This window comes from Xyrauchen texanus, chromosome 29 (genome assembly GCF_025860055.1).
Source record: "Xyrauchen texanus isolate HMW12.3.18 chromosome 29, RBS_HiC_50CHRs, whole genome shotgun sequence".
NCBI classification, from domain to species: Eukaryota; Metazoa; Chordata; class Actinopteri; order Cypriniformes; family Catostomidae; genus Xyrauchen; species Xyrauchen texanus.
Window position 1 is genome coordinate 5,688,460 of NC_068304.1, and position 144,179 is coordinate 5,832,638.

At 41.0% G+C, this 144,179-nt stretch overlaps 1 protein-coding gene across 1 annotated transcript; it reads left to right on the forward strand.

Moving 5' to 3' along the window:
- Nucleotides 1-1,584: 1,584 nt before the first annotated feature.
- Nucleotides 1,585-108,359, forward strand: LOC127623179 (synaptotagmin-9-like). Its single transcript, XM_052097494.1, has 7 exons — nucleotides 1,585-1,956; nucleotides 49,793-50,243; nucleotides 58,724-59,276; nucleotides 94,130-94,250; nucleotides 94,464-94,635; nucleotides 101,946-102,075; nucleotides 107,361-108,359. The coding sequence occupies exons 1-7, from the start codon at nucleotides 1,809-1,811 to the stop codon at nucleotides 107,427-107,429; spliced, it is 1,644 nt and encodes a 547-aa protein (XP_051953454.1). The 5' UTR covers nucleotides 1,585-1,808; the 3' UTR covers nucleotides 107,430-108,359.
- Nucleotides 108,360-144,179: the final 35,820 nt, after the last annotated feature.

Below are 144,179 nucleotides of genomic sequence, written 5' to 3' on the forward strand. Positions count from 1 at the left end.
TTTCTGAAGGAAATTTTAACTGTAATTCAACAAAGCTGCATTCAGTTGATCAAAAAGTATAGTCAGGGCATTACTGATGTAAAAAACAGCACCATCACTATTTTAATTTATTTATTTTTTTCTAATCTAGGCAGCAGCATCACTCCAACACCTTATCCTTGTGTAATCATGCTAAATTGATCATTTGGTACTAGAAAATCACTTGCCATTATATCAAACACAACTGAAAGCTATTTGGTTCATTAAATGAAGATTAATATTGTCTTTGTGTTTGTTTTTGAGTTGCCACAGAATGCAATAGACTGGCATGTCTTAACATTAATATTAGGTCAAAAATTACAAAAAAATGACAATCATTGTTTTGAGGAATGAAGGTGCAATGCTTGAAATTGCCAAAAAACTGAAGATTTCATACAAACTACACTACAGTCTTCAAAGACAAAGGACAACTTGCTCTAACAAGGACAGAAAGAGATGTGGAAGGCCAGATGTACAACTAAACAAGAGGATAAGTACATCAGAGTCTGGAGTGGTGGTGGTGTAGTGGTTTAAACCACATAACTGTTAAACTGTTAATCAGAAGGTCGCTGGTTTGATCCCCACAGCCACCACCATTGTGTCCTTGAGCAAGGCACTTAACTCCAGGTTGCTCCAGGGTGATTGTCCCTGTAATAAGGGCTCTGTAAGTCGCTTTGGATAAAAGCGTCTGCCAAATGTATAAATGTAAATGTCTTTAGATTGAGAAATAGATGAATCACATGTCCTCAGCTGACAGCTTCATTGAATTCTACCCGCTCAACACCAGTTTCATGTACAACAGTAAAAAGAAGACTCAGGGATGCCTTATGGGAAGAATTGCAAAGAAAAAAACACTTTTGAAACAGAAAAACAAAAACATTGGACAATTGATATTTGGAATAGAGTGTTATGGATCTTAACCCCATTGAGTTTTTGTGGGATCAGCTAGACTGTAAGATGCATGAGAAGTGCCCGACAAGACAGACACATCTATGGCGAGTGCTACAGGAAGTGTGGGGTGAAATGTCAGCTGAGTATCTGGACAAACTGTCAGCTGGAATGCCAAGGATCTGCAAAGCTGTCATGTGTATACACACACACACACACACACACACAAACAAATACATTTAAAAATACATGGGTTGTGACTGAGGCATTACACTTGAGAGGACCGTTTTTGTACCTCTAATTAGTAACAACTCCTTCATAACTTGTTAATAAAGAATGCTTATAAGTCGTTTTGGATACATAATTGTACCTAAAGGTAAAGGAAACCTACATAAAATGTTTACCTTTCTTTTTTTCTTTTTAGTCTTCTTTTTTGACAGATTACCTTTTTAGTCAATTTAGCGTTTCTTTATTACTTGAAATTAGAAAGTGTAACATATTATTTTGTGTGTCAGTGTTATAAAAACTCAAGAAACAAGCTCAATAAGAAACAATGTAAACAGTGATTAGGGTCGAGTTGAAGCGTAATCAAGCTATGCGCATGCGCGCTGGATTCAGCACCAAGATGAGCGTGGACAGCGCGCGCCTCTCACTTCAGTTCGCGCGTGTGTGAGGATTCAACCGGTTGCTCTTAATTTCTCACTACACTCGCGTCGCGTGTGGGCTTCGTAACTGCACCGCGTCTAGTGAATCCTTACGGGTAATTAAAACAAGACTGAGAGAAAATTTCCCTTTAATGAAAGGCGCGTTTTGCAGTGGGATGTCGTGCGCGAGATGATGTTTTCTCTGTGAGGGGATTTGCGCTTTAGAAGCTCCTCAACCCAGAAGGATGCTGGTGGGAAATGCCTGTCGACAGAGAGGACGAGATTTGTCAAAAAGCGCTAGAACTCTTGTCGGATCTTTGCTCTAAGGGGGAGGTGCAGAATGAAAACTGTTTGGATTTCATTTATTATTTCCGAGACCTTGCCAGACCGAGGTATCCGGACTCAGGTAGGTGACACTCAGTCACGAAACGGTTAATCGTTGCATGCGCTTTTTCTTCCCCGTGATCATGAACTGAGGTGAAAGGACTTCAGTATCATGCTTTACTTTATTCATAAATGTTTTACTCTGTATGGGGTTCCTTTTCATTTGATTCAGTACTTGTTGCTCGATATTTTCCATCGTGTTCAACCTTCAGGTGCAATCACGCTAAAAGATTCTCGACCGCTTTTTTGTACTAGCCTTATATCTGATAAATAAATAAATAAATATCTGGATTGCAGTGAGGCACTGACAATGGAAATGAATGGGGCCAATTCGTAAATGAATAAATGCTCACTGTTTCAAAAGTATAGCGACAAGATGTAAAACAAATATGTGTAACATGATTTTAGTGTGATAAAATCACTTACTAACCTTTTTTTGTGTGTTTAAAGTTAACGTGTGCGTCAGTAAAAAAAGTTACCCAGATGTCCTCAGGGGACAAAAATGTCAGCGTCAAAAACTGCCATAATAATATTATATTCCACTTTCAATGTGTCAATTTTCAGTTTTCATGACTACCAAATATTCATTCATTTTCAGGATTGTAACCCTTTAAATGCCATTTTGTTTAAATAATGTCACCGTTGTTTTTTACACACACACATCCACACACATTTCTCAATACACACATACAAAACACACTCTGACATCCAACACACTCACACAATTTTAGGTGCATCATTTATTTAATTGGCCTGCAGTGCTCTATAATAAAGCAAACAGAAAATAGGAAAAAAGCATGTATTTGCTCCATAGGCTAAAAATATGAAAATATGGCGCCATCTAGTGGAAAAAAATTTAGTTTTGAAGCCAGGGCTCCAGAATGAAAGCATATTATCATAGAATTCCTGATTTTAGGCTTTAATGGCACTGGGATCAATTATTGCAGTTTTAATGGGTTTCAATGGGGACATTTTTGTCCTGAATGTCCTGAGTGTAACTATTTTGTGTACCCAGTATATTATAGATGTATTATAGGAACTGAGGTTGAAATATAAAAATTCCCCCAAAAATACTCACCTTTGGCAAAATTTATGCCATTGGCATTAACACAGCAAAAATGAACTAAAATACGTGAAAATGAAAAAGACAAAAACTCCCTGAAAGTCGCACAAGGGTTAAAGCCAACATTACAACTTTGCTTCCATGACGATGTAACACCAAACCCTAAAACGACCATAAAATTATGATTTAAACAACTTAACAGCTCAAATAATGGTTGAGTTTTAACAGAAGAAATAATGTAGGTGTTTTATAAAATTGATAAGCTTCACATTTCTGTATTTTCACCCTCCAAAAATTGTCCCCATTTACTTCCACTGTAAGAGCCTCACTGGAACCCAGATTTTTGATTGTATCTGCTAAATGAGTAATAGCTACTAAATTAATAACTATTCTAAAACAGGAAACAAACCAATCTCACTTGGGGAACTAGTAACGTAACACTGCACACTTCAACATGCAGTTTTAGGGGATTATTAAGAGAAGTCAACTGGCAATGTAACGGATCCTTCACAGATCAGAACTGTTCATCAAACCCAGTACAGTTCCCCTCTCATCTTATTTAAATCCACACTCTCTTATGTTATGTCCCTAAGGATTATCTGACCCATTTAATAATCCTAACAGTGTTCACGTTGAATTCTTTCTTTAGATGTTATCTTATCTGAAGTCACAATGACTAGAATAAAAATAGTTGCAATTTTATTATATATGGTATGCTCTTTTCATTTTATAATGCATTTTATAATGCTCACTTTAGCACAACTTTCCATTTTAATATTCAATTATTAAATTAATTCAAAGCACAATATTATACACAATCAATTCCACTGCAAACGGCAACTTTAAGATTGTCAGTACTGAAATATCAATGTTTGGATTCAGAAGCCAAACCACCTGCTGACCAGGATTGCATGAGTCTTTTGGGTAATGCGTTTCATTAATCTTCCATTTGTTAAGGGTTTATAAAGAGTTCTTTAATTACTTATTATTTATTTATAAGTGCATTTTAAATATTTTATAAACAGTTATAGCAGCATGCAAAAAAAGTGACTTTAATACAATACCTGCCAAACAGTGAGCTATGTTATACATGCCTAATAATATTTGTTTAACATTATTAACCTTTGAAAATGTACCTTAACGTAAAGTGGACACGTATGAAGCATTTATAAAAAAAAAAAAAAAATAAGTACATAAAGTTAAGTACGGATTAATTCTCATCAGTGTATATTATATGACATATGCCATAAATGAGCACTAAGAGCTTAACTGTGTTTTTTAGAGGACTTTAGGTAACTAGGACTAGTTAAGTTGGGACAGCACTTGGAGTAGCACCATTCTTTTGTCATCAACATGACAAGAAAAGTGACAACACATGTGAGTCAAGACATTACAAAATGAACTAAAATACGTGAAGAGTGTGAAGCGGCTGGGATGAGGATTAGCACCTCTAAATCTGAGGCCATGGTTCTCAGCAGGAAACCGATGGAGTGCATACTCCAGGTAGGGAAGGAGGTATTGCCCCAAGTGAAGGAGTACCTCGGGGTCTTGTTCACAAGTGAGGGGACAATGGAGCGGGAGGTTGGCCGGAGAATCGGGGCAGCGGGGGCGGTGTTGCACTCGGTCTATCGCACCGTTGTCACGAAAAGAAAGCTGAGCCGGAAGGCAAAGCTCTCGATCTACTAGTCAATTTTTGTTCCTACCCTCACCTATGGTCATGAAGGCTGGGTCATGACTGAAAGAACTAGGTCACGAGTACAAGCGGCCGAAATGGGCTTCCTCAGAAGGGTGGCGGGCTTCTCCCTTAGAGATAGGGTGAGGAGCTCAGTCATCCGTGAGGAGCTCGGAGTAGAGCCGCTGCTCCTTTGCGTCAAAAGGAGTCAGTTGAGGTGGTTTGGGCATCTGGTAAGGATGCCCCCTGGCCGCTTCCCTCGGGAGGTGTTTCAGGCACGTCCAGCTGGGAGGAGGCCTCGGGGAAGACCCAGGATTAGGTGGAGAGATTACATCTCCACACTGGCCTGGGAACGCCTCTGGGTCCCCCAGTCAGAGCTGGTTAATGTGGCTCGGGATAGGGAAGTTTGGGGCCCCCTGCTGGAGCTGCTGCCCCTGCGACCCGACTTCGGATAAGCGGTTAAAGATGGATGGATGGATGAAAAAGACAAAAACGCCCCGAAAGTCACACAAAGGTTAAAGCCAATATTATAACTTTGCTTCCATGACGATGTAACACCAAACCCTAAAACGACCATAAAATTACGATTTAAACAACTTAACAGCTCAATTAATAGATGAGTTTTAACAGAAGAATTAATGTAAGTGCTTTATAAAAATGATAAGCTTCACATTTCTGTATTTTCACCCTCCAAAAATTGTCCCCATTCACTTCCATTGTAAATGAGTAATAGCTACTAAATTAGTAACTATGACAAAACAGGAAACATACCAATCTCACTTGGGGAACTAGTAATGTAGCACTGCACACTTCAACATGCAGTTTTAGGGGATTATTAAGAGACGTCAACTGGCAATGTAACGGATCCTTCACAGATCAGAACTGTTCATTAAACCTAATATTTGTTTAACATTATTAACCTTTGAAAATGTACCTTAACGTAAAGTGGACATGTAAAAATAAAACATTGGAAATCTCAGTACATAAAGTTCAGTATGGATTAATTCTCATCAGTGTATATTATATGATATATGCTGTTAATGAGCATTAAGAGTTGAACTGTGTTTTTTAGAGGACTTTAGGTAACTAGGACTAGTTAAGTTGGGACAGCACTTGGAGTAGCACCATTCTTTTGTCATCAACATGACAAGAAAAGTGACAACACATGTGAGTCAAGACATTACAGGAATGAATAGAAACACAAAGTGGACTGTAGCAAAATGGCATTATCCTTCCTTTTAATCTAGTTAATAATATTTTTTTCTGCATTGTGACATAAATCACAATGTTTTTTATTAATATAACAAATAAGTGAATTTATTAAGCATTTATTACATGAAGTTAAAATGATTGTTATTTGGCAAGTTAATGTTACCCTTTTAATTCATTGTTATAACTGCGTATTTATGATTTATACGGCATTTTTAAATCTACCCCCCACTAGTGACATTTTATGATGATATATTAAAACATTTCTCTTTAAGTCTAACACATGAGACGACTACACTATTATTGGTAGAATTAAGCATGATCAAATTATTTAATAAGATGTAGAGTATTTTAAGATGTATAACATAATATACATTCACCAAGTACTTTATTAGGTACACCTACTTATTTTTGTGATTATCTAATCAGCCAATCGGGTGGCAGCAGTGCAGTGCATAAAATAATGCGGATACGGGTCAGCAGCTTCAGTTAACCCTCTGGGGTCTGAGGGTGTTTTGGGCCCTGGAGAAGTTTTGACATGCCTTGACATTTGTGCTTTTTTCAGTTGCTTAAAAACATATTAATGGCTAAAGTCTGATAACACTGTATTCAGCACAAACTGGGCTACAATAATATGTGAGCAACATGTATGTACAGGTTTGTATTTTTGAGAAATTATGTTTATGCATGGTTTTTGAAAAAACGAAAATTTTAAGTCACTGAAATAAGGCCATATAACACATACTAAATATACTAAACATTTGACTTTTGAGAACTGGATCTTGTAGCCTAGAGTTTTGCTACAAAATGATGTGAAAATCATCCTGATCACTCATTCATACAAAACAATATAGTCATTTAACTTTTGTGTGACAATTTTAGAGCTGAATGGTAATATGCGAGGAGGCGTGAACGATCATGAATATTGATGAGATTCACACCTGAGGACACAAAGACCACTCCTCTGGGCCTATCAATGAGGAATGTGACAGAGAGAGAATGAATGTGAGGAGACTTAACCTGTTAACCTGCACCCCCACTCAGGGGCTCACAGCTGAAAATGACATACCTGAATTAAAATAAATATAGCTCCTGAGAACAGTGTACCACAGGCACAATTAAGGTCTCTTTGGAAAGAAGACACTTGGCACTCTACTAACAACAAATCAGAGTTGATAATGCTCAAACAAATAAAAAGTTATAAAAGTTGAAGTGCCTCATAAATAATGTGAACTTCAAAAAATGTTTTATTATTTCATGTACAACTATATAAAAATAGACCTGGAGGAATCCAATTATGTAAAGGATTGAAAGCCACAAGTCTCATCAGTTTATATTTCAAATTTGAGGAAGATATAATGAAAAATGGGGTTCCTGCAAGCTTTTTTCCAAGACTATGTCGGTTCCCTTTCTACCTCCCCTGCCTGAGGCACATCCCCAGAAATGACATCCCCAAACTAAAATAATTGTAGTTACTGAACAATTTGCTCTACATGCACAATTTAGACATATTTAAAAAGAAGACACTTTGGAGTTTATTACCCAAATGTAAAAGTTGAAAAAACTTACACAGACAATAATTTATAGAATTTAAAGTGTCTTGAAGATAATTTGTACTGCAAGTAACATTTCATTATTTTATGGAAAAATCAATGAAAACAAACCTGGATGAATCCAGTTAGGCAATTGATTGAAAGCCACAAGTCTCATCAGTTTATATTTCACATTTGAGGAAGATATTATGAAAAATGAGATTTCTGCAATATTTTTTCCAAGACTATGTCCAGGTACCAAGAAGCCTCCTTGGATACCTCAAAAAGCAACCTAATGATCAAATGTTATGAAGGGTACTGCAAGCTATTTTAGTCATATACACTATTCATACCGATAGTCGCCCATTCAACATTCAATTGCTGGTGATGGCCAGTGATACAGACAGCATTCATATGGATGGCAGACATAGAACCAACAAACAATCACACTGATGGCCAGCCATCAGACAAGCCATTGTTTTATATTTGGTCTTTTCAGACCACAATGCATTTACCATATAAATCAAATGGGAAAAACACAACACACACACACACACTCTCTCTCTCTCTCACACACACACACACACATTATAATGTGTGCATGTTACATAACAACTCACCGATGTAAAATTGGACCATCTTTTCCGTCCTCAATTATATCACCGTCGTCGCTGTATTCACTCCTCAATTTCGTCATTGCTGCTTCGAGTGATCTCAAATAAAACATCTTCAGCAGAAAAAACTTCTTTTGACGATCCATTTGATGAGATAATCCGTCCAGTAAGTAAGACGCGAAAACAGATGTTGACTGGGGAACCGTCTTTTTACTATGGCTTGTTTGTTGTCAAATGGCGGGGTGTGGTCACAGCCTAATTCGCAGGTTAGAGTGGCTGATTCAAATAAATAAAAAAACATCTTGTTCGCGAGGAATTTAAACTTCCCGGATATCGTTGGAATCGTGCACTGCTTGGCTACATTTTCTATCAGTCATATCATTTCAATTCTTTCATTGGCTTTCGTTGTAAAGACAAAACAATAGGATCAGCATATCATGGCGTCAAAAAACTGACCGCAGTGTTTGGATATTTCGACCTATATATTGCCTATCTTTGTATTTGTGTGTGTGTGTGCGGTCTTAATTTGTTCATTACACTCTAAGCAACACACCCATATAACGTTCGGCAACCGGGAGTCTGTTTTTATGCATAATTTTATTGCATAACCGACAAGTATGATACTTCACCCTGAAGAAACTTCGATGTAAACAAAGGAATAACCATCAATGTTACAACGTTAATGTTTCTTTGGACTAAAAATGCTCTATGGGATGTTATTCAGTGGACCCTCACCTTTCCATCCAATCTGGAACTTTTAGCAGTGGATGCGTGTGTGGCTCGTTATTACGACACTACTGGTAAGTACTCCGTTTTTGGTTACGTTTGTTTGATCTGTATTGCTTACATAAATGCAAGAAATACATTCGTTATAAGCTTTTCATCGAAAAACAGAGCTCTATCATCGATGCTTGAGGCTTACACCTTTAAAATGATATATAGTTTGCCAAGATTAATGATGTTCTTTCAGGTTAAATCTATTCATAAACATTAAACTGGGGGGCTCTTCGGTGCGACTGCGCACTGGTGCAGGTTAACAGGTTAATGATCAAAATCAAGTTTTAAGTTAAAAGTAATCTGACTATACATTGTCTTTACATAAAGACTTTACTTAATTTTAGACCTACACTACCATTAAAAGAAGTCTCTTCTGCTCACCAAGACTGCATTTATTTGATCCAAAATACATATGATAATATGCTGATTTTCTAATATGGGCATATTTAAAGTGCATTTTAACCTGAACAGATATTTGCAAGCACAAGCTTTGTTGATGATAACGAGTCAGCATAAACACATTAAAATATAATCTAACATTCATATTATTTTTATATCATATTACATATCATATTTATATCATACAGCATACAATGTGAATAACAACATTTACATGTAACTAAAACTTGCGTATTAGGACATGTCAATACTTTGAATGTCAAATGTCAAACTTTGAATCCTGTCTGGAAACAGTCCCACTAGTAAAATATGTACATGTTTATATAAAATAGCATGTCAGCTAATGAAACGACTTACTCGTTTGAAATTGTATCCTCTGCTGGAACAAATCTCTCTTCAAAATACAAATGTCCACCTCTTCGTCTGAGAAAAATGTTAACTCTTCCTTAATAGCCAAGAGTTTGATCGCCTGTGTATCGTTACAAGCAAGCAGAAAAGTTTAGTTGTGTTTGTTTACATCAAATCTACTGAGTCGGAGCGTGTACTTTTCCTTGATCGCCTCAGCACATTAAGCGTATGAATGGCGCTCTGCTGGTGGGTGGGATCACATTACAGATAATGAGATGGACCGGTAAAAACTGTACATCAGCTTTGTTTCAAACAGATTGCATTGCAGGAGAATATTTGTTTTAAATTTGAATTGTTTTATTTAAAAGTAGACATTTTAAGCTTTCTTTAGACATATGTTTCATGTTTGTGTGAGAAGAATTCGTGGAGTTTAAGTTAATTTTAGTGGCGTGTTTCTGAAATATGATCGTGAACACAGAGACTGCTGAAAGCTTACCCTTTTTATTTTATTTATTTAAAAAAAACACAAGGTTTTGATGTTAATATGAGTGTACACAAAAAAGAAGACCCTCTATAGTTTATAATCATGTATTGATTGTATTTATATGACCATAAATGACGGAGTATTTTAAGTCTATGTTACTGCTATGTGAAAAAAAAACAGCAAAACGCGCCGGCGCGTTTGCCGACCCCAGAGGGTTAATGTTCACATCAACCATCAGAAAGGAGAAAAAAATGTGATCTCAGTGATTTGGACGATGGCATGATTGTTGGTGCCAGACAGGCTGGTTTGAGTATTTCTGTAACTGCTGATCTCCTGGGATTTTCACTCACAACAGTCTCTAGAATTTACTCCGAATGGTGCCAAAAACAAAAAACATCCAGTGAGCAGCAGTTCTGTGGATGGAAATGCCTTGTTGATGAGAGAGGTCAAAAGAGAATGGCCAGAGTAATTCAAACTGACAGAAAGGCAACGGTAACTCAGGTAACTGCTCTCGATTTCTGCTGATGCACACAGATGGTAGCGTCAGAATTTGGCACCAACAGCATGAATCCATGGACCCAACCTGCCTTGTGTCAACAGTCCAGGCTGGTGGCATTGATGTAATAGTGTGGGGAATGTTTTCTTGGCACACTTTGGGCCTGTTAATACCAATCAATATTTGCTTGAATGCCACATCCTATTTGAATATTGTTTCTGACTGTGTGCTTACCTTCATGACCACCATTTACACATCTTCTAATGGCTATTTATGTCACAAAGCAAAATTTGTCTCAAACCAGTTTCATGAACATGACAATGAGTTCACTGTTCTTCAGTGGCCTTCCACTCACCAGATCTGAATCCAATAGTACACCTTTGGGATCTGGTAGAATGGGACATTCACAGCATGAATGTGGAGCTGACAAATCTGCAGAAATTGTGTTATGCAATCATGTCAATGTGGACATGAATCTCAAAGAGATGTTTCCAACATGTTGTGGAATCCATGCCACAAAGAATTGAGGCTGTTTTGAGAGTAGGGAGGCCCTACCCAGTATTAGTATAGTGTCCTAATAAAGTTCTCAGTGTGTGTGTGTGTATATATATATATATATACTTTATATACATACATCTTCTTACATGCATTGCTGCACAGGAAGCTATTGGAAACCACAGATTAATCTGCAAACTCCTCCCCTGACAACACACACCTTGTACTCAAGATTTATAGAAGCTACTGTATATCTCTGACTCTCTCTCTGACACACACTCTGACATTATGTGGCTCTGTTACGTCCCTGTAAAAGGGGTAATAGAAATTATAACACGGACACGATGTAGCTTCAGTCAAGTCCAATGTTGTAATGCATTTACCATGAACAGCATACTAACATGTTTACACAGTATCACAATTAAAACATGTAATTTTCCCTTTTCACAACATAATAATGTCATTCTAAGAAACCACACAATTAGGAAAAATATCAGCTGGTCAGTTATAACTCCCTATTACTAAAATACCTGAGTTACCCTTTAAAGTGAGTACATATATCAAAATATGTTTACAGCATCTTAAAACAGCATTGGCAAATAACCTTGAAACAGTACTTTTAATAAACAGATTATTTAAACAAAATAGATTTAACTTACCCTGAAAAGTGTATTGAAATATAAACAGCACAATAGAAAAATATTCAGTAATGCTAAATACTGCTGTTTTATGGTTATTATTAATTCAGAATACACTTAACATTTTAACTCCAGTAGTAGTGTTGCACTTAAACATAAAAAGTATCTTGCCTCTTTACATTAAACACTCATTTTTCTTAAACTTTAACACTAGCACTTTTACCTTATCCTTATGATATAAAACGAATACACACAGAAATTGGCGGCGCCGGCGGTGTTACATTACCACCACGCTTTAACCTCGGTCCACATGACAAAGCTAGGATACAGGCTACACTGGAGCAATACTTCACGTTTAGCCTGCTAAATGCACATACCTAAATTACTACAATCATTAACATTTACTCCTCACATGTTCCTTACAGTATAAAACACATATATAAATCGTTTGAACATAATACAACCCTCGTTTTTACCTGTAAAAGGGGTAATAGAAATTATAACACGGACACGATGTAGCTTCAGTCAAGTCCAATGTTGTAATGGACGAACGTAAGCTACGCGTTCCGTACACAGGTTGAACGAGGCATTAGCAATCGCACACAGATCCTCCAATCACAAACTGGTACTTAAACTTACGGCAAAAGAAAGTTAAACTTATATAAACAAGCAAACACTGCATATTGTAATTTAAAGTGCATTTCACCAAAATGTTATAGAGGTTAAATAAGACAGCATTTTAAACACAGATCGTCTTTTTATCCTATTAATTGTATTTCAAAAGAATTGAATGATCAGTTTCTTAACCAAACATAAAGCATTTTAACTTAACAGTTTTTACTTTACCCTTTTTATGGACAATTTTAAGTATCTTTTAACTTAAATCAACCCATTCAATGTATCAGCATTACATCATTTTTATCATCCTTACATACTCCCCTTCAACACAGATGTCGTCCCCGACATCCCAACCAACAGATGGGTAATAATGAATGCAGGTAAACAGTACATATGATGTCACCAGATCACCTTTGCCACAGTTCGTATACAAGCACTCAGCTTATTCAAAAGTCCAGGAGTGTGTGTAGTGTATATGTTAGCACTCCACTTGTCCATCAGTCCATCACTGAGTGAAAAATGAATGTGTGTGCATGTGTATTGTTAACACTCAGTCCGTTCAACAGTCCATCCATGAGTGTATGATGTATGTGCAAATGGATAAGTGTTAACACTCAGTACGTTCAACAGTCCATCAATGAGTGTATAATGAGTGAGTGTGAGTGTGTTTTCAACATTCAGTACCCTGGTACAACAACAGGCTGGTAGTCAAAGTGCTGTACTGGAGTCATCCATGCACTTGCCGCTTGCATGGCTCTATAAGGGACTGTTGGGTACCACTGCATGGTGTTACTTGTGAGTCCAGTGCTGTAACAACCAGGATTCCCCAACTGGTCATATGTGAAGACTCTTGGAGGTCGTCTCTCCCTTACAGGTCGCTGGTATCGCTGTTCATGTCCACAGTGGGTTCCACTCTGAACAGGTGACTGCACTGCGGACGTTCTCTCCTCCAGAGCAGTGTCCTCTTGAGCAATAATCTCTTGTTGTCCTGATGTGTCCCTCTCTGTCAGTGTATCTCCACTATTCTGCTTCAGCTGGCAAATGTCCTGTTGCTGAGGCTCAGCATCTGGTGAAAGGTGTTCAGCTTGTGTGTGTATAGGTATGTATACTTCAGGCTGTATCACAGGGAGAGGCTGATCCCTGGGCGGATAGTATCCATAGTCATCTTCATCACTATCCTCAATGTCTGCCTCTTGGTGTTGTTGCTCCCTTCCTTTACGGGACCATGCTGCGATTTGTTTTTTTTCTTTAGCTGGTTTCAATTGTATTTCCAGTGGCAAATGGTCACATGGCAACAGCAGGTTACGATGCAGTATCCTCCGTCCTCTCGCTTTGCCTTGTTCTGGTATTACTTCATATATGGGCATGTCTTTTCCCACCTGATGGATAACTTTGTGAATGCACTCTTCCCAGTGTTTTCGGAGCTTCCCTGTTCCGCCCCTGGGTGTCAAATTCCTGACGAGAACCCGGTCACCCTCGTGCAATACAGAACTCCTCACTTTGCTGTCATAATTTCTCTTACTCTTATCAGCACATTTTTTGCGTTTGCCGTTGTGATCTCATATGCCTCTTGCATCTGTTCTTTCCACCTTCTCATATACTCCTGATGATCAGCAGTTTTTGTCTCTGGTGTCAAGCCAAATAATAAGTCCACAGGTAATCTCGGTGATCTTCCAAACAGGAGGTAGAAGGGGGAGAAACCTGTGACTTCACATCGAGTGCTGTTGTATGCGTAGATAAGCTTGGGCAACGACTCTCTCCAATCTGACTTCTGCTTCTCTGTGAGCATTCTCAGCATTTGCAATAGTGTTCTGTTTAGGCGCTCCACCTGCCCGTTACCTTGTGGGTGGTACGGTGTGGTTCTTGAGCCCATCACTCCACAGTTCTTCTTCAGCTGTGCAAACAACTGGTTTTCGAATTCCCCTCCCTGATCATGATGAATCCTCAGGGGGAACCCAAACTTCAGCGCATAATCATTAAAGATCTTATCAGCTACACTTTTGGCAGATTTCGTGGTGGGGTAGGCTTGTGCAAAGCGTGTGTAATGATCTACGATTACCAATATGTATTCATATCCACCTTTACACTTGTCCAGATGCAAAAAGTCAATGGATACGAGCTCGAATGGCTGAGAGGTGACAATCGGTGTGAGTGGAGCTTTTGTTTCTCGACAGGGTTTTTTCTGTTTAAGGCAGGTACAGGTTTGAGTGACATAGTGTTCAATCTCTCTCTGCATGTGTGGCCAGAAGAAGCGATCCCGAACAAGTGATGTTGTGCGTTCCACACCTTGGTGTCCCATGTCATTGTGGAGCTGTCTCAAAACTGTTGACTTGTATATTTCAGGGAGAACAAGTTGTGTCCTGGTTGCAGTCTTTCTGTGAAGTATCCCATCTCCATCAAAGCTGAGTTTCTCCCAGTCACGGAGGAGACACCTGCTCTGTGCACCGAATGATTTTAACTGCTGTCCTACAGGTCTCGCATTTGACTGTTTACAGGCGATGATGGGGCCAATATCTTGATCATCTTTTTGAGCTTGACAGAGAGCTGCTCTTGAAAGGGGCATAGGCATATCCTCATCCGTTTCTGCACACCCAGTAGCCATAATGGACCACACAGTATGTGAAACATTCATTTCCACAGCTTGTACTGTAGTTTGCACAGAAGGGGAGGACATTTCCTCTGAACATTCTTCAATCATCGTCTCTATGTCACAGGGCATTCTTGAAAGACCATCGGCATCACAGTTCTCTCTGCCCGGGCGATATTTTATTGTCAGGTCGAAGTCTGCTAATTCGGCAACCCACCTATGTCCTGTTGCGTTCAGTTTGGCCGTCGATAGCACGTAGGTTAGTGGATTGTTGTCCGTATACACAATGCAAGATGAGCTGATTAGGTGGTCTCGAAAGCGCTCTGTAACGGCCCACTTTAAAGCCAGAAATTCAAGTTTCCCTGAATGCAGATGGTAGTTTTTTTCTGCTTTGGTCAGTGTGCGAGATGCATAGGCTATTACACGAAGCTTCCCCTCCTGCTCTTGATATAGCACTGCACCCAGGCCTTGCTGTGAAGCGTCTGTGTGTAGGATGAACGATTTGTTGAAATCTGGGAATCCAAGTATCGGCGGCTCAACCAGACAATCAATCAATCTCTCCAATATGTGTTGATGCTTTTCAGTCCATGTGATTGGCTTGTGTGACGGTGTCCCTTTATGCTTTCCTTTCACTCTTTTTGTCCTTACGTTACGGTCCTTCTGCTTATCTGGGACAGGGTCTAATTCCATTAGGGCATAAAGAGGGTTGGCAATGCGGGAGAAGTCCCTAATATACTGTCGGTAATAGCTCAGTAGCCCCATGACTGCTCTCAATTCTCCCACAGTCCGTGGCCTCTTCTCCTTTAAAGCTCTAACAGCTGCAGTATCAGCTGGATCCATCTTACTGCCCTCAGCAGACACGATGCGCCCTAAATAGCGGACCTCACGCTTGAACACTTCACACTTACTTGGCTTCAACTTTATCCCATGCTGCTGTAGCCGCTGTAGCACTGTCCTCACATTCTCAACATGATCCTCGAAAGTTCTACTGAAGACCAGGGTGTCGTCTAAATATGGGATACAGATCTCATCCCTCAGCCCCTCCAAGCATTCTTCCATACAGCGCTGAAAGGCGGCTGGAGCGTTCATCAGGCCAAAGGGGATTCTGATCCACTCATAGAGACCCCATGGTGTGACGAAAGCGGTCATGGGTCTGCTCTCCTTCGCCATAAAGCCCTGATGGTACGCTTTCCCTTGATCCAAAAGAGAGAACCACGAGTTTCCTCCTAGGCCATCCATTATCTCTTGCACTCTGGGGATAGGCTGGCGGTCAGGGAGGGTCTTTCTGTTCACTTCACGAAAATCTACACACAGTCGGAGACTACCATCTTTTTTTCGAACGCACACGACTGGTGATGCGTACGGTGAGATAGACTTCTCCACCCAACCCTGAGCGATGAGGTCATTCAAATAGTCCTTCATTTCCCGGTAAAGTGGCTTAGGTACAGAGAGGTATGCTTTTGCTACAGGCTCTGTGTCTTTCAGGGAGATGCTGAGTTGAAGTTTTTCTATACAACCGATATCATCATCAGTTCTTGAAAAGGAGACACACTCCTCTCGTAACATCTTATGAACTACCTCTCGTTCTGGCTCACTGAGGTGGCCCAGATCCACAGGTGGATCCCAAACATTGCCTGTAGTCTGGTCCTTTTCAGCTCTGATGTGATTTGTTGTAGCTGAAGGTGGAGGGCAGGACCCCTCTAGTATGGAAGCGGGGTAGACTGCTTGGACCTGCTGGACAGTCCCCATTACAGTTTTCCCTGATAACACTATGTCATGCTCTGTAATATTCTGCACACTTACAGTAATAGAGGGTTTTCTGCTGCCCTTATTTACTTTTACGATCATATCACATAGTTCGAGTCCCTCTGTCCAGCGGGGGTTCACATCCGGCTCGAAGAGAAGTGTGTTGTCTTCATGTGGGGAATCCATATTTACATGACACTCAACTCTGACTGATGTGCGTTTTGGTATGTTAATCCTCTCCCTTTTTGTCTTGACTATATACTCATCCACTGGTGTGGTGCTAACTTGCTCTACAACAGCAGTTACCTGCTCTACAAAAGCCGCTGCTTGGCCTGGAAATGCTGCCCTTACTGTTCTACTTAACCCTTCCCTGTCAGTAGTGTTTGACTGTTTCAGTTCACTGTCTATAATAATCCTAATCACATTAGACCCAATGATAGGTTGGACAAGCTTACCACCCTTCATTACAAGTGTGGGGACAATAACTTCTGTGTTGGATGCAGCCCCTGAAGCTAATCTAAAAGTTACCTCGACCCAACCTGTGTATGGCATGCTCTCCCCATTTGCTGCCTGTATGTCAAAAGTCTGTGTTATATCCAGAATTTCTGTTATGTCTCTTAGTCTTGCGTCTGGCAGGTGTGCTTCTTTCCATAGCTCATCAATTATGGTCACTTGGGAGCCTGAGTCCCACAAAGCCTGAACACTTTGGCCTTGGATGAAGCAATCAACCATGTGCTTTTCCCCTACCAATGGCGCCTTTTTAGCCCTTTTGTCCCTCTTTGGAATGGTGTTTGTAGTCATACATGAGAGTGCTTGACATTCTCTTTTGTGTACTGCCCAATTATCAACTTGACATGGCCAAGAACAGTAAAGCATTGTCTTACAGGATGCACATTGCTTCAGGATTAGTCCTTTTCCCCTCTGTCCACAATGCGCACATTGCTGGGACATTGCTGCGTTACTAGTCACTCCCTGTCCCGTGCGAGTGACCTTCCTCCGTTTAAAGACTCACCTCCAAACTGCCTCTGTCCTCTTGCTCGACAACCAGCCAGAAAGTGCTCGCTACTGCCACACCTATAACAGTGTGTGCAATAATCTTCAGCTCCACTCTGTTGACAACCAAAACATTTTCTCCTTTGGCCACGATTTGAGGGGGGGAAGCTGTGCTGTGGGGCAAACCTTTGCTGATACTGAGCAGTACCTCTGTTTCTGGGGCCTACAGTAAACCAGTATCCCTGTGCCGGATCCTGCACCTGCTGACCCGAGAATTGCAGTCCTGATGCACCATCAGCCCCCCCTGTTGGCAGTGGCAGTCTAGGCATATGCTGGGGCTGTTGCATGGACTCTCTAATGTGAGACACTTCAGCTTTAAGATCTTTCAACAGAGCCATCTCAGATTTAATTTCCTCAAGCTGGGAAAGAACAACTGGGGAAGCTTTAGACTTTTGTTGAGTTGGTGGGTTTTCATTCTTTTCAACAGGAGCATCACTGGACTGGGCTGAATGGATGGTAACAGGTCTTTGTTGGCCTGACAATTTTTTCTTATTCTGCCTCTCGGTCTCATAAGCACATGCTGTATTCAATCGCTCAAGCAGCAGTTCATCAGAGATGTCAGTTTGCTCCAAATAAGGCTGAAGATCCCGCCTGATGTTGTCATTCTGCAGGCCAGTTAACACAGTGTGAAGAAACATCTTCTGCACTAACCCAGGGTCATATTGAAGACCTGACTCAGATTCCTGCGAAGCGAACAAAATCTTTTGTCTCAGGTCGAAAGTGCGAATAAGAAAATTCTGTGGAGTTTCTTTGATGCCCTGCACCTCTGAGGTCAACTGCTTATAAAGCTCAGTTGCACTTTTCTCTTGATAATGACATCTGAGTATTCGCCTCAGAGTGGGTAAGGTCAAGTTGGTTTTGCCCTCTAAATAACTGCGGAGTTGCATGCCTGGGGATATCGCTCTTATCACTGCATCTACTATCTCCAGTTCAGGAAACCCCTTGCTTAAGCCATGTTCAATTTGACGTGCTAAGCTTGAAAAAGTCAGCTTGTCTTTCTGACCGGGCTCACCGATTTGGCCAGCTATCTTAAAGTCCTTGTGCCATAGGTTAGGTGCAGGACTGTGGACTACACTCTGTGGTGACTGTCTGGTGGGGGTGATGCTTTTAATTCCTCTTGTCTCTGGCGTATTATTCTCATTCTGTTTCTGTGCGCTTGCTAACTGAAGCTGCAAGGCCTCAATTCCCTCAAGTATTTTTTTCTCCTCCCTGTCCTGTTGCTTGCCTACTTGTTTTGATGTGCCATCTTTACCAGCTAACTGGAGCTCAGACATTTTGTCTTGAAGATGGAGTAAGTCAGCCATACCTTTATCCTCAAGCTCTTCTAGCTCTTCTCTCTGTATGTGGTTTGAAATAAGTGTGATGAGAGCAGTTCGGCCCTTGTTGGTAACATGTTCAAACTCTGCTCCTGTGATGATTAGATAGTCACACAGCTCCACCAAACTTTCTCGGGGCAACAGACACAACGCCCCTATCACTTCAAGCTGCAACTCCTCTAACTCTGTCGACTCCATATTTCCAGCTGAGTGCGTGTGCTAGCAGTGAAGTGGTACCTTTCAATCTTTGGGTAGTAGTAGCAGCCCTCCTGGTATGCAGAAATACCTCAGATCACATGCATGCTGCCCAAGTCGATTGGAATCCCACTGTCGCTGATTCGCCACCTGTTTCTGATGTTCTGGGTTGTTTAAAAGGGATGTGTGACGGCTGGGGACATCTCTGGTAGACGCTGAACCATGCTGCACACTATCCCAGCGGTGCCTCCAAATGTTACGTCCCTGTAAAAGGGGTAATAGAAATTATAACACGGACACGTTGTAGCTTCAGTCAAGTCCAATGTTGTAATGCATTTACCATGAACAGCATACTAACATGTTTACACAGTATCACAATTAAAACATGTAATTTTCCCTTTTCACAACATAATAATGTCATTCTAAGAAACCACACAATTAGGAAAAATATCAGCTGGTCAGTTATAACTCCCTATTACTAAAATACCTGAGTTACCCTTTAAAGTGAATACATATATCAAAATATGTTTACAGCATCTTAAAACAGCATTGGCAAATAACCTTGAAACAGTACTTTTAATAAACAGATTATTTAAACAAAATAGATTTAACTTACCCTGAAAAGTGTATTGAAAAATAAACAGCACAATAGAAAAATATTCAGTAATGCTAAATACTGCTGTTTTATGGTTATTATTAATTCAGAATACACTTAACATTTTAACTCCAGTAGTAGTGTTGCACTTAAACATAAAAAGTATCTTGCCTCTTTACATTAAACACTCATTTTTCTTAAACTTTAACACTAGCACTTTTACCTTATCCTTATGATATAAAACGAATACACACAGAAATTGGCGGCGCCGGCGGTGTTACATTACCACCACGCTTTAACCTCGGTCCACATGACAAAGCTTTACAGGCTACACTGGAGCAATACTTCACGTTTAGCCTGCTAAATGCACATACCTAAATTACTACAATCATTAACATTTACTCCTCACATGTTCCTTACAGTATTAAACACATATATAAATCGTTTGAACATAATACAACCCTCGTTTTTACCTGTAAAAGGGGTAATAGAAATTATAACACGGACACGATGTAGCTTCAGTCAAGTCCAATGTTGTAATGGACGAACGTAAGCTACGCGTTCCGTACACAGGTTGAACGAGGCATTAGCAATCGCACACAGATCCTCCAATCACAAACTGGTACTTAAACTTACGGCAAAAGAAAGTTAAACTTATATAAACAAGCAAACACTGCATATTGTAATTTAAAGTGCATTTCACCAAAATGTTATAGAGGTTAAATAAGACAGCATTTTAAACACAGATCGTCTTTTTATCCTATTAATTGTATTTCAAAAGAATTGAATGATCAGTTTCTTAACCAAACATAAAGCATTTTAACTTAACAGTTTTTACTTTACCCTTTTTATGGACAATTTTAAGTATCTTCTAACTTAAATCAACCCATTCAATGTATCAGCATTACATCATTTTTATCATCCTTACAGCTCCACTGACAACTGTTCAGTGTTGGTATTGTCAGTTCATTTAGAGTCAATAGCCTGCTCTCTCTTTTCAAATTCCACTGCCATGCTGCATGAAAAGGCTTCTGCTGAAGTATGTCATTTTATACTGTGTGTGTGAAAAATCACAGAACATAGAAGGTGAATGCACACACAGAAGCATAACCATGTCTCTGAACTATTGTGTGTTTTTGAATGATTTTATTTTCAAAATGGAACTACTGTGGAAGAGGTCAGTTAATATTTAAACAAACAAACGTTCTAAACCATTCATCTTTTTTGGTAATGCCATCACAAATTTATATGGATTTACAAAAAATATGGATTTGAACAAACACCTAACCCTTAATATATTATATATATTCTATGCATTACTTTAGTGCATACCTCATAAATAAATTCTGCATCTGCTCCCTGCTGGTCAAAAGAAATGCAATAATTTACCACAGACTTACATTGAAAGAGGGACCCTAGCTGCATCTAAACCTAACCACTTATCAACAATGAAATGCATATAAAAGGAGTCACAATTATTTTATTTCCACTATAATATAGATATTTTTGAGCACCTAAAACTACCTCAACATCTAAACCTAACCAATATTATAACAACAATATAACCAAACAACAATTTAAAACACATACAATTACAGGTACAACAATTTATTCCAAAAGATTAAAAAAGCTCTATAAATGTTTTCCAGAAGACTCATGCTCAGTGGCGGTTTTAGCTTGTATGGCGCCCTGGGTGAACCCCCTAACTTTACTCAGAAATGGTTCAAAAAAATTATATTACACTGAAATCATGTTCACACACATATTGTATATGTCTTGTGGCTATACTTTTGAAACAGTGAGTATATTAACATTTACGTATAGACCCCATTCACTTTGTTTAAATAAATGCATTAGTCAAAATTTATTTTTGTGGTAATCAACATAATGCCACAAATGCTTTGACCAGAGATTGAATTGGAGACAGAATATTTTAAGAGTTTTCATAACTAATGCTAATTTGTGGTATAAATATTTAAATAATATCAGTATTTAGCCCCTGTAATGGACAGTTCTCATTCATAACCGCAACTGTGCAGCACACATCTGAGATTGAATAAGCAAATGGACACATTTTGACCAGTCTTGCACTGTTATGTTTTTTTTTTTTTACTCTGTGGGAGATCAGGGTATCCAGACCAAGTGTGTAAACTATAATTAAATAATCAGCAGCATAAAGCCAGATAGAAAAGAAAATAGGCAAAACAGTCATTACTTGGCGTCTTACTGTGCTGGAATTGTTGCCTTCATGTAAGTGCCATGGTAACTGGCATTGTTCATGCTTTTGGAGGTCAGACAAACAAACGCTTTTTTGAGAATAGACTTGATTACACAAGGTAGTTCTTCAATGATTTTGCAATCATTCAGTATTTTCAGAGATTTTCTTTTCACCCTTATGGAAATTAAAGCACTCAATATCCATATTTGAAATTATTTAGTGCTGTTGTTGACACCAAAAATCAGGTTCAAAGAAAGGGCCACGGTATGATACACCACATTTTGGACTTCCTTCATAGCTTTATTGATTCTAATTGGAAATCCCATTTAATCCATGCAATCTCACTTTGTCCAGGAAAGCTGAGGAATGAGGTCAGGGGCTACAGCATAATCACTTAACCACTAGCACTCTCTGAGCTATGTTTTCTAAGATACTTGAAAATAGTTAAACCAAAAATGAAAAGACTAAATATTGTCAAGCTGCTAATTTTTAGTTAGTGCTTAAAGGATTAGTTCACCCCAAAATTTAAATGATCATTTACTCACCCTCAGGCCATCCCATATGTGTATGATTTTCTTATGTAGAACACAAATGAAGATTTTTAGAAACTATATCTTACCTCTGCAGGTCCTCACAATGCGATTAAAAGGTGACCAGAACTTTGAAGCACCTAAAAGCACAGAGGAAGCATAAAAATAATCTGTACAACTCCAGTGGTTAATTCCATGTCTTCAGAAGCAATATGACAGGTGTGGGTGAGAAACAGATCAATATTTAATTCCTTTTTTACCATAAATCTACACCTTTGTGCATATTGCCACCTACTTGGCACTGATCAAAGAATGTGAATCAGTAAAAAAACAAAAGAAGTAAAAGTGATTTATAGTAGCAAAGGACTGAACTATTGATCTGTTGCTCACCCACACATATTATATAGCTTTTGAAGATATGGATTTAATCACTGGAGTTGTATGAATTACTTTTATCCTGCCTTCATGTGCTTTTTGAGCTTCAAAATTTTAATCACCATTCACTTACATTGTATGAACCTACAGAGCTTCAAATATTCTTCTAAAAAATCTTCAATTGTGTTCTCCAGAAGAAGTCATACACATCTGGAATGGCATGAGGGTGAGAAAATGATGAGAGGATTTTCATTTTTGTGTGAATTATCCCTTTAAGTTATTCCATATGACTAGTGTGCTATATTCCAAGTGTGCTATTGTCTTCTGAAGACAAGTAGCTTTGTGTGAGTTCTTGAATAGTTAGGTCATTGTTTACTTTTAAACTGCCATAGCTCTCAAATCTCATTTACATTTACATACATGGTCAAATGACATGAGAGTACCTCTACCATTTGGCATTACTGACGTAAAACCTGGTGTTCAAGCACCGATTTTAAATGTGTACGTATGTGTAAATGATTTAAAAGTGAGCGGAGGCAAAGATTTTGATTGAATAACGAATTTCGCTCTGTCCCTCAAACAAAGCGTTCATAAGGTTTCTGAAGTCTTATAGCAATATAATGTGCAAATCGACATTCACTTTTATTTTTTAGAGGAGCTACACGGGTATTGTGATTCACAGCAATCCCTCAAGAGGAAAATGCAATCAGTGCATAACCGAAGACATAATGATGCTTATTTATAGCGTTTTAACCAAACTGGCCCCAAAAGGACCATATCAGGCAAAAATTAATGTGCGTCCAGACAAGACAAACATGTTCAATCCCATTTTGTGCACTTTTTTGTATATTCAAATATACTTTATTTCTCTTTGGATCTTATTGGATAGCATGAATATTACCCATTTTTGAAACAGTGCATGTGTTATGTAAATAAAAACAGGCAGTTTTCCCTATTTTGAAACAGGTGCTTGATGTACTTTCCCTTTGAAACATCGCTTCAAAATGAACAAATCAATTTCAAATTCCTCACACAATGGACGGACAGATTAGTCATTAATTAGTTTATTAACAGATTAGTTATTAACACTGCTTTACAAAATTAAAAAGAATGCATTACTATTTCCTCTACTAACACGTTAACACAAATGCATTCATACAGGCAGCCGCAGCACATTAAGAATCTCAGCTACATGGCACTTTGAAGCTCTTTGTGTGCTGGAATGTTTCTATGGGTTACTAGATATGAGCCATTGTGGAGCTTTCACTTTGAAGTGTAACTGACACACGGTGGACTGAAATGAGTTGGGTTGCTATAGCAAAGTCTGCTCAGAGACAGCACAAATCAAACAGAGTTTGGCAGCTGTTGTTATACGTTTGAGAGATGCAGTGTACAAAGAACATGAAGGCAATAAGTCTTATTGGAAAAGCTTCACTATTATGAAAGTAGCTGAGCTACTTTTGTCACGCTATTGAAAAATGTAAAGTTAGTAGTTGTGCTACTTTTACTACTTCACCCTGCTTTATTACAGTAATGAGAATCTAATGAAAATTGAAATTAATAGGAATTACAAACAGTAAATCAGTCCTCCATGTAAATCAATGAGAATGTAGGGGGAACTGGTTTAATTGTCATGACAGCATGTGACCTGCTAAACTCCACAGACACATTGACACCAAGCATGCTGAGTTAGCGGGAAAACCTCCTGAGTTTTTCCAAAGAAAACTTCAAGCATTTCAAGGTCAGAAGTAAGTTGTCGGAGAATGTCAAATTAAATGTAAAGGCCACTGAAGCTTCATATCACGTTGCGCTGAGTATTACAAAGGCGGGCAAAGCACATAACCTCGGAGAGACATTGATTCTGCCAGCAGCCAAAGATATGCGTTCCTTGATAGTAGGAGAGGCAGCAGCTTCTAAGCTTGATTCTATTCCACTCTCTGACAACACAGTGGGTCAGCACATCTCTGACATGGAACAGGATGTGAAAAAGTAAGTGTTAAGCATCAGGCACAGCCCATTTTTTGCACTCCGTATCTGATCGACGAATCCACTGTGGCCAGCTGTGCACTGCTGTTAACATCTGTGAGATACGTGCAAAACATGGACATTCAATAGCAGTGTCCTTTACCCCAACCGACTCCCTTGTTTTCTTGTTAAACAATAAATTATAAAAATTATTAAATAATGTCAAACAATTGTCAGTTGTCTGACAAGAAAAAAAGATGTGTGGTTATTTCCAACCGTGTATACCAGGACATCAGCAGTTACAGAAATACTGTGATTATCTAATCAGCCAATCATGTGGCAGCAGTGCAGAGCATAAAATTGTGCAGATATGGGTCAGGACCTTCAGTTAATGTTCACATCAGTCATCAGAATGGGGAAAATGGGATCTTGGTAATTTGGAGAGTGGCATTATTGTTGGGCTCTCTGCTGTAGGAAAGTACAGCATTAATATACATTTGGCAGATGCTTTTATCCAAAACGACTTACAAAAGAGGAATACATTATAAGCGAATAATCTTAAGGAGACAGTGGTACGAAATGTGCCTTATTTTTCACTAGCATCAGAATAGTATTCAAGACAGATTAAAGTGCAACAAGAATTTTTTTTTTTTTTAGTGACTGGTTAACTCTTTCCCCGCCAGCGTTTTTAAAAAAAGTTGCCAGCCACTGCCAGGGTTTTTGACGATTTTCACTAAATTTAATGGCCCGCAGAATATTTTCTTCCATGAATATATGAAGATGCTATATATCACAATAAATATCTGAGCCTCTGCTTTTAGGCAAAAAAAAAACGATTTTATTTTATCTTCATTTGTTCTTTTTTTATTGCAACTTGAACAGAGGTAGGTTTTGTCAAAAAACAACATTTCAGACAAAAAGCTGAGAAAAAGGCATGTTTATGTCTGATATTTTGAGCTTCTCAATACTCCACTTCTTCATGTTTGAGACGATCGCAGTCTGTTTCTTTGATCAAAGAGTTGCGTACTCTTTCAAAACATGCGCAGGGGTCTTCCTTACCGTATAACACCTAAAACACGGAAACCCGGAAAATTCCGTGTTTGGCGGGGAAGCGTTTTTTCATAAAACACGGAAAATTCCGTGTTTGGCGGGGAAAGAGTTAAGTGCTCATGGCAAAGATGTGTTTTTAGTTGTATTTTGAAGTCATAAAATGAATCCACTTCACAGATGGAGTTGGGAAGGTCATTCCACCAATGTGGTACGATGAAGCCGAAAGTCCAGGAAAGTATTTTGTTACCTCTTTGTGTTGGTACAACAAGGCAACATTGTGGTGGGAATGTAGCTCTGCAGAAATGATTTTGGGTATGCTGGAGCAGACCCAGTGAATGTTCTGTATGCCGGCATCAGAGCCTTGAATTTGGTATGTGCAGCAACCGGTAGCCAGTGAAGAGAAACAAGTGACTGAACAAGAAGTTGTGTAGCATGTTCAGAGAGGAAGGGTCATATCTTCCTGATATTGTATAGTGTTAATCTACAGTACATGATCATACTGTCTGAGATGTGGTCTGTGAAATTTAGTTGGATATTGATGGTTACCCTTAGATTTCTGACCATTTTGGAAGGCATTATTGTAGTTGAACCCAGCTGCACAGTGATGTTGTGTTCAACTGTAGGGTTGGATGGAAAGACAAGGAGTTATTTTTTGGCTGGGTTAAGTTGTAGGTGGTGTTCCTTCATCCAGGCCAAGATGTCTGCCAAAGAGGCAGAGATTCGAGCAGTCACTGTGGTGTCGTTGGGCAGGAAAGACAAGTAGAGCTGTGTGTGTCATCGGTGTAGCAGTGGTAAGAGAAACCATGTGGCTGAATTATGGGTCACAGTGATTATGTGTATATAGAGAAGAGAAGTGGCCCAAGCACAGAACCCTGAGGTACCCCTGTAAATAGCTGATGTGACTTGGAAACTCTGCAGGCTACCTTGAAGGACCTACATGAGAGTTAGGAATTAAACCAGTCAAGAACAGTTCTTGTGATGCAAAGAAAATATATGGTATAGAGTAGGATCTGATGGTTGACTGTGTCAAAGGCTGAAGAAAGATCCAGCAGAATCAGGACGGATGATCTGGATCCAGCTTTTGCCTGTCTCAGCAACTCAGTGACAGAAAGCAGGGCAGTCTCGGTGGAGTGTCCACTTTTGAAGCCTGACTGTTTGTCATCCAGCAGCTTGTTCTGTGAGAGATATTTGATTGAAAACTGCCCTTTCAAATGTTTTTGCTATGAATGGGATGAGAGAGACTGGTCTGTAGTGTTCTACTTGTCTGGGGTTAAGTGCAAGTTTTTTCAGCAACGGGGTTACTCGAGCCTGCTTAAATGTAGTGGGAAAAGTGCCTGTAAGTAGATATGTGTTAATTATGTGTGTGAGTGCAGGTAGGATGGATGGAGAGATGGCCTGAAGAAGGTGGGAAGGAATGGTGTCAAGGGAACAGGTGGTGGGGTGGTTGGAAAAGAGGAGTTAAGAGACCACAGTGTAAGTCAGAGGAGAGAACATAGAGACAGAAGAGCTGCATACAGGAGGTGGGTGTTTGACAGGGTGTGGTGCTGAGAATGTATTGCTGATGGTTGAAACCTTCGTAGTAAAAGATTAGGCAAAGACATCTGCTGTCAGTGATGTGTCACGTGGTGGAAGGGGAGGACAGAGAAGTGTGTTGAATGTTCTAAACAAGCAGCGAGTGTCTGTGTTGCTGTTGATTTTGTTCTAGTTATAGGTTTTTATAAGTTTTTGCAGATTTAACGTTATCTGAAAAAGTTGCAAGCATAGACTAATACTTACCCAGATCTGCTGGATCTTTCGATTTCTGCCATCTCCTCTCAGCTGCCCTGCGGTCAGTCCGATGTTCACAAAAGGACTTCAGATAGCCAGGGGCTGGGTGGTGTAATACGTGCTGACCTAGAGGAGAGACAGGTTGTTAAAGTCAAGCTTAGTGTGTCTGTGGCAGTGTTTACATCCAGGGTGGAAAACATGTTTTGTGTGGGAAGAGATGTAGAGACAACAGTGGGAAAGTGTGAGGGTGAAAGGGAATGGAGGTTACGGTGAAAGGAAACCATGGGCGGAGTCTGTCTAAATATAGATGGGAGAGTCATGTTGAATTGAACAAAGTAGTGATTGGAGACATGTAAAGGAGTAACAAGAATATTTGAGTTGGTACAGTTACGTGTAAAAATGAGGTCCAGCTGGTTGCCTGATCTGTGAGTTGCTGTAGTGCTTAGTCTTTCCAAGTCAAACGAGGCCAGAAGAGCATGAAATTCAGTGGCCTGTGAATTATCTTGAAGTATGTTGAAATCTCTTAAGAACCACAAGTGGCCTACCATCCTCCAGGAAGGAGGACAGCAAGACATCCAACTCCTCGAGAAGGTTTGTCAGCTGATCTGGAGGGTGATAGATGACAACAACATATATTATTGTGGGTTACATTGTAGTAATACCATTTGGGTTACATTGTAGTAATACCATGTAATTCAAAAGAAGTATTGTTACATAGAGAAGAATGTGCTGAAAATGTCCAGTTGTTTGGAATGAGCAAACCTGTTTCCCCACCCCTACCGGTGTGTCAAGGGGTGTGAGAGAAGGAGAAGTTGTTGGTGAGACAGCAACATGTGTTGCTGTATCCTCTGGACGTATCCATGTTTCTGTCAGTGCCAGGATGCTGAGGGTGGAGTGTGTGGCAAAGGCTGCAATGAAGCCAGCTTTGTTCACAGCTGACTGGCAGATCCAGAGTCCTATTGAGAAAGAGAGCAGGGCAGGTGCTGAAGTGCAAAGCGGCTGCAGGTTGAGTGGATTGCATTATGTCTTGCGTCTTTATTATGTAAACTGTCTGAAACAGATAACGGATGTGCTTGAGGGCATATGTAATTCGTGAAGTAGACATGTTCATATTTAGAAGGAAAATATAAGAAAATAGATACAATCAAAAGATACTTAAGTGCTTGTGGCAGGGTGGAGGGCAGGGCCGGGTCGTGATCCTACACACCCGGTCCCGTATTAGGCTAATTAAGCATCCGAGAGGGATAAAGGTCGACTGCAGAGGATCGTACGGGAGAGAGAGATCGTTTTCGGACATGTCCGTCATGTGTGTGTTTGTCTTTAAAACTATTATTTATATTGTCAAGCCAGTTCTCGCCTCCTCCTTTCCCTTGAACTACTTTACAGTGCTATCTTGGTGCCTTGCTCGGTGGACTCACACAGGTAGACTCGCTCGTCTTTACACAAGTAGGTCTTCACACAAGTAGGGCTTTACACGAGGGCTACTGCTTCCGTGTCATCATTCACGTCATATATATGCACACTGCTAACGAGTCGTAAAACAATGGAATAAACACACATACACGCAACTGCAGACTCCTGTAGATAGATCGCGTCTCCTGAATTGACTATGGATCCTGTGTTTTAAATATCTTACCTGGTGCTGGACATGCCTTAATGCTACTTAGCACAACAAAGCTAGTCACGTTTGGAACCGAAACTAAGGGTTGCGAGAGGTGACAAGTGCGGAACAAACATGATTTCAGTACATCGCAAACAAACTATGCTAAACTTTAGCAATAAATAATATTTTAAAACAAGTAAAGCACTGTGTATAGACACACAGACAAACAAATCTAAATCTAGCAGTGAGTACCCTGGGACAAGTCAAAACAATGTATAACACACACACAACACAGGTTTAAGATACACAAGTTCAACACAGTAAACAAACAGCACAAGTCTAGCAATGAATACTATACAACAAAGTAAAACAATGGAATAAACACACTTACATGCAACTGCAGGCTCCTGTAGATAGATGACTATGGATTTTTGAAGCGAAGTACAAAAGCAATTAGTGAAACTAAAACTAACTTTACTACACAGATGCAATCAGTTCGCCATGTACACGTGGATTACTGCTTGATCTTCAGTGTAATTATGGCTGGTGGCTAGTACTGTATAAGGTCTGTGTGTGCAATTCCTGCTCAATTTGATGACTTAACTAAATGTATATCAGCTGTTGACTGATTTAGAATAAAAATGTGAAAGGATCAATACATTTAAATGTAATAATGTAATCCATAAAAAGTAATTGTAATCTGATTATGAGTATTTTAACATGTAATTTAATCTAATGACAAGTACTTAATTTTTGTAGTCGATTACTACCCAGCACTATATATATATATATATATATATATATATATATATATATATATATATATATATATATATATATATATACACATAACATTATACACTGACGCTGCGGTCTGGGTAGGCAAACTAGGCACTGCCTACCCTGCCAAAATTCAAAAATAAAATGTTTATTAAATAATAAACTTGTATTTGTATTTTTACTTTTTATTCTTGTGATTTATATATGCAATATGTGTGTTATTCCAATTGTTTAGACGTTATGATGACAAATGTAGCAGTTACGCATAATCAACTAAAAACAAATGGTAGAATAAGCAGTGCTTTTACGGTCCATTCATTGCAGACGACACGCGGAAAACCCATGTTGCGCATGCGCACTTCGATCCTGTATTCTTTAACATGTACGGCAAAAAGCACAAATCTGCTGTAAATATGTTATGCCCGTAATCATCTCCGTTACGTATCAGACATGGACCAATTAAAATCGAGATATTCCTGGACATTTGCGTAGCTAACGTCATTACACCACAGCTAGCGTACATGCCTAATCCCCGCCGAATTCAAAATCAAAATGACAGCACCGGCCGTCATCACGGAATTAAGAATTTTTTATAACTTCCAAGCTCGATTTTAATTCCAAATATGAGTTAATTGCAAGAGGGAGGTCTGCGCCAGCCTTAGAAGGACTAGTACAGCAAAAGGGCCCAAAAATTATCCGATCATTTCAAACTGATTGGTATGTAAGAAAAGATTGGCTATGTGGCTGTGCTAACAATCAGCATCCCTGCCTGCTTTTTTCAACCAGTCAGACTGTTTGGACTTCAGCGGGATATTGTGATTTGAACAACCTGCCCGCAGCTTTAACCAAGCATGAAAAGTCGTGAGCTCACATCCAGGGTCAAATTACACTGAAAATCTTTGGAAAATCTCGGATCGACCTTGCACTTGACGAGCAAAGGAAGCTGTATATAACCTACCACAATGAAAAGGTAAAGGATTGTTGTATTGTATCTTCTGTTATAAAGATGAAGATTGCACATAAAAAATAAGCACATAATGTTGTAAAAAATAAACAACTTATGTTCTGTTATATGTTCTGTGTTTTGACTACTGAATTTTGTATAATAATATCTAATGAAGATATATTAACAAAATCATATATATTATATATAAAACATATATAAAATACATATACATTTCTTGATATGCCACGCTTGTGGCCACGCTTGATATGCCACGCTTGATATGCCACGCTTGTGCTTGTGCATGTTCACTGTTTATGCGCTTGTGTGTGTGTGTGTCTGTGATAGAGAGAGAGAGAGAGAGAGAGAGAGAGAGAGAGAGTGTACACGATATACATCCTGATTTTTACATTTCTTGATATGCCGCGCTTGTGCGTAACATTCACTGTTATTACGTATTATTAGCTTAAACAATAAATCAGGTAATCTGGCTTTCATAACTCAGTTTGGAAGAAAAAGGGTGAAGCTTGCAAACCGAAGAACACCATCCCAACCGTGAAGCATGGTGTTGGCAGAATCTTGTTGTGGGGGTGCTTTGCTGCAGGAGGTACTGGTGCACTTTAAAAAATATATGGCATCATGAGGAAGGAAATTCTGTGGATATATTGAAGCAACATCTCAAGACATCAGCCATGAAGTTAAAGCTCTGTTGCAAATGGGTCTTCCAAATGCACAATGACCTCAAGAATACCTCAAAAGTTGTGGCAAAATGGATTAAGGAAAACAAAGTCCAGGTATTGGAGTGGCCATCACAAAGCCCTGGCCTCAATCTAATAGAAAATGTGTGGGCAGAACTGAGCGAGCAAGGATGCCTTCAATCCTGACTCAGTTACACCAGTTCTATCTGGAGGAATGGGCCAAAATTCCAGCAACTTATTGTGATTGCTCCCAATCTGTCTCGGTCCAGCGCTGTGCTAAAACCCCCACACCAGCTGCCTAAGCGCCGCCAAGTGTTGCCCCTGAGCGGCAGGTAAAGCCATGCAAGCTGTGGCCCAAACGAAGGCAGCTGCCTCAGTGCAAGCCCCACGCCAAGGGGACCCTGGGGCAGCAAAAGCTCTCCAGACACACAATGCTGTTCCCTTCTTCCCCACTGCTGTTTGTTGGGAAAGGAATATTGTTGTTCAAAATGTTGTTCAGTATGTTGTTTTCTGTGTCTCACATTTATGCAATAAAGTTTGCATAAAAGAGTATACCTTTTCAATAAAGCGCTTTTTCACTTCAAAGCCCACATATTATGCACAATCACTTCCCAATGGTGAGTGGCGCATTATATCATGTAATGAACATTCAAAATTGCCCTCTGTCCCATTTTACAGATGCGTGGCGAGCCCTTATGGACATTTCCAACTGGGTGCTAAAAATGAATGAACATGGTTATACGATCCAATTTGCATGTCGGCTGCCCAGTTTCAACTGTGTTCTGTCTTCCATGATTCTGTCCGAAGATGCTGAAATACACAATCTCCTAGCAAAGGACGCGGTTTTTCAAGGTTGTTCGAGTTTGTCAATCTGACAAAGATTTTTACTTTTTTCTTGTCTCAAAGGAAAGGTTTCAGACAATTTTAGATCTGAGGCTTTTGAATCACGCACTTGCAAAGCGCCCATTAAAAAGTATTACTCAGAAGTGGATCTTATTGCATGCCCACGTGATTAGTTTACATCGATAGATCTGAAAGACGCGTACTTTCATTTTCAAATTATACAACACCACTATGTATACTGTCACACCAAGTTATGATGCCGGGCGAATGGTGACTTCATCCTGAGGATTTGGGAAATATTCAGCAAAGTGAAGATTAACCTATTTGCCTCTGCGGGGAACACCATTAGGAGTAGATGCAATGGCATGCGTTTTCGGCCCTGTGTGCCTGCTTCACTGTCACATGCAAGGAAACAGTTCTATTGGTTGCACCGACTGCATCAGTTCTAGTTTCCGGAAATTATAGAGATTCTGGACAGTCCTCAATGGGAAATACCACAGAGGAGGGATCTCCTCTCTCAAGTGCAGGCACAATCTGGCATCCCCAGCACAAGCTGTGGAACCTGCACGTGTGGCCCCTGAAAAGAGAGTACTAAACATGACTCAATCGGTGGAGAACACCATATATGGTAAAAGGTCAGCACTTATATAGAGCTTTTTTTAACCTTAGATGTTTCCAAAGCGTTTGTTCTTCAAACGAGAGAAAACTATCTCCAAACGCTCAAGTGCTAGCTGTTCAGTAGGAGCAAAGACCATGAGGTCATCCAGGTAACATAGGAGACTGGTGAAATTCTAATCTCCGAAAATGGAAAGCATCATTCGCATGAATGTAGCTGGGCTGTTCGACAGACCTTGAGGCATCCGGTTGTAATCATGCAGACCAAAGGGGGAAGAGAAAGCAGTGTACTTCCTATGGTCTTCATGTAAAGGCACATTGTAAAACCCAGAGGTCAGGTCCATGGTGGAAAAGTAAACATTTCCACCAAGTGCAGCGAGAGCATCGGCCTGGTGAAGCAGTGGGTGTGCGTCCTTAGCTGTCCTTGCATTAAGCCATCTAAAGTCCGTACAGATGCGCAGATCTCCATTTTTCTTCCACACAAGAACCAGTGGCGACGCATACTCACTGTTGGATTTACTAATAATGCCTCTTTCTTCCATATCATTGAGAGCTGTTCTTAGCTTTTCATAGTGATTTGGCGGCACTCTGCGGTAAGGCAGGCGGAATGGCTTTTCATCCACCAAATGTATCTTGTGCACAAAGTCAGATGCCTCTCCACAGTCCAACTTGTGCCGCGAAAAGATTGTCTCATACCTCTCAATGATCTGCAAGAGCTTGTCTGTCCACAAATCAGAGACTTCACACGCATCCAGATCCAGGTCATGTAGACCAAGCTCATCCAATGCTCTCTTAATATCTCCTCTGGACCTTGTCGTAGAAGCACCTGTCACAGCTTGGGAGAAAACTTGAACGCTGTCAGGCTGAGATAAGTCTTCGGCAGCGATGCAGGGAGACACATCTGCTAATTTTGTGTTTCTCTTTAACACTACCAGCTCAGCGGTGGGGTTCATGATCTTCACTGGCAGCCATCTGTCGCCCCACATCGGTGTAACAACTCTACCAACCAAAACCTTTCTTGGCCTGCATCTTGATTGAGTTGGTTCTACAACCACTGTGCTGCCTGCTGATATAGGTGCCGATGCAGGCAGTTTGCCCCACACAAGATGCTCACTCTCTGGTTGTAGAGTCACACACTGTTGCAGCTTCAGCGTACCAACCTTGACAGGTACTGTGTCACCTCTCCATTTCTCCATATTTGAAAGAACAGAGAAGAAGTGATGACAATCCTCATCGATGCCACCACTGGGTTCAGACATCAACCGCCAATAGCTGTCAGCCTTTCTCATGAAATGAAGGATCTTCTTAATAGCATTGCTACCCAATATCACTTCATCAGTCTGGCCAGGCACCACAAGCATTGGGATGACCATCTTGCAATCGTACACCACCACATCCACATCATATATAGCTTTAGGTGTGACTTGTTGACCGCCACATCCAACAATGATGACCCCATCAGCAGAATATTTTCTCAGGCTTGAGTTATGCTGCAAGAGGCGTGCTTCTGCTGCTTCGCTCAGTGTGCATGCCATGGAACCACTATCTATCATTGCTTTCAGAGTTATGTTCGCTGCCGAGATAGTGGTATAGAACAAACTATCAGACCTCTGTATTTTATGTAGGCCTTGAAATACAACGGTTATGCTTGGGGGTACTTTGGAACTGAATGACTGGTATAGTGACTCAAAATCATCTGTTTCGTCAGTAGGAGGCTCACAGACAGGGTCTGCACTGTCCTCCTCTTGGTGCAGACCCATCAGTTTCCCGACTGAGCGGACATCAGTGCTGGGCAGTTGTGTCTAGAGTGGTCAGGTGAATGGCACAGGAAGCAGAGTTTCCTGTCACGACAGTGAGTCAAGGCAGAATGCGCAGCATCACCACATACAGCACATGGCATGCTATTCAGACCCTCAATCCTTGGAAGTCTAGGCTTAGACACCCTGTTTGACATGGCCTGGGCAGGAGTAGCTTTCTGAAGTAGAATTTTTTCTAACATTGTGATGACGCGGTCAAGAGCAGGGGACTCAGTCAAGTTGGCTGCATGAAGGTCTTGTCTGTCAGGTGAAGACACACCAGCGCACTGCATTTCAACTTTGTTCACGTGAACCTTCTCATTGAGTCTCTTATCCACAGCAGAGTCAGTGCCCTTAGAGCGAATCTCAGTGTGATATTCATCTAGCACATCTTGGACCTCTTCAACAGACCACTTATCTATTGTCTTTGACCTGAACGTCAAGGCAAGTTCTCTAGATGAACAATTTTTGATAAACATGCGCGTCACTTCCAGGGCGGGGGATTCTAGTGTTTTACCCTGTTCTTTAAGCCGGTCAGTAGCAACATCCGCAGCCTGATGGAGCCATAGCCAGTAGTCATATGCACCCTCATCACTCTTTGGCAGTGTAGTGTAAAAGTCTGCTAGGGGGAGGGGTGAACAGGGGACAGCAGCAAAATGTTTACGCAGAATACCATAGATGGCCTCCGGGTTCTCAATTACTTTAATTCCACTGTTCCTCATCCCAACCCTCACGACATCTTTTGCTTTGCCTCTGAGATGCGTGAGTATTTCTTCTGCCTGTTGCTCTACTCTGATATTTATTTTCTTTATGTAACTCCTCATTAAGTCTTCCCACTCACAAACATTCACTGTGTCTGTGCTATCCCCTCTGAAGGTTGGAGGCTCCTTCACCTTCCTGTGAGGTACCACTTGGACTTGAGACAAGTCCAGACTCTGTGTGGATGTGTTAGTGGGTGCGCTGAGCATGTGTGCTGTGCTAGGCATGGACACTGCTTGTGTTGGGCTGAGGCGCGCGATAACGCTATCTGCCAGCTGCTGACCAACATTCCTTATTATGTCACTCATTTGACTCACTATGTCAGGCAACAGGGGGGTAGAAATAGGGGTGGACGTATCAACAACTTGTGCGTGTGGTGCATGCTCAGTGTGGTGATTCTGGGAAGAAAATCCGACCCCACTAGCTATAGGGGCCGCTGCAGCAATCTGACTATCCCCCACGACATGAACGTCACCTGCCTGACCAGGACTATCAAAATCCAAAAAAATCAGAGTCCCCCTGCCCCTACCAATGCCTTCAGTAAAAGGTGTGCTGATATACCCTTGTCTGTAGCTCATATTGGCGTATCATGCAGCATCAAACAATCAGTAACACAGTGTCAGCCAATCAGTAAAAACAAACTACATGAAATATAGTCAGAAAAGACTAGCAAAGAAAAATTTATCAATAAATAAAAGCAACTGAGGGCTATACTAATGTGCGAAACGATATGCTGTCCACCTGACAGCGTGATGAAGCTGTCCAGTAGAATGGTCCCGGGTCGGGGTGAAGATCCAAATTCAAATCGATGAGTCACGGCACCAATGTGACGGGTCACTCCATCCTACTGTTGCTGCTACACATCACCACAGACAACCACTTGGATCAGGTTTCTTTATTGCTGGAACACAGTATGACAGTGTTGAATCTTGGGTTCAGCAAATAGATCTCGGGACAACAATCCATTATCTCTTTATCTCAGTGTCGGTAAGTGCTATACAGATACAGGAATGTATTTATGCTAGTTACAAATGTATGGGATACCTCTAATGGGGAATAAACCAAATTAAATATCAAACATATTCACAACAAAAATGCATAACTTGTATGTCTATGAAATAAAATAAAACTGTGTGATCGTATAGTGATTTTAGAATATTTAGAATATTCGCACACAGCAAATAACATGACGATAAAACCATTTACACAACATAAGATTATTACCTGGAACACAGTATGACAGTGTTGAATCTTGGGTTCAGCAAATAGATCTTGGGACAACAATCTAAATAGCATGTAAAGCAAATGACAATTAGCACGCTAGTTCACATGAAAATATGCTTGGTTGCAAATCTCTAAAACATGGCTTTACAAGACACATATATCATCAACTAAACGCAAAATAGTTAACTGAAATCATTATAAGTACATTGCGTGACAAAATACGAGACATATGTACTTAGAATTATAAGAAAACATTGATTGTCCCAGACCTCCCAAATTGCGTGACTTACCCATTATCTCTTTATCTCAGTGTGGGTAAGTGCAACGCAAATCCCACAGTCACACTGAATCAAACTGCCCCTAGATGGCGTAGTTGCATCACTTTTAATATAATTTAACTAACAACTCTTTTTACTCCGTTACATATATATATATATAATCATAACTGGATTTGTGAAGGAATTAATTCATACCAAATGACTATAGTTCATATATCCATTCTGAGTATTCCCCTCCTGGCACATCACTTGCGACATACTCATGACAGTCGCCGTCTTGCGGGACTTTGGCGTCATGTTGCCTCTCTGGGGAACAAAACATTGCGTAAGCTGGTTGTACTACAGACTCAAGAGTTCTTTGAAATATGAGCAATGCGCTCTTGTCCCTCAGTCAGAAAAGTCTGAGGATTGGTGTTTGCATGCCTGCTTTTATACCGGACAGATTTGTGCCTAAAAAGGCGGGGTTTAAACACCATAGCCAATTTTAGAATTGGCGTAATTGTAAAAAGGATTCAACTAGGTCGTGTAGAAGGACAATCCCCATAGCGTCAGTTTAATGATGCAATGTCTCTTTCCCCTCATTTCAGGGAACCGAAGATACATACGTAACCAAGATAATTCTACTTTGATTTATTAGTTGTCTGTGAAATTATTTGTACTGAGTTTTTTTGTGCTGTATTATTAAATTAGCAAATTATTTCTTACCTCATGCTAGTCATTTATCACTCCACATATCTGTTAGGTGGCTCTTTCTGTCTAAGTGGCTGGTTCTTGTCCAATTTAAGATGCAAAACAGTCTATAGAGTTTGATGGTAAAGTTCTGGCTACAAGAGACATTAATGTAATTACTACTCAGATGCTTCCAAAAATGTGCTGTGCCTTTCACATCACATCCATTCAATGAAGTGAAAGAACACAGTTGTTAAGGTGTGCAATCACATGACTGTAGTTCTAGCTTTGTCAATTTGGGGGCAGCTCAGATATTCATAAAACATAGAACAATTTTAGCAAACAAACAAAAAACAAAAACAAAGAAACAAAAAAACACTTTTGCTGATTTATCCATGAGGTCAGTCTGTTTATTTTGCATTCAAATCAGATGAGGACCTCCCAAATTTAAACTCACATCTGCAATTTAAAGCTGTACCACTGAATGTTGGGCTCTCTAGCGACATCTATGGTTTAAACAAAAAAATAGCAAGTAACTGCTAGAGAAACATTTTACTTAAAGGGTTAGTTCACCCAAAAATGAAAATTCTCTCATCATGCCATACCATATGAGTTTATTTCTTCTGCTGAACACAAATTAAGATACTTAGAAGAATATTTCAGCTGTGTAGGTCCATGCAATTCTAGTGAATGGTGGCCAGAACTTTGAAGCTCCATAAAGCACATAAAGGCAGTATTAAAGTAATCTATAAGACTCCAGTGGTAATCAATGTCTTCAGAAGTGATCCAAGTGAACACACCAAACTAAAGATAGCAATCTTGTTGCATCACTGACCTATCAGTCAATGACTCAACAGACAGCGTTTGCGTACAAAGGTACTTCCACAAACTGGTTTTGGACAGGCTACTGAGGCAGCATAATGTAATATGAAATGAGGGTGGGTGAATTTTACTTTTTGAGTGAACTATCCCTTTAAGATAAGGCTCATTGAGCAATTGAGCCTGGTTTGCCCATCCTAATTAAACATGTAACTTGCTTTGAGGAAACAAAGTCAGAGTTCCCATCTTAACTCTTAATTAACTTAAGTTCCTGACTTGAATTACGGTTCAGAGTCACTGGTGGTTAAGGTCAATCATTACAGTGACAGCATCCACTGTTTCAAACAGCAATGCTGAGAATAGGCATTTGGTTAGATGTCTAGGGAATACTGTGCATAATAGGGGATTTATCACAAACCTCCTACACAAACTCTGAGTAAGCCAAAAAACAAAACAAAAACAAACATTTATCTACTGAATCCCAGGGGCATTTGATTCCTGGAGGGACATTTGTTCGGTTTTGGGGATCAAAACTGACCCAGAATTGGCGTTCTTCTTATTGGACAGGTAAGCTTACATAACTGCAAAGCATGTGAAATATAGTGCTATAAGGATTGATCTGTGCAATTTTAGCTAACTTGATCTTGCCTAGACAGTAACTGTCATAAACTATGTTAATCTGTAATAATTCAGCAAGGTAAACTACAATAACACATGAAATGAATGCTAGACAATGTTCAAGATAATGCAAAAAGCTCCATTCATTAGTGTAACGTAACTTGGTTATACAGAAAATATATACAATCTATTATTATAAAACAATAGCGCATTGATATATCAAAATATTAGTTGTGATGGAATCACATCAATACTGAATTATGTCGACATATTTATAATGTACAATCTATTTTATAAACAGATACTGTCATCATCCACCAAATTAAAGTATGGTTAAAGTAATTCTGACACGTTGTGAATGCACCACATTGTTTACTACAACAATCTTAACAGCTGTAAGCATTACTTTTTCTGCTTTTTCCATCAAGGCAACTTTCCAATGCTAAATAAAGTAGCATTGGGGTCATTTCCTTTGTGTATCCTGTTCCAAACAGTCACATATGAGACTAATAATAAGTAATACCCTACTCCAAAGTTCTTAAACATTTTTCAGACCAAGGACCCCTTAGGCGATTGAGACATGGAGCAGGGACCCCCTGAAACAAACTGTATAAAACTGTGCTGAATATAAATTATGGCCTCTGATATTAATAGAAACCAATCATATTATGATACAGTTATATTATGTTAAGATAGGGTGACCATACGTCCTCTTTTTCCTGGACATGTCCACTTTTACGGACTTTAAAAAAGCATCCGATTTCTACATTTGCGATAATTCGGCTTTAGTTGCATTATGATGTGCATCTGGTCTAATACTTCATTGTGTGTGCGTGCATTTACATTTATTCATTTGGCAGGCACTTTTATCCAAAGTGACTTACAAAAGAGGAAAATATAAGCGAATCATCTTAAGGAGACAGTGGTACAAAAGTGCCATATTACAAAGTTTCACTAGCATCAGAATAGTATTCAAAACATATATTTTTATTTATTTTGTTAGTGACTAGTTAAGTGCTCTTGGAAAATATGCATTATAAGACGTTTTTTTTTAAGACAGAGAGTGAGTCTGCTTCACAGATGGTGTTGGGGAGGTCATTCCACCAACGTGGTACGATGAAGCTGAAAGTCAGAGAAAGTGTTTTGGTGCCTCTTTGTGTAGGTACAATAAGGCAACGTTCCTTAGCCGAATGCAGGCTTCTACTCTGCAAAAATGAATTTAGGTTTGTTGGAGCAGACCCAGTGACTGTTCTGTATGCCAGCATCATAGCCTTGAAATTGATACGTGCATCAACCGGTAGCCAGTTGAGAGAGACAAAGAGTGGTGTAACATGTGCCCTCTTTGGTTCATTAATGACCAAAGGTGCTTCTGCATTCTGGATCATTTGCAGAGGTCTAATTGCACATGCAGGGAGGCCTGCAATGAGAGCATTACAGTAGTCCAGTCTAGTTATGACAAGAGACTGAACGAGCAGTTGTGTGGCATGTTCAGATAAGAAGGGTCTTATCTTTCTGATGTTGTAGAGTATAAATCTACATGATCTTGTGGACTTTGAGATGTGGTTGAGATGTGAAATTTAGCTCATCATCAATGGTTACCCCTAGATTTCTGAAGGCGTTACTGTAGTCAAACCCAGCCGCACGGAGATGTTGTGTTCATCAGCAGGGTTGGCTTGAAAGACCAGGAGTTCAGTTTTGGCGGGATTGAGTTGCAGGTGGTGTTCCTTCATCCAGGCCAAGATGTCTGCCAGGCAGGCAGCGATTCGAGCAGTCACTGTTGTGTCGTTGGGCTGGAAAGACAAGTAGAGCTGTGTGTCATCGGCGTAACAGTGGTATGAGAAACCATGTGCCTGAATTATGTGTCCCAGTGATGTTGTGTATATAGAGAAGAGAAGTGGCCCAAGCACTGATCCTGATCCAATGCATATTTGCATTGTTTTAACCCGTCTTTGTAAGTCCTGCCTTCTCGTACACCAATTGGTCAATTATAAGAGGCTTGCAGCAACTATTGGCCAAATTCCTGCCTGTCAATCTCTCCACGAATGCGCAAAGCGCTGTTGTGTTCAGCATCAAACAGCTGCTTGACAGTAGCAATAAATGACAGCTGAGTGGAAACAATGCCCAAATGAAAGTGCAAATTTACAGAAGATTTGCACAAAAATTCCCATGCTTTCATCCAGGTCGAGATCCATGGGAAGCAGAATGTATGACATGTAAAGCTGGCACTTCTGTGTCAGTTGCTAATAAAGGTACAAGTGATTTAGAAGCACACATTAGCTCTGCAAAGCATAAAGGGTCAGCAAAAGGTGAAAGTTCATCAGGTAAATTAACAGAATACTTTTTGCAACCAGCTAAAATTGTTTTCACATTGCTTCATTTTCCATGGCCATTCAAAATAATAGTAAATGAAGATACACTCGTGGCATCAAATATTTTATTTGAGTTCATGGACATTCAAAAGAATGTTGGAAATATATTTATTTTATGCAAATAGAGTGTCTTTTTCACTGTATTAAAGTTTGCATTCATAGTAACACTGTTTTGAAGCCTATTATTAAAAAAGGCCTTTGTTGCCAGCTGGGGAAAGGCATTCTGGCAAGAGATCCAGAATCGGATGAGAAGTCTTGTCTCATATATGTTTCTGTGTGTACTGTCTCATATATGTTTCTGTGTGTACTGTCAGTGCTTAAGTTGATCAGCTGATCCTCCTCTGACACTGTCAAGTTTGAGCCATCCGATGCATTGTCTTTCAATGGAAACTGTATCCATATCTTGTCTCTTCAAATCACCAAGAATCAGCTTCAGAAAAGTACTTTCAAATTGCCCCTCGAGTGTCTCCAAGTGCGCAATAATTAAATGCGTCACTTGAGGCAAAAGCACCGCAAAATCTTCCACTGATGGAACATGGAAAACATTTCCTTCTTGACTCGCTCTCTCCATCTTTTTATTTTCTTCAGTAAACCATCCATCTTGTCAAAGAACTGAATGGCATTTGTATTACAGCCCTGCACAGAAATGTTGAGTCTGTTCAGCTCAGAGAAAACATCTGCAAGATATGCCAATTTAGTGAGCCAGGTATTGTCATTAAACTTTGCAGCCAGCTCTGCGCAGTGTTGAAGTAAAAACTTGTGAATAGATGCACATTACTCAAACGCGTGACAGTACTGATCCACGTCAAAGCCAGTGATAAAGTAGCATTGTGTGTTCTTCTCCCACAACAACACACAGAGAAGCAAAAAGACACGTTTGCAAAGCACTCCTCTTTATAAAATTAACAGCTTTTACAACAGAATCCATAACATCGGAAAATTCACCAGTCATGCAATGAGTCACCAGCGCATTTGGGGCTAATTGTTTGACAAACGCTTTTAGTCCAGTTTTCAATCCGGCCATGGATCTTGCACCATGAGTACACAGTGCAATACATTTTACCCAGGGTATATAATTTCCTTTTGAAAAACTCATCAATTACGTTACAGCAATTTCAGAGCTTGTTGTGCGTTCAGGCAGCTGTTTACAAATAAAAAATTATTCCAGCATTTTATATTGTTCTGCAAAACGCACAATTGCCAAAAAACTGTGCGTCCTTTGAGACGTCAGTAGACTCATCTAGCTGTAATGCAAAGGCCTCTGCCAACGTCAGTTTCTCTACCAATTGCACCCTCACATCAGATGCCATTTCATCAATCTGCCGAGCAATGGTTGTATCCAACAACGGAATGGTTTTCAGTTTATTTACACACTTGTCGTTCCCAAACATTGTTTTGCACATATCACTGGCTGCAGACAACATCAGATCTTCTGTGATTGTATATGAGTTTTTACACTGAGCAATCCTAAGAGCAACCTGATATGAGAATTCCAAAGAAAGCTCACAGCAACTTTTATTGTCTGTTGGCCTTTGAAAAATCTGAGTTTAGCCTGAAAGTATTCCAGTGGTTTTTCACATTGGTGACCATGATTTGTCTCCAAATGATGATGCAGCTTGACAGTACAGCTGGAAAAATGACACATACCAGCAATTCAATGCTAGTCATGTCCTTATGTGTAAATCCAAACCTTGCAGCTAGATGATTGGTTCCTAGGTTCGGGATGCCGCTCACAGCCATGCCCCCCCCCCTCCTTTCTTCTCAGAGGTGCATGACGAGCTGACAAAGTCATGAAGGGCACCTTCACTGCCTGAACCCGACCTCCTTGCACGTCCGCTCTCACTACCCTTGACAGTGGGGCGGTCCACGGGTACACGGAGATCACCCAAGAGGATAAGGCAGTTGCGGTGGAAAAACCCGCCTTCACGTGCCCAACTGCACCACACTCGTCCGCCAGGCCGACAGGTGGTGACAAGTCTAGAGGTCGTTGCTGCAGAACCTCCTCCTAAGTTGCCTACCTGCCCCACGCCGGGTATGCGGAGCAAGGTAAGTGCTTTGAGCCTCTCCTCTGCACATCTACCTCGGGAGGAAGCAATTCTCCCCGATGTGACGACGCCTGATCCCCCGCCGCCGCGAGGCCTCACCACCAGGTACATCACACATGATCGTTCCCTTAGTGCCCCTCACCCGAAGCTTGGATGCGTGGTTTACGGTTTCCAACCCATCGCGGTGGCTGGCCAGGACTATCCGACTTGGCTACGTGATTCAGTTCGCCAGGCGCCCGCCCCGGTTCAGCAGCATACGCTTCACCTCAGTGCAGGGCGAAAACGACTCCACCCTGCATGCGGAGATCGCAACCCTTCTGTGAAAGGACGCGATAGAGCCTGTCCCTCCAGCCGAGATGGAGGGTTCTACAGCCCTTAAATCATCATACCTAAGAAAGGTGGTGTGTTGCAGCCAATCTTGGACCTGCGAGTTCTGAACTTGGCTTTACACAGACTCCCGTTCAAGATGCTGACGCAGAAACATATTCCGACATGCGTCCGGCATCAAGATTAGTTCACGGCGGTAGACCTGAAGGACGCATACTTTAAAGGGGTCATGACATGGTTTTTTTTATTGTATTATTATGTTCCCTTAGGTGCAATTATAGTATTAATATATTTTTTTTTAAGAAAAACTTTTAAAATCTAGTGATTTATGACCTTTTCCCACCCTGTTTCTCATCCTCTGATTCAAACAGTCTGTTTTGGGGGCGTTTTCCATTTAAGACTTCAGTGTTAACGCCCACTGTTATGATTGGCTAACGTCAGTGCCTATGTATCAATTATTGACGCCCCAGCCAGAACAATATGCAAGTAAACTAAGTAAAAACACTGTGATTATTCATAATGAATGAAATTGCGCTTTAAAAAGTAGTTTAAAGTTTAAAATAGATTACTTACAGTTTATGTCGTCGTTGTTCCCAGAATAGTCGGCACGGACTTATCTTTGAGCAACAGTTTTCTGGCAAAGCCAGCATCATATTGAGATTTGTTCTCAAAACAGTCATCCTTAAAATGTACAGAACAAACGCTTAAGTTAACACTGCCGTGACTGGGACGTCCGCAAAAAATAAACTGCATCCATTTTTCCCTGATGTCTGGATCTTTCGGCAGCTTATTCAGAGGTTTTGTTTGACCACAGCCAGGAACAGCACATCTGTGTGGCATCGTAATTTTCCTGTGCACAAGTAGTCTCTGTCAGAGCTCGCTGTCCATCGACTGAACACTTGTGAGGCGACGGCGATACTGAAATGAGCGTAGTTGTCTTGCGCTTAAAGCGTAGTTATCTTGTGCTGGAGGCGGTCATATGCAAACGCTGGTACGTCACTTCTAACCGTCACGTCACTTCTAACCATGAATCCAGAACGAGCTGTATTTTGAGCTTGATTAAATAAATGATTCGTTTAGAATGGGGAGGACGTCTTAAAATATTAAACTTGCAGGACGTTTTAATGATACAAAGACCTCTTATATACCAAAAGATCAAGGCAAATTTGGTTTCTCATGTCATGACCCCTTTAACGTCTCAATATTACCCCGTCACAGACCCTTTCTACGGTTCACTTTTGACGGTCAGGCGTATCAGTACAAGGACCTCCCGTTTGGTCTGTCCCTGTCCTCTCGTGTCATCATGAAAGTCACAGAGGCAGCTCTTGCCCCATTAAGGGAAGTGGGCATTCGCATACTCAACTACCTCGACGATTGGCTAATCCTAGCACACTCTCATCAGTTGCTCTGTGCACACAGGGACCTGGTGCTCAGGCACCTCAGCTGTTTAGCGCTTTGAGTCAACTGGGAAAAGAGCAAGCTCTTCCCGGTTCAGAGCATCTCTTTTCTCTGCATGGAGTTAGACTCTGTCTCAATGACAGCGTGCCTCACAAGCGAACACGCGCAGTCGGTGTTGAACTGCCTGAGTACATTTAGTCCGTGCACAGCGGTTCCACTGAAACAATTTCAGAGGCTCCTGGGGCATATGACATCCTCAGCGACGGTCATGCCACTCGGGTTGATGCATATGAGACCGCTTCAGCACTGGCTTCAGACTCGAGTCCCGAGATGGGCATGGCACCACAGCACATATACCGTGTGATCCTCACCCCTTTCTGCCATCACTTATTCAGCCCTTGGACAGACCTCTGTTTTCTATGGGCAGGAGTCCCCCTACAGCAGGTGTTCAGACGTGTCGTAGTAACTACAGATGCATCCCAGTCCGGCTGGGGCGCCGTGTGCAACGCTATCTCCTGGATAGGGCTGCGACTGTGTTGGCACATCAACTGCCTAGAGTTGCTTGCTGTATTTCTTGCCCTGCACACATTTCTGATACGGATCCACGGCAAGCACATGTTGATCTGTTAAGACAACACAGCAACTGTAGCATATATAAATCGCCAAGGCAGCAGAGGCTGAGGTCGCTGTGTGCCACTCATGTCCCAGGCAACCTAAACAACACAGCGGACGTGCTGTCATGGCAAGTAATGCTCAGTGGAGAGTGGAGACTCCACCCTCAGGCGGTTTCGACTCTCTGATGGAAGCCCCCCTTGGCACAGACACACTGGCACACAGCTGGCTCCAGTGAGCCTACTTGCACAAGTCCTGTGCAAGGTCAGGGAGGGCTAGGAAAAAGTCACTCTTGTGGCCCTTACTGGCCCTCTCGGACTTGGTTCTCGGATCTCATGCTCCTCATGACAGCACCTCCCTGGCGAATTCCCCCGAGGAAGGACCTTCTTTTTCAGGGACAGGGCACCCGCTGGCATCCACGCCCAGACCACTGGAACCTCAACTTCTGGCCCTTGGACAGGATGCGGAATATCTAAATGGTCTACCACCAGCCGCCATAGACACGATCACTCAAGCCAGAATTCCCTCTACCAGGCAGCTTTATGCCCTAAAGTGGTGCTTATTCGCTAATTGGTGTTCTTCCCGATCTGAAGACCCACAGAGGTGTGCAGTCAGGTCAGTGCTCTCATTCCTGCAGGAGAGGCTGGAGGGGCCTGATCATAAGGTTATTTAGAGGCTCCCGGAGGATGAACCCTCCTAGGCCATGCCTGCTCCCCTCATGGGATCTCTCCGTGGTCCTCTCGGGCCTTTGGAGTTAATTAATGAGTTTGAATATTTGATTTTACGGGCATTTTTACTTTTGTAGGATTTATGTGTTTGTAAGTTGAGTTGGGTGGCAATCTAAATGTCCTATTTAAAATCTGGGTCCTGACTAGGGCTGCAATTATTCTAACAATTATTAGAACGATTATTCGACTATTCAGAGATAATTGCAACAATTAATCATTAGCTCTTAACCGATTATTCAGCTTGTGCCCTGACTTAAATGGTTGTATTAAACGTACATACTAACAATAAAGTGGACAAAATAATCTTTTAAAAATTCCTAAATGACAATGACTGAATTAAAGTGGAAAACAATACTTTTTATTCAGTTTCCCCGAGGAAGGACCTTCTTTTTCAGGGACAGGGCACCCGCTTGCATCCACGCCCAGACCACTGGAACCTCCACTTCTGGCCCTTGGACGGGATGCGGAAGATCTAAATGGTCTACCACCAGCCGCCATAGACACGATCACTCAAGCCAGAGCTCCCTCTACCAGGCAGCTTTATGCCCTAAAGTGGTGCTTATTCGCAAATTGGTGTTCTTCCCGATCTGAAGACCCACAGAGGTGTGCAGTCAGGTCAGTGCTCTCATTCCTGCAGGAGAGGCTGGAGGGGCTCTAGCGGTTCACCACGACGCAGTGGACGGTAAGTCATTAGGGAAGCATGACCTGATCATAAGGTTATTTAGAGGCTCCCGGAGGCTGAACCCTCCTAGGCCATGCCTGCTCCCCTCATGGGATCTCTCCGTGGTCCTCTCGGGCCTTTGGAGAGCCCCATTTCATGCCTTCACCTTCAGATTCCGTGACCAAATTAAATATTGGTTACAACAAGGATAAACATGGTTTGTGCTGACCACAATGCACATGTTGTGCAGTGAATTATTTGCTGCAGAGAGCATGAAACAATTAAAATTCAAGACCAAACTATTAAAAACAAACCTGTTAAGTTTCTCAAAAGTTGTTTGTGGTAATATTAATGCATTACTGTTTGATTAATGAGTTTCAATATTTGATTTTATGGGCATTTTTACTTTTGTAGGATTTATGTGTTTGTAAGTTGAGTTGGGTGGCAATATAAATGTCCTATTTAAAATCTGGGTCCTGACTAGGGCTGCAATTAATCTAACGATTATTAGAACGATTATTCGACTGTTCAGAGATAATTGCAACAATTAATCATTAGCTCTTAACCAATTATTCAGCTTGTGCCATGACTTAAATGGTTGTATTAAACGTACATACTAACAATAAAGTGGACAAAATCATCTTTTAAAAATTCCTAAATGACAATGACTGAATTAAAGTGGAAAACAATACTTTTTATACAGTTTAATTCAATAAAGAAATTCACTGCAAAATATACTATTGTTATCAAGTGTTTTTGTCTTATTTTCCATTTAAAATGGTCTAATAATCCTTAAAATAAGATACATTTACTTGAGAAGCAACATACAAGATATTTAGACTTGCTTTAAGAGAATGTATCTTAAATATAAGTGTATTATTTTCACTTGGTTATACTTCTGCAAGTGCAGTAAAGACAAATTATACTTATATTGAAGATATATTCTCTAAAAGCAAGTCTAAATATCTTATATGCTGCCTCTCAGGTGAATGCTTCTTTTTTAAAGGATTTTTAGATATTTTTAAATATTTTTATTTTTAATAATTTATTCAAATTCTCAGATAAAAATATTTTCTTCTGCAGTATAGCTGGTAAAAAAAGTGTACATTGTTTTAAAGACGTTTTAGATATTTATGTTGGAAAACAAGCCAAATCAAAACATATTTTGTTGCAGTGTATAATGGGGCAAAGACTACCCTCCCTAACTTTCTGTTCACTTCAATCCATCTTTAACTTGCATAAAAACAAGCTCTCTCTTATTAATAAAGCTGGATATTGCCAATTGTCTTCACAATAAGAAATGCAGTGACATTTATTATGATTCAATAAGTCGTGAGCCATCATGTTATAATCTAGCTGCAGCAAGTTCACGCTCGAGGGATGAGCGTCCCCATGACAGAGTGTGCATCAGACGGGTGCAGTTTCAATCTCTCCCTTTAGATCGGGACATTCGCGCAACTCATAGAAGAGGCACTGACTGCACAGAGAAATGCCAGTTTCAGAGTTAGTAGTTATTTACATGACCTGCTTCCATATTTGTTGAACTTTATTGAAGCTTTAACACATTAAATATAACTGCATTAAAGATGTAACGCCAGGGTGTTTCCTTAAGTGGCAGCTTCAGCACTTATTCCATGAGAGTGCTTCTGTATTTACTTATTTTGTATTTCTACATTATAATTCCCCCATACTTTATGATCTACATCACCTTAAACTGTTTGGAAGGTTTGGAGTGCATCTGGACTGTTGGCTCTGTAATTCTTCCTCTCCTCAGTCAGGCGCGAGCTACAGTGCTGCTCACGTGCGTCATAATTGAATTTTTTCCCAATTTGGATTTGTCTCCGCGTCTGAGGCCATTAATCTGCACATCACATGGCTTTCTGTGTATGACATCGTGGAGTCACAGCACGTGGAGAATCATGCTACTCTCCCGATCCACGCACAAATTACCACGTGCCCCATTGAGAGCAAGAACCCCTAATCATGACCACGAGGAGGTTTCCCCATGTGATTCTAACCTCCCTAGCAACCGGGCCAGTTTGGTTGCTTAGGAGACCTGGCTGGAGTCACTCAGTATGCCCTGGAATCAAACTCGTGACTCCAGGGGTGGTATCCAGGAGTATTGATGCTGAGCTACCCAGACCCCCCTCTCGCACGTCATCGTTAGAGTTTAATGTGATATCATTATCAATCATTTCAGCCCTATTCCTGATGCAAAATTTACTGCCATATTTAAATGTATTTTCAATCCTAAAGAGTTGATCTTTAGAGTTGTATCTTTCTGCTGTACCTTTCTCACTCACCCTCTCTCTGTCCACTCTTATCTTTTAGACATATCTGTGAGCCTCCTGTCATTGGTGGTGACTGCCTGTGGCTTGGCCCTGTTTGGAGTCTCTCTCTTCGTTTCATGGAAATTGTGCTGGATTCCATGGCGCGAGCGAGGCCTCTCTACTGGCACAAAGGAGCGACATCCAGACCCACCACACCCTCCTCCTCCACCCCTCCAACCCCAGACCATCTACACAGAGGTGAATGCCGCCCTCGACCGCCGAAATAACCCACGGGGTTCTGTGGTCAAGGAGACTACGATGCCACCCACTCCGGTTTCTCCAGCAGTTCCGGCATCTCCACCTGCTGTGCCTGTGCCTGAGGCAGCACTCAAGATAAGCCACACATCACCTGATATTCCACTGGAAGTTGAGTCCAAGACCCAAGAGATTGGTGTCCATGGCAACGCACGCATGCAGAGGCAAATCACGGATCCCTCCTCGACCTGTGTCAGGTAAGTCAACGTTCAATATTTCTTTTAATAGATTCTGGTGAAACATCAGTCTCTCAACCATAGTACTGGCTTAGAGGTCAATATTGCTTCTAATCTGGAGTCATCAATAAGAACCTCTTTAATAGAGTCATTTTACCTCATTCATAGGGGTGAGGGGTGAGTGGTATGACCAAAAAGGTATATCATTTTATGAGAAATTAACTTCATCTACTTAAAATATTATCTCTTTTTATATGACTCTTGATGGACACAAACCAAAAGATACGATTTTTCAAGCAAATGAATGATTAATCTTGTATCAGTGCAAACACAGCTTCACATGGAAAAGTAAAAAACTCAGACTCTAAACTCTAATTGAATGAGCAACAATTAAAGACATTGTAAAAGCCGATAAACACACATATACAAACACACAAATAACAAAAATCAGTCCTGCTCAATGATAGCCATGCATTTCTACAATCTAGAATTTCTACAATATCTACAACGGTCATGGTTTAAATTCGTTACCAGCACCTTACCAACACAATGTGTTGATCCAACATTGGGACACTTATGACTCAATTACTTGCAAAATGATTATGAAGTTGGGCATTTAAATGCAGTCTGTATTAATCAACAACATTGGTGTATAAATGATACTGTTGTGCATTTTCTATGAATATGTTAAAATGCATATTGTTGCTATGAAGGCAGAAGTGCAAAAAGTGATAGATGCTACAGCGATAGATGCAACCAAAAGCATAATCTTTGCACTAAGTGTAATTAGTGGCAGATGCTAGTGCAAAAGCTTGCCTGCCCATAACATTTTTCAGTTAAACGGGTAAACATATTTGGCTTGCTGTCTACAAAGGAGGGGCTTGAGGATGAGGCTCGACTCGAGCTCTAATGTACCCTACTGAGGGACAACTTAATATATGGATTAAACTAAAGGGCAGGAACTCTTAAAAGATTTAGCATGGAGATGGGGAGGTGGAGGGATGCCCGAAAAACTGTTGTGAGGTACATATATTCTGTGGGTTGATTGGACGATTAGATGAAAGAGCTTCTCCTGAACCTTTGTTTAATAACTCAGTTTCACAAGTTTGCATTCCCATTATCCTTCAGTTATAAAGGATACATGTATTTGGCTTGCTGTCCACAAAGGATGAGGCTTAACTGGAGCTATCAGGCTATAATTTACTTGAACTGGTAACAAGAAATGTCAAAATGAGAGTAAGGGCTCTTAACCTCGATGCACCACCAATGGGATAGGTAAATGTATCGCACTACAGCAACAGTGACTAGGGAAATGGCTCCAGCAGTAACTGCATTTGGACTGGAGGATTTTGGCCTCCTTGTAGCTGGAGTATCCCCACCACTGCACCTGCTCGTAATGTGATGGGAACACTCTGACTCCTGAAAGAGTGGACCCAAATACATCCAAAGGGCAGAGCCAATTTGATACCTGAAAGAAGGATTCCATGGTAAATGTCAATGTCAAATTTATTTATAAAGCACAATTAAAAACAACCATTGTTTGCCAATGTACATCGAAGTATAAAAAAAAATAAAACATAAAATTGACATCTAAAAAATAAACATTATATAAAATATACCCTAAATATTAAGCATAAAATCCTCATTGATTAAAAGCCATGAAGATTAAATAACTCTTAAGATTTGCTTTAAACACATGTACCGTTTCAGCCATTCTGATATAAACTATTCCAGAACCTAGGTGCAGCCACAGCAAACGCACAATCTCCTCTTGATTTCATTTGTGTTCTAGGGGCTGATAGTAACCTCTGGTTTGTTGATCTTGGCGTTCTCCCAGAGTGATGTTCTGAAAGTAGTTCTGATATATAACCTGGTGCTAAGCTATTTAAAGATTTATAAACCAGAATTAGGATCTTAAAATCAATTATTTGGCAAACTGGCAGCCAATGCACTGTAATGTTTCCATATGTTTTTAAAGAGGTCTTACAGACCCTTCCTGTCTACAGTTCTCTGATATGACAAAAAAATGATTGCTAATCGATTATCAATATTTTGGAAAGCTGTTGTGCAGTCATTGTCCAAGTGTATAAGATAAATATTTAGGCTGCTTAACGAGGTATGGGTTTGATCCCGTTTATCGTGATCAGATCACATATGGTCAGGTGAGACACATGGCTGTTTACACCTGGTCACTCAAATGTGTCTCCTGTGAACACTTGTGTTTGGATTTCAAGGGGAGGGTCTCGGATTTCATGACGATGACATACATGAATCACTCTGTCATAATAATAAACCATAACTGAATGATAATAAAACGCGAAGAAGTCATAAAAGTCAAGGAAAGCATGAATAACCTGAGCACTGTTTCTCCCAGGTGCAGTTCAAATGCAACATTTTGAGCAGAATTTGCGGTTATTTTTGTTGATGACATGAGCTTTAGATGTTCATGCTTCAGTGCAAGTCATGGTTTAAAATAATGAAACTAAGTAAGTGTTAAGGGTCAGTGTTTAAACAAAAATGTTGTATGAACTATAAGATTAGTGTCAAATGTCTTTGAAGTTCATCCTGGATTAACTGCAGAAGTTCATATAGATGCATTGTCCTTTGTTAATTGACTGTTGAAGGCAATATTAATGTATTTATAGTCTTGGTATTCCAATTTAAGAGTGTTGTCCCTTATTAGTTCAACTGGCCGGTAATTCCGGTGAGGTCTATCCTAAATCCAAGGTTCAGGCAGTGGCATATGATGTATCCTATGTCTTATGGTTGGAGTTGGCATAATTTCATCGTCTGAGGTCCATCGTAACAGACTGAAGTGATGTTTGGCTGGCACCGGCTGCATTTAGTCATCATCATTCAGCGACACGTAGCAGTGGAGTCCAACACGAAGCAGGAATGGTGCTGGATCGAGCCTGTTCTGGTGACCTCAGGATAAGAGTCCCGAGGTTGAGACAGGGAAACAAATAAAATAATATAAGCATAGATACCATTCAATTTATTGCAGAGTTAGAGATCATGATCACTGTTTCTGGTTCCGGCAGACCTAACTAAAGCAGCCTAATTGTGGGTTGTAAATTTAAAGTATAAATTAGGTGTATGCCTGGCTAAATAGATAAGTCTTTAGTCTAGACTTAAACTGAGGGAGTGTGTCTGCATCTCGAACAGTGTTAGGGAGACTATTCCATCATTTATGAGACAAATAGGAAAATTATCTACCTCCTTTTGTGGATTTTGATATTCTAGGAACTATTAACAGGCCAGAGTTTTGCAATCATAATGAATGTGATGGAATGTCAGAAGGTCACTTAAGTATTGTGGAACTAGACCATTCAAAGCTTTATATGTGGTTAATACAAATTTTAGGTAGCCAATGTAACAATGATAAAATGGGGCTAATATGATCATATTTATTGGTTGTAGTGAGCACTCTGGCAGGTGCATTTTGAACCAGTTGAAGTTTATTTATTGAACTTGCTGGACATTCTCCCAGTAATGCATTACAATAATCTAGTCTTGAGGTCATGAACGCATGAATTCGTTTTTCAGCATCAACAACAGAGCGCATGTGTCATAACTTAGCAATATTTCTGAGGTGGAAGAATCCTGTTCTATAAACATTGGACATTTGATTTTCAAATGAAACATGTGATAGTTATCTCTCAACACCAGGTGCAAACAGGGTCTTTGTGTTCCTGTTTATACTAAAAGTGATGAATAAAAAGTTGACTGTGCCATGAGACACATGTAGGGGGAGCAGTCGGGACATCTGTTACACACTTGTAAAGGAAACAGTATGTCCTTGGACATCTGCAAATGGAGTGTTATAGGGAGGCATAAAGAAAACGTAAAGAATTCCTGCAAGGAATTGGGAAAATTACCTTTTCATACACTTTATAGAACAGTAGATACACCTGTGACACCAAATGAGAGAAAGGCATACAGTACATGTGCAATGAGAAAACACATCTGAAGAGGGGTAGCAAAACACCTTCGAGCATCGTTGGGATAGGCCTATATAGAGAGAGCTTGAAGTCACTGAGATTTAACCCTAGGAGACATCTGCTTGAGTCAATCATTCATGAAGAAACTATTACATGTGTGTAACAGAAAGGTCAGTCAAGGAGGAGGTGGGAACCGGCTGGACAGTCAACATAAAGTTTAATGGTAAAACTCAACTTAAATCAACATAAAACATATGACAAACAGGCACACTCAACACGGCCGCACGCGTCTCTCTCGCTCTCTCTTGAACTGGCGTCTCCGGCTCCACTTTATTTCGCTCTCTCACTGATCATCTTATTCAGTGCTGTCTGTGCACCCTCATGGCCCGGCCACGCCCCCCTCTTCGTCAAACTCCTCCCAAGCCAGAATTCAGGCCGGGGTGCCACCGGATTCCCCCCCCCCCCCACTTAGCATCTGTTCTATCCAATACACGCAATGTCATGTGCCTACGTAACATAAAATCGTTTCATTGGCACAAGGAGCTCTAAAATTTGATTGCACACTATCAGCCATATATCTACTATATATAATGCTGAATATTATGTATAATAATGCTATGGGGGAATATATTCCTTATGTCAAATGTCATGTCTAATTTTATTATATCAGTAAAATATAATTATTTGCATGCACTTCATTAAATATATATTTTAGAACATAATATTTAGATGTAATCAAATACAATACTATTTAAAAAAAAATATATATATTTTGTATCTATCTACCGTGTTTGCTTTTCCCTCTCTTTTAAATTTTTTTTTGTTAATTTGGCATGATCACCGTTATAGTGTGAAGGTGCCACATTTTTTTCCCTTAATTACGGGCCAATTGCTTATTTTACTGGATGTTTGGCAACTTATATTTTGCTTATCAATTTTACCCGATACGGTTTCAGAGTGAGGAGGACTCTCTCCCCATTCACTGCCATAAATTCTCTCATTCGATGATGCCGGTGACAACGGTTGTCAGGTGCAGGGCATTGTAGAATTCAAGTGATAATGCACCAATTACAACAAAGAAACGGTAGTTTCACAAAACAACATTGAATGCAGTTAAAGGGAAATTAACACTACAGTAGATTATGGAATTCTGAAGCAGCAAAACAAGTGAGTATACTAAGGGTATACGCAAATATTGATCCTTAGAAATCTTTATACGCAAACAGCCCTGGGAAAAAGTAAGCATTTAAGCAAGCGTGTGTATGGCCCTGACTACACCACTTGTTAATTGCATTACAACTGTGGCTTCAACAAAAAATCATGGTTACAATAATATTACTAAATTAAAACAAAGGTTAATTTTTTTCTCTCTCCCTAACCATCACCATGACCAAATTACTGTGAGGAAATCAACCTGTATATATATATATATTTTATTATTATAAGTAGTATTAATGGAAATATTAAGAGTGGAGTCAGGAAATTGGATGGGACAAACTGGTGCGAACGAGGTAATCAATCCCAGGTCCTCGGCATGTCAGACGCACATCCACACAGTCTTTACACACTACGCCTTTGGAGCGACACTTGAGGGTGCAGTTTGTCTTTAATTTAGTGTTTTTACCTGAATATTCGAGTGCAAATAACCGCGCTGTGTGGCAGGTGATATTTGCAGCTAGTGCAAATAGTCACTCCATATTAACGGGATCAAATTACATAAAAGGAGAAATTGACCTTCATTCATGGGAATTCGGAGGATGCATGAGGTGTATCCTTCGTGGGCACTCACAACCCTCAATTCTTTTCTTCAATGGACAAATTTGCCCGTAAATATGATGTTCAAATGCAAGGAATGTTAATTCCCAAGTTGAAGTATCTCAGTAGATGGGTGCAGAGTATATACTGTAATATGTATAATTATATGAATATATAATTAAAATAAAGTATTAGACTAAAAGTATACCTGTAAAATCTATTTTCTTTTCTCTTTACATCATTATAACTCTCCTAAAATTTACCTCATACATTCCCTTCTAAAGGGACTTTGTTACCATCTCACTCGAAGCACACGTGCATGTTAAAGTGTGGCATGCTGTCATAGCAACCATGTTATGTTCCGTTTCTGTTTTTCCCATGATGGCCGTCTCGTTTAAACAAGATTTGTTTTTAAGGAGGATGCTCGGTATACTGCAGCCTTCAAAGTATGCATCCTACCTAGCACGCAGCCTTCGTCACAGCCATTGACTTTACAATTTTACATTTGTGCTTGTCTTCTAATGACTTGAAAGACTTCAGAAGACATGACAACATTTCTGATAAAGGACCATAGTTAGCATCAATGCTCCCTGGTTTTTACATGATATTGTGGGAATTTTTAGAGAACATTTCAGTGCAATGGAACGATTTCATGAATGTTACACCCCTAGAAATGGCCGACTCCCTGTTCAGTGCCCTGACACCTTAACTAGGTAGAGTTCTGTCAAACTAGCCATAAATTTGTCACTCATTATTTTCACATGCAAATGAGCTTGTGGATCTGGTCCTAAACCTAGTGAGCATCCTCCGGAGGCAGAATTTTAAGACATCATAAGCACACTCCTGATGCGAAGGCTGTTCCAAAAGCTAGGTACTGTAACTTAATTATGCTGCCTCTTAAGATATCTCATTTTGGCCAAATTCTAAGGCAGTATAATATGTATCCTTCGATAGGCGATCCCAGAATGTACCGTGATGAGCTCAGCAGAACAATTAATTCAGAGTGGCAGAAGAAGAGAGAGAAATTTAGTGAGCAAACCGAAGGTGTCTGTTGCAAAGAACCCAAAACTCCATTACATGTTAGCTAATGGAGGGGGAAAAAACTAAACAAACAAAAAAACCTTGGGAGAAACCAGACTCAGCTGGGGGAGCCAGTTCCCCTCTGGCAATACAGTAAATATAGTACAATAGAAGTATTATACAGTATAATATAAGTATAATGCCAATATTAGTTTTCTATGCGTAATGTTTTTCTAGGTTTTCTGTGTTCTCATGTATTATGTGAGTGAAATGAGATGATGTTAATGGGCAATGTTTAAAACTAAATGATACCGATTTAAATGTAAGATTCAACTTGTCTTTACTGTGTTCACTTTCAAACCGATAAACACCGGAAGTAGCGCTGGTTCTGCGCAAGGTGATACTATAAGGTAATTTTCATTAAGGAGTGTCATTAAATGTGTGTTGTTCAACTTTTTTAAAGATGGTTTTACAACGGTTTTGAAGGGCAACATCTCTTTGGCAAAGCACCTACTTCATCTGTGCATTTTCTAACTCAAAGCACCTCCTGAGCTGAGATGTCTCAGGTAATTTGCAGCACTCATTGATGATACTGTTCTTGCAAAAAATGATTCAGAAGACAGAAACAAAGAAAGAATGAGAACCTTTTACATGCACGTGTTCCACGAGACTGCACACCTCCGTACAAACAGCGCGTCATACATGCGCATAGATGGATTTTCTGTCATCTGTTCTTAATAATATAATGTGTTAATACAATAATACAATAAAGTGTGTTTCTTCAAGCATATATCTGCATGTCTACAGGCAAATTATTTGTAATATTAATTAGATAATAATAATAATAGCCTAATAATAATAATTTAATACATTAATGGGAAAACGAGCCAAATATCATCTTGACATGGTCAAAGGCATCAGCTATTGCGAATCTATAGCATTGTCTGTCGGCACAACACTAGTATTGTTTTTTTCACATTAGTGTCTTTAATCATATTGCTTTAGATGCCATTTTATAAGCCATAAGAGAGCTGTATCATCATAATGATCTCAGAGTGTTTTATTTTTAGTTATTGTAGATGATGAAATAGTCAACAGGAATGCATATTTAACATATCTAGCATATCTAACCCAAATCTGAACCCTAAACCTAACCATCAGAACCAGGAATGCATATTTTCCAACCAATAGAGTAAATAGGTTATCTTAGAGTGAAAATGTAATCTCCGAGGCATGATCATCATTGAATACAGTATGTGAATGAGATTATTTCCTGGTTTCCATGGTACTAGAAATTGTGTCTCTGACTATGCTCAGCGTGTGAACAGTAGTCCAACAGGAAATGTCTGATACCAGATGCCTGATACCATTAACTGGGTGGATGGGGTCGATGTCAGGGTGCTGGAACATTCGTTAGCAACATGTTGTGTTCCAGTGTGATCATGTTGGTATCAAACATAGAAGCCTTATTTTGCATGTCTCGACCATAAGAACTTCCATTTTTGTTTTGTAGTATAATCAAAGCTCATTTAATCTTTAAAAAATAATTATGTGTCCATCAATCAACACATATTTATCATTGCAGCAGTTTATGTAGATTTTGTTTTAGTATCTAAGGCCTGTCTTGAAAAAGAAAATATGTTTGGTAATAGACATTTCTTATTAGCAGAAAGACATCAGATCATTAGCATGCAGAAAGACATCAGATCATTAGCATGCATTTCATTTATGCATTAAATAATTTATTCATTCAACTTTACATTAACTCCTACTTTTTGTCAACAGGCAAAGTTCAATTCGGCGTCAGATGAATCAGTCTAACCCTGACTTCACAGTGACTCAGTTCCAGAGGCAGGACTCTCTGACGGGCATGAGTCTGGGACAGCTAAAGCCAGAACTCTACAAACAGCGATCTCTGGATGGTGAAGACAACCGAAGCAGTCGGGTGGGCAGCTGTGGATGCCTACACTTTATTCTTAAATATGACTGTGACCTGGAGCAGCTCATTGTCAAGATCCACCGAGCTCAAGACCTCCCTGCAAAGGACTTCTCTGGGACCTCTGACCCATATGTGAAAATCTACCTTCTCCCAGACCGCAAAACCAAACACCAAACTAAGGTGCACCGTAAGACGTTAAACCCGGTGTTTGATGAGGTCTTCCTTTTTCCTGTGGCATATGCAGATCTGCACACAAGAAAGCTGCATTTCAGCGTCTACGATTTTGATCGTTTTTCACGCCATGATATTATTGGGCAGGTGGTGGTTGACAACTTTTTGGACCTAGTGGACTTTCCCAGGGAGACCAAACTCTGCAGGGACATCCAGTATGTGTCTTCGGTGAGTATCTTTTGAAGAATGTATATTCTTAGGTATCAGGATCAATCTGAACAACACCTAACTTTAACCCAGCCCAATCCTACACAAAACACCTAACCTTACCCTAACCCAACACATTGACCTAACTCAACTTCAATCTAAAACACATAATCCTAACCCAAAATGTATTTGTAACCTAAACCTAACCCAAAAAACCTAACCCAATCCTAAATTAAAACACAGAATCTTACCCTAAACCAAGCATTACGCAAAACCCATAACACTAATACAAAACATGTGAGGCCTCTTGCACAAAGCTAGTTGAACAAACTCAGAGTTTCAGAGTACTCAGTAACCATTCAATTGTGATATGCTGCTGACTCAAAAGAATATAAAGCTCAAAAGATCTAATCAATTAAAATGAATTAATCAAATAAAGAATCTTAGAATATATGAATATACATAGGCCTAATATATACATAACATATACATCTTAATCCATTAAATATTTTTGTGTGCAATATGAGCCAGTTAGGTGAAGTGAAGTGAATCCACGTCAGCCACTATACTACACTACTAAAGCTAGAAAATAGCTTTAAACGGCTTTAAATGAACAACTTCAGAATTAAGTCTCATCACAGCAGAGACACACCTGATTGTTTCAGCAGAGACTGATTAATTACAAAAACTCAATGCACTTACCTTTTACCGGATATTCCACATTGGAGAGGACGTGCTGTTTAAAATGGCAAAGAAGATTGCAGTTTCTGTAGTGAAAGACGTTTGTGCACCGGCTACTGAAAAGTAGGAGAAATACTGCCGCTTGGACAGCTATTTTTCCACTGAGAAAGCTGATCTTAGAAAGCTGACATCATCTCTGCTTGAGAGTGGCAACAGGTGATTGCGCACGCTCCATCTCTCTCTCTCTCTCTCTCTCTCTCTCGCTCTCTCTCTCTCTTTCTCTCTCACACACACACACACATACACACACACAAACACACATCCTTGTTTATCCAATAACTTGTTCAAAACAGCACAAGCCGTGATACTATTTCTGAAGTGACATTTTTGAATTACTAATGAAGGCTTGAACCCATCATTTAGTTTGAATCAGCAATGGCAGATTCTGATCCATCGTGTAAAAAGTAGTTCCATGAACAAATATGTGCCAATTCAATTAAATGACCGTACTCTGTTTTTCCAATTTTTTTTAAATTTACTTGTTCATTGAACTGTTGTATCTAAGCAATATCACACTGATGCTGAGTGCTAATGTAGGGCCATATCGCACTCTTGCTTGTGTGATATTGCTTAGATAGCACATCTACTGAGCCTTCAGTGATATATATATATATATATATATAGAGAGAGAGAGAGAGAGAGAGAGAGAGAGAGAGAGAGAGAGAGGAATTTAATATTAAAAATACTTTTAGTACAATTTATTCTTCAATTATAACATTCCAAAAATAAACAAACACACAACACCCCCAAATAAATAAATAAATAATAAAATAATAATAATTAGATAAATTGTGCAAAATAAAGCTCATTCTCAACAACAAAGCACAATGCCCCCTATGACACCAAATATCTTCAAATGTTGCTAAACAAGCAATTGTTTCATAAAAACAAAAATCAATTAGTAGTCTTGTCTTTATCATAGCACTAATAACAGACAGAACACTGAACTCATGATCTTGTTCAACTTTGTCTTTTCTGGTCATATATATTGCAATTTTAGCTTTGCCTAAAACACAGTTTAACAACTGACATTCCCTCTGTCGTCTCTGTGCATACTTAAAACCAAAAATAAAAATTTAAATTGAAAATTCTTCATTAAAACACTTAAACAGTTGTGTAAGACATTAAACAAAGGTTTAAGTCTACAACAGAACATAAAAGCTTGAAAGACAGTTTCTCTCTGAGAACAAAAAGGGCATTCTTGGTTAACATCTTGGTTCAACACAGATATAAAAGCATTTTTTTCTCTATTGCAAGAAAAGTCTGTAACTTTTGTAGTAACTTTGCAATCACTCGAGTGGATCTAACTCCTAAAAATGCTGCCACTTTATCCACTTCTCCAAAATTTGGTCCTGCCAATTCAATTAAATGACCAATTGTTGTTATTTTGGCATTTATAAAAGCTTCAGTCAATGAAACACATGTCCCAGTTATAGCTAATCTTGCACCATACACCAGAGGTTCTTTAAGAAGCCAAAATAATGATGTTTAAGAAGCCAATATAAAGGATGTTGTGTTACTTGTCCCAGACTTTAAAAAGGTTCCGGTAAAAACAGGCAGTTTTGCTGTGTTGAAGGTTCCAGAGTTCATTAAAAACAGTGATTTGTCCAAGCTCAGGCCTTCAACTGTCTTTAAAATAGCACTGGCCACTAGTCTCCATCTTACGAACTATGGTCCTGTCAGAAAACATTGTATAAATTGTGTTCAAAAGGTTGCAGTCCTGCTCTGTAAATTCACAAGTCCTTGTCCACCTTTCTCTTTTGATAGATACAAAACCCAGTGCAGAAGTCTATAAGCATTGATTTAATTTTTCCAAGTAAAAGTGGTGGTGGGTCAATGCAAGTAAGTCGATGCCAAAGGGAGGAAGAAACAAGATTATTAATAATAAGGGTTCGACCCCTATAAAACAATGTTGGTTTAATCCACTTCCATTTATCCAGAATTAAACCAAGAACATCTAGAGTTTCCCACAAATAATTATGCTCCACTCAGTCAAATGCTTTTTCCTGATCAATGGAAATCAAGCCAAAATCTAAATCACCAATTTCTGAAAAATCTATTAAATCTCGAATTAAATAAATGTTATCAAAGATTGATCTGCCAGGCACACAATAGGATTGGTCAATATTGACGATGTCTCCCAAGACTTTCTCTAGTCTAATTGCTAATACTTTAGAAATTATTTTATAATCTGAGCACAATTCTGAATTCAAAAAGGATACCATCTATCCCTGGAACCTTCCCATTATCCATACTTTGTAAAGCTTTATAAAGTTATTTTAAGCTAATAGCCTTACTAAGTTTAGCATTATCCTTTTCAGATATTTTTGGTAGCTCTTCAAAAAAAAAATGTTATCATCTTGGTCTATTCTTTGCTCAGAACTATAAAGATCCTTATAAAAAACAACTGCTCTTTTACACATTTCAGCTGGATCTGACAACAGAACCCCACTTTCAGAGTGCAAATTTTGAATGTATCGCCTTTGGCCATTCTTTTTTTGTAAACCAAAAAAAAACTTGGATGGAACATCCATCTGCTCTATATTCTGGAATCGTGATCTGACCAATGCCCCTTGAGCTTTCATTCTATATAACTCTGACAAAGCAGATCTTTTTGAGATAAGAGACTCTATATGGTCTTGATTTCCAGATATTAACTTTTAAGATATAATTTTCTAAATTCTTTGTATATTGAGTTAAATGTTTTGTGACATTTTGAGTAAATTGTTTACATAGTTGCTTAATTCGCACTTTGCCAATATCCCACCATTCCTGTATAGACACAAAATAAATGTTTTCTTCTATAAAATTCTTCCAGTAAAACTCAAAAACGACCTGGTTACTTCCATAACCTCCATTCCCCGATGGAGGAAACGAGACGGTGTGTTGATATAGTGACACTAGGGGTCACTTTTGGGAGCCCGAGACACCTTCAGATATTTTAGGCCAATGGGAATTGGCGAATGGTATTTGCATGCCACTCCCCCAAACATATGGGTATAAAGGAGGGGCGTGCATACCACTCATTCAGGTCTTGTGCTGAGGAGCCGAGAATAAGGTCCCCGGCCATTTCAGCGGGTAGTTCAGCATTGTGACAGGAGGGACACAACGTCTTGTTCCCTCCATCTGGGAATGGAGGTTACAGAAGTATCCAGGACATTCCCTATCTGTCACTCACTAGACATTGTGTTGATGTAGTGACACTAGGGGTCCCCTACAAAAACGACACAACTAGATGAAACGTGTTACTTGGATCGGCGTTGCAAGAAGGGCAGACTACTGTGTGCCGCGTAGCCAGCACATCGGGCTTGAAAATAACCTCCCTTGACGCTAGTATGAGTGTCAAATAGCCCTTTGGGGACAAGTCGACTGCACAAAGGATTGGGACAGGCTAGCCCAGAAAAAGAGAGAAATCGTTAACTGACTGGGGCACCAGTGTCTACATTGGGGGGGTTGTCACTCTCAAGGGGAAGACACCACGGAGACCACACCCCTCCCAGAGAGAGGGGGGTATTTAGAGTGGAGATATGTCACATGGTCTTGCCGAGTCTAGTCGGAAGTATGTCATGTGGAGAAGTCCCATAGTAGGTCGTACCCAATGGGGGAGGAGGCTCTATGAACATGGTGACTGGGGCAGAGGGGCCTCTGCCCAAGTAAGACACAGTTTACCAACAAGGAAACGTTTCAGCAGAGATATGCATCGCAAGAGGTTACCTATGGGGAACCAGAGCATGCAGAGCACCTATCCCAGTACAGAGCTTAGATAGCACATGTACTGAGCCGGCAGTGAGTTCCTCCGCAAAATCGCCTGCCACAGGGCTAGGAGGAATTCAACCAGGGAACACATTTGTGAACGCTACTGGGAATCAACAACGCACGTCTTCAGCTCACGCGAGGTGAAAGGTGTTATGCGCAAGCCATATAGCTGGTATACTTACCTTTTCATTCCTGCTAAGACACAGGACGAAACCGGCTCAACCCAGAGATTATAGAACCTCGCAAAGGTGTTGGGAGTAGCCCAGCCTGCTAATCTGCAAACGTCTGTTAGAGTGGCACCACTGGTCAGAGCCCAGCTGGCTGCCACACTCCCGGTAGAATGGACTCGTAGCCTTGCCGGGGGTGGCACATGTTGAGCTTGGTAAGCGATAGCTATGGTGTCAATGATCTATTGGGCGATCCTCTGCTTGGAGACAGCGCTTCCTTTCAGCTGTCCGTCAAAGCAGACAAGGACTGCATGCGGTCCAAATAGATGCGTAACGCGCGCGCCGGACACAGCAATGTAAGAGCTGGGTCTGACTCCTCCTGGGGCAGCGCTTGCATGTTCACCACCTGATCCCTGAACGGGGTCGTGGGAACCTTGGGCATGTAGGGGTCTCAGGATCACGTGAGAGTAGCCATGACAGGCACCTTCTTGATGGAGGTGAGCTCAGTCAAGAGGGCAGTCTTCAGATAGAGTACCTTAAGCTCTGCTGACTCTAAGGGCTAAAATAGAGACCCTCGTAGGCCTTTTAGGACTACAGAGAGGTCCCACATGGGAACGAGGCACGGTCTGGAGGGGTTCAACCTCCTGGCGCCTCTCAGGAACCTGATTATTAGGTCATGCTTTCCTAAGGACATACCGGCCACTGTGTCGTGGTGTGCAGCTACAGCGGCTACGTACACCTTCAAGGTGGAGGGGGTCAGCAGTCCTTCCAACCTCTCCTGCAGAAAGGAAAGCACTGAGTCGACTGCACATCTCTGGGGGTCTTCGCGCCAGCAAGAACACCACTTAGTGAACAGACGTCACTTCAAGGCATGCTGGTGCCTTGCAGCAACTTGAGATGCTGCTGACTCCAACGGTTGCTGACAACCGTTGCCGCGTTGTCTGTTCGAGCCAGCACAAGCTTGCCCTGGATCAACGGCTGGGCGAGCAGTATTGCCAACAACTCGAGGCTGTTGATGTGCCAACATAGCCGTGGGCCCGTCCAGGAGCCGGCGGCTGCATGCCCGTTACATACAGTGCCCCAGCCCATCTTGGAGGCGTCGGTCATAACCACGACGCACCTGGAGACCTGTTCTAGGGGAACACCTGCCCGTAGAAATGCAAGGTCGTTCCAAGAGCTGAAAAGGTGGCGACAGATCGGTGTGATGTCCATGCGATGTGTCCCGTGGCGCCATGCCAATCTTGGGACTCGAGTCCAGAGCCAGTGCTGAAGTGGTCTCATATGCATCAAACCGAGCAGTGTGGCTACCGCTGAGGATGCCATATGCCCCAGGAGCCTCTTAAATAGTTTCAATGGAACAGCTGTCTTCTGTCTGAATGCTTTCAAACAGGTCAGCACCGACTGGGCACACTCTTTCATGAGGCGTGCCGTCATCGAGACTGAGTCCAACTCCAGACATAGAAAAGAGATGCTCTGAACCGGGAGGACTTTGTACTGGTACGCCTGACCCTCGCAACAGCTGGAAGTGTCAAGGTAGAATCGAGATGTGGAAGTACGCGTCCTTCAGGTTTACTGCCGCCAACCAATCTTGATGCCGAACGCTCGCTAGAATGGGCCTTTGCATCAGCATCTTGAATGGTAGACTGTGTAAAGCTCGGTTCAATACACAGGTCCAAGATTGGCCACAATCCACCACCTTTTTTCGGTACAATGATGTAGGGGCTGTAAAACCCATTATTCATGATGGCCGGAGGGACAGGCTTTATCGCACGCTTCCGCAGAAGAGTAGCGATTTACACGCTCAAAGACCAAGAGGTCAATCTCGTTGGACATACCGTGGGTGGGGCCTCGCGGTGGAGCCAGAGAGGCCACATTGACGGGGCTTAGTTCCTGTGGCGTCGAAAGAGATCGAAGCACTTACCTCCCTCCTGATACTCACCAGTGGATTGGTCGAGGAGGGGGGAAGAAGTGTTTTATCCCCACAGTCCGTCAAGATCGTTGAGCGTTTTTTATGCCACAGCTTGGTGCGCAGGGGAGGGGGAAATGCTGCCGGGGTGCTGAACCTGCCAAAAAGGAATGGTGGATGGTGGTCGTAATGACGGCCATAAACACCGGTTATGTGAACCAGGGAATAAGGAAACCGCTCTTTTGTTAAAATTTTGGATACCGAAGATACTTGAGCGTGCGTTGAATTTTAATGAAAAAGGAACAAAAGTTTCTCCTACCAGCCCTCCACCAGGGGATGGAGTGGTCTGTTCACCAGCTCCAGAACAGTGCTTAGAAGTCTTCTTCTTGGTGGCTGGCCATGAGACTGCTTCCTGCGGAGGGCTCGACACCGGAGCCGGTGCAGCCGCCGCAGGGGGATGCTCTTGGCGGGGTGCAGGGGTCTTGAGCAAAAACGCTTTCTAGGCAGGATGGTCTGCTGGGCTAAGTCCTTGACAGTGTCGCCGAATAGGCCAGCCTGGGGGTGTTAAGGAACCATGCCTTGTCAGCCTCTCTCATCTCGACCAGGTTGAGCCAAAGGTGGTGTTCCTGGACCAACAAAGTGGACATTGCCCGCCCGAGAGACAGTACTGTGATGCAGTTCCTGCATCGATCCCAGTGCGGAACTACCCTTGTGCAGCTCTTTCAGCACATTAGCTTGGTGAACTTGCAGGAGAGATATGGCGTGCAGGGTGGAGATGGCTTGTCCAGCGGCACCGTAGGCTTTGGCCACCAGGGACGATGTAAACCTACAGGCACTAGACAGGAGCTCAGGGCGCCCGTGCCAGGTGGTGGCACTCTGCGTGCATAGGTGCACTGCGAGCACCTTATCCACTTAGGCATGGGGGCATCACCAAGTAGCCCTTGGCCGGCCCACCATCAAGGGTAGTGAGGGCGGGGGAGCCGAAAGATCAGGACAGGGCAGAAAAAGGTGCCATCCACAATTTTGTCAGCTCCTCATGCACTTCCGGGAAGAAAGGAACTGGGGTGGGGCGTGGCTGTGAGCGGCGCCGTGGGCCCAGAAACCAATCATCGAGCCATGAGGGTTCAGGGGAAAGTGGAGAGTTCCACTCTAGCCTGATGCTCGTGGCTGCCTGGGAAAGCAAGTCCATCATTTCGTTGCCAGCGTGTTACTGGGCGACCTCACCCGAAAGGGGAAGCCCGGCCTGGACGAGCCCGCTCTCCGATGCTGCGCTCGAGAGCTCATCACCTTAGCGGGCACCGAACAAGAGGTCGAACTTTCCCTGAGAAGGGCCGAAGCGGGGAGCCTCTGGGGTGGCGTGCTTTCTTACGAAAGAGAGCCGCGACCACAACGTTGACGGTCGTGGCCATCTGAAGGCAAGAGATAACGATCGCAACCAGGAATAACACACAAATGGAAGGGCATCTTTAAAATGATGTTCCATTGTTTGCCGCTCTTTTACAATATACTCTTTTAGGAATTATACTCTTTTAGAATATACTCCTTTAGTTTGTTCTGCTGAAGCACCCAGGGGTGATCTCTGCGGTGCACCAGTGCAGAGAGGGGGAGAAGCCGCTGTAATGCGTGGTCAGAATCCAGCTGAGGTGAATGGAAGCCGTGGGAATTGAGCTCGCTTAATTCTCAATGAAATAGCGACCCCTCGGCTCCGAAGAGAAAATCTGAATGAGCGGTATGCACGCCCCTCCTTTATAACCATATGTTTGGGGGAGTGGCATGCAAATACCACCCACCAATTCCCATTGGCATTTTATAAAAGATCAGAAGGTGTCTCGGGCTCCCAAGAGAGACCCCTTGTGTCACTACATCGACACAACGTAGAGTGTGACAGATAGGGAACATCGTTAAACTGTAAATCATATATATAATATTATAATGCCAGTAAGCAATGTTTAACTTTACAAAACTTAAATTTATTGAACATACAACTAAACTATGGTCAGAAAATCCCACTGGAACAATAGAACATTTTTAAAAAAAAACTAAAATGATACTTAAAACAATAAATCCTGTCCTATCGTGCCAATGATAAAACATTTTCGCGAGCATGTGTTCATGTATACTGTTTTACATTTATGTGGAAATTTCTCCATACATCACATAATTCAGTTGTTTCTATCATTTGTATAAGCTTTCTGCGTGAAGACATATGCGGTTCAATATGGTTCCTATCTATGCTTTTTTACATTCCTTGGTCAACATCTCATCTTTAATAAAGGGAGGTACATTTGAGATAGTGACTTTTTTTAGCGGCGGTGGAGGGAGAGATTACTGTAGTTAATAATCCTCGAATTTCAATTCCTTTCCCCACAACTTCATTCACTTTCTCCACTGTGCTTAAGAACAGAACAATTGAGTTGTTCATTTTTGATGCTTCAGTTCTTCAAAGGCCAAACTGCAATCCTCTACACTCCCCGCAGACACCACCTTCACTCAATGCGTCACATGAGTGAATACAAAGAACTCACACCTTGGGTCGCCATACTTCCCAGTGAATCACTGGATTTGGCACCCAGCCCAGATAAAGTATTTTTAAGATTCTCAACTTAGTATACAGCAAAACAATACAAAAGAAAGCTTTAAACCAAAAAAAGAAAAGATCTTTTTTCCCACTGCGGGCACAAAAAACCATGCACTCACAAAATGCACATTTCACTCACTCAACAAACGCTCGCACATGTGCACAGAGAGAGAGAGAGAGAGAGAGAGAGAGAGAGAGAGAGAGAGAGAGAGAAAGAAATTTTCTTTTTGAGATTTCCTCCGAATGCCTCAGAAGAGGCATGAGCTTGAGTAGCAACCAGGAAGTTTGGCCAGCTATGCATCATCTCGTTCTGTACTCAGTAGAGTGGTCCCAAATACTCATAGGCAGAATTCTGAACTCCAAATTCTATCCACAAACCAATGGGATAGCCCCTGCTTAGTGACTGCGGTCAATATAGACTCGCAAAGCTCTAACTGGGCACAGCATATGCAAACTCTCACTATTACCTGACTCAAATGAGGGAGAATAATAACCTGCAAGCAAAATGGAGTAGAAACTACCTTAAATTACCCCAAAATGACCAGTAAATAACCCAGTGAGGGCTCAATACCACCTTCGCCAAACCCGGCACGAAATCCAAACAAGATGGATTGACCAACAGAGCATGCAAATTAAAAAGATGCCAATGTCAAAAGCAGGGCAGTCTAAAGAGTCAGGAACTTATGAAAATTGAAAAATTTAATTTGATGCCAAGGGCTCAAAAGGGGCACCCGAGATTGCCTCTAATACCACAGACAAATCCCATGGAGGGAAAAAAAGCTCCCAAAAAAAGCTCTTGTAATAAAAGCCTAGTACTGCGTTGATAGGGCAGTGAACTAGGTCCCCACCCAAATGGGTCCAGACTCCGAATGCTGGATGGCCTTCGTACACAATGCCCCAACCCACAGAGGTGGCATCTACAGTAAATCACCTTATGGCGACACACCTATACCAATGGAATTTCCAACTCCAGAAGGCAGGTTCGTTTCCATGGCAACAGGGCCCAGCAGCATCCATGTGTCACTTTGAGAGGTCCATACACATGCCACAGTGAGTGAAGTCCCTGGGATTCACCCAAAGCTGAATAGGCCTTGTGTGCAACATGCCTAGGGGAATAAAAGTGGACACCGCGATCAGGAGCCGCAACAGCCTGTGAAGCATTCTGCCCAGGTAGAACACGGCCATCTTTGAACAGCTCTAGGAACTGGCACAATGACTGAACACGAGCTGGAAATAGGCTAGCATGCATCGTCATTCATTTCAGATTCACTCCTAGTCTGTTGTCTTGGCAACAGAACGCTGTTGTCTAGCTTGACTCTCAGCCCTAATCACTGAGAATGATATCTCAGTAATGGGCAGCCAAACTCTTATTGGGCTAACAACAGGAGTCTCAGAGGGGCCAAAGCTGCATCTATGTATTTGTGAATGTGCACTGTGCCAGAGAAAGACAGAAAGAATGTATACAAAAATGGGACCCTTTTCACTCCAAAAGCAAAACTGAGACAGTGCCTGTCCCATTTTTGCCACCCCAAGGCTCTCTGTCATTGGGGCAGAGGAGAGACTGTTGTGAACACTTAATGTTCATTCCCCAGCTTAAAGTTCAAGTTAATTACAACGCCCCCTGCACGTGTAAAAAGTGCTGATCCAATCTTCAAGTGCTTGCAAATGCTGCTAAATGAGAGCGCACTGACACTGCTTTTTTATTATTAGTGGTGCTTGCAAAGCATCACTATTGTAATCTCACATATTATTATTATTATTCCGTACAGACTTCGGCACCTAACTAGTCCTGCACCATTTGTAGTAGACCAATGAATTAAGTGTCAAATTGACCGGCCTGTGCTATGATTTTTCTAAGGGGTCTCGGGTACGGTGCACTCCTGGGGGGCAAAAAAACGCCCCTAAAATGTACCATAAGCATACTATGGCAAACAATTGTTTCATAGGCAAGACCCAATACTATGACAAGATTCTGAATTTTGAGGGATCATATCTCCCAATCATAATGTTGTAGAGACATGGGTGTGGTCTCATTTTGATCGGTCTAGCAATCAGTCTTTAAAGATCATCTTGTAAATAATGTAACCACACCATAGCAACCATTTACGGCACCCTAGCAACTGCCCCCATAGACTTCCATTCAAAATGGTTCAGAAGGATATCTTCAGAACAGAATGTCATAGATACTTTAGGATTGGTTATTTTGAGTCAGATTAGTAATCAGACAATAGGAATCTCTCTGGTCACTGGCTAACCATGCCCTAACAACCATTTAGAACACCCTAGACACCATCCCCATTGACTTACATTCAAAATGGCATAGCAGACAAATAATTGCCCTGACTTATGCCACTGGCTAGTGTGGTGGACATAAGTCTGAAGGGCATGGACTGGGCAAAGTCCGTGAAAACTTTCCTGCTCCGGCGTTAAAAACAGCGGGGAGCAGAAGGCTTCCAGGGTGACAGGATGTAGTGTCGAAAAAGGCACCTTAGGAAGGTAGTCAGGATGAGGATGCAGGATAGCTTTGGCCATACCTGGGGCAAATTCTAAATAGGCCGGCAAAACAGACAGTGCCTGTAGATCCCCAATCCTCTTAAGAGAGGTAATCGCCATAAGAAAGACCATCTTGAGAGTCAGAAGTCTGTCGCTGACTCTAGAGGTTCAAAGGGGTCTCAACCAGACCCTCCAGGACTATTGCTAAGTCCCATAAAGGAGTTCTGGTCCTAACAAGAGGCCTCAGTCGCATGGCTCCACGAATGAAGCGAGCGAGTAGAGGATGCCTCCCCAAAGGCACCCCGTCCATCAAGGTGTGGCAAGCCGAAATAGTGGCCACATAAACCCTGAGAGTAATGGGGCATATGCCTGCTGAAAGTTAACTGGATCTGCACCTTGTGAACTGCACCACTTTTTGAAGACACCCCATTTATTGGTGTAGATTCTTCTGGTAGAGGGAGCCCTAGCACTAAGAATGGTCTCGATAACCTCAGGTGACAGCCCTGTGTCCTTCAGTTGGTACCCTTCAGGGGCCAAACATGAAGTTTCCACAATTCGGGCCGGGGATGAAATATCGTCCCCTGCGCCTGAGACAGAAGGTCCCTCCTGTCCGGAATCGCCCAAGGCGAGCCATCGAGGAGAGATATTAGCTCCGAGAACTATACCCTGTTCGGCCACCGTGGCGCTATCAGTAAAAGGCAAGACCCTTGCTGGCGAACTCTGGCCAAGACTCCCGGGAGCAGAGAAACCGGGGAAAAACGCATACAGACGCATTCAGGGCCATGTATGCACCATCGCGTCAAGACCCAGGGGGGCTGGGTGACTCAGGGAGAAGTAGAGGAGACATTGTGCTGTTCATAGAGGCGAAGAGGTCCTCTTCTACCCTGTAAAATCTCACCCAGATTTGTTTCTTCTCACCCGTCTGTATTTTCTGTCTGGACAGTAAATCTTCTTCCACATAGGGGCATCCAGGGATATAAACTGTCCTGAGTGACAGGGGCTTGCCCTGGGCCCCAAGGAGAATCCGACGTGCCAGAAATGTAGCTGACGTGAACCTCCTTGATGGTTTATGTAAGAGACTACCGCTGTATTGTCCACCCGCACCAAGACATGGTAGCCTCTGGAGGAAGTATTTCAGGGCCAGAAATACAGCCATCAACTCGAGACAGTTAATGTGACAACCGTGCTGAAGACCCTCCCATCCCCTTGAGCTGGATGACCACTTAAGACCGCTACCCAGCCCGTCAGGGAGGCGTCTGTCATTAGCAGCCTGCGACGACGAGACACACCTAGAGTGGGACCCAAGGTAAGAAACCAGGGTCTGACCCACATAGCAAGGGAACGAAGCATGCAGCGCGTAACCCTTATTAGCCCTAGGGGACTGGCCCTTGGATGAAATCCCCTGGCTTTTAGCCACAGCTGATATATAGCAGGCCCAAAGGGATCATCGTGGATGCAGACGCCATGAGACCTAGTATTTGTTGATACTGGTGAACAGTGCAACCTTGACCTAGCCTGAGTTTGCTCAGGGTGTTCTGAATGGATGTGATACGAGCGGGAGACAACTGTGCCCACGTTCTCTCTCCCCGGGTGGGAGAGAGAACGCTCTTTGCCATTTAGTCTCAGACCCGGAGAAACCAGAGACAACTAAGACAATATCCCTGTGCTGAACTTCCAGTTCTTGGAGCTGCGCTAAGATCAGTCAGTCGTCTATGTAATTCAGAATGTGGATGCCCCGGAGTCGCGAAGGAGCCAATGCTGCATCCATGCATTTCATGGATGTGCGTTGTGATAGGGCTAGGCCGAATGGAAGAACCCGATACTGGAAGGCTTCGTTCCCGAAAGCGAACCTCAGGAACTTCCTGTGCTGTGGCAGAATTCCAATATGGAAATATGCGTCCATGAAATCGATCGTGATCAGCCAATCGTAATGTTGGATCTGAGACACGACCGTCTTGACAGTTAGCATCATGAACTTGAACACCCTGACCGAGCGGTTCAAGCCTCAAAGATCTAAAATCGGACACAACCCCCCTTCTTGGGGACCAGGAAGTATCTGCTGTAATAGCCTGATTCTTTCTCTGGAAGGGGAACACATTCATGGCCCCTTTGACCAAGAGATTTTGCAGCTCTTTCTACAGTAGACGTGTCTGCTCCGGTTTCACGGTAGTGGGAACCACGCCGTTGAAACCCGGAGGGCGGCAAGCGAATTTAATTCTGTAGCCTCTTTCTACTGTCTTCAGAACCCACATAGAAATGCCTGGCAGAAGTTTCCACGCCGCCAGGTTCTCTGAGATGGGTATAAATTTCGACACTTCCTGTTGATGGGATGTAAAGTGTTCCGCATCCTGGATAAAGGCAGGAAGCAACGGTACACCCAACTCTTTGTTGGAAGCCTCTGTCACCCAAAACACCAAAGGCGGCGGGAGTGAAGAGGTTTCGTGAGGGTATCGGGAGGGCCAAAGTGGATGGTACACGTGCCCCGTCCCGAGAGGAACCACCCCCACAAGGCTGGGTACAAGACCGTCAGGGTTTCTTTCTTTTAGAAATCACAACACTGAGGTCCTGCTTCGGGGGCTGCTGAGGGTGACGAGCCTGTCCCCAGTCTTTACGAGGGGGAGCACAACTCGCCACGCTGTGCCTAGCAGAGTCGGGGCGGGACTGGGTGGACGACGGCCCCAACCCCTGAGTACGGTGAGGAAAAAACTGCCCGAAGGCTTCCTCGTGACTTTTCGCCTCCTGGAATCTGGAGATAACCGTATTCATGGCGTCTCCGAAGAGACCGGAAGGCGAAACCGGGGCATCGAGTGGGAAAACTCTGTCCTTATCCTTGATGCCTGAAAGGTTAAGCCATAAATGGCACTCCATGCTGACTAAAGTGGACATAGACCGACCAATGGCACGGGCTGTCTGCTTGGTCGCACGGAGAGATAAATCTGTGGCCCGACGAAGTTCAGAAAAGGCTTCTTCGTCAGCCTGGTACGCCTGTAACACGGCCATGATGTGCAGCGCAGCACCAGCCTGACCTGCCACTTGATAAGCCCTCCCCACTAGCATGGAGGTAGTCCTGCATGGCTTAGTGGGGAGAGCGGGTTTCATGAGTGATGATGCCGAACCCGGTGAGAGATAGCCCGCAAGCGTCTCTTCGACCGGCGGCATCATTGAATACCCCCGTGTCTCAGCACCCACGATAGTCGAGTATAAAGACGTCGAGGGTACGTGAACACGGGAAGTATATGGTTCCTCCATGAGCGAGAAAGCTCGTCATGGAGGTCATCAAAGTAAGGAAGGGACTAATATAGCGTTCCTTATTTTTTATTTTTTATAATTATTCGTTTTTATTTTTTTTGGCCACCAGACAGAAATTTGTCTTATAGTTTGGAGCGTTTGGGGGGGTCTCTTGTTCGCACAGCCCGAGTAACCACCTCGAGTAATTTCTCAGCCGCTTTATTATTATGCGTGAAATGTACAGAGGTTCAGCGCCCCCCTCGTGAAACGAAGAGGCACCGAGGCGCACTTCAGGCTTACGAGAAGGTTCAGCTGGATCTGGGGAGAGAGAGCAAGTGATAGGGATGGACCCGTCTCTCGCTCCTCAGCCAGATATATGCGAGAGCCCCACGATGAAAGAGTGGGTACTGACTCCCGGAAGTAAGCGAAGCGAACGCAAAGCATTTCGCCCGAAAGTAGGCCGCAATGCTCGCACTCGCCCTGCCCCAACGCGAGAGCATTATGCTGTTTCACCAAACAAACAAAACAAAACTGATGCGTGTCCCTGACAGTCATAGAACGTTGTCGGAAACACGCATCATTTGCTTTGCTTCTCCTACATTTTTCCACCTTTTTCTTTTCTTTTTTATATATATTGATAGATATATAGAAAGATGGAAAGGAGAAAAGGTTCACTGTGTACTGCCTAACAAATTCTAAATCCTAGCAGAGGAAAGAAAGTTTCTGACAGGCTTGTGAGACACATAGCACATTATGCGCTGAAGAAAATGGATCTGACGACACGCTGGTGACGCGTCTATTTATAGCCTGGCCACAGGTGCATCCAATGATCTCACTATAAATTCCGGTCAATGTTCATTGACGTGTTACACACATATTCACAGCTGGTCACAATGCAGGATTGTTCCCAAAGCGCTTAGCAAAGCGCAGAATCATAGTGAAGCTTTTTGTAAAGGGAACATATCTCTGCACCAGAACATTGTAAAGACTTCCTGTTTGGCTTGTTTGACTCAGTCTAACAAGGACCATTTTGAGGATCACCCTGGTAAATGCCTAGCAACCAGACGGAACACCCTAGCAACCATAGGACAACACCAATATCTCTACAACAGAACATCATACTGTCATGGGGGTTGCCTCTTTCAACTTAGGGCAGTTTGTGGGACATTGTGGTGAGAAATGTATCCACGGCAAGCACCACTCATATTTTCTTCAGGAAATGTACCTATCAAATTATTATTATTATTGGTCCTAACAGTGTTTAAACTGACAAGTGATTAAATAACTTCCATGTGTCCCAACTAGCCGCGGTGGTTAGGATGAGTGACTGAACATTTTGTCTGTCACTTGCTTTCTATTTCTGGACAGTAGTTCAAAATCCCACCTAACATACCTGTGTATTAAGTCAGATATGTTCTGATTGGCTGTGAATGTGTGCAGAAGTATCGCTTTCAGTCTATACACACATTTCGTTTCACTGGAATCTTTGGTTTGGCTGGTTATGACTTCCCACTTATTTCCAACATTTAGTCTTTCTCTCTACTGTAATGTAATATGTTATATGATTAGCAAGGTAACATTTGAAAGAATTGCTTTTATTTTTAGGAAATATTTTTATTTCCTCAAACACTGAACCCATTTTCCACTGGAAAAAAACAGATATCATCACAAACTTTAAAAGCATTGGTTTAATGCTGAGCAATTAGTTTGAAGTGCCACAGTCACAGTGTTTACACTCTTCAGGAAGTTAACCTGTGCATGGCTTATATACAGTTAATAAGTATATACATATATATGTATATATAATATATACAATAATCTGGGATAGGAGAAGTATCTTCTTTTCTCAATCTACATACTCCATGCTTGTACTGCCTCCTATTTTTACATGTTCAGTCTATTTTTTCATAAATTTTCGAATTTGCTTCATCATTATACCTACAGTACATATTCCTTTGAGACTGCAGACAGTGTCACTGGAAAATGGCTTTTGAATTTGAATAGATGATTACTTCTGTCTGGACCTCTCTGTGGGATCAAGAGTTTGCTTTTTCTGTTTAGAAGGGTTTCTGAATGGCCATCACCTGATTCACCTCACCAATCTTCACCATATTCTCTAAGGGAATGTCTGTACTTTAAAAACACTGATAGATATTGTTGGAAAATCCCTCCAAATTTAGTGGTGAAACTGAGCAAAATAAACTCTCCAGTTGCTACATGCATAGGTTTGTGAATTAAATTCGGGATCATAGCTTGAGTTGAGGACAAATGGTCTTGTTGATACAACTGGTCTGCAATCAGTTGTATAGTGGGTGCACCAACACAACTGAAAACCAGAGACTGTAATTCATTAAGTGTGTGCAGGTCATCAAAAAACATCAGTGTTGGGGAATAACTTACTAAAAAAAGCAACGAGACTAACTAAACTCATTTTTTTGTAGTTTTTTTCTCAAAACAGTGTAGCTTTTTCCAATGAATAGCAGTGTAGCTTTTTTTAATTTAGTGACTGTTCTGATGTTCAAACCACCCCCCCCCCTCCGCTTTCTAAGTCAAACAGAATAAACAGAGCTAATTTAAGATACTCAAGCTAATTAGACAAATCTACCATGATCTGTCATAACAATCCACAAACACTACATGCATTGTGCTGGGGACAATGAGAGGGTTGTCCCAAAGGTCCTAATTGGAGTGTAGAGTAACTCAACAAAAGAGTGAGTTAACTCTCTCTTTCTCTTTCAGTCAACCAGAAGACCCATAAATGTTGCTTAACAGCTTATGTGTGTCTGTTTTTCTGAAAATATGAATGCCCCTAGAGGATTGTGAGAAATCAAATACAGTCTGTGATGAGACAAGTGGTGAACCACGGTAGGTTAAATGCATGAAATCTTTATCTAATTTGTGTACACAAAATATGTAATTCATCAACTAGCATAATTTAAGTGCAGAGAACAACATTCAGATAACCACATACAAACCCAATTAATGAAGACTTCACAAATTACATTTTAGTTGTAAATCTTGGGACTGCAATTATATATATTTTCAATGAATGGCTGCTGTGCAGTTGTTGTGTTTTGCATTGTATCCATTATACACAAAGGACTACAAATAGATGCATTTTATAAACCTTGTCCTTGAGGATCTTTTTATTTTGTTTAGCCAGTAAAGTTGGGAACCGAGAAACAGTACATACAGTTGAAGTCAGAAGTTTACGTACACCATAGCCAAATACATTTCAACAGTTTTTCACAATTTAATCATAGAAAACATTCCCTGTCTTATTTAAGTTAGGATCACGACTCAATTTTAAGAATGTGAAATGTCAGAATAATAGAAGAGAGGATTATTTATTTCAGCTTTCATTTCTTTCATCACATTCCCAGTGGTTCAGAAGTTTACATACACTTTGTTAGTATTTGGTAGCATAGCCTTATACTTTTAATCTTGGGTCAAACATTTTGGGTAGCCTTCCACAAGCTTCTCACAATAAGTTGCTGGAATTTTGGCCCATTCCTCCAGACAGAACTGGTGTAACTGTGTCAGGTTTGTAGATTTTTTCCTTGCTCGCACATGCTTTTTCAGTTCTAACCTCTAATTTTCTATCAGATTGAGGTCAGGGCTTTGTGATGGCCACTTCAATACCTTGACTTTGCTGTCTTTAGCCATTTTGCCATAACTTTGAAGGGATGCTTGAGGTCATTGTTCATTTGGAAGAGCCATTTGTGACCAAGCTTTAACTTCATGTCTTGAGATGTTGCCTTAATATACAGTACTGTGCAAATGTTTTAGGCACTTGTGAAAAACTTTCAAAGTGAGAATTAAAAAAAACAAATGACATAACTAGTTCCCTTTACAAAAAGCTTCACTATGATGCTGCGCTTTTGCTAAGCGCTTTTGGGAACAATCCTGCATTGAGACCAGCTGTGATTATGTGTGTAACACGTCAATGAACATGGACCGGAATTTATAGCCTCAGCTGGTGATGATCATTAGATGCACCTGTGGCCAGGCTATAAAAAAGAGGTGTCACCAGCGTGTCATCAGATATTTTTTTTTTTCAGAGCATTCTGTGCTGTGTGTCTCACAAACCTGCTAAAAACTTTAGAAGTTAGAGATTGTTAGGCAGTGCGCAGAACTTTCTTTCCTTTCACTCTCTGCTCTGAAAAAGATTATATATATATATATATATATATAAATAAAGAGATAATGGTGGAGAAACAGAGCAAACGATGCGTGTTTCCTTGTCAGCGTTACATGACTGACAGGGACACGCATGATTTTTGTTTGATTGGGGGATGAGCACGCTGCTCTCGCGTTGGGGCAGGGCGGGTGCGCGCATTGTGACCTTCTTTCGGTCAGAAGCTTCGCGCTCGCCTTGCTTACTTCCGAGAGCCGGCACCCACACTTCATTCGTGGGGCTCTCGTATGGATCTGGCTGAGGAGCGAGAGACGGGTCCATCACTTTCGCTCGCTCTCTCCCCAGATCCAGCTGGACCTTCGCATGATCTTGAAGCAAGCTCTGGCACCTCTTCAGTTCACGAGGGGGACCTCGATTCTCTTGGATCTGCAGATTTCGAGTTACCCACATCCGAGCACTCAGAGCATGACTCAAAATCCTCTGAAGAGTTACTCGATGTGGCCACGTGACCAAGAAACCCCTAAACGCTCCAAGTTAGAGGACAGATTTCTGTCTGGTGGCCAAGGGAAGGGAACACCTCATCAGTCCCTTCCCTTCTTTGATGACCTTAAACCTTGCGCGTTCACATGCCCTCGACATTGTTGTATTCGACTATCGTGGGTGCTGAGGCACGAGGGTATTCAATGATGCCACTGGTCGAAGAGACTTTGAAAAAACCTGCTCTCCCCTCTAAGCCATGCAGAACTACCTCCATGCTAGTGGGGATGGCTTATTAAGTGGCAGGTCAGGCTGGTGCTGCGCTGCACACCATGGCTGTGTTACAGGCATACCAGGCTGACATGCTAAAAGACCTGAGTGCAGGTGAATCTCTCGACGAAGCTTTTTCAGAACTTCGTCGAGCTACAGATTTGTCTCTCCGTGCGACCAAGCAGTCAGCCCGTGCCATTGGCCGGTCTATGTCTGCTTTAGTCAGTACGGAGAGGCATTTATGGCTTAACCTTTCAGGCACCAGAGACAAAGACAGAGTTTTCTTACTCGATGCCCTGGTTTCACCTTCTGGTCTCTTCGGAGACGCCATGAATACGGTTATCTCCAGATTCCAGGAGGCGAAAAGACACGAGGAAGCCTTTGGGCAGTTTCTTCCTCGCCGCACTCAGGGGGCGGGGCCGTCGGCCACCCAGTCTCGTCTGCTAGGAGGAAGGCTCAAAAACAGAGCGTGGCGAGTCATGCTCCCCCTCGTAGGGACTGGGGACAGGCTCGTCGCCCTCAGCAGCCGCCCAAGCAAGACCTCAGGGCTGTGATTTCTAAAAGAAAGAAACCCTGACAGTCTTGTAACCAACCTTGTGAGGGTAGTTCCCTTCGGGACGGGGAGCGTATATCATCCACTTTGGCCCTCCCAATACCCTCAAGAAACCTCTTCACTCCCGCTGCCTTTGGTGTTTCGGGTGATAGAGGCTTCCAACAAAGAGTTGGGTGTACCGTTGCTTCCTGCCTTAATCCAGGACATGGAACACTCAACACCCCCTCAACAGGAAGTGTTGAAATTAGTACCCATCTCAGAGAACTTGGCAGCGTGGAAACTTCTGCCAGGTATTTCTATGTGGGTTCTAAAGACAGTAGAAAGAGGCTACAGAATTTAATTCGCTCGCCGCCCTCCTCGTTTCAACGGCGTGGTTCCCACTACCGTAAGACCGGAGCAGGCATGTCTACTGTGGAAAGAACTGCAAAATCTCTTAGTAAAAGGGGCCATAGAACATGTTCCCCTTCCAGAGAAAGAGTCAGGCTATTACAGCAGATACTTCCTGGTTTTCAAGAAGGGGGGGGGGGGGGTTGTGTCCGATTCTAGATCTTCAAGGCTTGAACTGCTCCGTCAGGGTGTTCAAGTTCAAGATGCTAACTGTCAAGTCGGTCGTGTCTCAGTTTCAACATCACGATTGGCTGGTCACGATCGATCTCATGGATGCATATTTCCATATTGGAATTCTGCCACAGCACAGGAAGTTCCTGAGGTTCGCTTTCGGGGACGAAGCCTTCCAATATCGGGTTCTTCCATTCGGCCAAGCCCTATCACCCCGCACATTCACGAAATGCATGGATGCAGCACTGGCTCCTTTGTGACTCCAGGGCATCCGCATTCTGAATTATCTAAAAAAGACAGTTCTTTCTCCGACCCAGGGATTATATGGAACTTGATCACGATGCGGGCACAGAGTCCTCCTGCTCGTGTCAGGTCCATCCAGAACTACCTGAGCAATCTCAGGCTCTGCTTGTTTGCACTGTTTGTCAGTATCAAGAAATACTAGGTCTCATGGCGTCTGCGTCCATGGTGATTCCTTTGGGCCTTCTCCATATGAGAACGTTTCAGCTGTGGCTAAAAGCCAGGGGATTTCATCCAAGGGCCAGTCACCTAAGGCAAATAAGTGCTTCGTTCCCTTTCTATGTGGTTCAGACCCCGGATTCTTACCTTGGGTCCCACTCTCGGTGTGTCATGTTGTCGCAGGATGCTAATGACAGATGCCTCTCTGACGGGTTGGGGTGCGGTCTTAAGTGGTCGTCCAGCGTCCTTGTGCATGTGGACAACACAGCAGCAGTCTCCTACATAAACCATCAAGGAGGTCTACGTTCTCGCCACCTGAATTTGCTGGCACGTCAGATTCTCCTTTGGGCCCAGGGTAAGCTCCTGTCACTCAGGGCAGTTTATATCCCTTGACGCCTAAATGTGGGAGCAGATTTTCTGTCCAGACAAAACATACCGAGGGGCGAGTGGAAACTCCACCCCGAGGTAGTACAATAAATTTGGGAGAGATTTTACATAGCAGAAGTGGACCTCTTCGCCTCTCAAGAGACTGTGCAATGTCCCCTCTACTTCTCTCTGAGTCATCCAGTCCCCCTGGGTCTGGACGCGATTGTGCATACATGGCCCAGAATGTGTCTGTATGCGTTTCCCCCTGTTTCTCTGCTCCCGGAAGTCTTGGCCAGAGTTCGCCAGCAAGGGTCTTGCCTCTCACTGATAGCACCTCGCTGGCTGAACAGGATTTGGTTCTCAGAGAGGATATCTCTCCTCGACGGCTCGCCTTGGGCGATTCCGGACAGGAGGGACCTTCTGTCGCAGGCACAGGGGACGATATTTCATCCCAGGCCCGAATTGTGGAAACTTCATGTTTGGCCCCTGAAGGGTACCAACTGAGGGACACAGGGCTTTCGCCTGAGGTTATCGAGACCATTCTTACTGCTAGGGCTCCCTCTACCAGAAGAATCTACACCAATAAATGGGGTGTCTTCGAAAAGTGGTGCAGTTTACATGGTGCAGATCCAGTTAACTGCCAAATTGTTTCAGTTCTGGATTTTCTGCAGGAAAAACTGTCAGCAGGCATATGCCCCGCTACTCTCAGGGTTTATGTGGCTGCCATTTCTGCTTGCTGCGCCTTGATGGACGGGGTGCCTTTGGGGAGGCATCCTCTACTCGCTCGCTTCATTCGTGGAGCCAGGCGACTGAGGCCTCCTGTTAGGACCAGAACTCCCTCATGGAACTTAGCAATAGTCCTGGAGGGTCTGGTTGAGATCCCCTTTGAACCTCTAGAGTCAGCGTCTGACAGACTTCTGACTCTCAAGATGGTTTTTCTTATGGCAATTACCTCTCTTAAGAGGATTGGGGATCTACAGGCTCTGTCTGTTTTGCCGGCCTATTTAGAATTTGCCCCAGGTACAGCCAAAGCTATTCTGCGTCCTCATCCTGACTACCTTCCTAAGGTGCCTTTTTCGACACTACATCCTGTCACTCTAGAAGCCTTCTGCTCCCCGCCGTTTTTAACCCCGGAGCAGGAAAGACTTCACGGACTATGCCCAGTCAGTGCCCTTCAGACTTATGTCCACTGCGCTAGTCAGTGGCGTAAGTCTGGGCAATTATTTGTCTGCTATGGGGGCCGCAACAGGGGGGCGGCTGCTACCAAGCAGACTATGTCACATTGGGTGAGGGATGCTATTGCCCTGGCCTATGAGGTGCGCGGTCAAGCTTCGCCATTAGGTGTCAGGGCTCACTCCACTAGAGGGGTCGCCTCCTCTAAAGCCTTGTCTAGAGGGGTCCCTCTGTAGCAGGTTTGTGATGCGGCAGGCTGGTCCTCTCCGCACACATTCATCAGATTTTATGGTTTGGATGTTCATGCTACTCTGGGCTCTTACTTCCTTGAGTCGACATCTCAAGCTCATGTCTGAACTAGTTTGTGATGCGGCAGGCTGGTCCTCTCCACACACGTTCATCGGACTTTATGGGTTAGATGTTTCTGCTACTCCGGACTCTTACGTCCTTGAGTCGACATCTCAAGCTCATGTCTGAACAAGTTTGTGATGCGGCAGGCTGGCCCTCTCCGTAAAAATTCATCACATTTTATGGTTTAGATGTTTATGCTATTCCGGGCTCTTATGTCCTTGAGTCGACATCTCAAGCTCATGTCTGAGACCTTTCGTGTTTTTGTGAGCACACTTCACAACCGTAGGGGTCTGGACAGCCCCAGTCCGGCGGTGTGGGTATTGCGTTCCCAAAAGCGCTTAGCAAAAGCACAGCATCATAGTGAAGCTTTTTGTAAAGGGAACGTCTCAGGTTACATGTGTAACCCTTGTTCCCTGAAAAAAGCAGAACGAGATGCTGCGCTTCTTTGCTGCACTGGGACGTCCCAGGACTGCTCTTCAGAAAAAGATACTGTCAGGTCCATAAATATTGGGACATTGACACAATTCTAATCTTTTTGGCTCTATACACCACCACAATGGATTTGAAATTAAACGAACAAGATGTGATTTAACTGCAGACTTTCAGCTTTAATTTGAGGGTATTTACATCCAAATCAGGTGAACGGTGTAGGAATTACAACAGTTTGTATATGTGCTTCCCACTTTTTAAGGGACCAAAAGTAATGGGACAATTGGCTGCTCAGCTGTTCCCTGGCCAGGTGTGTGTTATTCCCTCATTATCCCATTTACAAGGAGCAGATAAAAGGTCCAGAGTTCATTTCAAGTGTGCTACTTGCATTTGGAATCTGTTGCTGTCACCTCTCCATATGAGATCCAAAGAGCTGTCACTATTAGTGAAGCAAGCCATCATTAGCTGAAAAATCAAAACAAACCCATCAGAGAGATCGCAAAAACATTAGGTGTGGCCAAATCAACTGCTTGGAACATTCTTAAAAAGAAATAACGCACCGGTGAGCTCAGCAACACCAAAACACCCGTAAGACCACGGAAAACCACTGTGGTGGATGACCAAAGAATTCTTACCCTGGTGAAGAAAACACCCTTCACAACAGTTGGCCAGATCAAGAACACTCTCCAGGAGGTAGGTGTATGTGTGTCAAAGTCAACAATCAAGAGAAGACTTCACCAGAGGGTTCACCACAAGATGTAAACCATTGGTGAGCCTCAAAAACAGGAAGACCAGATTAGAGTTTGCCAAACAACATCTAAAAAAGCCTTCACAGTTCTGGAACAACATCCTATGGACAGATGAGACAAAGATCAACTTGTACCAGAGTGATGGGAAGAGAAGAGTATGGAGAAGGAAAGGAACTGCTCATGATCCAAAGCATACCACCTCATCAGTGAAGCATGGTGGTGGTAGTGTCATGGCGTGGGCATGTATGGCTGCCAATGGAACTGGTTCTCTTGTATTTATTGATGATGTGACTGCTGACAAAAGCAGCAGGATGAATTCTGAAGTGTTTCGGGCAATATTATCTGCTCATATTCAGCCAAATGCTTCAGAACTCATTGGACGGCGCTTCACAGTACAGATGGACAATGACCCGAAGCATACTGCAAAAGCAACCAAAGAGTTTTTTAAGGGAAAGAAGTGGAATGTTAAGCAATGGCCAAGTCAATCACCTGACCTGAATCCGATTGAGAATGCATTTCACTTGCTGAAGACAAAACTGAAGGGAAAATGCCCCAAGAACAAGCAGGAACTGAAGACAGTTGCAGTAGAGGCCTGGCAGAGCATCACCAGGGATGGAACCCAGCATCTGGTGATGTCTATGCGTTCCAGACTTCAGGCTGTAATTGACTGCAACGGATTTGCAACCAAGTATTAAAAAGTGAAAGTTTTATTTATGATTGTTAATCTGTCCCATTACTTTTGGTCCCTTAAAAAGTGGGAGGCACATATACAAACTGTTGTAATTCCTACACCGTTCACCTGATTTGGATGTAAATACCCTCAAATTATAGCTGAAAGTCTGCAGTTAAAGCACATCTTGTTCGTTTAATTTCAAATCCATTGTGGTGGTGTATAGAGCCAAAAAGATTAGAATTGTGTCGATGTCCCAATATTTATGGACCTGACTGTATCTTTTTCTGACCCCTACACTGTCCGGATCCCTACGGTTGTGAAGTGTGCTCACAAAAACACGAAAGGTCTCAGACATGAGCTTGAGATGTCGACTCAAGGACGTAAGAGCCCGGAGTAGCATAAACATCTAAACCATAAAATTTGCTTTGTTTGGCGACTGAGGCCTCCCGTTAGAACCAGGATCCCTTCATGGGACTTAGCTATAGTCCTTGACAGTCTGGTTGAGACCCCCTTTGAACCTCTAGAGTCAGTGTCTGGCAAGCTCCTGACTCTAAAGATGTTTTTTTTTATGACTATTCCTTTTATGAAAAGAATTGGGGACTTGCATGCTCTGTCTGTCTTGCCATCCTGCTTAAACTTTGTCACAGAAATGGCGAAAGCGATATTGCATCCTCATCCTGACTACCTGCCTAAGGTTCCTTTGTTGACCGTACATCCGGTCACTCTTGAGGCCTTTTGGCCGTTTACAACGCCGGATCAGGAGAAACTTTTCAGACTGTGTCCAGTCCATGCTCTTCAGGCCTACGTCCACCGTACTTGGCGGTGACGTAAGTAAGGGTAACTATTTGTTTGTCATGGGGGCCGTAACAAGGGGGTGGCGGCCAAAATACACACAATGTCACATTGGGTGAGGGACGCTATTGCCCTTGCCTATAAGGTATGCGCCTTCGCCAGTAGGCATCAGGGCTTATTCTACCAGGGGGGGTCGCTTCTTCTAAAGCTTTGGCGGGGGGTGCCCCTCTGCAGCATGTTTGTAATGTGGCAGGCTGGTCCTCGCTGCACACATTCATAAGATCGCTGAATCAAGCGCAGCATTAAGTGTAGCTTTTGACAGGAAACGTCTCAGGTTACTTAACTGTAACCCTTGTTCCCTGAAAAAACGGAATGAGATGCTGTGCTTCATTGCCGCACTGAGGATGTTCCAGGACTGCTCTCCTGACGATGCACCTGTGGCACATCTTTTTATAGCCCTGGTACTGGCGCATTCTGATGATGTCACCAATAGAATCTATAAAGGCTCTAGTCAATTTCATTGATAGCTGGTCACTCCTATAAGACGTTCCCAAAGCGCTGAATCAAGCGCAGCATCTCGTACTGCTTTTTTAGGGAACAAGGGTTACAGTTAAGTAACCTGAGATGTTTTGTTGCTGTACTTATGTACGGTTTTTAATATTTGCACTTTACTTGAGTATAAATATTTATTTGGACTTTTACTTTCACTTCACTACATTTGGAAGAGATAATTGATAATTTCACTCCGATAAATTTCGTTACTTTTTGCGACTGAACACCACAACAAAAATGAACAGCAGTATGTGCAAAAAATGCATGCAGATCAGTGATAGTGATGTGTGATTCATTGATAGAATAATTTGAGTCGAATTTTTTAAATTTGATTCCTTTGAACTGAGCAAAAAGTTTCAAAAAGCAGTCTGAATGATTAGTTTTGCAAATCATGAGTCTGAATCAAAATCACAAGCGAAAGGCATACCAGATTACGTGATCCATCATCTGTTTACATTTTACATTTATACAAGGTATGATGTGTATGAATAATTACCAGCACTCTAATGAAAAATAAATGACAATTTCCAACATGGTCTTTGCTGAAGCAAAACTAGTTTTCTGGTGGTTGCTAAAATTATATATTTGCTTTGTAGCACATTTATGTTACATTATGTTATAACTAGGGTTTTCTGGATGGTTGCTAGGGCATGCTGTGCAGTTGTCAAGGGGATCTCTGCTGTGTGTTTTGGCTCAATGCCACAATATGTGGTTGCCAGGTTGTTTCCATGCTGTTGCTAAGTTGTTTTCTGCATTTCAGCATATTGCTCTGCAGTTGCCAGGGTGTTCTGGGTGGTTGCTTATTGGCCCAAATGAAAACAAAACCCCCACAAATCTCTGTTCTGGTCAATAATATGACTCAACTCCCTCCTTCAGTGTTCCAATTTTTATGGACTGTGGTGTTCATTTACACTCATCCCATAAATATAATAATTCGGACTTAAATGCGCCATTAAAGGGATAGTTCGTTTAAAAATGAAAATTCTTTCATAATTTTCTCACCCTCATTTGATTCCAGATGACTTTCATTTTTTTCTGCAGAACACCAAAAAAAATATGTTCAGAGAAATAGTGCTGTTATATAGGTCAATTCAATGTAAGTGAATGGTGACCACACCTTTGAAGCTCCAAAAAGCACATAAATGCAACATAAGGGTATTCCATAAGACTCATCTATGTTTTCTAAACGGATCCAATTGGTTTTGTGTTACAATAGACCAAAATATAACTCCTTGTTCAACTATATACCTTGACATTAGCAGTCTCCTTGGCAATCAGGATTTCAAGCTCAATTACATTTCCTATAGCACCATCTAGGGCTCTGCGCATATGTCAAACACTAGAAAGTGAAATCAAGCTTGAAATCATGATCGTTCCTAGAGATTGCAACGGCAAGTTATACAGTGAAAATTTGTTACAATTTGGTTTGTTCTCACCCAAAACCAACTGAATCACTTCAGAGGACATGGATTTAACCACTGTAGTAGTATGGATAACTTTATGCTCCCTTAATGTGCTTTTTGTAGCTTGAAATGTCTTGCCACCATTCACTTACATTGAATTGACTTATAGAGCTGAAATATTCTTCTAAAAATATTTGTATGTGCTTTGCAGATGAAAGAAGATCAGACACTTCAGGGATGGCATGAGGGTGGTTTAATGACCAATCAAATAAATTGCCACAGGTTTAATGCACTGTTCCATAATTTATGCAATTTACTAGGGATTTTCTCCCCAATTTGGTATGCCCAATTCCCAATGCACTCTATGTACTCATAGTGGCATAGTGACATGTGGCAGAGGATGAATGTCAGTTACCTCCATATCTTATCATGTGGCTGGTTGAGCACGTTACCGTGGAGACATGTGAAGGCTTCACGCTATTCTCCACGGCATCCACGCACAACTCACCATGCGCCCCACTGAGAGTGAGAACCACATTTTAGTGACCACGAGGAGGTTAACCCAATATGACTTTACCCTCCCTAGCAACCGGGCCAATTGGTTACTTAGGAAGTCACTCAGTACGCCCTGGATTCAAACTTGTGACTCCAGGTGTGGTTGTCAGCTTCTTTAATTGCTGAGCTACCCAGACCTCCCTTCCCTCCTTTTCTTTAAAAAAATATAAAGGTTTCAGTGAGGCACTTACAATGGAAGTCAATGGGGCCAATTTTGGAGGGTTTAAAGGCAGAAATCTGAAGTTTATAATTTTATAAAAGCACATACATTAATTCTTCTGTTAAAACTTGTGTATTATTTGAGCTTCAAATTTGTTTAAATTGCTATTTCTACAGTCGTTTTAGGGTTTGTTGACATTACATTGTCGTCATGGCAAAAAAATTCTCAAATTGGCTATAACTTTACACAGGAAATTTTAGTTTTATTTTACTCTTTATTTTTTTATTTTATCACACTAAATCATGTTTACATGTATAATGTTTATGTCTTGTGGCTATACTTTTGAATCTGTGAGTATTTAAATGGTAAAAAATTGGCCCCATTCACTTCCATTGTAAGTAAATGTAACCCAGATTTTAGCTTTTTTGTTTTTAAAGAAAAGGAGGGACGAGTTGAAATTAATTTTTGTGGTTATCAACATTATGCCACAAATGTTGACAATTGAGCTTAACTTGTATTGAACCTGGAATATTCCTTTAATAGAATTTATAATTATTTATTAATAATAGGTGCTTTATAGGTAAATATATGATCGCTCCACAGGTTACTGGATCTGCTGAAGTTGTGTGAAGTTGGTTTATTATATCTGTTTAAATTAGATATGCACATATTTGCAGACAGTATATGATATAGGTTTTATTTATGTTTGTCTTTTTATCATTAGACAGTTAACAATTACAGGGAACTGTTAAGGAGAGAGAGGGTAAATGAAACAGACAAGCACTTTAACATTAAGAACTCAAATGCGTCTGCCGCGGCTCGGTTATGCAGACCGTTTAAATGACATTGTGTTGCACACCGGTCTATTATTATAGTAACATAATGGCAAGTAAAAACAAAACGAACCATGACTGGTCATTTACATGTCTCAGATGTTTCACATGCAAGCAGGCGATTCTCTGCTCCCTCAAGAAACAAATCAGGAAATTTTATTAGCCGATGGCGATAATTCAAAACGTTAGAAAATCACCAATTTATCGGCCTCTGCGATATATCAGTCGACCACTAATGTACAATATTAACGTATAGACTCCTACTAAAACTCTCAAGCTCTGATCTGACTGGCTGACTTAATGCACATTATATGTTGGGATTGACAGAGTTTCTATTTCATCTGTGTTTTGACTGGTAATCCGGCGCTGGAATGAGTTATTTTGAATGTTATGATAAGTGTTTGCTGCGGCTGATATCAGTGTCGTTTAGCATCACAGCTTGTGCTCTTTTATTTTATATAAAGAACGGTCAATAAATGTGTCTTTGTTTCCACTATTCTCATCTCTCTGCATCGTTTATTGCCTTTTATTTTTAAAATGTAACACCCATCCACTGACATACAGATTCAATCTTGTTTTATTAAAATAAAAATTTATATTTGGGTGAATTAGAATGCAAAACCTCTAAAAAACTAAAAGCAAAACATTTCTATATCAATCAGTCATGTTCTTAAACAAAGTGCTGATCTATGTATTCATCTACTAATTAACATAATCCATCAACTGATTGTTGCAGATGTAGAAATGAAATAACCATATTATTTATTGAATAATTTATTTGGGTGCTTGAATCGGTCATTAAGTGGCTGATGATCAAAACATGTCATTTAAAATAATATTTTACTGTACATAACACAATTAATATTCATGAGTTTTGCAGCACTGCCCCCGACAGTACAATTTATTTATAGAACAGTTTATTTATATTTAGACATAACTTTGTGTTAATACTTGCTTTCAAATGGCTTACCGCAAAGCATCCAAGATGGCGGCGCGGTAGCACGCAGCGGCCACTCCGGATCCACAATGGTGCTATTTTTGTTAAAAAAGCCCGACTTTTGCAACACATGGACATCGGAGCAACCAGTGTTCGTGTCTACCATCGCCAGACACTACTCAAATATAAGACTCATGCAAAAACCAAGCTGCATGATGACCTGCAGGAGGCGCTACGCGTACTCGGCTTGCTGCGGAGACCAGGCCTCCAGCCCTCGGCGTCGCCTGATGCCGGTGGCCGGGGAGAGGACGTCGTAGCGGTGTCGCGAAAGCGGAAGCATGGAAAGAGGGCGGGGTCCATGCTAGGCTAAAACAAACCCTAGCCGGCCGGCTCTCCCGTCTATCCTGCTCTCAAATGTTTGCTCCTGGACAATAAACTGGACTATATCCGACTCCAGCAGGCTACGCAGCGTGAGTTTAGAGACTGCTGCGTCTTTGTTTTCACGGAGACGTGGCTCAGCGACAGAGTTCCGGATGCCGCCATTCAGCTAGACGGGCTCGCCTCGTTTCGTGCCGTCAGAAATACAGCTCTCTGCGGTAAGACTCGCGGTGGTGGCTTGTGTGTTTACATCAACACGGAATGGTGCAAGAACTCTATGCTAGTCTCTAGTTACTGTTCATCGCTGTTGGAGCTTGTGACTGTTAGATGCAGACCTTTTTATCTACCACGGGAATTCACCACTGTTTGCATAACCGGAGTTTACATTCCCCAGCGCTAACGCTAAGGAAGCGCTCTGTGAACTGTATGGGGCTATGAGCGAACTGCAGAACGCTCACCCCGACGGACTGTTTATTGTCGCCGGAGATTTCAACCATTCAAATCTCAAGACAGTGCTCCCTAAATTCCATCAGTATGTGGACTTTGCAACGAGAGGGCGAACGCGCTTGATCTTGTTTACACAAACATCCCAGGCGCTGCACGGGCGGAGCCCGCCCCACCTCGGCTACTCAGACCACATCTCTGTTATGTTAATTCCAGCATACAGACCGCTCGTCAGATGCACAAAACCGCTTCAGAAGCAGGTGAAAACCTGGCCAGCAGGAGCCATCTCTGCTCTTCAGGACTGTTTTGAGTGTACTGACTGGCACATGTTCAGGGAGGCTGCAACATATGGCGATTCTACCAACTTGGAGGAATACACAGCATCAGTGACCAGCTACATCAGCAAGTGCATTGATGATGTCACTTTCTCAAGACCATCACCACACGCTCCAACCAGAAGCCGTGGATGACTGCGGAGGTGCGACGCTGCTGAGGTCCCGAGACTCCGCCTTCAGAGCAGGCGATAAGGCAGCCCTAAGAACAGCTAGGGCCAAACTGTCACGGGCAATCAGAGAGGCAAAGCGCGCACACGCCCAGAGAATCCACAGTCACTTCCAGGACAGCGGTGACACGCGGCGCATGTGGCAGGGCATCCAGGCCATCACCAACTACAGGACAACATCAGTTGCCTGTGACAAAGATGCCACCCTTCCAGATGCGCTGAACGACTTCTACGCTCGGTTTGAAGTGCAGAACGACGTGATGGCGAGGAAGTCCACCCCTCCTCCCAACGACCAGGTGCTCTGTCTTACCACGGCAGATGTGAGGAAAACTCTACGTAGAGTCAACCCACGGAAGGCTGCTGGACCAGACAACATTCCTGGCAGAGTGCTCAGAGGATGTGCAGACCAGCTAGCAGATGTTCTTACCGACATCTTCAACATCTCTCTGAGCAGCGCCGTTGTTCCAACGTGCTTCAAGGCCACCACCATCATCCCCATGCCAAAGAAGTCTTCAGTGTCCTGCCTCAACGACTACCGTCCCGTCGCACTTACACCCATCATCATGAAGTGCTTCGAGAGGCTCGTCATGAGGCAGATTAAGACCCAGCTGCCCCCTCACTAGACCCACTGCAGTTTGCGTATCGTTCAAACCGTTCAACGGACGATGCCATCACCACAACCCTCCATCTGGCCCTCACCCACCTAGACAATAAGGACTCATACGTTTGAATGCTGTTCATAGATTTCAGCTCAGCATTCAACACAATCATTCCCCAGCACCTGATTGGAAAGCTGAACCTGCTGGGCCTGGACACCTCTCTCTGCAACTGGATCCTGGACTTCCTGACTGGGAGACCTCAGTCAGTCCGGATCGGGAACAGCATCTCCACCACCACCACACTGAGTACTGGGGCCCCCCAGGGCTGTGTGCTCAGTCCACTGCTGTTCACTCTGCTGACTCACGACTGTGCAGCAATGCACAGCTCGAATCACATCATCAAGTTCGCCGATGACACGACCGTGGTGGGTCTCATCAGCAAGAACAACGAGTCAGCATACAGAGAGGAGGTGCAGCGGCTGACGAACTGGTGTAGAGCCAACAACCTGTCCCTGAATGTCGACAAAACAAAAGAGATGGTTGTTGACTTTAGGAGAGCACAAGGTGAACACACTCCGCTGAACATCGACGGCTCCTCTGTGGAGATCGTCAAGAGCACCAAATTTCTTGGTGTTCACCTGGCGGAGAACCTCACCTGGTCCCTCAACACCAGCTCAATCACCAAGAAAGCCCAGCAGCGTCTCTACTTTCTTCGAAGGCTGAGGAAAGCACATCTCCCAACCCCCATCCTCACTACATTCTATAGAGGGACTATTGAGAGCATCCTGAGCAGCTGCATCACTGCCTGGTTTGGGACTTGCACCGTTTCGGACCGCAAAGCCCTGCAGAGGATAGTGAGGACAGCTGAGAAGATCATTGGGGTCTCTCTTCCCTCCATCAAAGACATTTACAAAAAACACTGTATCCACAAAGCAACCAGCATTGTGGACGACCCCACACACCCCTCACACAAACTCTTTACCCTCCTTCCGTCTGGCAAGAGGTACCGAAGCATTCGGGCCCTCACGGCCAGACTGTGTAACAGCTTCTTCCCCAAGCCATCAGACTTCTCAATACTCAGAGACTGGTTTGACACACACGTGTCCTGAGTTGCACTTTAATAACTGTCACTTTATAACTGTCTGCTACCTCAATAACTGCTATGTGCATAGAACATTATCTCATAGTATGTTATGTTTACATTTTAGAAACTGTCATCTTTTTGCACTACTGAGTACTGGTCGGCGCTGCACTGTCTATTGTCCTGTTCATTGTCAGTAATTTGTTGTACTGTCCTGTACTTTTTGCACATGTTTGCACGTGCACTTTATATAGGTATATATAGGTAGTTTATATAGGTATTTTATTTCGTTGTGTAGTCTCATGTGGTCCTATGTTGGTCCTTTGTTGTTTTTATGTAGCACCATGGTCCTGGAGGAACGTTGTCTCGTTTTGCTGTGTGCTGTACTAACTGTATATGGTTGAAACGACAATAAAAACCACTTGACTTGACACTTGACTTGACTTATTCCAACAGGACTTTATTAGCAGTGGGTTCACTTAATAATGTTGGTGATATATAGTCAAAATTTCCGGTGCTACATGTGAAGCATAGGAACATATAGAATTTGCTGATGTGCTTGCCACCCCATTTTTTTCTAGATCCACCCTTGGTCCTGGTTAACCTGCTCTGAGCAGGATTCCAACCTGCGCCAGCCAGTATGGGAGGCAGGTGCACTAACAAGGAAGCTAAAAGCTACAGCCTCTTGCATCAGTTATTCCAATTTTAGTCAAAACTTTGACTCATTGAGACTAGACAAATGAATAGATACCAAGAGTTGATGTTGAATTCAACATTTCCAGCATTCACACAACTTTTGTGCTACAAAAAAAAACTGGCAAGGAAATTACTTTTCTTCTTCTGTCAATTTGGAAATAATGTGTGAGATCAATCAACACAACATCTGATTTTGCAATTTCCAGGATGGGTCATTGTGAACTATGTAAATGTAAATGTTCTGCACTTGTATATCACCTTTTTAACCTTAGCAGTATTCAAAGCACTTTACATTGCATCACATTCACCCATCAATGAGGGCAGAGCTGCAATGTAAGATGCTAGCCTGCCATTGGGAACAACTTGGGGTTCAGTGTCTTGCCCAAGGACACTTCAGCATGTGGAGTCATGTGGGCCAGGAATCGAACCACCAACCCTGCGATTAGTGGACAACCCGCTCTACCACCTGGGCCACAGTCGTGACGTTTAGATGAATAGGTGTTCATCTAAAAATAAAGCTCATCTCACATCCTTAGCTGAGTTATTTTTTACAGAGAAAGTGATAACACGTCTGTTACTTTTAACACTGATGATTTTTGTACTGTCCTAAAATGACAAGCGAATTCATGATGGGTGTTTACTCCTCAATGCTGTCAACTCTATTTACTGTAAAAATGTATGATTATAAATAAAATAATGATTATATTCATAAAAGTATGATTTAATTATTCAGTTGGTTTATAATCTAAATAAAAGCTTCAGAAAAAGTGAGTGGTGTTTGCCTGTGCAAAACTCTATGCACTGACTAGCACAATGCTAGTGGGGATTGAATACAGAACACCAAATGAGAGTAAATTAATTCTGTTTGTGTTGTCAGGATAATGTGGATCTAGGCGATTTGATGTTTTCTCTGTGCTACCTTCCTACTGCTGGACGTCTTACCATCACCATGATCAAAGCACGAAATCTGAAAGCCATGGACATCACCGGAGCTTCAGGTGTGACCTCACTCTCAGATTTTATTCACAACTGTTAAAATACACCAGGGGGTATTTTTTATTTATTCCTTTAAATAAACACATTTATCAACAGTGGTTTTGTTCTCCCTACAAATTTTCTTTTTATTCAATTATTGGTCTAGTAAATAAAATATGATATATTGTGTCATATTGATAATATGGTGTTTATTTTTAACTTGGACTCTTTCCAAGATCCTTATGTGAAGGTTTCTCTGATGTGTGACGGGAGAAGATTGAAGAAGAGAAAAACTTCTACCAAGAGGAACACTTTGAACCCAGTGTACAATGAGGCCATAGTGTTTGATGTTCCTCCAGAGAACATTGACCAAATCAGCCTTCTCGTAGCTGTTATGGACTATGACCGGTGAGAATGCTGCACTTGTCTGTTACATTATGTATATGTGTCCTTTTCTAGCCAGTCTACCTCGCAGAGGATCAGTGAAAGTTAAGTTATTTAGAAAAGTTAAACTTTACAGATTACTTATCACTTTGGCTACCAATTTATTTAGTATTTTTTATTGAATTAATTATAAACAAAAATCATTCAATATATATTTATTTAAAAATATAAATAATTACATTTAAATATAATAAATATATATAATAAATATAATAATTGAGATAATTACAATTATTGTAACAGACAAGTAAAGCATTGCTTAGGCTATATTAATAGTTGTTATTTCCAAATTAAATCATATAAGCCCATAATCATTAACCTACAGTCCACAGCAATCAATTTTGCAATTGAATTCATCAATCTGTGTGACTCATTGTAAGGGCTTTTCTAAAGAAGTGCCAATATACACATGCATCATATGGACGCTTTTGGTGTGTCTCACTTTGATTGTGTCAATTCATAAAGCGATTTAAGGATGCTGTGTCTAGATAAACATAGTTTGAAACTTACATGTTTTAAGACCCTTGTGTGACAGGGCGGAGGGCGGGGCCATGTGGTGATTCTGCACACTCGGCCCCTTATCAGGCTAATTAAGCCTCTGAGAGGGAAAAGGCCATCTACGAATGGTGGTGCGACAGAGAGAGATCGTTTATGGGCAGCTGACTGTCATGTTTGTGTCTTTTGTTTAAGTTTTTCATTAAACTATTATTTATATTGTCAAGCCGGTTCTTGCCTCCTCCTTGCCCGTCTAAATCCCTTTACACCTTGTATTGGGAGTTGTGCTCTGCCCAGTGGTATCTGAGTGTAAGAACACATCCTTACCCAGTATCGCCGCTCCCTATATGCATATTGTACAGTTTGCGTACTGCACCATTTTCCTAGGGGGTAACATCACACCCTAGGGGGGCACCAGTTTGGCTCCGTTCAGAGGACCGCAGTCTTCTTACCAGCAGTGCCTGCTACCGTGGTTATTGATGAAGGTTCACTACTGGGCCAAGTTTTCTCCATTTGGAGATAATGGAGGGTCTCACTGTGGTTCTTTGGAGCCCAGAGCCTTTGTAACCCTTCCCAGACTGATGTATATCAATCACATTTTTCCTCATCCTTTCTGGGATTTCTTTGGACCTTGGTATAGTGTGTTACTGGGTGAGACCTTTTAGCCAACGTCATGCTGCTTAAAAAGTTCTATTTAGATGTTGATTTGAATGAACAGGGCTGGCAGTAATCAGGAATGGGTGTGTCTTGTCCAGCTGAACTCCATTACGAATGCAGTTTCATAGATTTCGGAATTTAGTAACTAAAGGGCAAATACTTTTTCACACAGGCCCAGTTGGTATTCGCTAACTTTTTTGCTTTTATAAATAACTGTAATGGGGTAAAAGGGAAAGGAGGAGGCGGGAAACGGACGAACCATCAAAGTAATGTTTAATGAAAACAAAACACAAACACATACAGAGAAGCTGCCTGTAGCTCTCTCTCTCTCAAACTGCCACCTCCGGCTGCCTTTATCCCTCTCGTGGGCTTGATTAGCCTGACTGGGGGCCGGGTGTGCATCATCATGGACCGGCCACACCCTCCTCCTTGCCACAATTACATAATTAAAAAGCGGTATTTTGTTTTTACTCAGATAACCTTTGTTTTGTGTTAGATTGTGTTTGAATTTTTGAAACAGTTTAGCATGAGATATACACAAAAAACAGAAAAAATTAGGATGGGCACATATTTTTTTCACAGCACTGTATAATAAAGGCAAAAAACATTATTTACTCCAGTTCAATCAGCTGCAGTGGCAGAGGCACAAGAGTTTCCCTCTGCGGATACGTTGAGTGTATAGCAGCTGCAGAAAATTAGCCAAGAGCACCATCTAGTGGTTACACATTGTGCCACAGACATTCATGTCTAGCGGCTTGGCAGCATTTACAGACTATATTGCACTAGCTTTCTGATGTTGGGCGTTCCGTTAGGACAGGTGTGACACAGGTTTGGCAGAGCGGACATGGACCTGTTCACCTTGATCGAGACATCACTCTGTCCCCTGTTGTTCTCTCTCTTGCTGCTGGGCATCGATACGCTAGCATATCAGTGGCCGACAGCACATCTCTATACGTTTCTGCCAATCAACCTGCTGCATGCAGCTATGAAGAGGTTCGCGAGGATCGAGTTCAGATCCTATTAAACGGGGTCCTATTTGCCATCTCACATATGGTTTGCGACTCTGGTCTCTCTCCTGGAAGGGATGCCTTGTTAGAGCCCAGACAGAATGGACATTTTGTCCCAGGCACGGGGTTACTTTCGGAGGTTATGTGTTTGGCCCCTCAACGGGGAGCTCTGATGAATGATGGTTTATCCCCCACTGTTGTTGATAACCATTCTGAATGCTAGAGCCCCATCAACGAGAAGGCTATATATGTTTAAGTGATGTATTTTTCCCTCCTAGTGTCAAGCCCGAAATGAAGATCCAGTTTACTGCCCTATTGTTTCAGTGCAGGAATTATTACTGGAGTGTTTTGAAACCGGGGTTAGCCCAGCAATGCTTAAAGTCTATGTTGCCGCTATCATGGCTAAACGTGCTTGTGAATGGGGTTTTCTGTTAGCAAACATTCTCTTTTCTCTCCTTTTATGTGTAGAGTGTGCAGGCTTAAACATTTTAGCACTTTTAGTCCTTTATCGGGTTTATCTGTGGTATTAGAGGCGCTCTCGAATGCTCTGTTTGGGCCCTTAGAATCAGTTTCTGACAAGTGTTTGACTCTTAAAACTGCCCTGCTTTTGGCATTTATTTCGTGTAAAAGCAGTGGTGGCTCAGTGGTTGAGGCTCAGGGTTACTGACCAGAAGGTCGGGGGTTCAAGCCCCAGCACCACCAAGATGCCACTGTTGGGCCCTTGAGCAAGGCACTTAACTCCAAGTTGCTCCTGGGGGATTGTCCCTGTAATAAGTGCACTGTAAGTCGCTTTGGATAAAAGCGTCTGCCAAATGCATAAATGTAAAAGGGTTGGTAATTTGCATGCCTTGTTGATCAATCCTTTGTGTATGAATTTTGTGCCAGGGTTATCAAAGGTTGTGTTGAGACCCCTTCTGGCTTTTGGTATTTGCCTAAAATTATCTCTACATCTCTTTTGCTCGCAGGTTATTCATTTGCAGTCTTTCTCTCCTCCTCCATTTGTGTCAGATGAGAGTGAATGGTTGCATATGCTGTGCCCTATTAGAGATCTGTGGGATTATGTTGACCTCACTAGCCAGTGGTCTAAGTCAGAGCAGCTGTTTGTATGTTTTGTTAGCTGCAACAGAGGTGTTTTGGTCTCTAAGCGAAGGCTGACTCATTGACTTGTTGATGCAATTTCGAGTGCTTAATGAGGTGCGTAGTTTACCTACACCTTTCGGTATCTGGGCTCATCTATGAGGAGTGTGGCTTCGTGGGCTTTGGCTAGAGGTGCGCCCTTGGATGACATTTGTATGGCAGCTGGGTGGTCCTCTCCACATAGATTTTAAAATCTAGATTTGAGTTTGATTCCTGCTTCTCAGGTTATCTCTGTTGGAACAGGAGTAAAGTCACAGTTTTTATATTTTTTGCTTGTGCACCGTTTTATCCTTGCCACACAGGCTTAGACAGTTGGCAGCTTCTATTCACATGCCATGATAGCATATAGTTCCCCATTGCATCATCATGCAGTGTGGATTTCTTGTGAAAGGGAACATCTAGGTTATGTACGTAACCTTGGTTTGCTGATTGGAATCGAGATGCTGCATAGCTGGCCATACTCTTTAGTAGCTGCATAGGCTCATACCTCTAGCGCAGGTGTAGGGAACCTTTTTTCACTAAGGAGACAATTTTTAAATTTTTGGTTGATGCATTTTTTTCAAAAGAGCCATACCAAAAACGAATAATTTACTATATTCAAAAACAAAGTTTTTCTATAAAATAAAATGTTATATTGCCCATAGACTACTCAAAACAAACAAATGTGCAAATATGAATAGGTAACATGTTGCAATATGAAATTGAGGACACATGTTTGTGTGGATCTCCATAAAATTACATAAAAAATGCAACTTCACTGTTGTGCTGGGCAATATGTAAAAAAAACATTATAATGATAATCGCATTTAAAATATCAATATCTGATTATATGGTCAATCCCCAAGATCAGTGAATATTTTTGCTTTATTGATTTTGTTTTAAAAATTAAATTTATTTATTGGAACTCGAAAAACTTGAACTAAAGACATTTCTTAATTAAAATTGCACTTTAAACGAGACGAAAAAGCTATACAAATAACAAAGTGATAAAAATTTTTTTATATATAACCCCCCCCCCCAAATCCAAACATTTACCATCTCCAACGGCTCCATTTGTCATCACGCAAGTATCAGTATGCGGCAACATGTGCAAATTAAAAACTAAAGACAATTATAAATGTAAAGATTATTATAATAATCATCATAATAAATAAGCCTAAAAAAGTATTGTGTTCCCAAAAAGTGCTGCCAAATGTGTGTTCTTATCGACTGTGTTTGTATATTTATATTTATGCTACCTAAAGAAAACAAATAGAACTAAATTTAAGGTTCAAGGCGAACGTGTCTTGTATTACTTTATGATTTAATCACTTTCGTCTTTGTTTATTTAATACAAAGATACCTGTATATATTACTGAACCTACAGAGTTGCGTTCACAATGTGTAAGAGCGAACTAAACTCGCAGCACCTCACGAGATGATTGGAGATCATTTGCAGCATTCTCATATACAAAATTATTCTCCCAAACAGTTTTCTGTTGAATGAAAGAGAGAAAAAGGAGTGATAACTTTTTACATGTGCTTGTTTCACGAGACAGTGTCCCGTTGCACGCCTCTGAACAGTGAATCAGACACGAGCACTGACGGCTTTTGTCTGTTCTTCAAAATATAATCACGTTTTGTCAAACACGCATCTTTGTGTCTAATTTCTTGTTATATATCTCTCTGACAAGTCTTTCAGGTCGCCTTCCACAGTTGCTTGTACATCAGCAAAATACTTGGCATGAAAAATATGCATTTGGCAGATGTTCATTTCCAACATTGTTCACTAGAAGTAGGCTGTAAAATTTGGGAGAACAAGATTTTCCAATCTGTTGGAAAAGTATCTCTAGAAAGTTTTAAACATTCATGTGTTGGTGAATGGTGAGATCGGGCGAGCCATTTGATTTTTAACAAATACCCCTGCTCTAGCGGAATATCTGAGGGCTGGTGCTGCGAGTTCACACTTATAAGAATGGGCGTCGCTTAAACGCCATCAACCAATGAATTGGTGTGATTGTATAAGGGCTTCAGACCACGTGATCACTGACATGCTCCCCATTGCTTCATCACGCAGCGTCTTGTTCCCACACAGGGAACCATGATTACGTACGTAACCTAGACATTTAATGCTTGTACAACTGTGGTTGTGCTTACTGCCCCCTGTGGACTGAGACTCGCAAAACATGAAGGTGGTACTTCTAGCTTGAATTGATCGGATGTTAGAAATGTTCGTTATTTCGGTCCGGTTGCATAATTGATTGTGTTATTTTAGCAGATTATTTTCTTATATAATTAATCACATTAAATTAACATGTTAAATCGACAGCCCTGTAAATTACTTTAAAATTGTAATCCGTTACACTTCTTATCACTTCATGGAAAAAGTAATCACATTACTAATTTTCTCAAACCCCACGAAAAACTTGAAATTGGCAGCTTTAGCAAAATAGCCACATATTCTTAGAGATCAATTAAATGAAACTGTAGCTTTCAATTCTCATTCATGCATGTACATACAGTATTCAAACATAATAACTCAGATGGGGTTACGTGACACTCTAGAACCAACTAGAACTTTGAAAAATGTGACAATATGACGCCGGTATTTCTTCAGAAAACTTTGTCATATGTTGTTGTCATAATTATATGTCATAATTGTTGTGTTTTTGTCCTTTTCAGCCCTTGATCATTATATGCTTTTGTGGAAATGGCAGCTCAGATATTTTTTAATGCTGATTTATGTATTTTTTAAAAACTTTTATGGTAAAGTGCTTTCTTGTATCCATACTAATTTGAAGAGATGACTATTATTAAGCCATTTATAGGTATTTTTTTTCCCCAAAACGTGTAAATGATGTGACTCTTTGGTGCTATCAGAACATTACTCAGTTTGTTTGAGCTTCCAGACCAGCCCAAAACTGCAGTGTTGACTCAACCAATGGCATGATTTTGGGGCAGGACAGGCAGACAGAGGTAGTATTTGGGACAGCCGTTTAAAAACAATCTTTAATTTTGCGATTATGTTTGGTGACGCCAGTGTTGCAGAAATTACACACCTCACAGTAACTTTACATTCATGTTCACTTTGGTAATAGTTTAAAAAGAGGTTTGTTAAGCACTAGTAAGTCATTTGCAAATGCATTTTAAATCATTGATATGCAGTAAAAATAACATGCATAAAAAGGGTGACTTGCATGCAGAACTTGCCTAAAACCTCACGTTACTTATTAAACATTAGTAATTCATGAAAATGTACTTTCATGTAAAGTGAATACATATAAAGCATTGATTAAGGAGTTGCCAAAATTAGAAACCTATGTACATAAAGTTCAGCATTGATTTATGGTCATTATTATATGATATATGCTGTGAATGAGCATGAAGATGTAAACAGTCCTATTTACCTAAAGGCCTCTAAAAAACACTTAGTCTCAAGCACTTGGAGTAGCACCATTCTTTTGACATCAACGTGACAAGCAATGTGACAACACAAGTGAGTCAAGACATTACAGCAATGAATATAAACACAAAGTGACATAATCTCTAATTTTAATGACACTTTATAACCACATAGCATGAATTATGGTATTTTATGCTTTTTATGAATGTAATAATAAGTGTTTAATTAAGTGTATTTATTAAGCATTTATAACAAGTTAAAATACTAAGTATTTGGCAAGTATTACTTGAAAGATCCCCTTTTAATGTGTGTTGTTTCCAATGTTGTTGTAAAAATGAATTCAAGTGTTTTAAAATGCATTTATAAATGACTAATTAGTCATTTATGAACCACTTTAGAAACCCTTAACAGAGGAAACTTTGATGTAAAGTGTTAACTATTTCAGCTTTGTGTCACATATTTGAGATGACAGTTGTGAATGAATTATGTCAGAATTATCATGTTTACAAAGATTTTTTATTTACTTGTTAATATTTAAGTGGTACATTTGTATTTTTGTTGTGATGTAAAGAGTATTTTTTTGCCTCTTTTCACAGTGTAGGTCACAATGAGGTCATAGGTGTGTGTCGAATAGGCAATGATGCTGAGGGTTTGGGCAGAGAACACTGGAATGAGATGTTGACTTACCCACGCAAACCCATCGCACACTGGCACCCTATCGTCGAGGTAAGACCGCATGGATTTCTTTTAACCTGTTGATACGCACCCCCTTTTTGAGCACAAACCATGACAATGACATACCTGAACTTAAATGGATATATTTACTGGACCCTTTGGAGTACGGACACAGTTGTAGTATCTTTTGAAAGAAGACACTTTGGGCTTTATTTCCCAAGAATTAATATATGTTGTTATTTTTTATAGTTAGAGAAGCTGAAGTTTATAGTAATGGAAATATTTTGTGCTGAACATGTTTTATAATCTAAAAAGACAATAATAAAAGTGCCAAGACAACCCAGAAATACAATGTCCTCAAAGCCACAAGACTAAAGAAGTTATGTTTCAAATTTGAGGATGATCTAACAAAAAATTAGGTTCCTGCAGCTTTTATCTCTGTAAAATACAGAGTTTTAAAGTACAGAGTAAAATTAAGGCTCCGCCTTTCAAGAAGACATACAATCTGACTGCACTGCTCGGCTATTCTGAATAAAACTACACCACATTTTTAAAAATAGACTTTGGAGACAGGCTCCTTTTGTTTATGAGACTCTAATATATAAGATAATATACAGTTTTACAACATGAATGCTGCTCAGATTGCAGTTTGTTGAAGAACGATGACGAAGGGTAATTCTTTCAGGCGAGATCTCATGTAAACAATGGAGAATATATCAATATTTCTCAGATTTATCTCTTTTATGGACAAAAAGTTCTATTGGATGTTTTTCAATGAACGCTTTTCATGGACAATTGACCAAAGTGTGCAAACTGGATTCATCTGGCGATTGCATTTTCATACCAAAGGTATGAAGTCCCGTTTTGATATTGTACTGTATGTTTTCATGTGTACTCCTGCACAAATAACTAAATTGCTGTTTCTGGAGCATTGCTATCGTGAAACAGAGATCGGATATCAATGTTGAACCCTTAGACCTTTGAAAAGATGTATAATTTGTTAACTTTAATACATTTATAGACGGTAAGTTATATATTAAATGTAAGCAGAGTAACGTCACTACTTTGTGCGGGTGATTGGGTTAAACAGGTTAAATAATAATTCTTGAGAGGAACTAAAAGGGAGGTCTTTCCCAAATATAACATACCATCTTGGAATGGAAAGAGTGATACATTTGATATTCAGTTTGAACACTTTTTATAGATTAAGATGGTGTGGATTATCCAATTAATCGAAGAAATAATTGAAAGATTAATCACTATAAATGGTAAAAATGTAAATGTTCAGAGTTGCAGCCCTTGAATAGATTTGATTTAGAAATGCAATATAAAATAGAGCACAAAGATGCAAAATGTCTTGAGATAGGGTTCATGTCTGGATTGCTCTGGTTTGAAAGTAAAGCTAATCAAAGAGTCTGTTTAATGTCTTATGTGTCTTTTTCCATTTTGGTATCTTTTATAAAATAGTGAGGAAAAAAAACGTTCTCATTTTCAGATTAAAATGGTAAAAAGAGACTTTATCCTATGTGAAAACTCATTCTCTGAGAAGATTTAAAAATGAGTCTTACTGTATGTAGCGCTGTCATATGTGACACTGCAGGGAGTAAGAACCAGCGATATTTTTCTCACAGCAGATGGTGTTGAAGGCTGGGCTGAAGAGTAAGTGAGATACTATTTTGGTGCCCCCCCCTCCCATCCAAAATGTTGTGCAGTACACCCTCCCATAGAAGCTGCATGCCTGCTCATACTGATATTAATAAGTTTTAGGTGTTGAGGGTACAAATGTAATTAAATATCCTAAATGTAACTAACCTTTGATCCTAAATGTAATACAGTCCCTAAATGTAACTAATCTTTGGTCCTCAAAGGGATAGTTCAACCAAAAATGAAAACTCTCTCATCATTTACTCACCATCTTACCATCCCAGATGTGCATGACTTTCTTTCTTCAGCAGAACACAAATTAAGATTTTAGAAGAAAATTTCAACTCTGTTGGTCCTTAAAACTCAAGTGAATGGTGGCTAAAACTCTTGAGGTCCAAATATCAAGGAAAGGCATGATAAAAGTAATCCATAAACTCCAGTGGTTTAATCAATGTCTTCTGAAGTAATACAAATGGTTTTGGGTGAGAACAGACCAAAATGTAACTTATTTTTCACTATAAAACTTGACAGCAGTCTCCCTGGCGATTGTGATTTCAAGCTCTTTCTATCTGCATAGAGACTACAACGGCAAGAAGGAAATATGTTTTAGTTTATTTCATTCAAAACCAATTGGATTGCTTTAATAATATATTGATTAAACCACAGGAGTCATATGAATTAATTATATGCTGCTTTCATGTGATATATGGACGTTTAGTGTTCTAGCCACCATCCACTTGCATTGTGTGGACCAACAGAGTTGAGATATTCTTATAGAAATCTTTTTTGTGTGTTCTACAAAAGACAAAAAAAAAAGAAATAAAGTCATACACCTCTGGGATGGGATGAGGGTGAGTAAATGATAAGAGAATTTTCATTTTTTGGGTGAACAATTCCTTTAATGTAATAAAGGCCCTAAATGTAAAAACTATTGGTCCTTATTCTAATTTAAGCCCCCACTTAAAGAAACCATTTACCTTCATTAACAATACTAACATCATTGTAATAATGATCACAAATGCAACTGTAAACAAGATGGGAGAGATGGAACATCCCATTGCAATCATTTCTATTTTTCTATTTTTGAAATTTTTCCAGTTGCTGCCATCCAGTTATGTACTCCTGTGTTGCATAACATATTTTAAGGTCCCCATAGTAACTATTTACCAAGCTCTTAATACACTCTGGTACATGGAAAGGCTCCAGTGCATAGCTGGTCCACAGGCATTTGCCAGGTCCAGCCAGAATACAATTTCTTGTCTCTCTTGGCAGACTGGATCTGCTCCCATATTACTGGCGCATGCTCCACACATCCAGGAGAACCTGGTACCCCTGCCTGCAGACATCTTCCTTGCTACCACCAAAAAGAAAATCTTTCCCTCCACATTCAGTAGAGCAGTACTCCTAAACAGACTTAAGTTGGTGGATTCCTGCTCTTTGGGTATAAAGATGGCCACTGCCCTTCTAACTACATATCAGTGATTTCTAATCATTTTGGAAATTAGTTATTAGTCATCAACAAACCTTATAACCCCTTAGCAAAGCAAACTTTAAAGTAAAGTGTTATAATTATTATATATTAGACCACAGTGTATTACATTCACACCCTTTTATGCCCAACAGTTATTATATTTAGACCCCTTAATTATATATATTTTATTTACAGCCTTTATAACATTTTGGATAAAAAGTTATTTAGGGTCTTGATTACACATTGGAACAAACGTTATTACATTTAGGGCCTTTATTAAATTTAGGACCAGTTATTACATTTGTGCCCTCATAGAGAAGATAAAAAGTGTTTTATGACAGGAAATATTCATGTGTCCTATTATGGTCAGTCCAATCTAAACACATTTTCTGCAGATGGGGTGGCAGAGGTAACACAGGTTGCCAGTGGCATACCACGAGCACTTTAAATGACCTGATTTCCCCTGACAGTATTTTAGATTTAATGATGTGTGTCCCATATTCCTGTTTGGTGTTGAGAATTTGAACTAGCTAAATCTGATTTGCGAATGAACCACTCTTTTTGAGTCAATTCTTTTCAGTGAATTTGTCAAACAGGCTAGATGAATGGTTAGAATTAATTCATGATATAGTCTAATTCATTCGGACAGTTCACTGACATGGTTTCTCACTCAGAAAAACAGTGTTTGGGATTAGATATTGAAAAGTAGTACAGATTTCCCCGGCCTCTGTGTCCGTCGTGATAACTGTGCATCTGGCCTCATTCGTCGGTCAAACACGCCGCTATGGTCATCAAGTCAGGTTACACACCAAGAAGAAAACTTGATGACTGGCACCACCATGCTTTTTGCCCAATTCATGGCCTAAATTCTCCAGACTAGTAAGCTGCAGATTCCTCTGCTTGCATTCTTGTTTCTTGGATTGTTCTAGAAGCGACCAATAATTGAGGTCAACTCACATCGCTCAGCCCAGTTGAATGAGTGCTGCATCACCACATTTCATTATGTGCAGGAAGAAAGGGACATGCCGAAGGTCTTTGAACTGGTATGCAGCAAATAGCGGTTGTATAAGCCTGCACACGGCATACTACACATCACATCTTGGAAAGGAGGCATTGTACCTCTGAGCACAAAGTCGGCACATCCTAGACCATGACAGCCAAGGAGAGGATGCTGTTAAAGCAAGGTGGACGCCTTGCGGAGCGCATAGATGCGAGTAGTTTTTGTGCCTTGTGCAACCGCAACAGGGTTTAGAAACTCTATGTTTAGAAACACAGTCTTCTGGCATGGTGTTAACACCTGTAAAAACATGCATCAAAGTGACTTGTGTCTAGCCACAAAATCATTCTCAGCTTGGGAAAGCACGGAAAGCGACAAGGCTACCAGGTGACATAAAGGCGCTTAAATCTCAGTGTTGTGATATGACAGTCTCCTAGCATGTCGTCAACAGTAGTAAAAACAGTGCAAACAGTCCTGTGTTACATAGGAGATGTCACACTCTCATTCCGGGCTTACAACGGCAGAGAAATCAGGAAGCAAATTCCTGACAAATCTAGCCAGGTGTGTGACTTCACAGAAACAGGGCCGCCCAAAGACCTGCCAATCTCCTGTGCCAGTTTATACAGTATGCCTGTGATGATGGGCACATCAGGGGTGTAGCATCAGGCGGCATCTGCCAATAGATTGGCATGGTTGTAATGGGCTTCAGAGATTGCACTCCTGGAGGAGTTCCCCATAGCATCAGTAGCTGATGCAGCATTGAAGTGACCAACTTGAGAGGGGACCATGGTTAATTTTCATGAGGGAATTTCACCCTAATTAAATGTAAATCTAAATGCATATCTAAAATTGATTTGTTTAAATAGCTTATTGTAGTATCAATGTTTGTTTTTTACTAGCATGTAGTGTAGCTACTTATTTTTGTAGTTATTCAAGTAGTAGCACTTGAAGGATCGCAAATGCGAACTAAGGGATCTCAAGATGTGTTTAAAGATTGAGTATTAAACTATATTTAACTTGACACAGTGACCTAAACATTTTATGTTTATGATGCAACGCACCCGAGACGCTACACAAGGCCAGCCCTAATATATATATATATTTATTTATTTATTTATGTGTCCAATTCAAAAATGCCAAAGCAATGAATAATGAAAGCATGACTGTATGAAACTTTGAAAGAACCAGTATGATCACGACTTTGTTCTTCTTTGCTGTCTGCAGTATCACAGTACTGGAGGGGGAAGCCAGGGGGGCTCTTGCAATTCTCTGAAGGCTCCTCCATCTCCATAGCCTGAGGTCCATGGTCTCACCTACAGGCCAACAGCAGTACAGCATGCACAAGATGCTCTGGGATCCAGAAGTACAGAGAGGTTTACAGATGGCACAACATTTTCCTCTACCTGTACATCTGGAATCTTCCACTGCATGGGACACTTGATTGTTTTAGCTGCATGTTGAGTGGTCACATACTGTACGGTTATTTTGTGCTACTCATGGTGAAATGGAAAAGAAAACTTGTGGAAAAAAAGTGGAAAAGATTATATTTATGTCATTCTCCGAGTTTCAGTTCCAATGTTTTCTAAATCAGTCTATGTACTTGTTGGTGTCACTCAACGCTCTTGAGGTCAAAATGTCGATTTCCCTCCCACAGTGCATGGGTGTGTGTTTCAGTGTGGTAAAGTTCAAGATGTTCTCTGTGGATTTTGTCAAAAAGAAAATGTGGTGAATTGTTTACAGACTTTGCAAGTAAAATGTTACTTCTCATGTTATTAAACATCTATTTCTTACAAAATCAATGCAGCGTTTTTCAATTACTCCTCTGTATATTCAGCATGATCTCATTAGTTGCTGTAGGAATTTGTACGTTCTATCTCTTTTTAGCTGGCACATTTTCATATGTTTGGATAGTAAAGTAAAATATCGACAAACTTCTAAAATCATGAACATATGAACAACTTTAAAGATGTACAAAACGTTTATGAATGTTTACGACATTTTTACGAATCATTTGAGGTTCAGAGAATATTAAACTCATGGAATTAACAGCTAGATTGTATTGTTTTTCTAATAAACCCACACGGATGCAAAGTTTATGAGTGAAACACATGTTAATGTAACATCAGTGACGTTTTACTTATTTATTATTTGTATCTATGTGTGTGTGTGTGTGTGTGTGTGTGTGTGTGTGTGTATACAGGATTGGGAGGGTTACTTTTGAAATGTATCCCACAACAGATTACAGAATACATGCTGTAAAATGTAATTTGTAATGTATTGTATTATATTACTTAAGGTCAGTAACGTATTCTAAATACTTTGGATTACTTCTTCTGTACTGGTAGATTTTTTCACTTGTTTTGACTATAAAAACTCTGGCTAGTACAGTAAGACAAAATGCACATGTTAAAAATACATTCTCTGAAAAACCTAAATATCTGATGCAGTGTTGTTTCTAAAACAAGATCAATCAAATTGATCTTGTTTTAAGGATTTTTTTATATTTATACAAGAAAACAATACAAAAATTATTATCAGGAATATGATTTTTGCCCTAATATCTATATCTTACTAGAAAAAAAAATTATGATCTAACGTACATTTTCTTGATAAAAACAATATGATCGTGTCTGGTAACAGAAATAGCATTTTAGCTTAGCATAAAGCTGACAATTTACACAAGGTATATTTCTATTTCTTCTGCTCCAAACTTACTTCAAACGTACTTCTCTGTCTGCTCGTATGAATGTAACACATCATAAGAAAGTGTTTCACCGCTGTTCAAATGCACTTTGGATCACATCATTTATATTTATAAATGTTTTTCATCTGAAATGACTAAATATTAAATGAAACAAATGACAATAAAATGCAAAGTAATCTCTTCAGTAATCAAAATACTTTTTGAATGTAACTCTATTCTAATAACAATGATTAAAATGCAACTCTAGTGGAATACAGTTACTTATATTTTGTATTTTAAATACGTAATCCCTTACATGTATTTCGTTACTCCCCAACACTGTATACTGTATATATATATATATAATTATATTGCTACTTGTTGTCAAAGGATTGGTAACCATTTGTACTATTCTAAGGTTATGTAAAAGGATTTACATTTTTGAAGCTGCCAACGTGCTGGTATTTTACATGTTTCTATCCAAACGTAAGGACAAATATCTATGAATATGAATGAGATCACCCTGGTACATCGGTGAGCATATATCAATATTTCACTGCAGGAACTGATGATGTTTTTGTTTTTATTTTATTTTTTTTATTGTTCCACAGTTGTAAAATGGGGCAGTGGTGGCTCAGTGGTTGAGGCTCAGGGTTACTGACCAGAAGGTCGGGGGTTCAAGCCCCAGCACCACCAAGATGCCACTGTTGGGCCCTTGAGCAAGGCACTTAACTCCAAGTTGCTCCGGGGAGATTGTCCCTGTAATAAGTGCACTGTAAGTCGCTTTGGATAAAAGTGTCTGCCAAATGCATAAATGTAAAAACCGACTGTTTTTACAACTCTGTGGAGTTTTCCACTAAAGACTCCACAGACTAGTCTAATTTTCCCATTAAGTCAAGTCAGCAATATTCTTTGCTCTCATTCAATGCTAAGCAAGTACACTAATTACAAATGAACCATCAAATGTGTCGAAAATCCGGTGTTATCTGTCTGAGAGATGGTGCAGCTCATGTCAGATAGCTCTGATTGGTGAAGATTGATTTAGGTGTTCATTGATTCATTTGCTTTGTTGCCAAAAACACCCTGTCAAGAGTCCCGAGGGTTGTGTTCATCAGATGCATCTATTTTCAAGATTAAGAGCATCTTTGGAGAAGCCTTTGCCACAAAAAGAGCAGGACTATATAAATCTACACACCAACACCTGTTCTCTTGTGGTTCACATTCACCAGACAGATGTTATTATCATATCATGTCAAACTTTGACATTGTAAAGCATATTATTTGCTAACATTGTATCATTACAATGTTAAAATCATGCCTGAGGATTTCTTCACTAAGCTTTAAATCGACATCTAATGCAATTAGGAATGTGAAAAATCACAGCATTGATCATGAAGAGATGAATGTATTTATTTAATTTGTATCTCTTAAATTCTCTGTTGTTTGCAAATAGGAAGATGGAGGCAAGTGCTAGAAAGTTCTGCACTCATCCAAAAAACATAGTTCATCAACAATGCATCCTAAAAAGAGAGCACAAACAAGTTTGCTTTTTATCATGCCAATATCAGCACATTAATTTCTCTTAATATCATGTCATCTAACATAATCATTTACCATATATCATCATAATTCATATCATATGACATTATCATGCAGTATATCATCTTATTAAACAGCTCTCTGGAATACTCCAGATTCAGATTCAATTCTACCATCTAGTCTCATATTTCTAAATAACAAACATTCATTCTGAGAGAAAGTGATATCAGACCGGTCATCCGGGTATTGCGAATCATCTTTCCTACTAGATCACTGTGCGATCTCTAAAAGTAAGCCCATAAAATAATTTCAACTGAAATCAATGTTCCATGTCCTTTTATTTATTTATTCGGCAAGCACCCGTGTAATAACAGTCAGACAGTCGCTTTCGCAAATAAAAACACCAGCAGAACTCTAATGCAAACGGGAGGTGGAATTCAGCTGTTTCTTGACACTCTGGAAATGGTATAAAAATAATTAAATAAAAATAAATAATTAATTCTTCTAAATAGGACCCAATTAAATCCGTGTGTTCCATTCCATGATTTAAATTTCAATCCAATTACATCTTCAAAATGGTTTCTAATCAAGTGAATAATAAAAACTCTACTCAAATGAAAATAGAAAAATACTCACAGCATAATCCGAAATACAAATGTGGTCTTATGTTTATCAAATAGAGTGTTGCACAATAGAGCATCACATTATAAATGAATTCTTTGATGAAAACTTCTTGTCATGTGTATTTTGTTGATTCGTGTTTTTCACATCTTTTATTTTGACATTTTATTATTCCTGTTTCCCTCCATGTTCATGTGGTTTTTTTCATTGGGTCTTGTTATCAGTTCTGTCTGTTCATTGGTTCCCTCGTCATTGTTTTATCCCTTGTCCATGTATTTAAGCCCTCATGTTTACCATTGTCCTTTGTAAGGTATTGTTGAATGTACTTTGGTTGTGTTTATGTAATGTTGTAGGATGGTTCATGTCACGTCAAGTTCATGTTTATGTTTTATTCATGTTTGTAGTTAGGGTTTATTGGATCTCACGTTTGTTAATGAAACTGAACTTGGGTTCTTCACTCCATCGTCTTCATCATTGCCAGTGACAGCAACATCATTACACTCCTATTCAGTTCGTAATGCACACTTGTTTGTGAGACATTTCTTAAATATTATTATTATTATTACTACTATAGTAAATACTATATTCTACAATTTCTTAAATTCTCCTGTTAAGCTTTTATTTTGAATCAAACTTTTATTTTAACAAGAAGGCTTTTCCATTTGTATTTTTGATAGTAGGTAAGATGTTGGTCACGTTATTTGGCTTAGTGTGATTTTTCGAGTAAATGTGCGCTCTGTTCTGTCATCTACTGCAACAACCACAGCTAGTGATGCTCATCAAATGTGTATCAGTGTGTATAAGCGGCTTCACACATTCACGTGATCTAAAGCACGCAGCACATGCAGACTGCGTTCATTTAATTACATTGGCAGTTTAAAATATCACTTTTTAATTAGATTCATTGTCCATTTCAGTGTAAAAGGAGTAACTGCAAACACTCATATGCTTGTGAGCATTTGAAAGACAGTCAGACATTGAGTTTGTGCTAGGTTCTACCAGAGCTGCCGAAAAACTGTATCGTTACATCTTTTCTATTTTAGTATCAACTTGGTAGCAAAGGACTGGTACTTTTGACATCCCTACAGGAATGCATATTTTATAAACTTTACCTTAAATCTAATCATCAGTGGAGTAAAAGTATAACTATAGAGTGAAAATGCAACCTCAGGATCACACTCACCATTGTTTATTTTAACACGATTTTTGATTCCTCAACTTCCTACGGACCAGAACCATGTCCCTGAGGCTGCTGACACAATGCTCTATCAGTAGTGCTTGAGGGAAATGTCCTCAATATTATGGAAAATACGTAATATTCTATGCATGCAGCTTTTACTAACCGAGCCATCATTTCAAACAGTGAATTAAATGGCAACCACACACTCCAGAACAAATATAGCACTCCACATCATTATTATCAAGGCTAATGTGATAGAGATCTTTTCTGTGAAACGCTGCAACACACCGTTGTCAGCGGAACTGAGCTTAAATGTCAGGTTGTTTTTCACTTGTTTTAATGTCTTTGTGTTCTATAAAGCCGTGTATAAATTATTAAAATGCCTGACAAGGGACTACATGGAACTGATTTCGCAGTGCAATGACCCTGCTCCTTGCCCAAGGTCAAGTCCCTGACCAGAATCTTGTTACAACCTCATTATAGTCTTGTTAGGGGTAGACAGAGTCTCGTGGAGAGCAGGAGAGAAGTAAGTACTAAACTACAATTAGTAGTAGAAATACTAACTTAACTAAATGTTTCAGTAGCTTGACATTAGTTCAGTTATTTTCACAATAGTGTAGATTTTCCAGTAACAAGCTACATTTTCCAACGAGGGAAAAAGCATTAGCTTCTATACTTCCTTACAAAAAATGTAGAATTGCTGCAAATTCGGCACTCATTCATTTTCACATGAAAATTAGCTTTGCGGCAAACTCTTCATTGTCCCCAACCCGAAGACTGCTGTAGGTTCACCACTACCGGTGAAGAACTTCTGGCAAACAGTTGTGGCGAATAACAAGCTCATTTGCATGTGAAAATACTGTAATTAGCAGGAAATGTGCAGCAACTCTAGATTTCTTTGTAAAGGCTATTCTAGCTACTCATGGACTTTAGTATGACAAATAGTTAGTTATGTTCCTCATTTATAAGTCACTCTGGATAAAAGTATCTGCTAAATGACTACATTAATGTAAATGAGTAGAACTGTACCATTACAAAATGCAGCAGTGGAGTTGAGGGAGTAATTTAACACACTAGTATAAATGGTCCTTTTAATACGGAGCCCCTCTGAGGACAGACCGGGATTTAAAAAAAAAAAAATCTGAAATAGTATTGTGAGCAGGAATAGGCTGAAGCCAGACCTTATAATGCCTACCCTTTTACCTTTAAATATTTCTATTTACAGTCCTACTCACAACGCATAAGAAAAAAACCAAAAACAAATATAATGTAAAGAAAAAATTCACACTAACAAATATTTTATTATAATCAAACTTAAAAAAAAATTGCATTTGCTTTAACTGCTTGATTTTTCCATGACAGATGATCATTTATACAAACATGCATAATAAAATGTTCCTATCAACCTATTATTTCCTTCTATTAAATATTCTCTTAATTGCTTTACACAATTTTATTACATTTATTTTGTATTTGTAGTAAAACCATAATAACCATAAAATATGACTTTTTTTTAACCAAAGTTTAAATTTGTCTGTATTACTATGATTTTACCTCAAATATCAAGGTTAAAATATGGTTACTGCAATAAAAACCATGGTAAATGTATTGCTTGAAAATGCAAAACTTATTGCGATGGCACACAAAACAATAATAAAAATTAAAAAAAATCCTGCCCTGTCCTCTTAGGGGCTCCGTATCTCTCTTATGTAGCACTGGAGAAAAAAATTGCTTCTTTCCGTAAGTTCAAGTAAATGAACTAGTTGGCATAAATCTTTCACTGATTCACTTGAGCCCCCTCGCAGCCCTAAAGGGACTTTGCCTTCTTGTTTGAAGCAAAATACAGTATGTAATGCATTGCTGCTGCATTGCTACTATATTTAAAATAAGTTTGTTTTCTAGTTTTTTGTGCCCTATATTAAGTATATTTGTTTTGTTCAGTTTAAAGGTTTCACCCAAATTGTTTAACCCTGATGAAAAATAACTATGGTTTTACTATAGTAATATTAGTAACCAGGGGTGCATTTGCCTATAACGATTGATCTTCCCTCTTAAGAGCGTTCTCTACGTGTGAAGTAACATTCTTTCCTTTTCACATGCATTTCCTAAAGCTGCACTTTGCATCAAAACAATTTAAAGAAATATTCACCCAAAAATGAAAATTCTCTTATCATGTTCTCACCCTCAAGCCTGTGGAAGCCCAGGAGTGCCATTTAAAAAAGAATGAAGGAATACATTATAAGTCAATTTATAAATGGACAAATAAAAGACACATTTAAATGTGTATATTTAATACATGTTTAAAAATTGCATTATATTTAATAATAAAATTGTGCATTCATAAATCATATTTAGTTCATGTTTAAAATGTCATTAAATGTAGCAATAAATGAGTATATTAATCAGCCTTTTAAATGCACTTTTTAATGAACTTTAAAAAGGTATTTGCCAATTACTTTTCCTCATCCATTTGCCAGTGGATTTTCTTTTTCATTTTACTTTTCCTTTCCTTTTCTTTTCCTTTTTCTATTGCTTTTCTTTCTTTAATTGAGAATTGAGTTAATAAAATGCCAATGTTGACTCGTGGGAGCAAACAATGAGCTTTTGACTCAGTTATAAGACACACCCTCTCTATCATGTGCCACGAGAAGAGGATGTAAGAAACGGATGTGAAGCATATATGAAGTTAATGGTGGCTCATTCTCTGTTGTGGTTTAATGCTGAACCCTACCTGAGTATGCACAGTGATACGTGTCCAGGGTGGGAGCGGGTAATCGTGATGCTGCCAACAGAACCAGCCTACCAATCCGGGCTTCAGCAGTTATGGTTGACAATTGAAAAAAAAAAGAAGGAAAAGTCAAACAATAAAAGCAGCTGGAAATGGATGAAGAACAGAAATTGCAAAATGGTTTCTAAAACACCATTTAAAAGGTGTATTTAAAAATGACTTATTAATGTGATGTGTTATTGCTAAATATAAGTATTTTAAAACATTAATTAAATAAACATTTCAATGTGTCTATTTATTTGTCCACTTACTAATTGGTTGATTTATTCACATTTTTATTTTCAAATTAGTAGATTGATCATTTATTCCTTCATTCTTTTTTGAATGGTACTCCTGGGCTTCCATACATGCCATCCCAGACGTGTATGCCTTTCTACAGCAGAACACAAACATAAACAAAGCTTTTTAGAATAATATTTCAGCTCTGCAGGTCCATACAATGCAAATGAATCCACTTATTTTAACAGGAATTATATAGATGCATGGCCCACAGTGCACTGTAGAAGCTTTGCTTGAGTCTATGGCAAAAGTGCGTAGGCCCACCGGGAAAATGCCAGGTATGCCAGATTACCAGTCCAGCCCTGCTTCTATGGCATCGCTACAAAACTCCTTTTTGCAACCTTTATTTGGAGTGTAATTTTCGTGTAAAATTGTCCTTCACAAAAACTATTCTCTGGTTTCACAAACGCTTCATACTCCCCAGATTTGTTAGTTTAACGTGTGTGTGTTAGTGAATTCCAAACATTCGTAAATAGGGAATACATGCACGTTCATTCAAAATGATCATAATCCACGCCCATGAAAACACCCTATAAGTAAGGCATCAGACATGCTAGTAAAAGATATAATTTTAATCCTTCACACATTGCCACATAATGCTATCAATAAAGACTGGTCTACATTATTTCTCTCAGAGGACTCAGTAGTATGGAATAACATTAGTTGGAGATAGATTAGATTTCTTTGGTGTAAGCCACTTCCTACGGTTCAACATTAAGATTCTCACTCGAACCATCAGATCTTGCCGGAAAGTGAAGGAGAAAGGAGCATACCCCTAGAGCTGGACGGGACCTAGACTGGTGTTGTTGGGGTGGATGTGGGTGAAAGCGTGCGTTGAACGAGCAAAAGAAGATAGCTGTGGCACCTTATAAGACATAAGCTAGACAGGATGAGATGACAGAACTGAATGACGTAATGCTACCACAAGTCCTCCGTGAGAACTATCGCTCATGCTTTGAATTCTTCGTAATTTCAGATACAGGTTTTTTTTTTTTTTTACTGTGTATGGAGCTTCAGTTTTCCTATTGTACACTATTTATTAAGTGATTCAGGAACATGCATCTGGTTGTTCAGGCTTTAATGCTCGCGAACATAATATGGTAAGTAATAAATGAGGATTGTTGAGATTATGTTTTTTTGTTATTGAGGAACTGGTGCTGAGAGTTCATAAGCTTGTGAATCCCCCCTTTCCTCCAACGATGGCAAAACGTTGAGGCACTGACTGACTAGCATGGCCCTTCCATGTGGGTCTTTCTCCTTTACTCTGCTGCCCGCTGCTGTTTGAAAGCAGAATTAACATGATAAATCCAGACAGTATACCACGTACATGGTGTCATTCAAAGTAATTCAGTTAACTTTTTAACTAGGATTAATGAAAATGTGGTCTAATAAGGAGGTGTAGGAGCTTCGCCGTATCCTAGAGCACTAACCTTTGCACTATTGTACAACGTTAAACAGCACACACCTCCAAAGACTGTGTTGGCAGATACTGTACACTATAAACTTAAAATTAATTCAATGAAGCAATAAATAAATAAAAATAGAAAAATGTATAGAAAAGGCCATTTAAAAGTAGATTACACTAAAAAATAATACTAATTCTTCTTTCCTAAGGATTCTATGCTGCACTTTAAAATATGTTATTTCTTTCAGTACTGTAAAGGATGTTGTCGACCACCATGCAAAAGAGAACTGATCCTTTCTTAGTCATGCAGAGACCACTACATGTGATACACACACACTGTGTCCATGTACAACCACCATGCACCCGCCTTATGTGAGCATACGCACGTATATTACATAAGCTCGTAACAAGTACGGTCTCTTAAAGAGTCCAGACGCAGTGGTAGAAATGTGTATTCAAGACCATCTACATCTACATCCCTTTCCTTTAGCTGGTGTTTCTTACTGGAAGATACAAGAAGCATGTTAAATTACATTAGCACTGGAACAATTAACTTGTTTAAACACAGAAGATTCTCACAACAATATACTCAAAGCGTAAGACTGTATAAATGGCAAACAGCAATAAAGAACATGATATGGTTATGGAAAGTATCAGCATATTACACATATCTCGTACTATTTGAACAGGTTACTACATTTCACCTCGCATTCGCATACAATTTACTGATTGTACTCTGGATTTGGCTTACAGATGTGGCCCGAATGTGTTTTATGGAGAATTTTTGTTGACTTTAGTGGGGGAGTGTACAGTGTAACTTGACTTTAGTGGGGGAGTGTATGGTGTGTGAGTAGGTACAGTTTCTGTGTGTGTGTGGGTTTGCTGTGGAATGAATGCTGTAGGGGGAGCAATGCCAGATTCAGGTGGGGTTATGTCCTGAAAGTTCAAATCCTCAAGGATGTGTTCTGATGGTGGGGGCTCTGCAACAGGAAGAATGTGGTGGCGGTTTCTCCTGTATGTTTTTCCCTTGTATTGAATGGAGTAGGAACGTGGCTCCTTGTTTACCTCCGTCACTGTGCCTAGTTTGTCGTACACTTTTGGTGTCTACATTCTGACAACTTGACCCTCCACCAATGGTTGTAATGGGTGACTTGTAGCATCATAGTAGTGCTTTTGAATGAGTCTCTTGTTGAGGAGTTGAGCACTAACATGTTGGGCATGTTTAGGAACTGGCTCCAGTAACAGAGTTGACAGGAAGGGCAAAAGGAGTCTGTCGTGACACTGGACACAAGGAATATTTCTGAGATTGAGGAGATTAAAAAAAAACATCAGTCCCATCTCTGTGAGATTTCTCTATTAGCTGCTTGGCACTGCGGACTGCTCTTTCTGCCAAACCATTTGATTGTGGAAACTCTGAACTGCTGGTGACATGGATGAAGTCCCGCTGCTTAGCAAAATCTTTGAAACGCTGACTTGTATATTGTCTGGCATTGTCAGAGATGAGGGTGTGTGGTGCGCCATGAACGGAGAAATGTCTCTTTAATTTTGTGATCACAGCTGATGCTGTTGTTTCACGAAGTTTGTCGATTTCATACCACCCTGAATATGAATCCACCAGCACATGGTACTGCTGCCCTCGCCAATCAAACATATCTGTTTCCACAATAGACCATGGAAGGTTAGGAATAGGGTGGAGTTGCAGAGGTTCTTTTTGCTGGTGTGACTTTGTGCTGTTGCAAACTGAACAGGGCTTCTGTTCTGTGATGTCACTCGTCATTGTTGGCCAGAAAATTACACCTCTTTCTCTGCACTTAGTGGCTTCCATACCTGGGTGACCTCGGTGAACTATGCTGATATACTCTCTTTGTAATGAGTGGGGAATCACAGCTTTGTGGCCTTTCATCACTATTCCACTGTCTACAGTCAATTCATCTCTATATGGATTGTGGAGATGTAACTGACAGACACGACTTCAAATGTGTTACTTTCATTGGTGCTTGGAGAGATATGGGTGTTTGGAGCCCTTGATAATGTATCTGCTATGTACACGTGTTTGCCTTTCTTGTACACCAGTGTTATTACCTAGCACTGCAGCTGCAGCATCATCCTCTGCAATTGTGCCGGGGCTATATGTATGGGCTTTTTTAAGATGGTCACCAATGGTTGGTGGTCTGTCTCAACGACTACAGGTTTGCCATACACGTAATCTCTGAACTTGGTACAGGCAAATACAACAGCCAGCAAATCTTTCTCAATCTGTTCGTAGCATGTCTCAGTGTCCATGAGTGCAGGACGCATACGCAATTGGATTGCCATCCTGTAGACATGCAGCTCCAAGTCCGTAACTGGATGCGTCACAGGTGAGTGTAACTGGCCGTTTCACAACGTAATACGATAGGACTGGTGGGCTGGATAAACACGATTTGAGAGAGTCGAATGCCTGCTGTTGCTACTGGAACCAACACCATGCAGTCTTCTTATGTGTAAGCTTTCTTATGGGGGCAGCAATTTTACTGAAATTTGGAATAAACTTTAGCAAATAATTTACCATTCCAAGGAACCGTTGCAATGTTGGAACGTCTTTTGGGACAGACATGTCAGTGATTGCATTGATTTTAGAAGGATCTGCTTTTAGGCCTTTGTTTGTGAAGATATGGCCTACATAGCAGACCTGGTCGAGGCGAAACTTACATTTGGCAGGGTTTAACTTGAGGTTAATCTCATGTGCTCGGTTGAGAACTTTTTGTAGGTTTTCATCGTGTCCTTCCGCTCCACAGCCTCCAATGATAATGTCATCGACTATGATTGCACATGGGTAATCCATGAAGAGCTGTTCCATCGACCGCTGGAACACTTCGCTTGCTGAGTTGATGCCAAACAACATTCAAAGAAAACTATAGCGCCCAAATGGGGTACTGAATGTGGTTAGCATTAAGATTTTTATTCAAAAGCTTATCTGCTAGAATGAATTCTTTGCATCTAACACAGAGAACACTGTAGCTCCTTGCATTTTTGCAGCTACTTCCTCCACGCTACACATGGGGTGATGAGGTCTCTTTAAAGCGGTGTTGAGGTCTTTTGGATTAATGCAGATTCTTATGTCATGTTTGTCCTTTACCATGGAAGAGACCCAGTCGGTAGGTTCTGTGACTGCGGTTATAACACCTGAGCTCTGCATGCGGTCGAGCTCAACTTTGACTTTTTCTTGCATTGCCACAGGAATGCAGTGAGCAGGACGGACGACAGACTGAACACTTGGATCTACCATCATGGAGTATGTGATGGGAAGTTTTGTTTTCTACACTGACCTGGTGGATATCTGGACTCATGTTGACAATCCCCATGTTTAGACATGCACTGAATCCCAGCAGTGGTTGAACATTCTTGTCTACTATGAAGTATGGAAGCAGGTGGTTCTGTCCATTTAGACAACACAACAGCATGACAAGACCTTGTGTTTCAATTTTGGTTCCACCATATGCAACAAGGTTAGTGTCTTTTTCTTGCTTTCTTGGTTTTTCATCATTTGCAACTTGTTTAAAAATTATCTGTGACATTACATTACATTTTGCCCCGTATCGACTTTTACCTCTACTGGAGTTGTGTTTATATGCAGCATGACAAATCCTTCTTCCTTTTCTGTAATGACAGGATTGAGAGCATCAATACTTTTGTCAATGTCGACACCATTGACGTCGAAAGTCTCATCGCTGATTGTGGGCTGGTCTATTTCAAGCTCATGTACAGGCTTTCTGTAATTAATGTTCTTCTGACGGATTTGACTGTGTGACCTGCAGCAGTTCTTATAGTGATTACATTTTTTGCAGTTGTGACACTGCTGTTCAAAAGCTGGGCATTTGTCTTTCTTTGCTGCATGATTTTTTCCACAATTTCTGCAGTTAGTTATTGACTGTGGATCATTTTGTTCCAGTCTTAATTTTTGTTTTGTGAAAGGATGCCTCCTATTGGAACTTGAATGAACAACATCTACATTTGTGGCCATGTGAGGCACTGCCAGCGTTTTGTTGCTCTCTTCTGTCATATTGTGTATGCGACAAATTGAGATTGCTTTTGTGAGCATAAGTTCACTGTCACATAGCAGTAACTTCCTTAAACTGTCACTAGTGATACCACAAACTATCCTATCACAGATTAGTTCATCTGTCAGCTCTCTAAAATGGCATCCTTTGGCTTTGATTCTGAGATCACTAATAAATGACTCGATGCTCTCACCTTGTTTTTTGATTTCTGGAGTTAAACTTGTGACGTTCCATTGTTTTGTTTTGTTGGGGATTGCATATTTCACAAAATGTTCTTTTCAAGCACACAGGATCTTCTCTGGATCCGGCAGGAACTACGATTTCGGCATTTTCGCCCTGTGCACGCACCTCTGCTGCATAGACAAATGAACGCTACTGTTCGATGGCCTCTGGTCCTGCGAGATTGAGAAGGATGTAAGCCCTTGTCTTGGCAGGTTTGTCATAATGTGTCGCTGCAATAAATATGTCATACTCCTGCTCTAAAATTTGCCAATTCTCAAGCGATATTCCCATCGAGAATGAGTGGGTCTGGTCTCCGAAATCCATCGGCCATAATGCATTAATGTCCAGCAAATTAGTTGTATATGCGTTGGCTGCTCACAAAAATATGTTACACATAGGCGAAAAGTTTGTGCCGTGTTCTGACACCATGTAAATGATGTTGTCGACCACCATGCAAATGAGAACAGATCCTTTATTAGTCATGCAGAGAGCACTACATTTGATACACACACACTGTGTCCATGTACAACCACCATGCGCCCCGCCTTACGTGAGCGTAAGCACGTATATTACATAAGCTTGTAACAAGTACGGTCTCTTAAAGTGTCCAGACGCAGTGGTAAAAATGTGTATTCAAGATCATCTACTCTAATGATCTACAAGTACCCATGGTAGCATTTCAGAATCAGAATTGACTTTATTGCCAAGTACGTTTTCACATACCAGGAATTTGCTTTGGTGTTTAAAATTAAGCTCCTTTTCTATATTAATTTTTACTGTGCTCAGACGAGCCTTCCATGCCCTTTGACACCTGGTTAAAGATGATTAACAACTATATGCTGGTCATTGCTGGAGATTATTGGCCTGAACCACTGCTTGGGGACTGAAGGAAAAAGACAATGGTAATGGAAGGTACGTCTATGGAGGACGCCATTATGGCTCATCGAGCCCACTTTGCCCCTAAAAAAACACAGTTGCTGGAATGCATGCTTTTAGGAAATATACCAAGGGTGCTACTGAAACATTCAACAGTTTGTTGCTGCTTTAACGGATTTGGCTACAGCCTGCGATTTTGCTGACAGTCTAGAAGAAATGCTGAGAGATCAATTAGTGGAAACTGCCATAGTATACGTGAAAGACTGATATTAGAATCTGATTTAACCTTGTTAAAAGCTACCACCATAGACCTTATTCACACTAGCGCCGTCTTTTATTTTTTTTATTGGAGTGACAATGAGGCTGTGTGGGATAGACTTACAGTCTCTTTAATTTCAGGAAAAGTATAGCTTTGAAAAGCTCCTAGATCGCATCTGATTTTCCACAACTCATGTTGTCTGGAGTTCTTTGTAAACTGAATGTTCTTGTACAGGTATTTATCAGTGTTTTGTCCGCAGAAAAATCCTAAAACTCTTTAAACTGCTGTATAGCCCATTGAAGAGACTGTAAATCTATCCCTCACAGCCTCATTGTCATTCCTATTAAAAATGACGCTAGTGTGAATAAGGTCCAATGACCACAAATGCCCTGCTGCAAAGGTTATGTAAGAACTGCCAAAAGATGGGACATTTTGCACAAGTTTTTCATTCTTCTCAGACCCATTCAGTGCATGAAGTTAACTTACCTGAGGTCCAGATCCTTTACTTACATGACCATTCAGCATTTGATCAACATTTGGCAGAGGCCTTGGACTCAAGATGGCGCAGTGTATGGCTGCTGCGTTGCAAGCTCCAATACAACACTGCGGTTTATTGTTTGTTTTGTTTACAGTTCTTTGTTTTTTTGTCTTGGATGTTGTCTGCCTTATTGTTTACGACAGACAAACGCTTTTGGACATTGGTTCTACAATTACACATCGATAACTGGACTTCAAATTCCTCAACGCAGACCCGCTGTTTACAAACACACCGGCGGAGCCCTTTGTCTGGGCTGCTCGGCCGAGGAAACGCAGAAGGAAAAGGGGAAAAAGAGCTGCCATTCTCATCAGAGTAAGACGTTGTGCAAATTGACCCCGGCTACCCAGTATACTACTGGCAAATGTTCAGTCTCTGGACAACAAGCTCTGCGAGCTGAGAGCGCGGATCTATTTCCAACGAGAGATGAGAGATTGCTGTGTTATCTGTCTTACAGAAACCTGGATGTCTACGGAGATTCCAGACTCGGCCATCGAAATCACGGGCTTCTCCGTGCACTGAGCGGACAGAGCGAAAGACCTCTCAGGTAAAAGCAGAGGTGGTGGTGTATGTTTTATGATCAACAAATCATGGTGTGATCAGAGGAACATACATTTCATCAAGTCTTTCTGCTCTCCTGATCTGGAATATCTCATGCTTCTGTGTCAACCATTCTGGATACCGAGGGAATTCACAGCGGTCATCATCACAGCTGTGTACATCCCCCCACAATCCGACACAGACCGGGCACTCAGGGAACTGTATGTATATTGTATATTGTGTATTCTATATTGTGTGTATTGTTTACTGTACATTGTATATAATTATTGTGTTGTGTAAGTATGTTGTTTACTGTAATTGGTATATGTCTCGTCATGACTGCTATGTTGCTCGGACCTGCACACAAGAATTTCACCTACTGTTGCACTTGGGTACATGGTAGTGTGACAATAAAGTGATTTGATTTGATTGTTGCACTTGTTTCTATGTATCCATTCTTCAGGAGGTAATCAGACATCCTCCTTGGTACCACCAAAAAGAAAACCTTTCCATCCACATTCAGTAGAGCAATACTCCTAAACTGGCTTATGTTGGTGGATTCCTGTTCTTTGGGTATAAAGATGGCCACTGCCCTTCCAGGGTGTGCACTGCTTCTTCCAGGTAACTCTCAGTACTCTCCATAACAATTTAAGAACTGTTGGGCACCACTTATACCACCAAGGTATCCCGTTTGGGTCCAGGGCTGAAGTTGCCCTGGGTTTTTCTATCACATGCCTGATCTCACTCAACTTATGTGGGGCTACATCAAATCCCACAACTGGCTCCACTGGCTGTGGGACAGAACCGGGTGAACCTAGCGTGCCGTCTTTATGGGGATCCCCTAGTTTTTTTCATGTGATCTTCTAGATTTTGCTTCAGCATCACCAGTATTCCACTCTTCTTTGAGAATATTTCTGGCAAATCTAAAAGGATCCTTGACGAATTTCATCCATGGTCTTTCCTTCTCCACTGTTGAATTCTCTCAGCCCTCCTCAAAATCGACAACCTAACAAGAACTAATACTTATTGCAATGAACATTGGTATCCAAATCCAGAAGAATCACACATGATGCCCCATGCAGGTATAAAAGGAGGGAATCGTGCATCTGTCGATTCATATTTTTTCATTGGAGCCGAGCGGTTGTGCGTTCAGCGAGCTGAAATCACTTCTGTTTCACTCACCTCTGTAGAGCGTTGCTGTTGGATCTACGGTGCATATCAGTGGCTTTCTCCTTCTCCGCACGACAGTGCAGCTTATTCCCTGGACGCTTCGACAGTGCTTCTGAAAAAGTGTTATTTTCCAAAGAGTTTAATTTCTCTAAAAGAGAACACACAGCAGGCGCTGAATGTCCTTTCTAGGACGCATCTTTGTAAAGATTCCCTTCCGCCTCTATGTAGTTCCTGGATGCGGTCGATATCTCTTCGCTCCTTACGGTACTGCCTCATGTGTCTGGCCCACGATCACACTGAGGCAGCGTTTGTCAACCAACCCCGATCTCCCCTGTTTAAATTGTATTAAATGTCATTGTAGTGGCTTCCTTTCCTTCTTAAGCCACTTCCATGAGGGAAAGTATGTTTGACGCTACACCTGTTTTAACAAGACTTGAGCTTTATTGTAACAAAAAGGTGAAAAACTTAAAGACAAAATTCTTTGCTCCAAAACAAGCAGTGTGGTGTAATGTAGGTCAAAAAACTGTCTCCCTTCCCCTCTGCCCTTGCCACATCACTTCCTGTTTAAGATGGCTACCTTCAGGATGTCCCCAAAAGGGGTGTAATTCTTTCCCCTTACCACAGGGGGGAGTACAGACAATAATTACATACAGCCGTGACATTAAGTAACATTATTAATAGCCTTATGGCTCCTACATTCTGGCCCCTTAATTGACGATGACAAGGCAATTATATAAAATATACATATATTGAGGAGCCATATAAAGACATATTTACAATGTACTTCAAGATTTTTTTTTTTAAATCTGTTCATGCACAAAATAAAGTGTCCGAAATAGTCCAATGAAAACATCAAACAAAGAAAAAGATTCAAAAATAGTCCAATGGAAAAAAATCAATGAAAAAGGTTTGAAATATGTACAAAAAATATTTGCCAAAAGTGGTGATAGTTATCTTCATCAAGAGAGCATGTCAACTCCGCAAGTAACTGAAATTACTATTTAGGGTTACTCTTGAAGAAGACATAGTTTATTAATAGGTCTTTCCAGTATGTTGGACTTTGTTTTAACCAAGACACGACAAACATGTCCTCTTTTGTCAGGCAAGGTCTTTGTGATCCGTCCCATAGACCAAGAATTTCTGGGTGATGTATCGTCCACTATAAGAACTATGTCCCCCGGCTTAAGATTTTTTCGCACTTCATGCCATTTCTGCCTCTCTTGCATCAGTGGCAGGTACTCTTTTGTCCATCTCTTCCAAAATAGATCACTGATATACTGGACTTGTCTCCATCTCTGAATACAAATCACTTTTTATGAACAATCCAGGTGGCAGAATTGGTTTTCCCTTCTGCAGTAGGAGATGATTAGGTGTAAGAGGCTCGGGATCGGTGATATCATCAGATATGGTGGTAATAGGGCGGTCGTTGACTATAGCCTCTACCTCACAGAGTGCTGTCTGCAGTCCCTCTTCATCTAAGGCTTGTTGTTTTAGGACGGAATACAGAGACCTCTTAATGATGCGGACAAGCCTTTCCCATACGCCTCCGTGATGAGCCCCTGAGGGAGGATTAAAACTCCATTTGATTCCCTCGTTCAGCATTGCACGTTTGATCTTGCTGTTATCCAGCTGAGCGAGACAATCTCTAAGCTCTCGTTCGGCTCCTACGTAATTAGTTCCATTGTCTGATATCATTTCTTGAACTTGACCTCTTCTACATATGAACCTTCTCAAGGCCAAAATGCAGGAATCTGTATCCAATGAATAGGCCATTTCTACATGGATTGCTCTGCTCGCCAAGCATGTAAATAAGACACCGTATCTCTTTACCAGGCTCCGGCCCCTTTTTACCTCGACTGGACCGAAATAATCTGTACCTACGCATGTAAATGGAGGGGAGTCACAGGCTAGACGACTTAGAGGTAGATTAGCCATTTTTTGCTCCATTACCGGTGCGTTCCAACGTCTGAATGGCAGGCAGTTCCTGACTAGCTTCCGAGCAGTGGAATTGGCATGAACTATCCAGTATCTCTGGCGAAGCTTTGAGAGTATCTGATTTTTTCCAAAATGACCTGCTGATTGATGAATGTGGTCTAAAAGTAATGTGGACAGATAACTGTTCTTTGGCAAAATGACTTGATGTTTCAAATCTTCAGGCATTGACATTTTGTGTAGCCTCCCTCCAACTCTTAAGATACCATCCATCATAAAAGGGTCCAGTTTGTAGATACTGCTAGTTTTCTTAACAGTATGTCCTTTTCTCAGAGACGTCATTTCCGATTGAAATGTCTGTTGCTGAACAAAGCCTATTAACGCCTTCTCTGCTTGTTTAAGATCATCCACTGAAAGCTCTTTATCTTCAAATTGAGTTTTGCTCTCAGCTTTTCTGTCATTGGACCTGGCCGAATAAGGATCAGTGCTTTGTAGATGAAGAATTGAGTGAGCATCTTTTTGTTTTTGGCTCGTCATCCAGAGCATCCTTTTAAATTTCAGGATCCATGCAGTAGCCCTTATGAGGCTATTAGAAGTGCTCGATTAATTTGTTAACTGTATCAGAGCCTCCTGTTAAAACAATAGTGAAAGCCATAGCCCTTTTCATTATCTCGTAGTCGTCACAAGATATGGTCATTTGCTCCTCCGGAAAGCAAGGCCAGTTTGATTCAGGTAGTGAAAGGAATTCTGGACCATTCCACCATCTTTCTGAACCAAGAAAGCGAATCGATCGACAGGCCGTGTGATGCCGCATCTGCAGGGTTCAGTGAGCCATTCACATAATGCCACTGAGATTTCTCAGACAAATCATGTATTTTGCAGACTCTATTTGCAACGTATGTTTTGAATCGTGTTGTGTCATTAAAGATGTATTTTAAGACAGATGTGCTATCTGTCCAGAAAATGGATTTTGTGAGTGGAATATCCATTTCTCTCTTGAGCATCCTATCAACACATGTAGCAAGGACAGCAGCTGCCAACTCAAGCCTGGGGATAGTTACAGGTTTTAATGGAGCAACTCTGGCCTTGCCCAATACAAAGGCAACATGAACATCACCACTGATGTTGGTAAGGCGCAGGTAACTAGCAATACCATACCCTGATTCACTCCCATCACTAAAGTGATGTAGCTGGGCAGTTTTTATTTTGCCGTAACTTGCTGGTTTGAAACATCTGCGAATACTTAGGTGGTTAAGTTTGTCCAAACCCGCAAGCCATTCCTCCCAGTATTTTGTTAAGTTGTCTGGAATCTTATCATCCCAACCACAGCTGAATTTGCAAAGTTCCTGTTGGATTCTTTTTGCAGGAAGTATCAATGGGGCGAGAAATCCAATTGGATCGTAGATGGAATTCACAGTAGAAAGAATAGTCCTCTTGGTAGACTGTTGCTCCTTTAAGTTAACCTTAAAGAAAAAGGAGTCTGTTTCAGTGCTCCACTGAATTCCAAGAGCTCTTTCCACAGGGAGTTTATCAATATCAAGATCTAAAGCCTTCACATCTTTGGCCTTCTCCTCTACTGGAATAGAAGCTAGGACAGAGCGACTATTACTTGTCCACTTTGTCAGTCTAAATCCACCTGTGGCGCAGATCGCTCTCAAGTCTCGAATCAGGGCAATAGCTGCATCCTCATTGGGTAAGGAAGTTAGGCAGTCATCAACATAGAAGTTCCTTCGAATGGTACTAAGAAGCTCTTTACCAACGCTGCCCTCGTTGTCCTCTGCCGTTTTCTTGAGAGCATAATTTGCACAACTAGGTGAAGACACGGCACCGAAGAGGTGAACTAACATCCGATACTCTGCCAATGGTTGGCTAATGTCACCGTTAGGCCACCATAAAAACCGCAGAAAGTCAACATCCTCAGGTGTGACTTTAACCTGATGAAACATTCCTTCAATATCCGCCATAACTGCCACGGGTTCTTGACGGAATCGAAGGATAATGCCGAGGAGACTGTTTGAGAGATCAGGTCCCTGAAGAAGCTCTTTATTTAAGGATGTGCCTTGAAATGAAGATCTGCAATCAAATACAACCCTAATTTTCTTTTTCCTCTTGTGGTACATGCTGTGATGGGGTATGTACCATACTCTTCCGAATTTTCCTGGCTGCTGATCTAGTGTCACCTTTTCGGCATACCATTTCTCCAAGAGGTTACCCATAAATTCCTTATAATCGGTCAATAACGTGTCATCCCTTTGGAATCTCTTCATGAGGGTATTAGCTCTCTGTTCAGCTATCGTTCTATTATTAGGTAGGTGAACCTCCTCTTGACGAAATGGAAGTCTAAGTTGATAGTGACCATCTTGTTTAACGACAGAGTCTGCCGCAATTTTGAGGAACATCCTGTCCTCAGCTGAATGCTCAGGCTTCTCATCATATACCTTTTCAGGAAAATCATGTTTTAGCTGACTCAGGATGAGCTGTTCCATGCTGGAAATTGAAATCCTATTACAGGACACCTTTATTCGTTCATTTCTGCTTATAGATGGGCTTCTGCCTAATGGTCCATTAATAAGCCATCCTAATTGAGTTAGGACTGCATAAGGTCCATCCTCTTGACTATTAATGACCCTCCATGGCTCTATAATCTTTGGAGCATTAACTCCAATCAACAGACCGACTTCCGCTTCAATGGTATTCAAACTGATCTCTTTGAGATATGGCCAGTGCTGAATGTCCTCTTGAGTAGGAATGTTTTCTTTACCAACTGGTATTGAAGCTTGAGTAAAAACCTCTGGCAGGGGCAAAAAATTGTTACTGTCGAGGCTACTTACTTCCAATCCATCCAATTTGTATGTATATATTGGTCTTTCTTGTCCCATAGTCCTGAGTAGAACTTCTGTTCTCCTCCCTCTCACATGCAGCTTTTCCATTAGACTTTCCATACAGAAAGTTGCGGAAATTCCAGGATCAAGAAAAGCATAAGTCTCTATTATGTTACTCCCATTGCAGGCCTTAATCTTCACTGGCAAAATAGCAAGTTTGTAGTCTAGAGAGCCGACCTCCACCTGTTCTGCTGACACCATGGCAATTGTAATTAAGTTACTGCAACCTTTATCCTTCTGGGAAGTGTGTTGCTCTTTGAGGGACATACTTTCAACATGGAGAATTGTTGGGTGGCTTTTGTGACAAGTCTTACAATCCAGACGTTTTCTACATGCTTTGCTCATATGCCCCTTTAGATGACATGCAAAGCATAGTCCTTTTCCCTTTAGAAAATCGATCTTCTCTCCATGAGGCTTTAACGCTATCTGACGACATGCTTCCACTGCATGATTGCCAGAACAGAACAAGCAGGGGGCCTGTAATGCAACACCTGTAGACTCATGGCTCTTTATTTCTTTCGTACTGGATATCAGTGGTGATACTGAAGTAGCAAAGCTTTTCTTACTCCCGGACTTAAAAGGACGAGACCCTTTCTCGGCCCTAATGCCTTTTGTAGCAGAAGTAGGGTCTAGAATATTGCTGAAGCGAGGGTCTTGAAGTATCTTTGCCTGTTTTTCAATAAAGGCAACCACGTTCTGGAATTTGGCTCTACTGTGTGTTCTTTCAAGAATGTCTTCTTTTTATTGATTCCTCATCACAACCCTCAGCAAGCAATGCCTTTACGTCATTCATCCTACGTGTGCACACACCAAGCCTTCCCCTACGCATAGAACTGAGGGATGCAATGCTTTGTTCAACTCCATCCTTTTCATATTTGGACATTTCATCAGCCATGTTTGACACAAACAAGCACAGTCAAGTATCCAGCTTTCCATAGAATCAACAGGCCACAATGTACACATAAGCATCAGCTTCTTGTAACATGCTTTGATCAAAGCCAAAATTCTCAGCCACAGCTCTTAGAAATAAGTTCACCCTTGTTTACTCACGCATTGGATGAATTTCAGAATCCTTTCCAAGCTGTCAAAACGTGTCACTCGTCGCTTGATCATTCCAGATGTAGGCCTTCATTGGGCCTACCGCATGCCTGCATGTCCTTCTTGGGAAGTTTTTTGACTTAATATAGTGGCTTCCTTTCCTTCTTAAGCCACTTCCGTGAGGGAAAGTATGTTTGACGCTACACCTGTTTTAACAAGACTTGAGCTTTATTGTAACAAAAAGGTGAAAAACTTAAAGACAAAACTCTTTGCTCCAAAACAAGCAGTGTGGTGTAATGTAGGTCAAAAAACTCTCCCTTCCCCTCTGCCCTTGCCACATCACTTCCTGTTTAAGATGGCTACCTTCAGGGAGTCCCCAAAAGGGGTGTAATTCTTTCCCCTTACCACAGGGGGGAGTACAGACAATAATTACATACAGCTGTGACATTAAGTAACATTATTAATAGCCTTATGGCTCCTACAGTCATTTCACAACTGGCCTGCCGATGACTGCATAATGATGCTCTTAGTGCTTTAGCACTCATCAATACAACCATTTTCAAGATGGCAACTACTTAAGTTGTAATGGCTTTGGGAAATGGGCTGTAAAATTAATCATATGGATTCTATGAACTATTTAGGCTTACGACCTAGTGCTGGCTCTAAATATTAAGTGACTGCTTTGGCCCGGTTTGTGCCAACAAAAATTCTTATATATTTTACCAGTTGGCTATTTCGAAAGGTATCATATGATGTTGTTCGCATAAAATCTTATGACTTATGACTCTTATCACGTGCAATATCTTGGAAGTGTAATTCGGAAGTAAGCATGAGTTCCGTGCACTAGGAGTTAAGGATATACTTATTAATATTATGCCCTTACCTAAACCCCTTATCTAAACTTAACCAATCAGTAAAGTGTGTAAACATGATAGGAAGCTGTTTTGGGTGGTGGAGATGGAAATGATGTCCAGCGACGTCATTAGATGTAGTCGCTCAATATCATACGAATTGGCCAAATTTAGAAAAGTCGTACGAATCCTGATGATTTCACCATGAGAGTGCTGCCACGCAGCTCCTTATTACAACTACGGAGAAGTTATTCTTCATTCATCGTTCAGAGGTAAAAAGAAGTTCAAAATAGCTGAGCAATGATATACATACTGTTTGTGAACATATAGAGACCAGCCACACTGCTGGGGGAGGCATTTAGAGGACCATTTAAATATCAGGACTCTCAAGACTACATGTAAAACATCAACTAATCTGAGATTAAAATGTGTTTTCAATGAATTAATGCCTCATTCTATGAGTAGAATTCACAAGAGATCAGAAAATATGCTGTTTTAACTCCTTAAGCATGATTTACAGTAATATGTATGCAGTAGAAAATGTGTAACTAGCCCTTCCCGAACTTCCTAGATTTCCTATTAAAGCCTATAGACTGATTTTCATGAGAAGGGAACAGGTCATCATGCAAAGAAAAGTGATTACTTCAAACTACAGTCTCACATAGTCAGACCTATATCCACACTTTGTTTTAGCCCTGTTCCAGCACTGGAGAATCAAATGTAATATGCAGCCTCAAAGTTTCTAGTACAACTATCATAACTGTGTAATTTGATTTATGCTACATCATCTGTTAGCATGATGCCGGTCAATCACGTTCAGTCTCTCTGTACATTATGTCATTGTTTTGATCGATGTTCATGTCCCTATGAAGTGTGTGCATGAGCACGAGCAACAGGTATCTGGCTGCAGTTCACTTAACAGCCACAAGTGTCATTAACAACAAGGGTTTCTGAATCATATATGCTGCACCTTTAAATACTTTTTGTAATCCGATTGCAAATCGATTTAGACTCAAAGAAGGATAAATGGTTCTTAAGGCATTGTCAACAGACTCCATAAAGTTCATTTTCACTGTATTGTTCATTCTGTCACTTTACTCACCCACCTGTTTCATGTTTTATGTGTTAGATTAGTTTTATGTTTAGAATAGCAATAAAGCTTGTTTGTATTAAAAGATAATTTGACTGTGGTTTATTTTGATAAATAATCTCGTCACATGATTTTAAAAGATATTGCCTCAAAGCTATATCTAAAATATGTGTGATATTATTTTCAATAAGCCATGAGAATAATATTACTCCTATAAGTGAATTAATCATAATTCCCTTATTAAAGCTAATTGCTTACAATAGAAATTATGAGCGGATACAAGATGTTGTATTGTGATTTTTATAGTGGAGAATTTTATTCAGACAAATAATCAAATTATTTGTAATTTATCTTTCTTATAATGGTTTTCGAATGCAACTAATTCCATTATAAATTTCCATACATAATAATGACGTAGAATAAGGAAATTAATTCCTAACACACATACTGTTCCTACACCATTCTTTGTAAAACCGATGATGTGAAGAACTATGGATACTCTTGGGCCTTGGAGCCACTTCTCACACATTTGAAAAGCTTAAAAGATGATGAACTTTATCTGGCAAATTTGGGTACATTTCTCAAGGGCACTGTCTTCTGTGTGGGCACTGACAATCTTGGTGCACATTTGATTGATGGGTTAATTTGAAAAGCTTTGATTGTAAGATTTACTGGCTCACACTTTTCTATTTTGTATTGCTGAGAGCACACAGATTCAGAAGAATGAAGAATTATAGTGTTTCCTCTCAGATCAAAGCCTGATGGTAATCTGCATGTTGAAGCAATGTTGACTGGCTAAATCCATTGTTGTGGAGTTCAAAGAGAGTGTTGCCATCTCTGACAGACTGAATTATTCACATCACATCAGGTCACCCACCAGATTCTTTGCATGATTTTCTTTAGGAGATTGTTAAAATTGGTATTATGCCTCAATATCCTCATCAAGAGGAAATATTTACCTCTTGAGAAGCTAGATTGTGCCATCAGACACTTTCCCTACAAATTAAATTACTATTTTGAAAACTGCCCTCAAGCTGTTTCACTAATTTTGCATTTCGAAAAAGGATTGGAGGTAATGCACGTGAAAACTGATGCATGCTACAGATGTTATCTTTCATGGTTGGAGGCAATGTACCTGAAAGTGACAAAGTTTGGCAGCTTTTGATGACATTTAGGGATGTTGTTGAACTTGTAATGGCTCTAGTCCACACAGCTGAGAGAATATGTTACCGTGACACTATGATACGTGAGCACAGGAGTAGATTTTTGGAAGCCTTTCCTCAAATTTTTTTTTTCCAAAGCACCATTTCCTATAGAATTACCCTAGGCTCAGAACATCCTTTGGACCTCTTATGGTTTTATGGACCATAAGGTTTGAAAGATTGTGAGACAAACTGGCTCTTTTTGAAATATCCTGAAGACAATTGCTAAAACAAACAAATAAAGCATCAATCAATGACCTCATTCAATCTTCATGATTCAAATATTTTGAAACCAGCACAAAATGGCAGTGGAGGTGTTAAATGAAAACAAAGGAATCAGTATCAACTTACCATCTGAAGTGGTTATGGGCATGGCAAAAAATGATATTTATTTAAGTACTACCTATTGTGCTGGAAATCACTAATGCTACAACGGCATTAAACGCAAACACCAGCAAAGTGGCAGGACCACTGCAGTTAGCAACATCTACAGTTTAAGGTGTTTAGAAACAGTCAGACACTTATGGCTGCATGAGACAAACTGTGTCCTAAAAATGATAGAAATTCTGTTTTTAGCAAAATGTCTCGGATGGGGTCCTGGGTAGCAAAAACACTAACTACTACCCCTAGATTTGCACGTTCAAAACCAGGGTGTGCTGAGTAACTCCAGCCAGAACTCCTAAGCAAGAAATTGTCCCGGTTGCTAGGGAGGGTAGTCACATGGGTTACCCTCCTCATGGTTGCAACATAGTGGTTCTTGCTCTCAATGGGGTGCATGGTAAGTTGTGCATGGAGGTTGCAGGGAATAGCATGAGCCTCCACGGTACACCCAGCAAGCAATGCGATAAGATGTGTGGGCTGACTATCTCAGAAGCCGAGGCAACTGAGATTCATCCTCTGCCACCCGGATTGAGGTGAGCAACAGCGCCACAATGAGGACCTAGTTAGGGAATGTCAAACTGTGGAGGAATGGGGAGAAACTGAAATAAAAAAAGAGTACAGAGATATACTGTAAGTGCAAAACAGTAGAACAACGAGAAGTTTTAAGGGGAAGAACAAGATGACGGTGTTTTTTGTCAAGTCATCTTCCCATTCTATTTATTTATTTATTGTGTTGTTTTGTTTTTTTTGCATACATTTTCCATTTCCCCTTGCATTGTTTTTCACTCGACAATGCCAGGGGAGCTGTTTCAGGACTGTCAGGTATGTGTGGCTTGTTCTGTGTACACCATAAGAATTTACCAAAATGTACAATTTACAGAGGACCAGATTTTCAATAACTATATTTTCTGGAAAATATTTTCTCATTTATTTGTCATCTAAAATGTGTTGTGACTTACAGTCCAAAACTATTTGCATAACGTAAATGATGTTGGCTGGTAAAACACAATCCACATCAAACATTTGCTTAAAAACAGATAAAACCCTCACTCTGCATCCATATTAATCTCGATACATTTCAAAATGCATATTATTCTCTATTATTTGGCCTTCCATTGACACTGAGACTGTGTTTTTGTCCAGCAAAAACTGAGCAATTTGAAAACGCCCTCCTAAGTGAATACATTTGAAAACATTGTATGTACATTGCAGTGTGATCAGGGAAAATGAAGATATCCGAAAATGATGACGTATTTATTGTATCATGAGACGCAGTCAAGTGATCCATTTAACCCAAAACAATCAAGATGACAGCCCATGTTGTATTGCGTTGTTGTGCCTTTTATCCACTTTGATAGCATTGTTAAAGATAAATGTTACTTTGTACAACCTTCACACTGCATTCCTTCAAAGTTGACATGAAATTTACTCAGAATTGCTCTCTGGTGGCGGAACAAGAGGATAACTGCTATTCTGGCTTTTTTGTATTTTGCGGTACACCAGTAAGTATTTTGTGTTACCAGTTTGTGTTACCAGTTTGTGTTACCAGTTACCAGCAGATACTATCGATATATTTTTAGAATGGTGTAAAATGATGATTGTTTTGGTGATTAATCAAATAATTGGTGAAAACTGTTTTACACCTTTAATATTTTTAATGTGCTGTCGTGTTTGGCTGTAGTCTGTACCAAATTTTTTCTAGCAAGTCAATCCATTGACGGCCATCTTTGGAATGCTCTCGGGAGGCTATTTCCAGACAGTGCAGCTCCTATCTACTTGAATGGGGAAAGACAGTGTAACAAAAAGGACTCTTGCTTATTGGAAAGGTGGAGGCGGGAACTGGATGAACCATCCATCCATCCACAAAGACTTTTAATCAGACACAACACAAACACTGACATTCACACACAACTCTGCGTGCATCTCTCTCTCTCTCTCTCTCTCTCTCTCTCTCCAACTGGCATCTCCGGTTTCTCTGTATCCCTCTCCCGGATGATCGGGATGATTAAGGGGCAGGCGTCCATACTTATGGCCCGGCCACGTCCTCCTCCTCGTCACAGTCTGCAATTTGGGGGGAGTGGTGGTGGTGTAGTGGGATAAAGCACATAACTGGTAATCAGAAGGTTGCTGGTTCGATCCCCACAGCCACCACCATTGTGTCCTTGAGCAAGGCACTTAACTCCAGGTTGCTCCAGGGGAATTGTCCCTGTAATAAGTGCAATGTAAGTCGCTTTGGATAAAAGCGTCTGCCAAATGCATAAATGTAAATATAAATTTCAAAAACAGTTGATCAAAGAACATATTTCAAATCAGCAATAAAATATGACAATGCTGAAGCCATTAATTGTGCTTCTTTACCTCATATTATGCTAAAAACAAAATTTTCCTGGCTTGAACATATAACACGCATGCATGTTCTCGAGTTGATTGACAGGGGATGTCTGTATCTAAAAGGTAATTGTCTCTTTTACCTGTAAGGTGGGACGAACTCTCTACATCCTTTGACTGTTGGGGGCTAGAGCTTCTTGGTTTTCTCCCATTCATTTTAATAGAATTGGCCTGTCTCTGCTAAATAGGGGCAGATCTACCGGGGTGACATGGGGTGGCAAATGCCATCCTAAGAAAAAGCATTGCCACCCCATCTGCCACACAAGCACAAGCATCCAAATGTATTAAATATAATAATGTTTTTGACACTCTGTGTGGGTAAACTCTCACCAAATGCACAAATGAATACAGACCCACTAATTGATTGCAGCAGCAACCAATCCTGTGATTGTTTACAGCATTGACCAATTGCCTACCTACTATTGCAGCGTGTGTACAGTGTTTGGGCACTCGCATGTTGATGAGCTTATTTCCTCAACAACAATGACCACATGAACAAATATGTGGAAAATTAGAGCTTAGCCATGCTATTCACCAACAAAACTTATCTGGTGAAGTTGGTTGATCAGCACGGTCTTTCAGGTGAATCTGGATTAGCTAATTAAGAAGCCTGGTAGGGTCGCCAGCACACCAGTATGCCATGCTGGGGAACCAGCTCACAAAACACAACAAAAAGCTGGTGACCAGCAATGTTGGATTTTTTTGTAGGGTCAGCACTATGTCGACTCTGGCGTCCAAAGCCTACAGTGCCGCTGGACAGGCCGCCTCCGCCCTGCATGCCATGGCCATCCTGCAGGTACATCAGGCCAAGGCACTAAAATAACTGCATGTGTGTAGTCCTGATCCCGACGTGCTGCAGGATCTGTGCTCGGTGACCAACCTCGCCCTCCGGGCGACGAAGGTCACAGCGTGAGCTCTCGGGAAAGAGATGTCCACCTTGGTTGTCCAGGAAAGCCGACAAAGCCTGCTTTCTCAACGCGCCCATCTCCCAGATCTGACTTTTTGGTGACACCGTTGAGGACTTTGCGCATCAGTTCTCGGCGGTGAAGAAGCAGACGGAGGCCATCCAGCACATCTTGTCCTGGCATGGCTCAAGATCCCGTATCCATCTGCTCGCCGAGGGCGTCCCCCTGCGGCGGCAAAAGCCCAGGTGGCGCCGCCTCAACCAGAGCCCTGATCTCAGCCCCAGCGTAGAGCCCCCTGTCTCTCGGGCTGGCATGAGGAACTGGAAGGCACCTAAGTGCCCCTGAGATGGACGATCCAGGGAGCGAGATTTCTGCTACGGAGCTGGTATACAGATGACTCCATCCCCCGCTGGACGGCCGGGAGGTAAATCCTTTTTTTCCTTTTCTCTTTTGTACACCGCAGCCCCCACATTGTCAAAAAGAGAGTGGTTTCCTCAATCCTTGGGTCTCATAATCAGAGTCCACAGCCGCCGTTGTCACGGCCGCCGGACACCTAGCACCCGCAGCCAGGGCCCCGCGAAGGGCCACCTATGGCCCGCCGGTTGTGACGAGTCTTGGGGACGGCCCAAGAGGCTCTCCCCCTCAGCACAGACTTCTCGTGTCGAAACAATGCTCCCTGATGCGATGTCGTCTGCCCCCCACTGCCACGAGGCCCAACCCCAGGTACGTCAGACATGATTGTTCCCTTAGTGCCCCTCACCTGGAGCTTGGCTGCGTAGCTAACACTTTCCAACCCGTCGCGGTGGCTGGCCAGAACCATCCAACTCAGTTACGCGATTCAGTTCACCAGGCGCCTTCCCCGGTTCCACTTCACTTCTGTACAGGTTGAGAATGCTACAACCCTGCGTGCAGAGATTATGACCCTTCTTCTCAAGGGCGTGATAGAGCCTGTCCCTTCAGCCGAGATGGGGAAAGGATTCTACAGCCCTTTCTTCATTAGGCCAAAGAAAGGCGATGGATTGTGGCCAATCTTGGACCTGCGAGTTCTGAACCGGGCCTTACACAGACTCCCGTTCAAGATGCTGACGCAGAAACACATTTTGACGTGCGTCCGGCAATAAGATTGGTTCGCGGCGGTAGCTCAGGACAGCGACATGGTTGGCACATCGAGTTGCTGGCTGTACTACTCGCCCTACCGAGGCTATTGCTGTTGATTCAGGGCAAGCATGTGTTGGTCTGGTCTGACAACACAGCGACAGTAGCATATATAAATCGCCAAGGCAGTTTACACTCTCGTCACATGTTGCAAGTCCTCGCGACAGCACCTCCCTGGCAGATTCCTCTGAGGAAGGACCTTCTTTTTCAGGGATGGGGCACAATCTGGCACCCGTGCCCAGACATCTGGAACCTCCACGTCTGGCCCTTGCACGGGACGTGGAAGATCTAAGTGGCCTACCACCAGCAGTCAAAGACACAATCTCTCAAGCCTGAGCTCCCTCTACCAGGCAGCTTTATGCCCTGAAGTGGCGTTTGTTCTCGAATTGTAGCGTAGCGAATTGTATGAGCTCTAGTTGCTGCATAGGTTTGTGCTTTTTGAAGAACATCTGGTAAAATGGCGCCAAGCGTCCGCCTATATGGATTCCATGACGCGGCTCCCTATGGGCTTAAGTGCCATCAGCCAAAATATTGGTTTGATTGTATACAGGCTTCAGACCACATGACTCACCGACCTGCATCATTACGCAACATCGATGTTTCTTCGAAAGGGAACTATAGAAGTGTAAAGTTTTATAGAGGTAAATGGAGGACCACAGCAAATTTTATTTTGCATTCTCATTTGCTCCAATAACAACAACAATTTTTTTTTATTATAATCCAATATAATGTTCCCACAACTTCCACAATGAAAAATTGTTAGAAGAGAAATACATACCAAATTTCACTCCCTTGGCAGCGTTAAAACCCATCACAGTAGAGCTATTTATTACTGAAAGTATGTGATATAAATGTACATTAAATACATTTAAAAGGGGGGAAAAGGAAAAGAAAGTTTGCCAGATTTACCCTGCTAAATTAAGCCAGAAATGTGTCATTGCGGTCTAAAAGAGTCCATAAGACATTGCATTTAGTAAGAAAGTAAATAGTATCACATTTTTATTTCAAGTTTACTTTAAATGAAAACTGGCTCATTTTGGGGTTATTATAAAAATTAAAAGTGAATAACTCTAAATGTGTGGCATCCTCAGTGGAACTGTTTGAACTATGTACATGCTGGAAGATTAGACTCAGCAGTGTTTTGCAGTTAGAAATCATCTGTGTGCACTTGTGTTTGCAAGCACAAGCCACTAGATGGAGCACAAACACCAGATTGGAAATTGTGATGTTTCATTAGTAGATTATTCCTGGATTCATAAGTACTAAAATGCCATAAAATACAGTATAATGTATCACTAAAATAATGTTCTATTCATTAGAATTAGTTAATTTATTAGGTTAGAAGGGACAGAAATAGTATAGGCATGTCAGCAAAGTATCAATACATTGTTTTGTCCAAAATCAATATCAAAAATCAATAATAATTGTACATACATTTGATATACAACAGTTAGTTCCAGTCCTCAAATTGATTGGCCAAGCAAAAAGCTCATGCAAACAGTTGGGCGCTTCACTCTTTGTATCACTCTGCTTATTTTAGTATAACATATTTTATTATTATATTTATTTATTTCTGCTTCTAAATGAGCATCTTTAATGTTGTGAACGAGTCATAAAATATTCAACTCAAGTGATTTATTCAAAAACATGAATCACATCATTCTCGTTCACTTGATTGTTTTGGTTGAGTCCATCACAATCAATACAATTCAAGTGAACAAGAATGATTTGTTTATTTTGAAGATTCATTCAAAAACACTGCTTTGTGCTTGATCTATCAATCTATCTATCTGTCTATCTATCTGTCTATCTATCTGTCTGTCCATCTATTTATTTATTGTTAAAGCATGAAGTTACAGTAACATGGAAGACAGTGTTCTAGTTGTTTTAAAAGCAGAGATATGAAGCTTGTATTCGTGTTATAGCTCTTGTAGTATATGAACAATAATCATTAAAAAGTGTTGCTAACACTTTACATTAAATGTTACATTTTATATTACAGTTTTTCTCCATTGGTTTGGCTAATTTCTTGAAACAGAAATTACATTCTCAAACCTCTAAGATCATTTGGCAAAACAGTCATACAGTTCAGCACAACACTATAGCTCACTTGCAAAAGCTCATATCTCTCCCAAAACTGTTCACTCATGCTTCAAATCTAAATTTCCTTCTCATTTAAACAGTCAGTGCCCCCAAAATCGTGCCCCTTTGTCCCTTTGGCATTGTGTAAGCACTGCAAGTCAAAATGTTTAGATGTTTTGTCACTATGGCAGAGGACCATTGAAATATCCCTCATGTCCACCATTCAGTCTTAGCCCAGTCCTTCATTGACAATGGTTACTATACTGTTTTTTTGTCTAGCTAACAGAATACAATTGTGTACAAAACTGCCAAGGAAATTGTAACCATTATCATTCACACACATAAAGTAACTTCCATACAAACTTCCATATAAACACACAAACAAAAAACAATGAAAATTATATGCAGCCTACAGTGCTGTAAATCAAGCTGGAGTTTCACAACTAACAGTTCTTCACTGGTCGCTGTCCTCACCCTCCCTCTCCTGGCCACCATCCTCACCCTCCTGGCCATCCACACGCTGCTGTCTGTCTGGCCACAGATTCTCATCCACATCACAGCGTATATTCTCCCTTGCGATGCAACGAGGGAAGAAACGGCGTGCATGTCGCAACCATCCCCTACACTGATCTCCTGTAATATCCTCACACGCAGCGTCCATTGCATGGAGCAGGGACCTCTGATCTTGAGCACGATGCTCATAAACTCTCCACCTCCAAGCGGAGAAATACTCCTCAATAGGATTGAGGAAAGGAGAGTAAGGTGGTAGGAACACCATGACCATCCTTGGATGAGTAGTGAACCAGGCCCTGATGAGCGGGCCACGGTGGAAATTCACATTGTCCATACAATGACATATTGTGGTAGGTGAGGCCCTACGAGACCTCTCTCATTTTCAGGAATCAAATCCAAATGAAGGCGGTCCAAGAAGATGAGGAGCTTCTCTGTATTGTATGGGCCAAGACTGGGGATGTGAGTGGCCACACCATTCTCAGATATGGCAGCACACATAGTTATATTGCCCCCTCGCTGGCCTGGGACATCCACCGTGGCCCGGTGGCCAATAATATTACGGCCACGTCTTCGGCCCTTGGCCAGGTTGAAGCCAGCTTCATCCACAAACACGAGGATGTGATGGGTCTCGTTTCCTTCCAATGCCATTATTCTCTACAATAGCGTAAAAAAAGAAAACATCAAATCAGTCATACAGAAGAGTCATACACTACAGTTAAAGACAATTACATAGGAATGTTCTATGTTCTCCACAAGTTCAATATACTACTGGCCACTACTCCAGTGGTTCCAAACCTGGGGTACATGTACCCCTATGCAGAGATACTACAGGGGGTATTTGACAGAAAGGGGAGGGGGAAAATCATCAATGACTAGACTTACTGAAATGTTACAGTAAAACCCACAGTATTAGATAGATTTACATGGGAGGCACTAATTGCAGCTCTTTGACCCCTTTTCTTATTGTATGTTATATTCTTCAAAATAAGGATTATAACGATAATTGCATCATACAGTAAGCTGCAGTTTTTAGGCGAAATGTTGAAGTCAGATAAATCAAATACTTTCATACCTGTATTACCTGGATACACAAATCAGGTAAAGTGGGTACTGAAGCCAAAAAAGTTTGGGAACCACTGCTTAATTGTAAAAAGGTTATAATGATGGACAACCAGTAACTGACTTACATGTACATACTGGTACCGCAGAGTTCCTCTCAAATGGTACCCTGTAAATTTGCTTCATTGTCATCTGATGCTTCTTCAATATCCAGTCTATTGTGGAGATGCTTATAAAGTTGACATTTTGGAATATGGCATCTTGTAGGATTGCAGTGCGGATCTGTCTCAATGTGATGGCATTATTTGCCATCACCATGTTACAGATCTCTTGTTCTTGTTGTTCATCCACCCGTGCAAGGTGTTCGTCCAATCCTAGACATAGAATTCAAAGGACAACACTCCATTCGTAATGTATACCTTATGTATTCCTTACAGAATGAGTTACATATGTAATTGTATTGTTGTTTTACTTACAGTAACTTTACCACAATTCTAATGCATCACTGCACAGTGACTGGAATACAACTGTAAACTGTATCATCAATACAACATCCCATTGAGGTAAGATATTACTGTAGGCCTATCACACACACACACACACACACACACACACACACACACACACACACACACACACACACACACACACACACACTAAATGAATAGGTAAATGTGTAAATAAATATATTTCTAGCTCTATGCACAGTGTCCTGTCCTATACAACATATAATTCCATCATTGTCTGACTACATACCTGTTTTCCCTGTGAAAGGTTTGGAAGATGGAGGAGACTGTAGAGCGAGGCACATTAGGCCGCACTCGGCGACCTGCCTCCGCCATTGTGAGGCCATGGTTGATGACATGGTCTATAATTGTGGCCCGAATTTCATCCGGGACATCACGGTGTCTTAGTGCTCCTCATCCTCGTCCCCCTTTTCCACCACCACGCACCCTTACTCCTCCTCCTCCTCCTCCTCCTCCTCTTCTTCTTCTTCCTCTTCCTTGAGCAGGCAGTTGCTCTTGTTGCCCAGTTGCTCTGTTTCAAGAAATGAGCCAAACCAATGGAGAAAAACTGTAAGGGTTTAAAAGGGGGTTTATCAATGACTAATAAGTCATTTACAAATGCATTATACATCTGTAATATACAGTTATTACTAAACAAGCATAAAAGGGTAACTTTCATGCAATACCTGCCAAACAGTGAGCCATTATAACTTGTATGTTATAAATGCTTAATAACACTAATTTTACATTAGTTACCTACAAAATAAATAAATAAATACATTACTGTAAAATGGACATATATTAAGCATTTGTTAAGGAGTTGCCAACATTAGAAACATATGTACACAGAGCTCAGTCTGGTTTAAAAACAGTTAAAAGTGGGAACCCAAGTCAAGTCTTTACAGTAATCATGATATAAACATAAAGCAGGCTGTTGCAAAATTACATAATCCCTTCTTTTAATATAATAATGAGTTATTTTGCTGCATTTTTATAGCATTTTATGTTTTTGATTAATATAAATAAACAAGTGTATTTATGAAGCATTTATAACATGCAAGTTAAAATGCTCAAACTTTGGCAAGAATTGTATGAAAGTCACCCAGTTTTTATGCATGTTGTTATTACCGCATATTAATTTTTATTTCAGTCATTGGCTCTTGTTCACTTATAATTGCGGGCATGGTTTAAGCAAGCTTTCATACAAATACATATGTATGCATGGTTAGTGAATGAGACATTGTTTTAATATGTCATGCTCTGATATTCATGTTTAATAATCATATCCCATTTAAAGTCATATGCCCCTACAAGATACAAACTTCAGTGGTGTTGTTGATTTTTATGAATTCAGCTACAGAGATTGTGTCCAGAAGAGCCTTTTGAGCAGAACCTCAGTGCTGTGTGCTAATCAATAAAAGTGTCAGACCGAATGCCAGCACAAGGTCAATGAGAACCTATACAAGGCCTTCAGCAGAATATATCTGCACCTCTTGCCATCCGTCCCTCCTGGTGACAGATTTTCAGGTCATGCTGTCCTGGTCTGGAGTCCTAATTTACGAGTCGCTGTCGTCAGGTCTGCTTCTCGCTGTTCCATTCATTTATTTTTGATGAAACTGACCCCAGACACCAAACGTGTGTTTGTGATCTTCACTCATCAAATGTGCAGTGAACAAGTGTAAAGAAAATGGACCAAAACTGGGCAGAAAAAAGATGATTATTGTGCTCTTGTATGAATTATCAGCACAGCATTTATTCAGTCATAGGTAATTACTGCTGTGCTGATATTGAGTATAACAGCACAATAGAGAGTGTGATAGTCATTACCGTCACCACTTATACGCATATTACGCAATCTGCGTAGGGAACCAACTCCTTAGGGGGGCACCAGAAACTCCATAGGCTGCCCTTCTTTGCACGTT

Excerpts from the sequence above, each read along its gene's own strand:
- LOC127623179 (XM_052097494.1), top strand. The coding sequence starts at position 1,809 with ATGCCTGTCGACAGAGAGGACGAGATTTGTCAAAAAGCGCTAGAACTC. Across the intron at positions 59,277-94,129 it reads ACATCCAGTATGTGTCTTCG|GATAATGTGGATCTAGGCGA; the intron begins GTGAGTATCTTT and ends TTGTGTTGTCAG. Across the intron at positions 94,636-101,945 it reads GCTGTTATGGACTATGACCG|TGTAGGTCACAATGAGGTCA; the intron begins GTGAGAATGCTG and ends CTCTTTTCACAG.